Source organism: Diabrotica undecimpunctata, chromosome 6, assembly GCF_040954645.1.
Source record: "Diabrotica undecimpunctata isolate CICGRU chromosome 6, icDiaUnde3, whole genome shotgun sequence".
NCBI classification, from domain to species: Eukaryota; Metazoa; Arthropoda; class Insecta; order Coleoptera; family Chrysomelidae; genus Diabrotica; species Diabrotica undecimpunctata.
Window position 1 is genome coordinate 159240556 of NC_092808.1, and position 144179 is coordinate 159384734.

Here is a 144179-nt window from a genome sequence, read left to right on the forward strand (position 1 = left end):
TTTAAAATAAATAAATAACAAAATAAAGTGATATTCAATTCAATCCAATAAAAATAAATTGCCAATCCTGCGGCTCGGCACTGTATAATATCTGCGAAATTAATGTCATAAAATTGATACGAAAATTACAATATGTTGATACACACACGGCGAAGACAGAAAAGGATGGGTCGGAGGAATAGAGATGGAAACACGCAGTCCGGCCAGGAGCGGAAAGTGACTAATCAATGCTTAGTCACGGAAAAGAAACGAGTTACAAACGAAGAAGTGTTAAGAAGGCTACAAAAGGATTGCGAGGTCATAAAGCACATTAAAACAAGAAAGCTGGAATATTTAGGCCACATTACCAGAGGTGCGACATATGAGATATTAAGTCTCATAATGCAAGGTAAAATCAAGGGTAAAACATCCATAGGAAGACGAAGAATTTCCTGGCTAAGAAACCTAAGAGAGTGGTATAGTTGCAGCTCAGTAGATCTTTTTAGAGCAGCAGCCAATAAGGTACGGATAGCTGTGATGATGGCCAACCTCCGATAGGAGAAGGAGCTACAAAAAGAAGAAGGAAAAGAAACGGTTGGCCCTCAGTCAATACCCTAGAGCCAGTGGAGTTGTTATCAGATTAAAACTCTGTCGAAACTTGGGACGGTTGGCCTTCAGTCAAAACCCACAGGCCCGTTCGAGTTTCCACTGGATCAGCACTCTAGCGGAACTTGCCTCTCTCCTGCGGCGGCTGCTATTTTATACTGTCCTTGGACTTCCATCTCCTCTAGCGCCCATCGATGAAAGAAAAACTCATGTTTCATCGTTACACCCCTTCGCTATGAGAAAAAATGTAGCATACTTTTTTTTGTGGCGTGGAACTCACAACAGCGTTATCTTATTAACGGTTGGTTGGTTAGGTAATAGCCTACTACGTAAACTGATCTTAAATGACTGTCAATGAGATGCTCTTCGCTGTAGACCTTGGGCATGGTCCCACCAAATTAATTGGTACATTGTGCCAAGGCGTTTCTATAGTGAATGAACATATTTTCCTGCTGGCTGCATCTGCGACGGTTAACACTGAAGGCTTTTTCTTATAGTTGCTAACATAGCGTGCTATTTGAACATATCCAGACCTAAATTTTTGCCCTATTCGGCAAACGGTTATTGCAATTTTAACTGACCTGCTGATATGCCGTTTTTATTCGGTTTGGTTTCTATTCGGAGTTAGGTTCTTCTCTGGATTCGATTCCTATTCGGGTTAGTTTCTTTTTTGGTTCTTCTTCGGATTGGGTTCCTATTCACGCTAATTTCTTTTTCGGATTCGGTTCCTATGAGGTCTTATTCGGTATTTGTCAGATCTCTGCTATATTTAAAAGTAATTTCTTGTCTTAATTCTACATATTTGACAGTTCTTTTGGAATCTAAGCCTTTTCAGCTTTGTGCTGTAATTCCTCTTTGGACAGGCACTATATCCACGACGTGTCGTGGTATCCATTACTAAGTCTCTGTTTGTCGTTACTGGACGGAACGGAATATTAATTTTTGCTCGGGTGCCAATTTGTGGCAGAGACTCAGTAAAACGCAGGCTTAAATTAAAATAAATATATATTTGGAACAAATAAATAACAAAATAAAGTTATATCCGAACCAATAAAAATAAACTGCCAATTCTGAGGCTATGATATGAACGCATGGCTCGGCGATTGACTGAATTATGACTGCGATAATATAATACAATTAATTTTATTAGATTGAAACGGTAATTACGGTTTAGTAATACACACGCGGCGAAGACAAGAAATGACGGGTCAGAGAAATAGAGATGGAACGGGCCAATCAACGCTCGGTCCGGCGAGGACCGAAAAGAGACTAATCAATACTTAGTCACGGTAAAGAATAGGTTTGTCTCAGATCAATAATCCAAGACCGAAACTGTTACGTGAGTACAATGTTATAAACCATATTGATAAAAAATGTGTGGATTTGCAATAGAAAAGCATTGTACACCAACTTGTACGCGACTTTGTATAATCAGCACGGATTATGTATATAAACTATTTATTATAGATAGACCAATTAGTTTATTAGTCATGTGTTGACATAGGTAGAGTGTATGTATCGGTTTTTGGTTAAATATTTCAATTCAACCTGAGATCAAATGTAATTGTTTAGTTATCAAATAAAGAACGAACAAGTACCATCAATACTTTTTGAACGGGCAAGATTAAGAATCGTTTGAGTTAGTCGTAGCAAGAACTTAACACCATAAAGTACAATTTTATCGAAATTAATTATAAAACGTATTTGACAAAAAATTTCAAAATTTTGTTATTTGAAACATTAAAAAAGCCTCAAAATGGCATTTTTTATAGTATTCTATAGTCATTTATAAATCTTGTAAAAATTATTTTGTAGTACACACTATCAGTTTTAGATTGATTTATTAAATTCTGTTAAAAGATCTTCAACTTATTTATACAACAGAACATCTTTGCAAAATGAGGACGAGTTGTACCACCAACTTTTATCATAAAAAGTGACAAATTTCTGTAATTAAAAATATTGTTTTAAAATTACTGTCTTCTTAAACTTGATTTTGTCAGGTTATATTGGACCAAGTTATATTGGATCGGGTTATATTGGTTATATTAAGGACGAGTATTGCTGATCTTGTGGAATGCATAGCAAAATTGGGCAGGCCATGTAGCGAGAATGCACGACTTACGATGGAAGAGCAAAATTACAAATTGGAGGCCAAGAGCAGACAAACATAGTAGAGGAAGACCACTTATTCGTGGAGCTGACGACATCAGGCGTATCACCAAAAATTGGCAACAAAGAGCACACAATCGTAAAGATTGGAGTAGTTTAAGGGAGACGTATGTCCAGCAGTAGACTTGATAAATGAAAGCTGGATATTGATGATAATGATGATATTGGACCCAACCAAGCAAATTTCTCTACGTGTTTTAGTCACGTTAGAGCCAAATAACGACATCTTCTGAGATTTCTCCTATATCTGCAGATCCATCAAGCTGTTAAATATCATTTAATTAATAGCACTTGTGCTAGTTCTACTGTTTGAGGTCTATTTTGAAATGACGATCCCACATACGTTTATTTTTACTACTATGAATTCTATTTTTATTGATTTTTTTAAATAAAAATGATTGTGATGTTAGCGATGCTATTATTAGACAGCGATCATACGAGTGACCCAGAATATGATATTGTGTGTGAAAACCACATTCCAAAGAATACGAGGATTGATGATCCAAGGCCTTCAACAGAGACTATTCCAGACATCAGCGATCAGAGACCTGTACTTTTAGTATAATAAATAAAGAAACAAATGGTCAGCAAATCCAGCAACTACTGTTAGAATATGAATTCATAATACTGTAATGCATATTTCTGGTTTAAATTCTGTACTGAAAAAGATTGGTCCAAAAAATGCTGTATAATTTGTAAAATATTTATCATAAATATTAATATCAATAAATCAATAAATATCATAAACATAACTGTGGAATTATTAAGTGAAAAAAAAAATAGAAATCTGTTATATTCTTATGGTAATATTTTTTATTGTGGATACGAACTAGAAATAAAGGAATTATTTAGACTTTTATTTCTTAGTTCTGTCTTTAAACCACACTATTAGGATGTTGATAACACTACAGATAACATATTCATACTAAGAACGATACAAGAAAAAGCTTATGAATACGACATAGACCTATATAATACGTATATAGACTTTAAACAAGCTTTTGATAGTGTGAATAGAGACAGAATGCTGGAAGACCTTTGTAATCTAGGTATACCTAAGAAATACATCAGCCTCATAAAAATGACGTTGCAGGGTTCAAAAGCCGCAGTCAGAGTAGATGGAGAACTGACTCCCCTATTTAACATCAACATGGGAGTAAAACAGGGAGATGCCCTATCAACCATGCTATTCAACCTAGTTCTTGAGGCAGTAATCAGAAAAACCAATATAACCGGCCATATAAACACCAAATCAGTACAAATTACTGCATATGCAGACGATGTAGCCATCATTAGTAGGAATAAGCCACGACTAATGGAAGTGTTCAAACAAATTGATCCTGAAGCAAGAAAAAGAGGTCTTAAAATAAACGAAGCAAAAACGAAGTATATGACAGTCAAAAGAATAACTGACAATGAAAATAATATCACAATAGACAACTATACTATCGAACGAGTGGATGCCTTTACATATCTCGGCACAGAAATCAATCAGAAGAACTCCGTAAGTAGCGAAATTAATGCACGTATTTCCAGCGGGAATCGTACATACTATGCTAATAAAAGATTGATGACATCGAAATTATTAGACAAAAGAACCAAAATGACTATCTACAGAACACTGATTAGACCCGTAGTAACCTATGGATGTGAAACTTGGGTAATGACGAAAAAAGATAAAGCCCAACTCAGGACATTCGAGAGAAAAATACTGAGGAAAGTATATGGCCCGGTACAAGGGGAAGATGGCACATGGAGAATCAGGAGAAACGACGAGGTTAATGAGTTAAATAAAGGTTATGACATTGTAAGATTTGTGAAAAGTCAAAGACTGTCATGGCTGGGACATGTGCAGAGACAAAGCGATGCAAAAACAACTAAGAAAATGTTACAATGGAAGCCCATAGGAAGGCGAAAAAAAGGAAGGCCCAGAACGAGATGGTTGGATGACGTGGAAGACGACCTGAAAACAATGAGCATAAGATAATGGAGAAGAAGGGCACAAGAGAGATCTGAATGGAAGGACATAGCCAGACAGGCAAAGACCCATCCAGGGTTATGATGCCAAAAGAAGAAGAATTAGGATGTTGAAGGACTATTAGCAAGTGACGACATGGGCCGCGACATATTCTATGCTATGATGTCGCTGAATAGATCTTTATATCTCCGAGCTGCCTTACGATTTAACAGTGTGGCTACAATTAATGTTAGACTTAATAACAAATTGTATTATATTAGTAAAATTCTTATATAAGTTCATAAAAACTTGTAGTAGGAGACTGTTTAACTATCGATGAAATGCTGTAAAAATTTAAAAATATTTTAATCTTTCTTTTTTATTTGATTTGATTCACAAAGCAATATCTTTTATTCGACTTTGTATGAAGTTAAGATTTGCTTGTTGCAATTATATATTCAAAGGAATGTTTTTTATAAGCATCTTAAAATCTCCTAATAGGACCATTTTAGTTCTGTTAGAATAGAATAGACAAAATTTAAAAATGTTTATTTTATTCAGTCCAAATTATGTTAGGTAATTATTTCCCTGTATATCTAGTTGAATGCTTTTGGAATTGCATTTTAAAATTTCAAATACAAAAAAAAATTAAAATCATGAAATTGCTGGCAGTGGGGAGACTTGTTTTACCAGCAAATATACACGTGGAGAATTAAGATCATTCAGGAACTAGGCCGTGAAGAAATAGGTTGAATTTAGAGGCGTACCAGCTTTATGAGTTTTTTAGCCGGTAAAAGGGCTTTCTTTATTGTTTAAGTATTTTTTCAGCATTGTTTTTTTGAGAATAACAGCATTTTTCAGCAGTAGTGTTAATGTCAGTATGCAACAAAATGGTACATGGTAAATCAAAAGTGAAGATTAATTTGGTGCAGAATGGGACATATTTAATTGCAGTGGATGTAGTTAAACAAGCCCACAAGTCGCAGTATGATTTTACATATTTTATAATGCAGTAGCAGATTAAATGAGTTGCAGTATGGTTTTACGTATTTTTTATACTGTAACAACAGATTTAATGTCTTAGCTAAATATTTCTGTTTGATGTTCAATATGAAAAAAGGAACATATTTTTTTATTTTTAATTTTCTACTAATGCAGCCTAGTGTAGTATTAGTGATTTTTGAAGGGGTACATTCCGTATGTTTTTTTATGTTTCGATCACTATTAATTTTTTTGTATACAACAATCTTCCAATTCAAACACTTTCCATCATTTAATGTGCTACAATGCTAGTTGGTTTTAGTGGTGGTTGTTTCTTTTACGTTTCATAAAAATTTAACCTAACAAATATGGTCCACAATTAATTAAAATTATAGTAACTAATAAATCGAATTTTTCCGAAGTTATAGATGATTAAGATAAAATGATGGACAATAAGTATAGATGGTCAATAACAAAAAGGAAAAGAAAACAACTTAGTTATCTAATTAATTACCATCAACTTTTATTTTAATATTATTGAAACACACATTTTTAATACGATATGAACGGTTTCTTAGCGTATTTGTCGTAAAGGTCTACCCAAGCATTGTAAGAAAAATTTCTTGGGTTATATCGCCTACTCAATGTCGTGTCAATGTCCAAATATGTAAAATAGTGACTTGTAACCTCCGGCCACATAACGTAGTCAAATATTTCCTGAACCACCGGTGTGGGTTTCCTAAAAAGGCAATTTTATATTAAATAAATAATTTATAACGGGTAGAAGAAGGGTGGTAATTAAAAATAAGCAATTATTGTTAAAACTATGCTCAGTGAAAAAATAATTAACCACATAACAATAAATATAGCATAACAATTATAGACCACAGAAAAATAACTTGATAAGTCACATTTTTGGTTTTCCTCACGGGAACATTTTTAAAGTTTAAAACTCTGTGATTATGTTAAAATACATCTAAAATGCGGAGTGGACAAAAGCACATATTAACAACATCTACAAAAAAGGATTTAGAAAGAATTGTTAAAACTACAGGGGGCTAAGTGTCATAAATTCACTCTCAAGACTGTATGGAAAAATAATAAAAAGCAAAATTGAAAAAGAGATGACAGATGTTGAAGAACAGAATGGCTTTTGTGCAGGCAGATCATGTATGGACAGTATATTCTCTCTAAAGCAAGTTATCGAGAAAAGATTAGCCCACAACCTTTCAACTCATATAGTCTTTATAGATCTGACAAAGGCATACGATAGTGTACCACTTTCAATGCTTTGGGTAGCAATGGAAAAACAAGGAATAAGCAAAAAAAATATACAAGCAGTACAACAGCTCTACAAAAATATGGCAAACATTAAAACTGGAAATAGATTAACTAGAGAAATTCCTATTAGTAAGGGCCTAAAGCAAGGCTGCTGCATAGCACCTACACTCTTCAAAATATATCTAAATGAGGCACTCTCAGTGTGGAGAAGAAAGTGCTGCAATATGGGCATCCCAATCGGAGATGATAGATTGTACACGATACACTTCGCTGACGACCAAGCCATTCTAGCTGAAGACGAGAGTGATGTAGGCTACATGCTTAGAAAACTGGAAGATGAGTATACCAAATGGGGCCTCACAATTAATATACAAAAAACTGAGTACTTAGTTGTAGGAGAAAAACCAGAAAGCCTACAAATCGAAATGGAAACTATAAAACCAACAGACAATTTCAAATACTTGGGAGTCCAAATAACATCAAAAGCAGGAAGTAGCGAAGAAATATACTCCAGGATTGGCCAAGCAAGATCAGCCACCAGACAGCTACACGGACTATTATGGAATAAAAAAATAACAAAAGAAAATAAAAAAAGAATCTATAAAACAATAATAGAAAGTATTGGGCTGTACGGCGCCGAACTCTGGGAAATAAACCAAAGAAACAAATCAAAAATTAAGGCCATGGAAATGAACTACTGGAGACGATGTTGCCAGCTCACTTGATAGGGTGAAAAACGAAGATATTCGGAGAGAAATGGAGATCGATCTAGACATAATAGACACAATCGAAGCCAAAAGACTTAACTGGTATGGACACCTTCAGAGAATTCCTGAAAATAGATGGCCAAAAAAAAATAGAAGAATAGACTCCGCCAACTAGAAGAAAACGAGGTAGACCAAGACGATCCTGGAGAGACGATGTCGACGATGCAATGACCGCCAGAGATTTAACAACTGAAGATTGCTTCGACAGAAAACGCTGGAAATTAGGATGCGAGAAGCGGCGCCAGCTGTAGAAGACTCGCTTGTTATATACATCTAAAATTAATTGGTAATAAAAAGAAAAAAAATTGTTATACCTATTGGTTGTTGGTTTACGTTTTAGTTTTTTTTTACATTTATATCACATATTATGGTATTAATTATTTTTTATTCGTCTACATGGACTTAACAAACTTTTCCCCTGTAAATAAGGACTTATCACGTTATTTCCCTATAAAATCATTGGCTGTCTATTTTTTGTAAAAAATAAAACACAAAAATAAAGCAAATATATTTTTAATGCGAAAAATATCAAATGAAACATTGTCATAAAAGACCATTTTACAATATAATTCCAGTTTTCCAGTTATTGTAGATACCTTGTAGTCTTCTTGTAGTCACATGCTTTTGACTATGCCCTATATATATATATATATATATATATATATATATATATATATATATATATATATATATATATATATATATATATATATATATATATATGTTTGGACAGACCCATGTCTATCAGTGAACCTTCCCCTTTATATATGTTTATGCATAACAATAAGTAGACGTTACATACTTTGACGATACTCTGCAGTCTTCTTTTTTTCCTTTTAGTTTTATTGTATACATAAAATCCAATCGTTTATAACTTTATACCACACGATCCATTAAAAATACGTCAAAGTGCCTTTTTGACATACGCCATGTTTGTTATAATAATGGTCTCTCCCGCTCTTTTCATTAATACCTCATGATCCGTCTAGCCGTTTCCGAGCTGAGTGTACGATTTTCGATCAATTTGCTATTTTACCTTAGATCTTAGACCTTGGACCTTAGATTTTATTATGTAGATTTACATGAAAAATGATTAATCTTGTGCTCGGTAAGGCTGTCAACTTTTTTTAAAAACATGTTTGTTTGATTTTTTCAATTTATTTAGAAGAATATTAACTTTACCTCGAGTTATACCATAAAATGGTACAAAAGTATTATTGCACACCTGGGGATCTTCCATACTGGCTTTCCGTTTTATTTTCACGTGATAACAGACTGTGCAATCTCGAAAACCAACCCCATTCTCGGGTTTTCTAGCTCTTCTTCATTGCGCAGGAACCAAGATAAACAAGCTTGCTAAATATAAGTTTATTTAGTCATGATTTTTAAAAGATTTGATATTTTTTATAATAAATTGTCTTCATGTTCAGAAGTTGCATCAAAACATTTTTTACCACATTTACAAGCTTCGACAGTTGCATGAGACTGTAACTTTAGTTTCTTTAAAACATCTTGCATCCTCCCAAAGCCTTTTCCTTTCTTAGAATTTTTCCCACGAGCACAAGATAATTGATCACTTGAACACTCACCCGTATCTGCCATGATTATTTTGATTTTCGGATAAAAGTATCAAACGTTGTAAATAATCACTTTCACTTTAAAATAAAACACTGTGAGCACTAAGATAACCTTAAGAACACAGACACTGAAGGCATCTGTAGAAATCAGGTTACACAATGTTGCATTCCAATATTGCCAACTACTAGGATTGCCATGACTTTTCCAGTTTTCCATCAACGTTTTCCCCTGTTTGAAATGGACATGTCAAGTTCTTTTCCTGTACAGGTTTTTTTTAACACTTATATCTTGTGAGTGATCAAGTTATTACTCTGTATTGTGTTACTCTTAGACACTATGTAATTAAAGGTACAAAGTGGTATTAAAAACGAAAAATTTCAAAAATTGGACTTTCCATCTGGTCTTCAATTGGAATAGAAAATTATTATAAGGCAAATTTATGCAGAAGTGAAAGAAACAGAAGAAACAAAATCGTGTAACTTTAGGAAGAACTAAAATTAGATGTAGGTAAAGCAACAGAAAATAACACAGAAACAGTATTACCGAAAAATTTAAACGTAAAATTAAAATCAAGTACAAAGTCTAAACAATACAAAAAAACAGACGAAAATCGTAATCGGTGCGAAAATTATTTTTCTGTGCGAAAAGATCAAAAATATTTCAGAAGTTCATAAAAATTTTCATCGGAAGTGAAAATTGTTTTCTAAATATAGTAACCCAAAAAAAAATAAAAGTTATACATGAAAAGACGGTCAAGGCAAAAAAGAAAAAAAAACAATACTTTTCTAACCAATATTCAGCAATTTTTATTTTGTTTAATACTAAAACACATATTTTCAATATGATATGAACGGTTTCTTAGCATATTTGTCGTAAAGGTCAACCCATGCATTGTAAGAAAAATTTCTTGGGTTATATCGCATACTCAATGTCGTGTCAATATCTAAATATGTAAAATAGTGACTTGTAACCTCCGGCCACATAACGTAGTCGAATATGTAGTCAATCCACGGTGTGGGTTTCCTAAAATCGTAATTTTATGTTAGATATGTACTTCGTGAGGGATAGGATTACCTAGTTAAAGATGCTATTAAAAAATATACTTATAATGAAAAGGACATGTTAAGGGATGCGATACATTTAAATTATTTCTTTAATCATTTTTCGTTCATAATAATTAGTCAGACATTTTAAATAACATACTTTATTTACTAAGAATAGACTATAATTTTAATTAAAAAATACGTTATTTTATTGTCTACCTCAAAAATCGTTTTTGTTTAATGGAATGCATATTTACGATCCACTCATTAAAATATATAAAGTTATATTTAAGTGTGTTAAAAGTTGTTCTGGGATCAACTGCTCAGTGGCAGTTCATCTGTAATTGTCCAGTGAGATCTTCTGGCTAGTTTTTGTTAAGTCTTCTTTCCTACCTCTGATATTTAGATAGTTCACTAACTTGTACTAATTTACTTTCATGGTATAACATTTTTCTTCTTCTTATTCTTTCTTCTTGTAGGTATGCTTTAAAGCCTGTGTTTTCTTCAATATTAGCCTACTAAATTGTTTAAATTATCGCACAATCTTTTTCTTGGTCTGCCTATACTTGTTCGTCTATTTGGTGACATATCTCATGCTATTCATACTATCCTATCCTCTGCCATTCTGCTAATGTGTTCGTTCCACTCCTGTTTCAGTTTTGTCTCTAAGGGTTAGAAGATGGAGGGAAGTTGCCAGAAATCGACAGGAGTGGCGACTTTTTTGTGAGCAGGCCAAGATCCACAACGGATTGTCGAGCCACTTATGATGATGATTGTTTGGCTATTGTTTTGAAGATGTGTGTTATTCTTTGGAGTTCGTCTTCTATCTCGGCGATTAATGCAACGTCGTCTGCATAATCTACTATTTGGATTTCTTTGTTTCCCATTCTGTAACTATAACATTTACGTACTGCTTGTATTATTTCGTCCATTATTATATTAAATAGAAGTGTTCTTAAGAAGATGTTTTCGATGGTTTGTATAATATTGATTGGTATGTTTCTTTTATAAAGTAGGTGTAAGACGTCTTCGACTTGGATGCGATCGAAAACCTTTGTCAGGTCTATAAAACATAGATATGCTGATTTATTGTACTCGATGGCCTTTTATGTGATTTGTCTTAGTACAAATACGGTACCAGTACGCAGTATCTTACGGATCTGAATCCTTGTTATTCATCTGATAAAGTTGTTAGTTTATTGATTTTGTTGGTTTGGACTTTTGTGGTAAGTTTAAGTGCGGTGTTCAGTAGATTTATACCTCTAATTGTTGTGGTCTTTTTTATCTCCTTCCTTGAACATTGGTATCAATATGCTGTGTCTCCATGCGTGTGTTATTGTCAGTGCACTATTGGTTTTTGTATAAGTTTTGTCATTTTTAGGGTTATACTTTCTTCTACGTGTTTTAGAATCTCGTTGGATATTAGGTCTGGTCTTGGAAAAACAATAAATTGTTTATCCAAGAATTTTAGCTTAACGCTACCTCAAAAAACAAGAAACCTAACTGCAATGAAGAAATAAAGACATTTCCCCATTTTATCATAGACAATCTTAACCCTTCAGTAGTCGCTAGGAATTTTTGAAAATTAGTAGTCGCGCGCGGTCGAAACGACCGTTTGGTCTTTTACTTCTTAGTTTGTGTTAATAATAGTATTTGGAACCAGTTTAAGTAAAACACGATTTTATTAAGGTTTAATAAGTAGAGTAACATATTACAAAATAATATAAAATGTAAACTAATGTTAAAAACACTGGACAGAACATTAAAAAAACTATTTTCTACTCCGATAAAAAAAAAGGAAACTTTTAGTTAATCCGAATAAGTTCAGTTTGGCACTCTTCGCATACTGCATGTGTATGTTCTCTGCATAAAAACTTTTTACATTTACAGCAGGAAACAGTTGTTTTCCGGTTCTTTTTACGGTCGCAAAAGTAACATCTACCATGTACTCCTTCATTCGTTGGAGTGCCGTCTATGTTAGGAATATTACATATGGCCTTAATACGTAACTTCAGATCTCTATTTAAATTGTCTACTGTTGCTCGGACCCGTAGATGTTCATCCATAAGAGAAAATGCTAAATGCTTCAAAAATTTTCTTCTAACATTTTATTATCAGCAAGGTTGTTACTTGCATGAATCACTAGCGAATTAATGCCTGCGATATTTAGTATGGTGTTAAAAATTACCATGGGCCAACGTCTTGTTTTTCGCGAAATATCATAAGAGGAGCATAGCTGATCAACGACGGACTTTTGTTTTGTTATAAAACGTCAGAATTTCTGGTTTATAATGTTCAAATGTTTCTCTATCTATAGCGTCGTCATCATGTAGACTTGAAACAAGTAATACAACTTTCTTCTTTTTGGGGATATACGACACTAAGGTACATGTATCGCTAAAGGCGAACATACTTGATTTTAGAGGACGAGATTCTGGAAGTAATTCAGGGGGCAGTTCCCTTTTGTTCTTTCTAATGGTCCCCACGACAGTCAATCCAAATTCTTTTTTTAAAACATCTATTATAGGAATGCTAATGAACCAATTATCTAGAGTAATGTTGCGCCCAGAATTCTTTATTGGCGCACACATTCTTTTTACAACTTCTTTCGGGGAATTGTCTACAGTAAATGGGCCATCTGGATGACGAACCACATAAACCTCCATATTTATGGTATTATACATTTCAGCATCACATAAACTAAAAATTTTAAGCCCATACTTTGAGGGTTTGCTTGAAATATATTGTATCCAAGGGCAATTCCCTAAAAATCCAGCAAGCATTTCATCGCATGTTAAATTTTGCGAAGAGTTATATCCCGATTTACACTTTTCTACGAATTTGTCAAAAAATACTCGTATGGCGGCCATCTTATCCAGTCTCCTACGTTCTTCACGACCGACCTTATCATCAAATCTAATTCATCTTAGAAGAAACCGAAATTGGGATAAGGACATAACTAGTCTAAATATTTCGATAATTTCGCCATTAGTTTGCCATATATCTTGTATTCTGTACTATATCTGTATTCAGGTGATGGGCTTTATATGTCCCTGCCAAATATAAAAGGCCTATAAGAGCGCGAATTTTAGATGGGTTTGTAAGCTCTGCATCCCTCTCACTAGAGAAATTGCTTGCTATACTTTCAATGTATTTATTAGTGGATTCTACAATTATGTAAATCATGTCCCCATAAATGAAATTACTCCATATTTCATAAATGTCATAAAATTTTTCGTAAATCTATTACGCCCAGGTGATTGTTTTTTACTAAATTAGGCTTGCTCATACGTACCCTTTTGTGTTTTCTTTGATGCTTTCTCCACACTGTACCATCTTTTCCCCTAAAAACACTTTCTTGTTGTACATTATTCAGTAAAACTTCTCCTATTTCCTCTAAATCATGTTCTTGTTCGCTTTCCGAATCTTCCGACCTCTCATCAATAACTTCCAGATTTACTTTATTCTCGTCATCGTCGTATTCTATATCAAGCGGTTCTTCTTCCATGAGGGCTTGAAGTCTCCTTTGTTCCTTCTCATAGTCCATTCAAAATATAAAGCCAAACAAGTTATATATAAAAGTTTGCTGTAGCTTAAAATTTAAAAAAATTAATATTTGATTCTCAATAATAGAACAAAGAAAATTATGAATTATCGTAATAGTAATTTGCTGCAAAGTAATTTAAAATTTGATGACTAATTACATAGTAAAAGAAAGAGAGGTATATTCAAAAGGTTACTAAACAATAAGACAAAAGTATAATAGTATATTATTTAAAATAACTAGCGTTTATACATACCTTAAGGTGATAATAAACACAATAAAACGATTTATAAAAACTTTTTAGCTGACTAGACGCGCGCGGAAATTATGACCTTTGCGCTGTAACTCCTAATCAACAAACCTCCCGCTACTCTGATTTAGTACTGAAGCTCCTTGTATCGAATGAATAAGCTACTGAAGGCCGTGGTTGCCAAATGTAATTTTTTTCCGAAATATTAGCAATTTTTAATACATGCGGTCTTTTTGACCATGTAGCGACTAGTTAAGGGTTAAAACTCAAAAACAGCGACAGTATAAACGTCGCATATCTAAATATTAGCTTAAACGAGGAGCGGTGGAATCCTTAAGTGTTGGGAAAGACTGCTTCTGCAGCACGCGGTCCTGAAAGTGCAGTCCTGAACAGAATATCTTCCACTCCTAGATGCATAGTTTCCAAACAACTCTTCGAAGCGTTACCTGTCGTCCATTTTTGTAAATCATGCATTGGAAATTGTATGTTTTTATTACAAGTTAACTGCTCATTTCCCGTATTACTGAAGAGACTAGAAGAAAAAATACGGATATGAAGAACAATCAGATTGAGTAATTAACTTGAACCGTATACCAATAAACAAATGTAGCAATCGATCTATATTTTCAGAGCACTTCTCAAGAATTTACCTATGTATAACTTTAGCGAATGGTGGTTTTTAATTGAATATTCCAAACACTTACTGGTATTTCATAAAATTCACTAAAAGTTTAACGTATTTCTGCACAGTTTTAAGGTCAGATTTTGGGAATTCTGAGTAGCTATCGTATTCACACCAGAAGTATCTTTGGTCTTCAGCATGAGCTACTTTTCCGATACCTAAAAAGACAAAAAAGAGAGATTTAGACGCCGCGTTTATCTGCTATTATAAATAAAAACTTTGTTAATGAAATTTACCTGGAATAGTTATATTGTTTTGACCTAGTTTTCCGTGATAAGAAAATTGGTAAAAATATAGATCCTTGACGTGCTTGGAAACAAGTTCTGCGAACTTTATTATTGGTCTAATAAATCTATTGTCGCTAAAATACTAAAATATTAGTATTAGTTAAACGAAATTAAAAATTGTAATTGTATAGTAAACAAAAATAATTATTTACAATAAAATTATTATAGTCAAAATCACTACAGTAAAAAAGTACTTAGGGGTGACCCTAGATAGTACTTTATCCTTCAAAATACTTCTGAGAAAAGCAGCTTTAAAATTGAAATCCAGAAACACCGTGTAAAAACTGGAATATCGGCATCTACCATATGATTATCTTCCCTGTCTATATCACAAATAAGAATGATTGCTGGTGTTGTTGTATCTATCTCCATGCAGTTGCTTCAGTTCTGGCAGACCCTCTCACATCATCCAAATTAAGGCTCATACACTTTCCTACAGATAAGTAGTAAAAATCATTGACATCAGTAACTTACTAATTCACCAAGACATAAGTGCTGCTACTTAGAAACAAGCTGAACGAAGGAGAGGTATAAGACGATTAAAACAAGGAACAAGTCAAAACCATGGATAAAACCATCACATGTAGATAATTTTCAGCAATGCATTTCCGACATACTTAGTAGTCCTGAAACAGAAAATAATATAAACGACTTAAATAATAAATTACCAAATTCCTTACTGGAAAGTCAAAACAAATTATATTCTAGAACTAAAAAAGAAGAGAAGATTAGCTAAAATACCAGGCATTTAATGTAAAAAAGAAGAGAAATGAGAAGCGAGACGGAACGAAAACTGCCTAGCTACAAAAATTAAATAAAAAAATATCAAAAGCTGTTAGATAACATAAAGCTGTGAAAGACACTTAAAAATACAACCAAGAACAAATCAAATATACCATTGAGAACATTAGAAGTATGAAAGTATTGAGAAAAAGACTAAGAACGGTGACAAGGCAGATAATAAAGATTAAAGATAGAAATGGTCATCTAACAACCAAAAGAGAGAAAACCCTTAAAAGAGTTTAAGACTTCTACATATTGTTATACATAAGCCAACATAAAGCAAATAGCAGAGAAGATCAAGTACCAGAAATATTAATAAGGAAAAAGGGCATTGTCAACCAAGGATCAGAACTACTACCGAAAATCACAATAAACGAAATAAAATTAGCTTTAAGAAAAACTAAGAATAACAAATTTTCAGGTAAAGATTGTGTAGTTATTGATGTAATTAAAATCAGAGGCACTTGCCTACTAAAAAAATAAAAAACCTTTTTAACATGTGCCTTTTGAACAGTAATATACCCAACAAGTGGCTTAATGCTGAGGTAATTCTATTGTACAAAAAAGGAGATCTCCATGAATTAGAAAACTACAGACCTATGAGTCTTCTTAGTCACCTATAAAAACTTCTTACAAGAGTAGTAATGAATCGTCTTGAGAAAAAAGCATGGGCAGCCTATTTAAAATTTAAAGACATATGTAAAAGCGATATACTAATTTCTTTAAAACGTAAACCATTTAACCAGTGTGTTACCTGTGATGACCTATGGCGCCGAGACTTTAACATTGAAAGCTACAACTTCTAAAATGCTGCAAACAGCTCAGAGGAAAATGTAAAGGTCAATGCAAAGTATATCGCTTCGTGGCCGAGTTAGAAATGAAGACTTAAGACAAAGGACAGGAGTTACCGATGTAATTTCCCGAACTGTCACATTGAAATGGAACTGGGCTGGACACGTTGCCCGAATCAGTGATGAAAGGTAGACAAAGGGATTGCTTAAGTCGATTCCGAGGTTAGACAAAAGAAGTAGAGGAAGTCCTTATACTCGTTGGACTGACGATTTCAAGAAAATGTTAAGACATTTGATGACAGTTGCTCAAGATAGAGCACAATGGACAAAAATGAGGGAGGCCTATGTCCAGCAGTGGGCGCAAAAGGCTGGGTGATGATGATGATGATGATAAAGTGCTGCCAATTATAACCAGCTGTGACATGGAATTTGAGTTAAACCTCAGGAATGCATGGAAAGTAAAAGGAGCAACAAAATAGCAAAATGTCCAGTATCATTCAAAAACGACTGGGATTTGATCTAGCATGTAACAGAATTCTAAACAGAATCAAAACCCAATACATTATGAATGTGGACAGCTACAAATCACTAGATACCCAAAGGACACTGCTCCACGTACGTTTGTAAACCTGTAATATGATTGTATTATATTTTAAGCAATGCATAAAATACTAAATAATAAAATTGTATAATATACGTGTCACAGATCACACAATAAATAAATAACTATTTTTATTTTTTTTTTTTTTATTTTATAATAACCTACTTGAATTCCTTTTCCGTATTCCTCCTCAAATGTACTATTACCAACGTAAAGATTTTTTATTGCGTTTCCCACTGTCAGCTTAGTTTCGTCGTCCTCAATATGCATGTCAGGGTCAACAAGGGTGCTGGGATCGCGGTCGTAACCTTTGCAAAAATTTTTCCAGGCATCTATATCTACAAAATTAATACAGAACAAAAAAGTGTTGTAATTAAGATATAAGTATTTAACAATTAAATCTATGATTATTGACTATTACATTTTTTCTGTGAGTAGACTAGAATCATTATTGGTGTATTACAATTGCACATTTTTAATGTTTAGACTGTATAATATTATGTATTTTTCCTTTATAAAATAATTTTGTAGAAACTTAAAAGTTAAAAATTCAAAAATTAATAAATTACAAATCCAAATGTCGATCAAATGTTTAATTGATTTAGTCTAGCGTCCCTTTATAAGTCTTAGCTTAAGACTTATTAATGATGGTGGATTTATTTTCCTGTTTATCTCTTTAATCCTGCCCTAATCGTTCATATAATGCATTGCCTTTATTTTCTTCACAGTTTCTTGGAGAAATTCTGTCCTTGATTTCAATATTCTACTTTGTTAAAAATTTAATGTAATATTTAATTTGCATAAATGTATTTGACTCTAAAATAATATTTTTTCTAAACTTATTTATTTTATTGTTCTACACATTCTAGTGAATGTAAGTGTAAACCAGTCCACTAGCTTAAACTGAACTTTATAGTTATATGCAAAACAAACATTACATTTCTTATTTACTATACCTTTTGCCATTCCAATCGATTCTTCGGAATTAAAACCCATTAATAAAGGAACTTTATTAAAAGTTCCATTTACCAATGAATCGTACATATTCTCTGATATAATAGCTCCATCATGAGGAACTTCAATAACTGGAGCAAATACCTTAAACAAATAACAATATATTTATTTGGAAAAATATAAGAGTATATTTTAGACAATTATATATGTACTAATGGATTCCGGTTCCGATAAAGTTGTTTTATTTCATCAATCTTATTTATAATTCATATTAACAAAGCACGAATTCAGTTAAAAAAAATGTAATTCAAAGTGACCAAAAATCGATGAAAACTCAGTGTATAATCTACTTTTTGCTACACTGCCTGCGGGTTGGACTACAAATTTTCATACCCGAGGGAAATGACCATTTCATAATGATTGTACAATATATAGAAGCATCAAAAAAATCGTTATTTGTGGTCAATATATTACTTATTTATAAGGCTTGTTGAAAATTTAGTCACTACGCCTTGCTTAAATATGATTTTTGATACTTTCAATATTTTAATTATTAACAATTTATTTGTCCCTTTTTATTTGCGATTTCTTGTTTATATCTTTTAGTTATATCTATTATAGTATGAACTACTGGTCTTATTCCTCCCATAGACTGGGAAACAACTTTAGTAGTAGTGTTGCTGATGTCCTAATACGTCGTGACAAAAATTTGTTTAAGATACTTCTTCCTTCTTCATCTTCATTCTTATATGTAGGCGTTAAAGCCTGTTTCTTCTACAATATTAGCCTCCTAAATTATTTAAATTATACCACCATCTTTATCTTGGTATGCCATTAGTTCTTCGTCCATTTGGTGACTTATTTCGTGCTATTCGTACTATCCTATCCTCTGCCATTTTACTAATGTGTTTGTTCCATTCCTGTTTTCGTTTTGTCACCCATCCATTTATGTTTTCTATATTCCATGCTTTTCTTATGTTTTTGCTTTTCTCTCTATCTAACAGACTTTTCCCTGATATTCGTCGAAGTATTTTCATCTCTGTTTTAGATGTATCAGGTTATGTCTCCGATGTATAAGTTTTTGTCTAGTAGTCGTTTTGTTTTAGATGTGTCAGGTCCTGTCTTTACCGTATGTGTTAATATAGATCTAATTGCTGCTTTATAGATTTTCGTTTTTATGTCTTGTCTTAGGTGTTTGTTCCTCCAGATTGTGTCATTAAGAGATCCCGCCGCTTCACTTGTTTTTAAGCTTTGTTGTCGTACTTCTTCTTCAATACCTCCGTAACTAGTTATATCTATTCCCAGATATCTAAACCTTACTTCCTGCTTTATTATTTTCCCATAAATTTAGATTTTACATCTTAGTGGGTATTTAGATGTTGTCATATATTTGGTTTTTTTCTGCTGATATTATCATATTATATTTCTTGGCTGTTGTATTGAAGATGTGAGATAATCTTTGTAGCTCGTCTTCTCTCTTGGCGATTAATGCGGCGTCGTCTGCATAACATAATATGTGGCATTCCTCGTTACCCATTCTGTAACCATGACCGTTACGTACCGCTTTTATTATTTCGTCCATTAATAAATTAAATAGAAGTGGGTTTAATGAGTCACCCTGTTTTGACATCGCTTTGTACTGGTATACACTGTGTTAGTTTTCCATTTATCTGCCTGTATTTGATTATGGAAGTGGATGTTTTCGATGGTTTTTGATAATATTGATTGATATGTTTCTTTTATACAGTAGGTGTAACACGTCTTCGACTTGGATGAGATCGAAAGCCTTTGTTAGGTCTATAAAACATAGATATATGCTGGTTTATTGTACTCGATGACCTTTTCTGTGATTTGTCTTAATACAACTACGGCGTCTACGTAGGATCTTCCATATCTGAATCCTTGTTGTTCATCTAATAAAGTTGTTAGTTTATTAATTTTGTTGGTTACGACTTTTGTAGTAAGTTTAAGTGCGGTGTTCAGTAGATTTATACTTCTATCATTGCTGAGGTCTTTTTTATCTCTTTTCTTGAACATTGGTATCATTATCCTGTTTCTCCATGCATCTGGTACCTTGTAATACAATATTAGTTTTTGTCATATCTAGGATTATACTTTCTCCTCCGTATTTTAGAAGCTCGTTAGTTATTTCTTCTGGTCCTGGTGACTTTCTATTTTTGAGAGAATGTATGGCTATCTTTACTTCCTGGAAACTGATTTCTATTTTTGTTACCTCAATTCAGGTACGTTAGGGAGTTGATTATTATTTTCTTTTTCTTTAAATAGTTCCGTCAGGTTTCTTTCCTATTTGTTTGCTGGTATGTTATTGTATTCCTTCAATTCTGCCATTTCTTTCCGTTGATTTCTTATAAATCTCCATATTTGTCTTTGTGTACCATAGAAGTTGTATTCTTCTATAAGTGTCTCGGGATTCTGGAGTATTTGATGTTTTGTACTTCGTGTAGGCCTCTCGTTTCTCTTAACATTTCCCTTTTATTTCTTTTCCAAACCATGATGTATTGTTGTAGTTTCTTTTGTTCAAGATGACTTTGGGTTTTTCTAGAGCTTCTGTTGCTACTTCTTTATTAATTTTCTCCCAGCTTGCGTTTATATCTTCGATGTCTTCTATTTGTTTCAGCTGTATCTTCTGTGCTAGCCTCCTTTGGTACATTAATCTTATAGAGCCGTTCCGCAGTGATTCTACATTGAATTTTTTCTTGGTAATTTCCTGTAGAAAATGTTTTGGTGTTATTTTCATTCTTATTTTTGCTAGTACTAGTTTGTGTTCACTCCCTGCGTCTGCTGAGATTAAAGTTTGGATATCTAGAATCTGCTTTGGATGTATTTTTCTATTAGTGACTATAAAATCAATCATAAATTTGTGCCCTCTTGAGTTTTTGAATGTATATTTATACTGAATCTTATAATACTTCAACATATCAAATGTAGTCCAATGTTTTTCCACTTTCTAGTAAATTTATCACAGAGTAATTAAAAGAGCTATTCCAAAGTCAATATTTTTTGGAGATAGTACAATGTATATGCATTAAAAATAAATATATAAAAGGACTCTTTATGTGTACTTTCTCTGCTATTTTCATTTATACTGTTTTTATTATATTTAATTCCAAAAAAGGATCTTTAAAATATACATTCATACATTTGTAGATATTTAAGCAGTCTGCTTTAGATTATACTAATATATGGCAGACTTTTGATGAAATGAAAACAATATTTAGAAATGTTTTTCTTGCGCTGCTTAAAAAAAGCAATTAACGACACTTATATCATATTGTAATGTAATTAGCTTTTTACATTAGTTGCTGTATTAGCAGTATTGAGTTATAATAGACATAATGTTAACTTTAAGTGACCTAGTTTCCCAAGAAAAAACTCTCTTGTGTGTGTTACAAAACTTACCAAAAGAGCTTAAACATATTTTAGATGAAAAAAGGGCTTGATTTGATTAAAAAGTTAGTTTACGTTAAAATTATTTCAAATTTCTTGTATGAGTATAACTAACATTAATACCGATAAAAGCTTATTCCAGGGCTTACTTTAGTCAGGATTTTTTTCATAATATTATAATAATTTCGTATTATTTAAGTTTATTTTGTTACATTTACAACAATTTATTGAAAAAGCTAATAAAAGTCTTACCTTGTATTTATCTGAAGTGGCGTGGATGACAGAAGCATCAACGCTTTGTAAAAACTCCAACAATTCCTGAGTGGTCTTGTTTCGTCCAAACGTAGAATCGATTTCGTTTGCTATACCATACGCGGTTTCTAAAGCGTTGCTTTGGTAAGCCCAATTACAAAAAACTGTACCGCTGTTTGCTATAGCACCAACAAATAAGCCTAAAAGAGTATTAATATAAGCATATAGTTACGTAAAAATATTTACATATAGTTTATAAACTTCGAGAAAGCTTTTGATAGATTATCACTTAGATTGGTTTTGCAATGTTTGGACTTAGTTGGCCTGGACTTGTATGATACCAGATTGCTCATAAATCATTAATACACTCGAAATACAAGCTATAAGATTAATAGAGACGCTTCAGATAGAGTATCTATTAAGCGTAGCGGCAAACAGAGACATGATATTTCCATGATTTTTAATATCTAATATTACTGTTTAAAATAGCGTTAAATAATTGTTTCTTGATGGTTGAAATCTATAAAATATTCAGGTATGTCAAAGATGCCGCCCTAATCGTAGACTGTATAAAAGATCTTTAGTATCTTGAACACAATAAATAATGAATTTAATGAAAAGAACTTTACTATCAATGTACAAATTTATCATAAATCTGTACATTTTAACAACTTCTTATTTTTGTTTAAATATTCCCCTTATTTTTAAACTTGGTCCATTCTCGGACCTGAACGATTAACAACGAAAGACAAACAAGTTCCTCAAAAATAATACAGTCGTCAAGCAACCTTCGTAAGGAAAGGTCCGACAAGCAAGAGCTTGCGACCAGTTATTTCTTATTAATAAATATAAGGTTGAATGCTCGAATAAATGAACTTTGATCAGATAAAAGGCATATATCGAGCACAGTTTAATTAAATCTTGCCCAAGTACTTTCGATCCCTAGATCATCTTCAGGGGCATCTGAAATAAGCCAAGAAACGTTTTTTTATAACCAAAGAAATTGATTAACTTCGATAAAAACTCGAAGTTTTATGGTTGAAAAAAGGTTTTTTATATGATTAACGTTTATAGACTTACTTCGTCAATTGTGGCCTATCCGGCAAGAACAAGATGTCATAAACATATAATTGTACATTACACTACACTACAAAACACTACACTACACTATTGTAGTGTAGTGTAATGTACAATTATATGTTTATGACATCTTGTTCTTGCCGGATAGGCCACAATTGACGAAGTAAGTCTATAAACGTTAATCATATAAAAAACCTTTTTTCAACCATAAAACTTCGAGTTTTTATCGAAGTTAATCAATTTCTTTGGTTATAAAAAAACGTTTCTTGGCTTATTTCAGATGCCCCTGAAGATGATCTAGGGATCGAAAGTACTTGGGCAAGACTTAATTAAACTGTGCTCGATATATGCCTTTTATCTGATCAAAGTTTATTTCTTATTATACACTATATCTCTATTACCTAGTTTTGTTCCAGTATTGTTGGCAGTAAGTGAGTGTGTTAAAAATAATTAGATGCTGTCCCTATTGTAAGTAATAATTAAACTTATATCTACTTATTCAACATCTCAATTGTTCTAAGTCGCGATATTGCCATTATGTGTCGAGAGTGCATAGAAAACGATTTGCCGATCCAACAACGGTTTGAATATCACATAAACCTTTACTGTTTTTATCTATAACCGATATTTTCTAAAGTGCTATAGGCTATTATTCCTTTTAATAAAGATACATTTTGACTAATCTTAATTAGGACTTTTACCAATTTAATGTTTACCCATATCCCTTGTCAAGGGAACAACCTTTCAGGTACTAGATTCCCCATCTGGTCCTTCGGGGCTAAAGAGTACCTCACAAGATTTGTGCGTTAAGAAAAATCTTCCATCGAACCAGCAAAGATCGCTACGGCAAACTCCTTATTCGTACAATCAACGCAGAGAAATTTAAATTAATGGTCCTTGGAAAAATGTAATTTTACGCTACTTCCTTGCCTATCGGAAAACAGTCTGGCGTTCGATGACCTGCGACTAGTCTAGGAAGACCAGACAAGTCCATAGCATAATTCAAACATTGGAAGCGAGACAGAGCGGCATCAAAAAATTTCCAGACATTCAAGTAGACGATATCAGTACAGATAAGATAAATTGTAGGGATAGTCTAAGAAATAAAATTTGTAACGTTAATTAATAAATATTACCAACTATATTTTGCTTGTTATTGTTAATAAAAGTTGTGTAAATAAAAACTGAAAATAAGAAAATCTGTATTTAAATATCACAATTTGGTACAAATATCCAACTAAGATATACTAGAATCCATAAGAAAAATTCAAAAAACGCTAATAAGAATAATAATGTTTGTCTTGCAATTTTAAATCGATTTTAAAATGGAATTGTTAAATTTAACTAATCTTTTTGATGTATAAACAAAATCTCTGTGAATTTAAGCGCTTACCAGCCGATCCAGGACTTAGCAATTGGTATGTAACTGACGCTGCTCCAGCACTTTGGCCCATTAGCGTTACTTTATCTTTATTACCTCCGAAAAGATGGATATTAGTCTGCACCCACTTCAGAACAAATTGTTGGTCTTTAAGACCCATATTACCAGGAACTACAGTGTCTTCTGTTGATAGAAATCCTGTAAAGTTTGTTTATTAAAAAAAGTAAAAATATTAAATATTTCGGGTTCCTACAAATTTCTTTGTTTAATGGAAATTTTAAATTTTGTAAATTTCCTGTAGTTATCGTCGTATATGATATTAACAGTATAAGTAGTTTGCAATTAAAAATGTCGTCTGATGTTAAAATGTTTAATTTCTAAGAAAAACGCTTACAGACATATAAACGTTTGTAAATTTAAAAAGCTTACCAAAAGGTCCAACTCTATAGTTGAATGTAACCACTGTGACATTTTCCCTCATCAAGAAAGCTACAGACTTAGGGCTATAACTGGCGTGTCCATGTACAAAAGTACCTCCATATATGAACACTAACACAGGAGTCTTTTTACCGCTAGAAGGATTCTGAAAAGGGGAAAATTTTATAAAGTAAATTTTGAATAAGATACAATAAAACAATTGAAATGACGGGTAGCTAAAAGCTAGTAATCAGTTCTAAAGACATGAAGTTTGTTGATAGCTATGTTTAAATAAAACTCTAAGAAGTAGACTGATTTATTACAGGTTGCAGTATTTCTCTTAGGCTGAAAAATATACTAGAAAAAACAAGAAAAGATACATATGGCTCTAAAGTCTGCACAATAGGAAGGAAAATAAAATATTGAAAATAGAGTCAAGAAAAGCATATACAGTAAAACTTCTGTTAACGGACAGCTCTCCACAACGTAAATATCTGCTGAATGGGCAGCTTTTAAGTCACCGAACATTTCATATGTGTTTAAATAGGAACACATCTCCGAACAACGGACTCTCTTTACAATGACTCCGGACAAAATTTATCTTCAGTTTTTCTAAGGAATAATTGTAATTTTACCTGCAAACAACGGACAGTCAGGTAAAGGCGATTAAAAAAATAAAATTGGAGCTCCGGAAATCCAAATATTTACATAACTTATTGTAGCCATAAAACTAACTATATAAGTGGGTACTGATGGTCATAAAACTAGTTACTTTAGGTACTTTAAAATGTCTTCGACTTTACGAAAGATTTTAAGTTTGGTAGGAAAAATATCGGTGATAGAAGCATCTGAAAAAAATAATTATAATGTTTGAGTTTTGGCCGAATAGTTTCAAATAGAAAAAACTCAAGTTATTGACTCAGTGAAAGTGGAAATGCTCAACAAAAAAGAGAATTAAAACTGAAGGTGTTGCCATCGATACTATAGTGTACGATTGGTTTTGTTAAGTAAGAAGTAAAAGAAAGATTATCTGAAACGATAGTAAAAAGAAGAGCTTTAGAGGTGGCGAAAGAACTCAATTTGAATTTTAAAAGTTTAAATGGTTAGCTTGACAAGTTTTGTTTAAGACGTAACAATAATTTTATAGAAATATCTGTAGAAGCTTTAAATGTTAACCTTGACGACGTTTCAGAGTGGTAAAGAAAACTGCCATTACCTGAAGATATTTATAACACTGACGAGACTGGTCTGTGTTATCGAGCCTTACCAAGTCATCATAATCATTCTGGATTTACAACCTTGCGTGGATTCTAGCCTCCTCAAGAATTTTTCTCCAGTCGTCAGGCACATATTTCCATATTTCTCATGTCTTCATCGATATTATCAAGGAACCTTGTTCTGGGTCTTCCTCTTCTTCTCCAATCAATGGGTCTATCAAGAAGCGTTTTTCTAGCTGGATCATTTTGTTTTATACCTTTACATGTCCTATCCACCTCAGACGTCCTATAGTAGTATTGCTTTTAGTGTTTCTGCTACCAAGATATATTGACAAGCTCCAGAGTCCCACAATCACGATAAAAACGCTGAAGGGCGTTGAAAGGTCCGTACGTATAGCGGTTCGGAAGATTCTGTCCCTCAATCGAACGTGTACCGATGCCTACATCTACGCTCCCAATAAAGAGGCTGGTCTGGGCGTTATGGCCATGGCTATGCACGTCCCGGCTATCATGAGAAGGAGACTGACTAAATTGATTAGCTTAGCAACTGATACTACGTCTTTAACCATCAGTCTACCATATATGTCACGTCTCTGGGAGAAAGTCTTTAAATGGACTCAAACATCGTCTGGCAGTTCAGACACATGAAGACGGCTATAGCGGAAACGGACTTTGTCAGGGTTCTTCACACTCCGAAAGCTCTGTCTGGATAAGCAATCCGCCGCCCTACTGGTCGGGGAGAGATTTTATTAAGGCAATACAACTGCGAGGATATCTACTTCCAACTAGAGGGATCCCTTCAAATCCACTACATGAGCGTAGGTGCCGAAAGGCATGCGAACGTAACAAGAGCCTTAGTCACGTTTTACAAAAGTGCTCCGCAGTACATTAGCACCGAATTAAGAGACACGATCAACTTGTTACATATCTTCGCAAAGCAGTTGAAAAGAAAGGGTGGATTTAAGGCCGCGAATAAGATGCGCCGACGGCACTTTAAAGATACCTGACCTTGTCGCGCAACAGGATGAGCGGGTAATTGTCGTGGACGTTGCCGTCAGCTGGGAGGATCCTGAAGCCCTAAGTACAGCCGCCGCCAACAAAACGGCGCTGTACACTGAGCCTCGATTCCTTTAGGCCATGAAAACCCGATATCCTGGGAAAACCATTTGCATGGCACCTTTAATCGTTGGAGTCAGTCAAATTTTCGTGTTCTAAGAATTTTTAACCTTTTAAGGTTCGACGTCCGCAATTTTATTACTGAGGCAATTGAGGGTAGTATCCATATTATTAGTCATTTTATGAGGTCTTAGCATAAGTGGCTTATGGCAATTTTAGTTCGAGTGTAAGTACCGGCTTCTTCCTATCAAGGGATCTACGCTTGTCTAGTTAGGGTTTTATCTATTGGCAGCGTAGATGTTTATGTTTGCCTTTCTATGTTTGTGAATGTCCATTTTTCTATTTTTATAAATTTACTATTTTAAACTTTTCTATTATTATATTATTTGCTTTCGATTTGACTTGGTTAAGTTAGTAATTGCAGAGGAGGGTGGTGGATCTCGAGCGATTTTAGCTGGCCATTCATCGGACCATAAAAAGCCACACGCTGCTGGTTTATTATTTTCCGGATCGGAAGGGAAAGGAACAGACCAGTAGGAGGAGGCCGGTTTTCGAATGGCGGGGGTTTGGTTGCGTGATGAACGTAGCCAACCAGCCGGCTCCGCCCGGCCTGCAAACCAAAAGAGGTATGGCTCCACTCTGATAGCGCTCCCAGGTATACAAATTCGTTCACTGCTGTGACGACGTCGTTTTCTATAACAAGTGGTTGTAGGATTTGGGGTTGCGTGCTTATTTTCATATAATTCATTTTGTTGGTGTGTGTTATTAAACCCAATTTTGTAGTTGATTCTTTTAATGATATATACGCCTCTCAGACAGCGTTTTCCGTTCTCCCAACAATATTGATATCATCAGCATAAGCCAGGATTTTCACTGATTTATTATATATTAAACCAGTGGTTGTGATTTGTAATATACGTATTGCTTTCTGCAGAGCCAGATTGAACAGTATACAGGAGCAAGGATCTCCCTGGCACAGCACGTTATTTGTTTTAAAAGTTTCAGGCAGTTCTCCCTTATCCCCCTGAATTCTTACTCTAAATTCAACTTTTTGAAGAGTTAGTTTTGTTAAATTTACCAACTGATTTGGTATTCCTCGCCCTTCCATTATTTTGAACATTTATCTTTTATTCACAGAGTCTACTTTAATGCCATATTCTAGTGTTTTTTCCAAAATTTGTTTCAGGGTTGCAATATGATGAATTGGCCTCATCAAGTAAAACTTTTATATTTCGTAATGAAAAGTGCATCGGGAGTAAATCTGCTAAGAAAAGGCTGACATTATTGTGTCTAATTTAAATGGGGAAAAAGAAAATTTTTTGGTGATTGGTAAAAGTAAAAATCTTCGATGTTTTAAAAATTTTTAAATTTTCATTGAACTAGAACTTACTACAACTGTAAGTAATTTAAATGATGCTTACCTAAAATTAAGAGACTTGTACATATGTACGAAAATAATAATTAAGGATCAAGCAAATTAAAACATCCTTTTTGTTTCAATTGATTATGCGATAACTCTACACAACGGACTATTATACACAACGGCCAATTATTTTTCCATTGGTGTCCGTTATGAAGAAGTTTCACTGTATTACTTATAATGAAAAAAACAACTTGCCAAGTGCAACCATACGAGATGAATTAATAATAAAATATTACTAATTGAAACCTAGGAATAAGTCACACAAGAAAAACGAAAATACAACCAAAGAAATCTGTAAAATAAATCAATATAGCTAAGATTGTTTAAGTAAACTTACAACAAGACGTTGTAAAGATAAAATAAATACAGTTTTATTGAAATTTTTATACTTACATTAGGGGTATAGACATTCAAATGGAGGCAATCTTCGGTTTGGTAATCGTCAGGTTTGTCTGTTTGGTAACAGGAGATTTTGCTATTATTTGCCTCTAAAATGCCATCCCAGTTATTAGCAGGTTGCGGAGGCTAAAAACGGTAAATATTACTACAATAATAAACAACTATTTTAGTTGTTATTGTTGTTGGTAGTTTCCAAAACTATAATTGCTCTTTGGATCGCCAACCTTCGAAAGAAGACATGAAAAAATTAAGACAAAAAGGGTACCAGGCACAATTAAGATACAAACTACTGTAAATAAATACTGTGGTGTAAAAATAATTTAAAAACACAATAGATCACAGGAAAACAAAGATAAAGCTAGAACAGTCAGTCAAAGATCTCCCATGAGAAGCCCAAGGACAGAAGTTGAACTAGCGAAAATAATCAATGCTTAAAATGACTAAGGAAAAATGCAGCAACTGATAAAAAGAAGGAATGAAAATTGGTTATAAATAGTGAAAAGACAGTAAAAGGAGCAAAAAAAACAAAAAATAAAAGAAAAACTAACTGAATGCGAATAGGAACATGGAATATTAATACTCTATTAAGAGCCAGTGAAATGAAAGAGAGATAGAAAAGTATAAGATCGAAATCTTAGCGTTACAAGAATTTCGATGGAAAGACCAAAGGGCAACAGTAAAAAAGAAATACTTAATGTTTTATTCTAGAGATGCTAATCAGGGTCATGATGGTATAGCCTTACAAATTAGCAGTAATCTAAGAGACAAGGCGGTAAATGTTAAGGCTAATATGTGGAAGACTAAATAGCACCTGCATCACTTGTTAAACTTAAAAAGTTTCTTTGTTGTCGGTGTTAGTTGGCCGCCTTTGGATTTTGTTATTACAGAAGAATCCTACGACTATCATGGACTCAAATAATGATCGAAGTTACTAGAAGAATAGGAAATGAAGCTGAAATAATATTGACTATCAAAAGAAGAATACTTGAGTACTTAGATCATTTAATGAGAGGACAAAGATACTCATTATTGCAACTTATTATGCAAGGCAAAAATTAAAAAAAAACGAAGTGAGGGAAGACGAAAGAACTATTTAGAGCGGTCGTTAACATGGTCTTCATAGCCATGATGATTTTCAAGCTTCGATAAAAGATGGAACGAAAGAAGAAGAAGTGGAAGACTATTTTATTTTAAAATAAACAACAGACAATCTAATTTAATAAATGAGCTTTAAGTAGAAAGGAAGAAAAACCGATTTTTGTAAGGAACTCAAAGAAATATATGAAAATACACCCAAGAATGACATATTAATTTTAGTAGACAATTTCAACACAATGATAAAAAAGGAAGACATAAACAAAGTCGTAGATGGAAAGAAAACTCTCTACACAATTACATGTACTGATGAGACAATAATTTTTAACCTAACAGTAGCAACAGATACGTTTCTAATGTGCATAAACTTTAATAACAAAAAAGAGCATAAGGTAACATGGCTAATACCAGGATCAACTGAGGGAAATCAAATAGAGTATATTTTGAAAAAAAAAAATAGAATAGAATAATTTAGGATGTCAAAAGAGTTGGAAATAAATGCATGAATAATGTAAAGCTATATAAATATATCAAATCACACAACAAGGAAAACTAACAGTTAAGATTGACGTCAAAATATGGGAGGAAGATTACAAAGAATTATTTAAGGCTAAAGAAAGCAGTTACGAATACTCGTAAGGAATATACCTTGATGATAAAAACGGAATCGAAAATCAGTGCTAGAAGGATTTTTTACGTGCAGAAAGAAATCTAAAGTAAGAGAAAGTAGTAGGCCCAGACGAAATCCCAAACGAGCTCATAAAACAAGGCGATGAAGCACTGCACCGAAAAATATACGTCTTAATAATGAGTATTTGGAAAGAAGAAAAAATGGCCGAAAAATGGAAAACAGGGTAAATATTTCTTATTATAAACAAAGGGGACACCAAACAAGGCAACGGCTATAGGTAAATAACATTGTTAAACAGCTGCTACAAAATATTGATATCATTATTCAGGCAAAGACTCTCAAAATACATTGAAACTAAATTTGGTTATAATAACTGATTAATCAATAATGAAATTAACATCTACTTATATTTATGAGATTAGATAATATACTGGTATTAAAAATTTCAGGTGAAATTCTAATGAAATAGTATTTTTATAATTATTATGAAAATTAATAAAGGCTTTTATTATGTTCAACCTTATAGTTTAATTTGTCAAAGCGTACCTTAAATCTCAATTCACCAACTGGTGGGGCTGCAAACGGTATCCCCAAAAATGCATAATACGTGAGGTCTATAGTAACAGGTGGCGTTACGGTGATTCCGCGGATCTGTCCATTTGGTAGAGTAACTATTAGGTCGTCATCGCAATGCACCTGTGCAATCAAGGAAAATTATAAATAAAAGTTATAAGGGTTGTATTAGAAATAAATATGTTTTCCTTACTTTAAATATAAAATGCACTAATAGAAGAAACAGTAATCTAAACATTTTATTATCAACTATTCGTTTTCTCGAATAGCACTATATTACATCATGCAATAAATTATTTGTAGTGGAATTTTTATATATTATTATGTTGAAGATAATCAGAAAATTAGTAAGTACCTCAAAAGTGATAATAAATATTATATTTTTTTCAATCGATAGGTTTTTGAGATTATTTAATTCAAACACAGCTGCAAAATTAAAATTTTAATTTATTAATCTAAAACATTTTCTACTTTATGTAGACGGGTTTGTTACATAACTATTAATGCATCTTCACGATCCATGAAGTACACTCTCTGCTCACTGTCTCAGTGAGTATTAGAAACCTCAACAACACTTGGTGGTATTGAGCTTTCTGCCACATAAAAATTGTTGCATTCAAAAGGTATTTTATATACAAGCTATTTTAAAAAAGGGACACTGTCTCTAGGGTAGAAATAATTGCTTTCTCATCATCAATCTGTATGCGTCCACTGCCGGATATAGGTCTCCCCCGGATCTTGCTTGCATCCAGTTATTGCTAACATCAGGTCGTCAGTCCATCTAGTTTGTGGGCGTGCTATGCTCCGTATTTCTTCTTGTTTTGGTCTCGTTTTGGTCTGACGAGGTGTCTTATTTTAGCGACGAATTTTAGCAATGATGTCTTTTGTTTTTGTTCTACGACGTATTTCTTCGTTTGCTATTTGGTCTCTCAAAGGGCTATGGAGCGCCAGATGTTTGGTGTCTCTCTATCTGGCGCTCCATAGCCCTTTGAGTCACTCGAATCTTTTTTGTGAGTGCTAATGTTTCCACTCTATAAGTGAGTACAGGTCACATATTGGTCAAAGATTTTTCTTTTGAAGCATATGGTTAGATCCAATTTAAATACATAGTTTAGTTTACCAAATGCTGCTCAGACTAATCCTATTCAACGCGGGAGCTCACATGTCTGGTTATCTCTACCCAACCAAATTTCATGTCCTAAGTACTTGTACGATGTAGTCCGCACAATACCCCTTCCATCAAGAGTAATATTTTGATTTAGTACCAGATATGTCATTATTTCCGTCTTGTTCATTTACCCAGAAAAGGGTGGAGATGGAAATACTTTGAATTTGGACATGATTTCCCCGGGAATGGGAGGCTGGGGAAATCCATGAGCTCGCGGGGCTAGATGTGCTATTCTTGAAGTAGATCAATCCCCCGCCAGGATTGCAGAGAAGTGTTCACCCGCTACGCATTATTAGCGGATGGAATAATTGGGGTTTACTTAATAAAAAAGTATTGTAATAAAAAATGATACACATTTTTACGATTTTGCCGAAACTAGTGGCAACATTGCTTATGAAATTTTATACGAATATGTTTTGGAAGCTGATACATCCCATGAATTTGTTTTTTTATCTGACTCTCATATAAAGCGCTAGATACAAGATTTGTACAAAGTATTATTTAACGTAACTTTCTTAAGGGTAGAACTATTAATCAAATTTCTAAATAAACTTAAACATCATACAATTTTACACCAAAAAGATACTTCTGGTAAAACTCGTTACTGTGTACGGTTTTGGAATATTTTCATTTGAAATTTCATTATGAAGTAATAACCGATGCTGCTATAAAGTTAGGATAAAGTTTAATAGGTATATCTCAATGTTCTCTATGTTTGTTATATAGCAAACTGCTAATCTAGATAGTTTTACTCAAAATGTACTTAAATGTTAAATGGACTGACATCTTCTTAAGTGTGTTTAGGAAACTTGAGTGCAGCTATTACGCGTTATGTAGAAAAGTTTCCCAGAAGATACTTACGAAGTAAAAAAACATTCAGAGCCGTTGAACGACGTTGTCGAGAAACTAGTAATGTGAGACCAAGTAAAATAGATTCTGGTAGACCAAGAACAACAATAAAAATTAATAAATAAAATATTATTTTAAATTTACTTGGACAAGATCCAACAGTTATCGTACGGAATATGGCAAAACAACATACGTCTTTTTTAAGTACTTGGCAAATATTTAAAGAGCAGCAGCTATATCCGTATAATTAGAGACAAGCACAAGAGGTCTTGCCAGACGATCTACCGGTTAGAGTAGATTTTTGTGAAACATTGCAAGAAAGGACACCCTTTAATCCAAATTTTTTAAAATGCATTCTTTTTACGGACAAAGCTGCCCTTCCGCGACAAGGTATAAGTATATATCTAACATAATGCAGACTTCTGATGTGACGAGAATCCACGAGTCAAAAGGGTATCGCATTATCAATACTCATTTAAAGTTAATGTTTGGGCAGCAGCTTTGGGTAACAAATTAATAAGTTATGATATTTTATCTAGAATTTTAAATGGTAATATCTACCTTGATTTTTTAAGCAATCAGTTTTTCAAGATAGAAGATTTAATGTTAAACGAGATCTTTATTATTTATGCACGATGGAGCTCAACCGTACTTTAATAAGAGGTGTCGTAATTGGTTGAACAACCATCTACCGAATCGATCGATTTGTAAAGGTATAGAAATTCTGAATCATTGGCCCCCTTGTTCATGCAACTTTAGTTCTTTGGACCACACAGTTTGGTCGTAAATGCACGTCAAGAATTGGAATATAGAATTCAACGTCACTTTAATAACATCAGAGTTGATCCCCAACCATTTAGAAGATTAATGGATTCTTTATAAAAAAGGATAGACTTTTGTATTCGTGAAAACAAAGGACATTATTAAACTCTTAATCTAATTGGAATTTATTTTATGTTCTTAGACTTCATTTTAATTTTCTTTTTGTGATTGTTTTTTAATTAATACCTTTATCCTTACTTTTTATCAGCATCGGTTATTACTTCATAATTTTCAAATTGAAATATTCCGAAAACGGTATACGGTATCGTTTTACCAAGCATACCTTTTGATGTAAAATTGTATGATGCTTAAGTTCACTTTGAATTTTTATTATTAACTTTACCCTTAAAAATGTTATGTTGAATTATACTTAGTACGAATCTTGTAACTAGCACCCTCTATGACAGTCAGATATTAAAACAAATTGATGGGATGTAAGTGTTGCCAGCTGCTTGGTATTTCGTGTGAGTTGTTTGGTTTAGTTTTGGACATAATAGATCTTAGTGTATTGTTTATTTTGAACGTTGTTGGGAAGTTCTGTTTAGTTTCCATCCTAATTTTTTGATAAGCCTCTTATATACGGTATGTTATCGTCTTCAAATCTCCTCTAGTGAAAATTTTTGGATTAACATAATACCAAAAGCAATCCTGTCATATTCTGTTATCATTTGTAAACAAGAAATAATATAAGGTTAAAGAAAGGTTGAGCAACATGATAACAAAAGCAATCCACAAATGTTTTAAATGACAGATGAAAAGTGATTTTAAAATAATAGTAATATAATAAAACATCAAATTGTATATTTGTTTATTTTTATAAAGTCATTAGTCATAAAGTCAACAATCTACTAGTAACTTAGATACGGGGTTCTTGCATAATTGCTAAATATATCTTCCCATTTGGCGTATGAAAACTCTCTCGGGTTTTTGTTAATAGATAACTTTTCGTCAATATCCAGGTAAGAAATCGATCCAGATTGTACTAACGGCCAGTTTATAGTTTCATCGGAAATTGAAGGTTCTCTAAAACAATCATTGTATTTAATTAAAATTTAAAAAAGTTATTTTTTCATCTTTAACTAAAAAATATGAAAAGGATTGTCCCTGAAACCTATGTCCGATTTTTTTTAAATTATTGTGAATCGAATTGAATCGAATTAGATAATCGAGCTGTAAAAGTAGTCCAGAGATGGAAGCCCCAAGGAAACAGAACAAGAGGAAGGCCCCGTAAAAGATGGATAGACGACGTAGAGAGGGATCTTAAAACCATGAACATCAGGCAGTGGCGAAGGAAAGTATCCGACAGGGCAGAATGGAAGAACATTGTTAAGCAGGCCAAGACTCACAAGAGGTTGTAGCGTTCAAGAAGAAGATTGTGAATTATTTTATTAAAGCTCTATCTGTTTTATTATTTTTGCAATGGGTAAATTGCAAAAACGTAAAGAAGTAAGTAATAAAAAACGTACAAGACTCTGTAAAACACAAGTTTAATATCAATTCTTGTATTGTTGAACAGTTTTTTATTCATCGGCAGTACCATGATACTATTTCTAGAAAACGGCGGAGTTAATGTACAATTTTCGGAGTCGTTAGTTCGGTTTTAGTTCTAGTTTTTTCCGAATCGATTTTTATTTTTTCTAATCTAACAATATACTCCAAATGTCTGAGTTTTGGCTGGAAAAATGTGTTTTTTGTAAAGTTTTTAAGTTAATTGTAATCTAGCTGCTCTCAGTCTTCGAGAGACTTCTTGTGGGTAATTTAAATGCCCTTGGAGTATCTTTGATAATACCACAATACCGTTTAATTAAGCGAATACAAACTTTATATTGGGAGATATTGCATTAACCAATAGATGTTAACAAGGTGTACTCCTTTGGCGAAGATCAGGCCAAATGAAGTAGTTCTAAATTAAGAGTGACTTTATGCCTATTATTGGACGGCTTCTCTCTTCCAAGGGTTTGTTTTAAATCTAGGGTTGACATTAAGTTTGCTTCTTTACGTCTAAGCTGCGTACTGGATATACGTCCTTAGCTAAGAGCTGAGAGCATTACCTTTTTAAAATCCATGGAGAATCTGTACAAGCTGAATCTGTACGAATCTTTAACGGTTCCTTTGAAATCTAATCCAACCCTTTCGGCTTCCTGCGTTGGAGACGCGATATATCTACGACTTACTCGTCGTGGCAGCACTTTCTGAGTTTGTGTCTATTAGATATCAGATATACTCCGGATCGAACTCAGTTTTCTGTCAGTTTTTAATGACTAAGATTTTGAAAAGCTTAAAATTTAAGGTTTCATGTAAAGAAATGGATGCAAATATAACATGTAGAAGAAACTAAGCTAAAAATATATCTTTAAAGAGAATAATGATAAGTATAAATCTCCTTGGCATTGACATCTATAATGATTTTCTGAGGCAATTTTACTCTAAAGCCAAAATTCAGGATAATGGACAAAATATTGACTTTAAAGCTAGAGCTAAAATTATAACGCACTACAGTAAAACACTGTGTTTTTCATCTCGAACATCAACTGATGGACCGCAAGGCTGTATTATTTTCTTTTGTGAACATGCTTGTGTATGTTCTTAATAAAAAACTTAAAATTATAGAAAACTTTTTTAAGCAATAAAGTATATATAAATTAAATTTGAAACTAGAATTCCCTATATTTTCACACAAAATATGATTCGCAGAGTATTCTGGAATTGGATTTTTCACCTCAAAAAAGTTTTGCCGTGTCCAAGTTTTGTACAACAAAGAGAAAAGTTTTACAAAAACACCTATACAAAATTAAAAAAGGAAAAATCATTTTCGCAGAACACATTAATATAGTCGTAATTAGAAATTAAAGGAAAGAAATAAAAATACTTAAGTAAGTGTATAAATGTAGATACTTACAGATTTTTAACAAAATTTGCCACTATTTGTACATATCGCTTTAATGCAATAAGATCGGAATCTGGAAAACTTGTATAGTCATCGTGGTAAACCCACAAATAATTTAAATCTTCACCATGTGCAACCTTTCCAATACCTGTAAAAAAAATCAATGATCACTTTCTAACCAATACATAGGATCGACAAAATTCTTGCACACTACTAGTAATTTATTTCTAGTCTTAAAGGAGATCTCGCTTCCTCCCTATAACAGTGTACAGAGTAGAGAGATTCAGTAGGATCTTCTTAGATATCCCACTTAAAGCCTCTGTGATTCTAAGTAAGCCTTTGCAACTAGCTTAACTTAAGGACAGTAGTTTTTTTGCTGTACCTTTTGCGACCATAGCACTAAGAGATATGAAATTTTTTATTTTGTCGCAATTTTTTATTTTGTCGCAATTTTATAAATCCAATATAACACGTATGGTTTTAACTCTCACATTTTTTCAAATGTACGTCTGCTTTCTGGACTATTCGGTCGTGTTTGCTATTAAAACTTTTGTTTTATAATCTAAAAATTTTTATTAAAAAATACCTTAGAAAAGGTTTAATAGAAAGGAGATTTTTCCTTTAATTGGGACTGTTCTTATTTGATGCCGTTATTAACATGATCTATGAAGATGAACTGTTAATTTTTTTTTTTTTTTGGTAAATTTGGAATCTTATTAAATTAATTCTATTACCTGGGTAAGAAACATCGTTGCCTCCCAATTTTCCACTATACGAAAACTGGTAGAAATATACGCTGGCTGCTGTGGAAATCAGCTCAGCGAATTTAATTACTGGTCTCATATACCTGTTGTCTCCAAAATACTAAAAAATGAATAAAATATCAAAATATGTAAGATTTTGGGGAATTTTAGCAAATTTTTTATTAAACAACTAAGCTATGCATATACATAGAGTTTAACTCTATAATATCCTCTTATTTTATCTAACAACTATGCATTAAACGAGGGTCATTCATAAAAAGGCCATGAGAAAGAATGCGACGTACTGAGAGAAATCTGGCAGCACTGCCTTACGCATCAACTCTCCCTCTCTCCCGCCCGACTACCAACGCCTCACTGCATTACTTACTCAACCTTGTAAAAGATTAAAAACCACGAAAATAGGTTTTGAAAAATTTAGCTAATCTACAAAATATTACAATTGGTTAATCGCTGATATTTTAGTAAAATTGTTAAAGCTTGATTAGCAGTAAATGGTTTAGTAAATTAGTATCGACTATAAACATCTTGGGTTAACCGATAATCGTATAAAAGGCCCAGTTTTAGGTAACAATGGTTTATTTGAGGTACAAGGTCTTAGCAATGGGCCAAGTCAGATAAATTTAATAATATTTAGACCGCACTAATTGAAGATTTATATTTTTACACTTCCTTTACAAAGGAAGTTCTTATAAAAAGTGTTATGATGTTACCCAACTTACATCCTCAGATTTTTACCTGTAAATATTTTCCAAGATTTTCTTCGAAGGATTGGTCGCCCACGTAAAGATCTTTAATTTTATTGCCCACAAGTGACTGCATTGAATCGTTGTATGGCAAAACTTCAAATGTAACTAACTTACTAGGATCTTTATCAACTCCTGTAGCTTCTTTTTTCAATGAATGAAGATCTGATAGAAAATATAATACATTAGTGAGTGATCATAAAGTAAAAACATAAATTTATTAAGGTAAATGAATTTAAGATATTATTTAAGTTTATGGTTTAAAATACAATATTTTAAAATCATTTATATTAAAAAAAATTTAATTCGATAGAAGGGATATATTTCTAACAGCCACACGTAATTAATAGTAAGGAAATAAGAAACGATACGAGGATGGAAGGATGGAAAATATCTGATGGTTTGATAAGTTAACTTTTTCGGAGAATGGGCTATGCAGCTATTGTTGACAGCTGCATAAATTTGACATGTTTTGAAAAATGACGCATATGGAGAACAAAGATTTTGGATCTCTGATCAAATATTATTATTGGAGAAACAAAACAGACAAAAACAAAAGAACAGCTGTATGAATATTATGGGGTAGTGGAGCCTTCCAACGCAGTGTACACTAAATAAATCATCTTAATATTTATTAGTGATAAAATATGTAGCTAAAAATTTTCATTAAAAATTAGTTTTAAATATTGCATAAAAATAATATGCCCTTAATAAATTGTTTACACTTTTATAAAATACAGAAAAAATTGTAATAAAACGTTGACAATACCTTTAGCTTTAAATACAGCTTCTTCCGAATTAATTCCGATCAAAAGAGGAACCTTATTAAAATATTTCATTGTGGCAGCATCATAAATCAGATTAGCAAACACTGAGTCATTGCTAGGGACTTCTATTGCAGGAGCGAAAGCCTTTAAAACAAAAATTAATTATTACTACATGCTAATTACAGAAAGGATTGTTTAGTAAATATAATAAACAATAAACATATAAAAAAAATGTTTCGAGCTTCGTATTTGTTTTAATATTGAACGGTTTTGATCAAGATTGGTTTCTGCTTACACCTCTTTGACCTTCTATTTTTGACTTGAAAATTAGCTAGAATTTTTTGCAGACCAAATGCAGTGATTTTCATTTTAAATGAAAAATGAACTATTGAAATGTCCTTTAGTGGAACCTTTTAAAATCGACAAACATAATAAAAAAACTGAAGCTGTTACAAATATAATAAAATATATAATATACAAACTGTGATGTTTTTAAATATTTAAGAAAAGTTATTTCATCTATAAATTACATCTAAGAACTTACACTAAATTTGTCTGCTGTCTTTTCGATGTCAGAAGCCGGCACATTTGTCAAGAACTCTAATAGTTCTTCGGTAGTTTTGTTTCTTGTAAAATTAGGATCGATTTCTGCAGCAATACCATAAGCTATATCTCTTCCGTTATGTTGATAGGCCCAATTGTTAAGTGCGGAACCACTATGTGCTATGGCAGCTCTAAATAGACCTACAAAAATTATGTTTTTAAGAAATATTCGAGCACTTTTTTTCTCTTTAGAATATTATAATTTCAACTGTCTTTTTCATATAATTTTCAAATAACATACGTGAAATATTGGTCGAAGTTATTTAATACCTTGTATGTTGTTTTAATTAAAAAATCTTAAATTGGTCTATATTTTTCCCAGTAACGCCGAAAGAGCTTGTCTTGGTAAAGAGGTTCTTACTCAGTAATTGTCGTGAATTCTGTTAGGTAAACATGACAAGATACTAAGGATTGTTCAACGACGATTATCAGGCAATATCCGATTGGTTCCGTTAGACTCTTTGCAGTATGAGTTACTTATAAGGAGAATATCGATGTTTATGATAAGATACTTTAGTGCTTATAAAGATCCAATAGTTCAGAGCCCATTATTCGCATATTATAACAGGAGCCCACACAGGAGTCTAAGTATATTCTACTATTAGAAGTGTGTGAAACAAGAATAGAACAGATACAAATACACAAAGCGATTAGAGAAGCGAAACAATTCACTCTTAGTTCTTCAGAACCTATGGCTCCAATTGCATGCAACACATTAGAAGATAAAAAAAATTCTGTCAAGTTAAAAAAACCTCGACAAAGCTCATTAAGGACTGAAAAATGTCCAGAGAGTAAGCATAAGCTATACATCAATGAAAAGATTTATTGGTTATTGAATCACAGCTTCCAAAATAGGCCAAAGTAAGAAGCTCAAGTTCAGGTTAAAGTATACATAGATCTTCATACCATATAATAAATATTCCAGAAATATATTAGATTTCTTTATTGTTTAAAAGTTTGGAAATTTCAGTACTTTTTTATCCTTTTGTATTATAACCTTGTTTTTACGATTTTGTATAGTATGTTATTATAATTGTTATTTAATTATTGATTAAGTTCTTTTATAGTATGTGTTGCGTTCTGGACATACGATCAACTTTATGTAATATTTAAAGCCATTAGAAAGGGAGAGTTGATATGTCTGTTCCATCTAGAACTTGCTGGTTTTCTCCCTTTTGCATTGAATATGTAAATCATTCAAAAACGCATTGTCTGCAAAAAAAATCAGGAGTATGCTAAAATATGATACGGCAGGAAAGACCAATTACTTTTACAGCTGATTGTTACATAAACATCTACGTAAATATTTAATATTTATGTAACGAAATACATACTATAATTTTGTATATAGGGCAAATAATATTATATACGATACAAATGGATACAAATGGCAAATAGTATTGGTAGCAAATTGTATGTATATTGCTATCCGCACCACCCGCTCTCAAAAATGACATCCTCTTCGGCTTACAGGAACCACTATAGTGATTTATCTTACAGGAACACAAAGTATTGATGATGGAGAAGCCGGCCTCCATCCCTTACACACACACTGGTCTTGTTTGGCCGATGAAACTCGTCTCCCTCACTGACTGCAAAACCGGTGGTTAGTTCAAGAAACACATTTATTAGTTGACACTACACATGGGCAATAATTACCAAAACTATCGGCAATTTTAACAAAATCTACAAATATTTCTATGCTTCGTTGTTAAAATACAATGTATGAAAAAACAGTCTTTTGTTTGCAACAACGTATCAACAACCGACAAATTGTTCGATAGAATCTGTGTTTTTGTAAGCGGAATCTTGGCTAACTATACAGTTTGCCAAGATAAACTAGGGCTGAATAAGGAACCGTGATCATTTTTTGTAGGTATCAACTATCGAAATTTTAATATTAAATTAGAATAATATACCTTTTGATTTTAAGTTCATAATATGAAAGGCGACAGAAGCTGCTCCCGCACTTTGACCTGATATAGTAACCTGGTCCGGATCACCACCAAATAAGTGTATATTTTGCTGTACCCATTTTAAAGCAAAATGTTGATCCTTTAGTCCGTAATTGCCAGGCATTGCGTTATCCTGACTAGTCAAGAAACCTGAAAAAAAAAACAAATTTGTAAAAAATATTCAAATCAAAATTGTAAGTAAAAGAAACAAAGAAATGATTCGTAACTTTTGTATGTCAGAAATAAAAGTGAAATAGTTCTGTATTATTATTAGCTTTTAGAAATGGGTGACTATTAGATCCTTAAAATAATTATAATAATTTAGAGAGAAAACAGATACTATTTTTGCAAGGTATTTATTTATGTTGTGCTGAGAGAATTTTTTTGTAGACGGTTTTATTTTTTATTTAACATCCAATGTTTATTGCAATCTGTCTTATTACAAACAATAAGCAATATGTATAATTTATGTACAATAACATAGAGGGAAGCTGTCCAGTGGCTAGCACCCAGGTAAGACATAATATAAATATAATCTATGATACAACAATTAATTTAAACTTTCACTTAACAAACAGAGTTTAATACAGATAAACATCACTGACACACATATGAGTACTACAAGGCTAAAAACACAAATTAAGGAAAGATTTAGAAAACACCAGAATAGAAACTTGTTATTTCACCGCACAATGCCACTATGCTCTATTTCTCCTGATTTACCAGAGGTCCAAAGGGTCGGGTGGTTTTAATCTTCTTACGTGTGAAATGTTGAGCAGATCCGTGGCCAACGGATTTGGATGACAGGATAGTCTGCTCTTGTATACAGAGTTTACAGCAGATATTGCTTCGCTAACTGTTGGTAGCTGTAAATCATGGTGTAATCTGTGGTTCGTGATATACCAAGGGGCATTACAGATCTGGCGCAGTACTTTCGATTGGAAACGTTGAAGTTTTTGTATGTTGTTATTACTTGCTGTGCCCCAGATTTGTGCTGCATATTGCCATACCGGTTTTAAAATACATTTATATATCAGAAGTTTGTTTTCCAGGCTAAGATTTGATTTTCGACTCATGTACCAATACATTTTCCTATAGATTAAGCTAATTTGAAGACGTATCTTCCAGATGTGGATGCCCCAATTAAGTTTGCTATCCAAATGGATTCCTAAGTATTTACCGACTATGTTATAAATAATTTCAAACTGAGATAAACGTAAAATTATGAAGGCTTAAAAACACAAGTAATAAAAATATCTTTGAATTCACCAAGGACTTAAATTCAAGTTCAAACCTTGTTCTATAATAACTTCTTTGTTTTACCAAAACTAATCGTTTATCTTTTATGATAGCTCCAACTTTAACTCCTGCTACTTTTTATATTTCATGTTTATTAAAGCCACCTTGACTTGGTTCACTATTAATTCACGTATTCGCACATTAATTGTATAAATTTTTCTGTTTCCTAAAAACCAAATCTAATTTCTCTGAATAATTTCGGATTATATTTTTTTCCAATTCTTAATCCCAGTACACACAACTAAACTTCACTGGAATCATGGAATCATGGGCGTGCTCCCAAAACAAGTTGTCAAGATCTAGTTCTAGAAGCAAATAAACATGCCTGCAAGCTATTAAAGTTGGTTGAATGGAAATTAAAGGAGTTTTTCGTCGATCGTATTACTTTCCCAGAACATAACACTTCCTCCTTTATGTCTGTAAACAGATCTGACTGTCTCCGTTTTGACTTGTCTTCTTCGCTTTCTAAGTACACGAATTCATCGGTTATATGATTTTACACAAATCCTGGTTTCGTCTGAAAATAGCACATTTTGCCAATTTTTAATGTACCAGTATTGGTATTGAAGATACCAATTTAGGCGAGCAATATTGTACTGCCTGGTTAACTATTAAACCCGTAACTGTCTACTGCTGTATATTCTTTTCTTAAGAAATCTTCTTTTTATCGTTTCAACTGAAACACACCTGTACCTTGTAAACGTTGCTTTTCTACCTACTTGTGCAATAAAACGATACCTAGCATAGGTTTTTAACACAACAACTTGTGTTACGTACTGCAGCTATGTCCCTCTAAGACATTCCTTGCTCCACAAGATCAATCATCTGTCCCCTTTACACACCCGTTTCCCCACATAAACATATTTTAGTTTTTAAAAGCGAAAGTTAGTTTTTTTTTTGTTTCGATTGTTTTATTGGCTTATTTATTTTCAATAAAAACCTTTATTCTTCGCAACAATATCAAGTTTTTTCAAAAGAAATAAATATTGGCTTGAAATACATGTTGATTCCATAAAAGTTTGGTTGTGTGTACTGGGTACAATAAATTAGTATTAAGTATTTGTCTTTTCCCTCTTAAATTCTATTAGAATCCCTGTTTTTATTTTTTATTAGGATAACTTTTTGCAACAAAAGTAATTAGTCGTACACTCCAACCCACTTTTTGTACTTTTCTCTCACAATCGCTGCTAGTTTGTTTACTTGAACCGCTCTACTTGAAGGCATGTTAGCAAATGAATTCGTCGATATGGCATCTATGAGTAGCTCTGCAACCCTCTGCTATACTCTGTTATTGTGTCTCTGCTACCTCAGCTATCCTCTGTTACCTACTGCTACACTCTGTTATTGTGTCTCTGCTGCCCTCTGCTACCCTCTGCTGTCCTCTGCTACCCTCTGTTACCCTCTGCTACCCTCTACTACACTCTGTTATGTTGTCTCTGCTACACTCTGTTATTGTCTCTGCTACCCTCTGTTATTGTGTCTCTGCTACCCTCTGCTGCCCTCTGTGTGTCTCTGTTACCCTCTGTCATTGTGTCTCTGCTACCTCTGTTACTCTCTGTTACCCTCTGCTACACTCTGTTATTGTGTCTCTGCTACACTCTGTGATTGTCTCTGCTATCCTCTGTTTTTGTGTCTCTGTTACCTCTGCTACACTGTGTTACCCTCTGCTACACTCGGGTATGGTGTCTCTGATACACTTTGTTATTGTCTCTGCTACCTCTGCTACACTCTGTTACCCTCTGCTACACTCTCTAATTGTGTCTCTGCTGCCCTCTGCTACCCTCTGCTACACTCTGTTATTGTGTCTCTACTACCCTTTGCTGCCTCTGTGGGTCTCTGTTACCCTCTGTTATTGTGTTTCTGCTACCTCTGCTACCCTGTGTTACCCTCTGTTACACTCTGGTATTGTGTCTCTGCTACCCTCTGTTATTGTGTCTCTTCTACCTCTGCTACTCTCTGTTACCCTCTACTACACTCTGTTATTGTATCTCTGCTGACCTCTGCGACCCTCTGCTGCCCTCTGCTACCCTCTGTTACCCTCCGCTACCCTCTGCTACCCTCTGTTACTCTCTGCGACACTCAGCCACTTCATTTCCCAACATGCCTTTAAGTAGAGCGGTTCAACTAAACAAACTAGCAGCGATTGTGAGAAAAAAGTACAAAAAGTGGGGAGAAGTGCATCCTCTACTGTAATTTAAGTATACTATATCTAGTTTTTACATGGTTGCTTAAGAGATTGAACTAAACATCTTTGGCACTCTTCGTACTTTGTTTTTAGTAGCAAACATACTGAAAATACTTCATTTTGTGTGAATAATATACAATTTTTTGTCTTATATTTAATCGACTCAATTTCGAATTTTATTGTAATTGTACTCTAATTAAATTAATGTCTAATTAATACTGCAACCTGTAATTAATTTGGCATACGCCAATTCCCACACCAACAGAGCGTCGTTTGTGTTAAACGTTCTGATATATAATTTAATTTGAATCGATCGAGTGACTTGACATGTAAAAAAATTAACCCAAATGAATTTATAAGATAATGCGAGTTATATATGTAAGAAAAGTGCTAATAAAAACAATCATGTAAATGAACTTGTTAATTGGGATTAAGACAAAAAATAAAGTATTACCAAACGGTCCCAGTCTGTAATTTATAGTGACAACCACAATGCCCTCTTTAACTAAAAATGCTGGTGCCTTGTAGCCTGCAAATGCGCTACCCCGTCTGAAAGTTCCTCCGTGTATAAAGATTAAAACTGGTAACTTTTGAGAAGGTGACAGATCCTAAAAGATATATTATATGTTAGTGTAATTATATTACAAATCAAACATGGACAAAATAAAATATGGAGAGGGTTTTATACAACAGTTGAGTAAATATACAATATTAGGTTTTTTATTTGTATACAGAGCCATTAAACACATTGAGATTGGAGTCGGTTTCACATAAAAGTACATTCTATTAAGATATATATTCTTACATTCTTTTACCTACTTTAAAAGTTTTATGAAAATTCGGCTTCAAGCTTATGTTCCTACTAATAACATCTTACCAATCTACCAACATCTACCAATTTTGAGTTAGAGTTTAGGTAATTTCCCAACTGTGAAGCAGTGTTCTTGCATGAAATGAATAACTTTATTCTTACTTTCAAAGGTAATTTATAATTTTTTAATGATGTACGAAAATAAATATCTCTTATCTAGTAATTGCCGCTTTCGTTTATGTTCAAAGGTTTTATTGTTTTATAAAACGAACAAATACTTACCGGAGAATAAACGTTGAGATATAAACAATCTTCTGAAGCATGGGCATGTTTCAGTCCCACTTGAATGCAAATTTTCGAGTTATCGGTGGCTTCAAAAACCCCTTCCCAATTACTGTGTGGTTTAGGTGCCTAGAAAACATTTCGTTTTATAAGTGGGTTTGAGAAATTACGCAGTTTACTTTCCACATAGTTCTTTATTTATTTATTTATTTACGCTGCAACCACAAGGGTTATTAGCGACCTAAAAAATATAATACAGGTAAAGGTAGAAAAAATTACAATAATTGATACAGTTCTGAGTCTTTAAGATAACTTATTGTGTTTTTTAATATTCATGTTTTTTCCTAAGACTTGTGATGGAACAGACATGAAGTCAACAGTGATATTATTATTCTTTAGAGGAATTATTTACCGATGAGTCGGAAGCCGATAATGAAGTTTTCACTGTAGAGAGTAAACCTATGTGTTTGCCAAGTTTTCGTATTAATTTGGTGCTTATGGTTTTCATTCTTTTGTCGATGTAGTATGAATGTAATTCCGTTAGAAACCTTATAAGTACATAAGAGTCTTCTGAGTACAATTTTGTTACGCTGATTATGTCTTTTGGTCCTTGTATATTTTCGAATAGATCCACTACTTGATCGAAGCTTAACAATTGCTTTTCCCTTTCTACATATTCTCTAACTGGTTCCAATAATGTTTGGAGATTTGGTATATCATTTCTTAAGTTTTTGTCATCAGTTTTGGTTTTTTTCTTTAATTGAAGCTTAGGTTTTTCAAAGTTTTCTTCGGAGGGTGGCGTGATTGCATCTTCTAGGGTTCTTTTTCCGGTTGCTTTGTTCGAAGTTACTTGGGGTTCGTAAGAATTCAAATGTGTATTTTTATTTGGAGGTAAGTTTTGACTTGTTTCGGGTAAGGTTGATTTATGTTTTTGGGTATTAGAGGATGACTCAGACGATGTAGGTGTTGCGATTGTAGTGTTAACTGAAGAAGTGGTCAAATGTATGGATGTATTTTGTAGTGAGCACTGTTGGGTTTGGTTTATTGATAAATTTGGGATTGCTACTCTTTGTAATGTGGTTTGAGAAGACGTAGTAAGTGTGGAGGGAGTGGTATTTGAGATTGCGGGAGTATTTTGTAGATTATCTTGTTGAGTATGATTTATTGATGAATTTTGTCTTATTTCTGTTTGCATTGCACTATCATTGTGAGGATGGTTAGAAGGTGAAATATTTGGACAATTAGCTGCCTGGTGTCCAGTTAATTTGCATTTGAAACAATTTTCGTTTTGGGCTATAAATATGCGGTATGATGTTTGTTCCAACTCGATAATAAAAGATTCAGATAGTACAAAGTTATCTGGAAAAGGTGAAACGAAAATTTGTCTTCGGAAGCTTAGAATATGACTAAAGGCAGGATTGGTTGCTCCTATCCGTAGATATGATATGTCTGAGAGAGGATTTAAACCTAGTTTTATTAATTCGTCCATTATTATGTTAGAAGGTATGCTTGGACATATATTGGACAGAATTAAGCGGACTGATGGAGTTATTAATCTTTTCGCTTCTAGTATATTTCCATTTACTATTATTTTCTTTGTTTCTGCTATGAATTTATCTACTAGGTTTTTGGATGATAGATATATGCATATTCTACCGTTTGATATACGGGATGCGAAAATTATATTTTTCGGTTCTATATGCTGACTCAATCCTTCAAGATAGTCATTAATTGTACAATTCACTAGAGTGTTAAACAAAATAGCTTGATCTCTGCTTGGGATTAATATACTACGTGGTTGACTAACTGCTTTTGAGTATGATGCATTTTGTGGTAGCTGATTGGAAGATGACATCTTTTAAATGGATTTTAAAATCCGACTAAAACCGGTGTTGTTTTACAGCTTTCGTTGTGATACCAGTTCATGTAAATTGGATAATACTTATAACTGATTGCAGTTGTTTACTTAAATATATAAATCCAAATAGATGAAAAAAATATATTTTATCTACTCACGATTCCAATATTCAGTATACAAATCACTTTCACTTTTATACTTAATTACTTTTCTTAAGTTATTAAACCACTATAAAATTAACTTCTTTGCTAGCTATTTTAGATTAGACTCGAACATGATTTTGATTTTAATATAATTCACTATTTACATGTTCAGAACTGAAGAAATAATCGTTTAAATATTTAAATTTTTAAGAGAAACTTTGAAATGCGTCTCACAGAGTTCTTTGGCTTCGAAATAATACAAAAATTAAATTTTAAGTACAAAAAATTACTTTTGTATTAAAATAAACAAGTGTGGTTTTAAAGTTTTATTTCTATAGCCTTTGGTTGGTGGTACAAATTCGACTTATTTATAGCTATAAATCCTAATATAAATATTATAATAGTCCCTATATTCCCAGACGAAAAAGTAGTAAAATTTAATTAATTGGCACCAGCCCTTTGTCGCGCTGATTAGTCAACCCTAAAGTATACGTATTAAGCGCTCTGATTGACATGACAGGAATACTTAGGGCTACATAGACTCGATTCTCGATTTTTGTTTGTCATGTTTGTTCACCTACCCCCAACAGATGTTGACATTATTAGTTATTATTAGTCAATATAGTCATTTGCGTATTGCCCCCTGGTACAATAATTAAAAAAAAACATTTCTCTAGTTATTTCAATGGGCTTGGTCATGACTTTATTGCAACAGGTGATTTTAATGCAAAACATACAAGATGAAGTTCAAAATTGATAACCACACGCGGAAGAGAACTTATTATAAGTGTCTTCTTCTTCTTAAAGTGCCCTCTCCTCAATGAAGGTTGGCTACTACAATTTTAAAATCTTCTCTATCTTCAGCTGTTCTTATTAGCTGTTCAAAATTTAGCCCTGTCCATTGTCGGATGTTTCTGAGCCACGATAGTCTTTTCCTTCCTAGGCCTCCCTTTCCCTCGATTTTTCCTTTCACTATAAGTTGGGCATATTGGTACTTATTATTTCTCAGTATGTGGCCTAGGTATGATGTTCTTCTAACTTTTACTGTGTTAAAAAGTTCTCTTTCCTTGCCTATTCTATGCAGCACTTCTTCGTTTGAGGTATGCGATGTCCATGAAATTTTGAGCATTCTCCGGTAGATCCACATTTCAAAGGCCTCCAATTTATTTACGGTTGATGTTTTTAGGGTCCACGTTTCAACTGCATATAGAAGAGTCGACCAGACGTAGCATTTTGATAAACGTAGTCGAATTTCGAGTTTTATTCGAGAATCACAGAGCAGTTTTTTTATTTTTTCGAAAGATTTTCTGGCCTGTTCTATTCTTGATCTTATTTCTAGATCAGGATTTAGGCTGCTATCGATCCAACATCCCAGGTACTTAAATCTATTGACCTGTTCTAAAATGTGCCCATTTATTGTGCAAGGTTGAGGTACGTTTTGATTTTTTCGGATTGACATCACTTTGGTTTTTTTAATGTTTATTTTCATACCAAATTGCTCACAGGTCGAGTTGGTCTTGTCGATGAGTCGTTGTAGACCTACGTCGGAATCCGCAATTAACACTGTATCATCGGCGTATCTGATACTGTTGATATTTACGCCATTCACCTTGACTCCATCCTTGGAATCCTCCAATGCTTCTTTAAATAGAAACTCGGAGTAAAGATTAAACAGCAGAGGCGACAGAACACATCCTTGTCTAACTCCCCTCCTAATTTCTACTTCTGCGGATGTGGAACCTTTGATCCTAACTCTGGCTTTCTGGTTCCAGTACAAGTTTTTTAAGAATTTGATGTCTTTTCCATCTAAACCGACTTCTTGCAAACGTTCTAATAGTAGGTCGTGTCTTACTCTATCAAATGCTTTTTCGAAGTCTATAAAGCATATAAATATATCTTTCTGTTGGTCGTAGCATTTTTGGGCGAGAACTAGTAAACTGAACAGGGCTTCTCTCGTTCCCATGCCGGCTCTGAATCCAAACTGATCGTCTCCGATGATTGTTTCGCACTTTCTATAGATACGATTATGTACGATTTTTAGTAGGACTTTTACTGCATGACTCATAAGGCTTATCAGACGGAACTCATTGCAGTGTTGTGGGTTTGGCTTTTTTGGTAGTGGGATGAATATTGACTCCAGCCAATCTTGGGGTATTTTACCTGTATCATAAATGCGATTGAATAAAAGGACAAATATTTCGATATTTTCTTCGCTGATTAATTTTAACGTTTCTGGGTATATTCCGTCTTATAAGTGTAAACGACAATAATTTGACTACAATTGTTACTGGACAACCAACCTTCTGGCCTGCATATGGAAATAAAATACCTGATCTCATCGATTTTGCTATTATTAAAGGAACTAGTAACAAATTTTTAGATATGTAACTTTCCTTTCACCTATTCGTCGAACCATTCTCTTATATTTATTGATGTAATGGAATATGTATATAATACAAATAAATACCCCACGTTTACAAATCATAAAACAAATTGGAGTATGTTCAGAGTTAATATTCAAAATGCGGTTAATTTAAATCTTCCTCCTAAAACAAATGAAAATATTGAGGAAGTAGTCCATACTTGTAGACCTATTGAACATCATATAAAAATCCTAATCGACGAAAAGAGAAAACTAAGAAAACAGTGGCAAACTTCCAGATCTTCTGAGGACAAAACTGAACTGAATAGGGCTACTCTACTAGGTTTGCTTAATAGAGATCTACACAAATACAAAGATCAAGGCATAAATGAATTCTTAAAAGTCTCACTGCGGCGGATGATACGAATTAGTCTATTTTGAAACTATCTAAGAAATTTAAACATCAGATTAAGAATGATGGTCCTATTAGAAATGAAGATGGTGACTGAATCAAGTCCGATGAAGATAAAGCACAAGTATTCGCTAATAATCTTAGACAAGTTTTTTAACCTTATTCCAGAACTATGTCAATAGAAGAAGAGGAATTCATTCACAAAAACCTCGTAGCAAAAATATTAAACTGAATGAAATTAAAGATAGTTTACAGTTTACATGTAAATACATAAACATAAAATATACTCTATCATTTTATACCTAACATTGTGTGTATTTTAATTATTGCTATTTTGTAATATGTTAGTACATATATTTGTAGTGTTATTTATATTTTAAATGTTTATATTTATTAGAAATTTATATTGAAAGGATTTTTGGTACTGGACGGATCTCTTCTGTGTTAGTTACGTGATAAACTTATTGATTATTGTTTGTTTTTATTTGTAGAGAAATGTTTCAAATAATATGTATTTTAATTAAACAATATATTATAATCATAAAATAAACTGAACTTTATTAAATTAAAATTCAATTATTGTCTATGATATAAGAAATAAATGAAAACAAGGATTCTTCATTTACCTGAAATCGCAATTTTCCAACAGGTGGCGCCGCATATGGGATTCCCAAAAAAGCATAATATTTGAAATTCTCTACAGCTGGTGCTGATACTTGACGACCTCTAATTTGTCCATTGGGTAGATATACGATTGGGTTTTCACAAGAAACCTGAAATATTGCTTAGTTTTAAAAAAATAATTACCTATATGAAGTTTGTTATGTATTAAGTAAACTAAAGAAATTAACATTCTTTATTATGTATAGAAAGTGTTAGACATCTTCGCCTTAGATGTTAAAGGACAGCAATGGATACACCACCAAAACGATAATAAAACTTGAAGATGGCATTAGAAAAAGAAGTCAGAAGCAGACTAAACATATCGAAATAAAAGTACATATTACTATTTAAAGAAGTAGGTACAGAACGTCAAAAATTGTAAAAAAAAGCAAACCACTTACTTTAAAACATAAATATGAAAATTTAACAGAGAACATAAAAACATCATTATATAACAAAGATAGACAAAACTAAAATACTTCTTCATTATGCCTCTTCAAATATTGAATTGTGTGTATAGGTACAAGAGTCTTTAAAGAACAAAAGAAAGTACATAAAAAAAAATATTATTATAACATAAACTTACGTGTAAAGCTAACCCAACTAATAAAACAAGCGATTTAATCATATTTTTCAATAAAATTTTCATTTCAACTTAGTTATGTAGTTATATCGTTAGAATGATATAGGTATCTCAAGCCACTTGTTATTTTTATAGTAATAAGATAAGATCGTTAACCACTTGTATTTTATAAATAATCAATTAAAATTACTAATTGAGGATATAGATGTACTTTTTGTAGATAAATGACGTATTTCCATTGCAAAAAAAGTTTTTGTTTTTGATAGGTAATAATCACAATATATTTGTTATCGTCCACGTTTCGCCTCCATACATCACAACGGGTCGTATGATTGTTTTATAGACTTGTATCTTCGTACGTCTTGTTAGTTGTTTTGATTTTATAAGGTTTTGGAGGGCAAAAAAACATCTGTTGCCGGCCTGGATCCTCTTGTTTATTTCTTGTGATCCGTTTTTGTCTTCAGTTATTGTTGTTCCAAGATACTTGAATTCTCTAACGCGCTCAAAGTTAAAGTCATCGATGGTCGTGTTCTGACCGATTCTGTCTCTGCTTTGGTTATTGCGGCTCATATACATATATTTCGTCTTGTTTTCGTTGATTTGGAGCCCCATCTTCTCTGCTTTCTTCTCGAACCTCACGAAAGTCTCCTTCATCCTTAATCGTGTTTTTCCTATTAGATCGATATCGTTTGCAAATGCCAGTAGTAAGTTTGGTCCTTCTCGATGAAATACAGTATTCGGTTTTTCGATTCTTGCACTTCTGATTATGTGTTCCAGATATAAGTTGAAGAGTTGTGGTGAAAGTGCATCTCCTTGGATATATTACTTCAGTTAATATGACTGAGAGCTTGGTAGATGGCATATAGCTCCCTAGTATGTATATACCTTAAAGATGATAGTTAATACTTAAGTGTAATATTTGGAGTAACGACAGCTGTTCCAACTCCAGTAGATGTTTTAAAAGCGTCTGTGTATACGTGGTAGAAGTTAGAAAATTTTGTAAGTTTGTTGATGATAGTATTTTTTATTAAAAAGTAGGGAATATTGTTCTTTCTAATGATGTTTAAGGATGTGTTGGATTGAGAAATGCTTATTTTCCAAAAAGGATTAGTTCTTAAAAAATTGGAAAAAGATTTTGGTATCGTAATTTGTAAAGCCGTGAGAGTTTGCCTAACTCTTTCGTAGAATAGTGTTTTACATTCCTATTTTCGGTATAAGTTGTCCAAACTATCAGTGACTATGATATTTCTAGTTGAATTGTTCGAAATAGAATAAGCAGCAAATGCATAGGTAAGAGTAAAGTGCATCCTTCTATATTTAAGTGGTGGCTTTCCAGTTTCTGTCCGCAAACTTTCTATAGGGCTGGTTCGGAATGCTCCTGTTGCTATTCTTAATACCGTAGTTTAAAATTCTTAGGTGATATAATAACGATTCTTTGGCAGATGCATATATTATGGAACCGTAATCTATTTTAGATCACATTAGGGTTTTATATACATACATGAAGCAGTTATAGTCCGCTCTATAGTTTTTATTAAAGAGAGTTTTCATAATATTTATTCCATTTTAGCATGTTTTTTTAATATGTAGTAGATGTTTTTTTCCATGTAAGCTTTGTAGAAAAGATCATTTCAAAAGACAACTAATCAGAAACGATTTTATGATTTAGAAGACTGAGACCTCCCAAATTGTGATAAAGTTGTAGATTTTTGTCATTCAAATATTTAAGTTATCCATTAAACCTGATATCGGACTTGCCACAATTACTTTTGTGGGTTGCTTAGGTTTATAAAATTCTTTAGCTTCAGCTTAACGGCTGTAGTTTTTTTTTTCGGTATAAATCTCACACTCTCTCCCGTATACATGAGATGATATCCTTTGAAGATATTCGTCCTTATGTGTAAAAAAAGATCTTGAAAATCACAAATATTTCTGGAAATTTACTATTTTTAATTGTTTGTTTTTTGAACCCTTATTTTTCTTTTAAAATACTTTATTTTTATTGCTTGAATTCTATATTTTTACCTCTTGTTTATTCTCCTTGTTGTACCGTCTGTCTTTAAAGATTGGCAATCCAATTCGCAATAGTTAAAGATCACATGGCTGCAAAAATTTTAGATAATATTTTGCCAAGTCATTGACGTATTTACTTAAGCCAAAAATTCTGTCTTCTTTTTATTAACCTCTTTCCCCGATTTTTTTCTTTCATGATTAACCAAAGTATGTCATTTTGAAAGCGGCGATGCGTTTCTCTAACAAAGAATTGGGAGTCCAGCTTTTGCAGCCACAGAATAGATTTTGAAACACATAAAAACATAGCATATGGATTCTTAGTTGTATGTCTAAGTCACGTCTTTCGCTAAAGATCCAGTTATATTGTTTTGTATATTCATATCTTTGTCTTTCTTAATATTTCTTTATTATGAAAGAATCCCATATGTAATGCTTGAAAAAGTTTTTCTGTATTTTTAAGCTATTGTTAATATTGACTTAAGTGCTGTTTTTACTTTTTAGTACTATTTCTGGGTATTTATGTGTGTTTAATAATTTTTCATGTTCTATCTCTGACTCTACTGGGTCTTTCGTCTCTTGCTTTCCCATTACTTTCATTTTCTGTGTTTTTTATTTACATTTACATTGTATTTTGTTTCCATTTGAATTTTGAATTGAATTCCATTTTTCCTAACTTCAGTTTTCTTTTTACCCTATAAGCACAATATTATCCGGAAATTTGCATATTTCTCCATTTATCATTTTCATTCTATTTTATCCAGTGATAGATTCTTTAAAAGTTTTTTTTACGTTCTTTCAGTAACTCATATATACATTTATACAGAATATTGGACTCAAACTTCCTCCTTGTCCTACTCTTTTTGTTATTTTAAGTGATTTTGATATTATATTTTGTATTCTTGCTATGTCTTTGTTAAGGATAAATTTTTGTACTTTTTTTACAGATTTTTCTAATTGTTTCATGGTGAATATATGGTCTTGTGTGTTATGTCCTTTCCCAAATCCGCTTTGTGGATCCTCTAATTTGTTTATATTTTTATTGTTACTTTTCTTTCTATTATGCTTTCGTATAATTTGACTACCACACATAGGAGGGATCATAATTTCTATAATTGTTACACTTTGTTGTGTTTCTCTTCATGAGCATTGTGGAATTATTGTATTTGACCATTCTCTTGATGCTTGGCTTCTCTATTATATTTAATAATTGTGCATTGTGCATATAAATGTATTGCAGTTTTTTTTTTCTTCTATATATTTCATTACTTCAGGATATACTTTATCGTTAACTATGAGTTTTTTTATCTTTATCTTCTGGATTGTCTCTTCTAGCTCTTTCTCTCTTTTAGCTTCTATGTTAGCAATATTTTCCTTGTATCTTTTTATTCCTTTGTTTTCTGTTTCTGCTACTTTTTCTCGCTCTACATTTCTAAAAATGTTCTCTTTATCTTCCCATTGTTTTCTTATTGTAGGCTATTATGTTTTGAAGCTGTAACGGCAAATACTGAACAACTAAAAAATAAATTAAAACTGATAAAAAAGTTTATTTTTTTTAAACGATTTGCCATTGAATACTTAAAATATTCAAGTGCATAACCTAATACTGGCCGATAAACTATATATAAATAAAACAGTTGGTTAGCTCGCTGCAAAACTCACATGTAAGGTTTATTTTTAGAAAAATTATAAAACGTACATCAAATCTGCTGAAAATATTAAAAAGAAATGTTTTAGTTTATTCACTACGTGTCTCTGTAAAGGTGTATTGGTGTAATTCGACTCTTTAATAATTGAAATCTTAATGAGTTAATTGGTAGTGATCGTCATTTACACCTACTCGAAGAATAATCAGTGTACAGTGTCGGACTGACTCGGAGTCTACTGATAAAATTTTAAAAAAGTGTTTTGAATATTGATAAACTTACTTAATTCAGGCAAACCGTAGGTTTAAAGGTTTAAAAACAGAGTATTTAGTAAAGAATTAAATGTATGGTAGCTGGAGATTATTTGGGTTAAAAGTTTATCTGTGTAAATGTCTAAAAGATAAATCACATTTTCTTCTGTTATATTTTGATTACATTCGAGTAATTTTATGAGCTTTCCAGAGTTTCTGGGATCATTAATTCAATATTATCATTATTTTCGATGTATCTTCTCAAGGACAATACCAGCGATGATATTGAACTCTTTAAAACTCGCCAATATTTTTTGCTTTATCCTGCATGTTATTTTTCACTAATAAATTATATTTTCGTTAATGGAACTAGTGTTCCGTTAATTGATAAGCCTTTATTTACATCTTCTAGTGTCTCATTTAACATCACTTCTGAAAACATATTAAAAAGTAAAGGGGAAGCTACACATCCTTGTCGTCCTGCTTATCTTATAAGTATCTCTTTAGATTTCTGTTGATCTACTCGTATTATGGCTTTATGATATCGGTATATTTTGGCAATAATTATATTTTTAAACCTCTGTATATTATTTTGTTAAAAGCTTTCTTAAAGTCAACTAGATATTAGTGTTTGTACAGTAAATAATGCCTCTCTAGTGTCAAAGTTTTTACTAAATCCCAGTTGGTTTCCTGTTATTCTATCGTCTAGTTTTTTATATACGTTCATGTATCGCTCGCAAAAAACTTTCAAAACATGGTTTATCCAACTGATCGACCTATATTTTTTTACATTTCAGTGCATTAGGTGCTTTGGGCATTGGGATAAATACAGCTATTTTTTCGAAATTTCCCTAGTATCATAGATATTCTTGAATAATTTTATTGGTATATCAATTTGGTTTTCTGATAGGAGACTTAAGATTTCTGGTGTATTTCACTCCCAGGGCTTTCTCATTTTTTTATAAGTTTTAGTTTACAATTTCTTCTTTGGTAGTTTCAGGTCCATTTCTTGCTGTTAGTTGTATAGCTTACATTTTTCGTCGTCTTCGGATAGTTCTTTTATATATTTTATCCACATATTTATTTTCTCACTGTCAACTACAATTTTATTATTTTTGTCTATTATGCTTTCCATTCCTTTAATCTGTTATATTACAGTTGCTTCTTAAATTTTCCTATACATGATAAAGTTCAAGTCCATTTTTTTTTTCAGAATATTTTACAGTCAGCATATTTTTTTACCAGGACCCCGTTTTCTTAGATTTTCCCCTTCATAATCAGCAACAACACGTACTTATCATTTCTAAGTATGTTCCCCCAATATGCTGTCTTTTCCTTTTAATGATGACCAAAAGTTCTCTGTCTCTTCCCATTTTATGCATCAGCATTTGTTTGTCAGATGATCTGTCTATATTATTTTTAAAAGTCTCCTAAAACGCAGGTCCCAAAAGTTTCTTTTTTAGATTTTTACGAAACGAAAATTACGTTTTACATCCGTTTATGAACCTTTTAGGTTTTGTATGAGTTTTAGTAGTAAATTTAGCTTATGGAATGTTAAGCTAATGCTGCGATAATTACAGCATTCTCTTGCGTTTTTCTTTGTAGACAAAAAAAATACAAATCGAAGTCAACCAGTCTTCGGGTAATACACCTGAACTATAAATTTAGTTTAATAGTGTCATTGAAACTTCAATGTGTTTTTTATCTATAATTTCTAGTATTTCCATAAAAAAGCAGCACGTCAGCTTCAGCACTTCTTAATGCTTCCAATACTTCTTCTCTTTTTGGAATATCTGGATCTATTTCTTCTGGAATAATTTCTTTGAAATCCAGGTCCCTTCTGTGATCATAGAACAAACAGTTCGTCGATATATTCCGCCAACCGTTGTATTTTCTCATCTATCTGCATTACAGTAATCTTCTGTCTATTCGGAATATATAGAAGAATGTACAGAATATACAGAATATAATGGACCAGTCTGGTCTAGTTTTTTTATTCCTGTGATTATTTAACTTTTTTTATGTAGTTTATAAAAATCGTATCTTGTTTAAAGATCCTCGACCTCTTTGCATTTATCTGTAAAGTATTTTTCTTTTGCCTGCTGTTAAACATATGCTGTCTGTAAATTGGCTCTAGTTACATTATTTTGTCTTTTATTTTGTCTATGATTACCTTTTTCTTCTTCATTCCCAATTTTAGGCATTTTTGCCTAATCAGTTATTAAACTTTACATCAACTTTCCAAGGGACATCTTAGTTCTTTTTGGTTTGAAGCATATGTTTATATAGTCATAATTCTATATTTGAATCGATTCGATCACCCCGACAAACTTACAATAATGGGTGTTTTTTAGAGGTATAAAACTTTGGTATATTTGGTAAATTTGGTATAAAAATTTGGTATATTTATGGAATAAAACACATGTTTTTTTTAAACTGACATGAAATTAACTTTATTAGAAAAATAATTTTTTATATGATAATGTAAATATGATTTCTTATAACCGCCATGGCTGGTTTTGATATAGTCTAATCTGGAAGTACAATTTTCAATGTCTTTTTCCAACATTGTGGCCGAATATTGGCAAAAACGTAGCTAATGTCCTCCAAATGATCAATTGCTACAAGCTAATCGGCGTAGACTAGAGATTTTACATATTCCAAGAGTAAATAGTCTATCAGTGTTACATCGTACAATCTTGTAATCAGATTCTCGTATCCTAAACGTGAAGTTACGTGGTTAGTAAACATTTCCTTCAAAAAATCAATTATGACAAGTGCTGTGTGATATGTTGCCCCGTTTTGTTAAAATCACAGCTCCTGGACATAATGGTTGTTTAATTAATGAATGAAAAAGTCAGTAATTATGGCTTTATAGCAGTCACCATTGACTGTAACGTTCTGGCCACCATCGTGTTTGAAGAAGTCTGGATCAATGGTTCCACCAGTCTATAGAGCCCACCAAACAGTCAGTTTTTCTGAATGTAACGGTTTCTCAATATACACTTGAGGATTATCTTTATTTTAAATATGGCAGTTTTAATTTTTGACGCAGCCATTTAATCAAAAGTGAGCTTTATTGCTAAACCAGATTTGTTTATAAAAATTGGGATTAACGGCAATCTCGTTTTGAGCCCAATAAACGAATTCACTCCTTGCTAGATGATCGTGTAGCTTTAATTCTTGCATGAGTTAAATTTTGTAAATAGACAAACCATGTTCTTTCTGTAAAATCTTTTATAATAAAGTGGATGGACATGCATTCAAGTGCTGTGAAATATGCGGATAGACTGATTCAGGTCTTCCTCTATGCTACGCTCTACATCAGCAATAACTTCTTCTGTTCGCACTTTACATCTCTGTAGATACGTATTATCTTTTAGAGTAAAAGTAGTGCGAAAACGTTCCATGGGTAATCAAATTCATTTGCTCTAATGGACGATTATGTTGACCATAAAATGGACGTAATGCGCTATACATATTTCGAACAGAGCCATTTCAAAATAATTTTGCACAATTTGAAAGCGCTGTTCAGGTGTCAGATGCCGAAAAGTCAAAACAAACGAAACATTAATCACTTGACAGCTGTCAAAATGGCCCCGGTTACAAAAGTGTTGCTAACTTACATTTTTATACCTCTAAAAAAAACACCATTTACAATACAACATAAAATGCAAACCAACGATCTAATTTTTAAACAGTCTACAAATGAACAGTTTTTTGAAAAACAATTTTTATAAATTTTTATGCTTTTGTTACAACTTTCATTGAAAACAGTGCTTTCTGTGTTCATATTTTTTCTTCATAAAAATCGACAGAAAATCATCAGATCCAACAGTATACAAGCGCATTATGAGAAACACCATACGGGTACTTTCCTGTTAACACTGAAAATTTAATTGCACTTACGTCTGGTAGGTTCCCCTCGACCCGCCACCTAGCGCTCCTCTTGTTGTGGCTTCTCGTTGTATCATTAATTATTATAGTAGTTACTTCAAAGAATCTACTTATCTCCGAGAAACTTTAAGAGCACATACTTCGCACCTAAGTTCAGTCAACCGGGGAATCTAAATAGTTGTGGCGGTGTTACGGTGTAATAATATGCAAAATTTGAAAAATGGGTGAGTAGACAATCTTTATTGTGCACGTGTATAGTTTGAGAAGTTTTGTTTAGCAAGATATTACTTATATTTATATTATTAAATATTTTATAAAAGTTTTTTTTTATTTACAAAACTTTCGTTTATTTTTATATAATCTGCTTTTTTGCTTGTTTGTTCTTTGTAATCTGATTACCTTATCTAGTTCCAATATCCCTGTAAATAGATTATAAATATCACACAGGTAAACAAAATACAAAATCACTAAAACTAATGTGCAACCTTAAGTCTTATTATTTTAGCTTTTTTATTAAACCATTAAACAGCATTAAAGCATTAAACCTTTTATTCTTATTTTTCTTCGTCTTTACGTGAATGTTGATGCGTTTTAGTGCCTCATCCGTATACGTTTCTTCTGTTTAATATATTGAAGTCGATTTTAAATTGTCATCATCATAGGTGGCCCGACAATCCGTTGTGGACCTTGGCCTGTTCAAAAAGAAGTCGCCACTACTGCCGATACCTGGCAAGTTCCCTCTTCTGACCCTTAGAATCTGTAGGTCTTCTTCCACATCATCAATCCATCTCCTTCTTATGCGTCCTCTGCTTCTTGTGCCCTATGTTTTTGAAAATGTTAATATCTTTGTGTGTTCGGAATCTGCCTGGCAATGAGTCCAGCCCGTATAAGTCTCTTAACTTAACGAATTTCACAATATCTGGATCGGTGTATAACTGATATAATTCAAAGTTGTATCTTCGACGCCATTTAAATTTACGGCCACAAAAATTTTTTTAAGAATTCTTCTCTCAAAAATACCAAAAAGTCTTTCATCATTTTGAGATAAGGTCCACGTTTCAGCCCCATATATCAAAACCGGTCCTATTAGGGTCTTGTTTATATTGAGATTTACTGCACGTTTTATATTTATATTTTTTAAATGTTTCTGGAGACCGTGATGATCTGTTTGCTACACTGCTATGCGTCTGTTAATTTCGTTGCTTGTCGTGTTGTTGCGTTTACTAGCGATCCAAGATATGTGAATTCTTTGACTTGCTCAAAGGAATGGTTGTTAATTTGAATTCTCTGTTGGATATTTCGTATAAGTCCTAATTCACTTGCCGCGTCTGCAAGCCTTGTAAAATACTGAATCATGTCTCTCATACTTCAGCCAACTATAACTATATCGTCAGCAAATGCGAGAATTTGCATCGATCTATTAAAAATAGTTCCATTACTTCTAATATTTAATTGTCTAATTGCCTTTTCAATTTTTTTGCGAAGGCAATATACACTCCAGCTCATCCCCCTGCCTTAGACCATTATTAATGTCAAAGAATGTAGAGTTTTCTCCTTCAATTCTAACTCATGAGCTTACGTTTTGCATTATTAGTTGGGTCAACTTAACTTACTTAGGTGGGATCCCAAAGTCAATCGTTGCATTATATAATGCAGTTCTTTTCACACGTCATAGGCTGCTTTGAAGTCGACAAAGGGATGGGGTCGATCTATGTTATATTCTGGTCACTTTTCTAGAATCTGTACTTGAATTTAATGTGTAGGTGACTTTCTAGCAGTAAATTCGCATTAATATTGAGGAACAATATCCTTTATAAAATTGGCTTTCAAACAATATATTACCAAATATTGTATACGTAGGTGCAAACAGAGTAATGCCTCTATAGTTCTTACACTCCAGTTGATCACCATATTTACGCAATAGACATAATATTCCCTTTAACCACTCTTATATAAGTATTATTAGTTTAAGGATTGCTGCAAAAAGTTGATCACCATCTTTTTTATACATTCCCGAACAAATTTCATTGATTCCTGGGCTTTATTGTCTTTGAGTTTTATGATGGCATTTGATACTTCTTCTCATGTTGTTCTATCTCTGTATAGTTGACGTTGTAGGTTTTGTTGATTGTGTATGTTGTAACCTTCTTTAATATCGTTTATATTTAGATGTTCGCTAAAATGTTGGGCCCATCTGTTAAGGACGGAGCTTTTATCGTGTAGAATTTCAACGTTAGTCTCTTTACAGATTTCTAATCGTGCTTTAAATTTTCGCCAGCTTTTATTTAATGATTTGTAGTATTTCCTCGTTTTATTTTTATCCAATAAACTTTGTATTCCATTAAGAGTGTTCTGTTCATATTCCCTCTTCTTATGTCGATGGATACGTTTTTCCTCTCTTCTAAGAGGTTTATACTCTTCTTTTTTTCTCCGTGTACAACCTGCGTTGATGTTTTTTTGCTACGCTGCGTTCTTTCTATTTATGGCTTTTTCGCACTCATGATCAAACCACTGATTTCTTTTTTTTTTTTTTGACTTGGTTTTGTCCAATATTTCAACCGATTTCTGTACCTTTAAATCTCGTATATTTACCTATAGTTGGTTAATATCTTTTTCTTCATCAAGTTTTCTGTCCTCATCTGATCTTCTATTTACTGTCTGTATACATTTGCAATGTCGGTATCTTTAAGTCTATCAAATTTAAAAATAGTCTTCTTTTAGGTTAGGATTGATTATTTTATTTCCATTTCTTCTAGTTTTTCTGGTCCCGCTCATTGCTATCATTCCTTCAACCGTCTTTCCTTTATGTTGTTCAATTGTTTTTATTTAATTTATTAATTTTTTTCTTGGTCTGTCATTTATGTCTTTTTAAGTTTATTTAAAATCCTTTATAAAAGGAATATAAATTAAAATCTCTTTCGAGTTGCATCACAGAACGTTTTCAACCTAAAAAGCCCATCATCAGTTTTTTTACCTGGAAAAATCCTTTTACCTTTCCACTTAATTTAAAGCAAACTTAAAAGTAATATTTTAACCAAGGTTGAAAAAGCAATATGGTTGAATACTTTCTCTGTGCACATCTGTTAAGCCACTAGATGCCTGTGTAAAAACGCTTTAGATAATACAAAATGTGATATGTCTTACATTTTATTTGTGGATATGTATATTTGATAACAGTGAATATCTAATTTTCTTATATTTCAGAGCAATTTTACCACCTTCTGCCGAAGCCAGTGAACATGGCTGTACTAGAAACAAAAAGAGAAAGGTAATAATTGCTGTATGTGTCATCGGGCTTGTTTTACTAGTAGCTGGACTCTTCTATTTAGGATTTTCAGGTAATACCATATTAGTTTCGTTGCTTATTTCCTGCTGAGTTTACCTTGCTTTAAATTGTTTCCCATATATCAGTTTATGTATTAGTTGAAAACCTGTAGTATAATGCATCAACAAGGAATCTATTTCAAAAAAAGATAACACAAGGCAGTAACATATATATACTAGGTAGTCAATCGGTAAATGGGCCATAAGAAACTCAATTGCTAATACTAAGCTGTTCAATTCCTGCCTCTTTAATTATTTTACATCAAAAGCTATGATAAACTATTTGTAGAAGATTGAAAACATTTAAGAAGATTAAAATTGTGACATGATTTAAACACATTCCAGAATGTTGCAAAAATATAATACATTTGCCAGATAATCCAGTCGTCAGAGAATTGGCCACCAAAAATCATACAAACTGCCGAATTTTGCCGAGAATATTAATTTAGGGACCATAAAGTCCTCAAAGACCCCAAAAAAAGTTTACCACTTTTACCCTCAGGCTTTCCCAAAACCCTACTCGTAGGGGGGTAAAAATGCAAAAAAATCGATTTACCAAGAATTTGTACGCCTTGTCTGACATCAGTCAAGCCTTCGATAAGATTTGGCATGAAGGCCTATTTTATAAGATAAATAAACATTTGCCATATTTTTTCTTTCAGCTCCTAAAATTCTACCTGTCAGATAGACACTTCCTGGTAAATACACTCACCTCCACCCTATCAAAGTAGGTGTACCCCAATGAAGGGCAAAAACGATGGCCACTTCATATTAAGATATTTTATTTTCAAAACATGTAAAATATATTAACATGTTTGAGTAAATTATTGTGATTATCTTGAACCCGTTTTAAAAATGGATTTCATCTCATTTGCCTCCAAAAGTTAGACTTTTTACATTTGCATCTCAGTTTATAAAGATAATTCGTTTGCTTTAATTTTTAAGTAATATCAAATAGTTAACGAGTAAGTAAAAAAATATATTGTATGATGATTATATTCTTAATAATAAAGAAGCCTTTTTAGTTACGTAATTGTGGCACTTTGGATTGGATCACCAATTAGACCCAAAATTCAATTCAAGAAGCCTTTTGACATCAAAATTGTTTTTCTTTTTTACTTTGGTATTGTCTTTAGCCATTCTTAAACATTAAGGAATGCTTAAAATATTTTCTTTTCCTTTTATAATTCATTTGTAATTACCAATGGAGTGGTAATAAAACTGTTCTGCTTAAACGAGAATCCTGTGCTGGCATTTTACTGCCCGATGAATTGGAACTTTTTTGATTGCTGATATTTAAAGTTTCATCGAGAACTAGGTTTGAAATGATCTACTACCTCTTACTTCCAATGAAAAATATTAACGTTAATACTTAGTCGTTTTATGGTTGCATACTTTTGAATTCTTGTGTACGAATTATTGTATTGTATAAGTTGGTGGTATGAAAGCAGTCAAAACCTTCTTAGGAGCGCATAGCATTCATCCGGGTAGCATAGCAAGCATACTTTTATTTTTGTTTCGCTCATCACAGACATCAGCAAAACGACTTACCTTCTTAACTTGCGATGTATCGAATTATTGCAGACAATGAAATAATATACCTACATAACGCTACCTCACTTAAACCTTTCGGATAGGTTTCTTTAGTTGATACGTAGTTAAAGCAATTATTTGGAGAGATTTTACAATATATATACAAGGATTTCCACAGTTTTCACTGTATTCCTTCACTCAACCGTTTTCTCCAATTTTTCCTGTTTATCCAGTCTTCTTCCTGTAGGTTTCTTCTACTCATTGCTTCGTCCACCTCATCTCTGAAAGATCTTCGGGGTCTGCCTCTCTTTCTTCTTCCTATCGGGCTCCACTCTGTTATTCTATTTATCCACCGATTTTGGTCTGCTCTTCTGACATGTTCGTACCATGTTAATCTCTTCTGTTTGATGTAGTCTATTATGTCGGAGTTCATTCCCATTCTCCTCTTAATCTCCATGTTATTTATTCTGTCTCTTCTTGTTACTCTGCAGCTTCTCCTTAGGAATTCCATCTCTGTTGCTCTTATTTTGTTTTTGGTTTTCTTATTTATTGTCCAATTTTCACACCCATAAGTGAGGATACTTCTTGTCATGGTATTATATATTTTTTTCTTTGTTTTCATGCTGATGTTCTTATCCCATAGTACCGGGTTCAATTTTCGTATGCAGTCTCTTGTTTGTCCTAGTCTATTTTTTATCTGTTCCTCCGTTGTTCCTTTGTTTGATATTATGAAACCTAAATACTTATACTTGTCTGTTCCTTTGATTTGTTTACCTTCGTCTATTTCCAGCTGTTTTATTTCTGTATTCTTCGTTGTTAGGTATTCGGTTTTCTTTAGGTTTATTTCCATCCCATTCTTTGTATATTCCTGCTCCAGTTTTCTCATCATAAAACTGAGGTCATCCTCGTCTTGTGCGATCACTATTTGGTCGTCGGCAAAACTTAGCGTATATAGATATTCGTTCCTTACTGGTATACCCATTCCTTCGCACTTTCTTTTCCATGGTTTCAGAGTTTTTTCCAGGAATATTTTAAACAGGGTGGGGATGTGGAGCAACCCTGTAGTAGTCCCTTTGTCGTCTTAAATGGCCTGCATATTCTATTGCCCGTTTTGATAGCTACTTCGTTATTCTTGTAGAGTGCTTTTACCGCGTTTATTAATCTTCGTGGAACTTCGATGTCTTCCATTGCTTCCCATAGCTTGGTTCTAGGTATTGAGTCATATGCCTTCTTAAGATCAACAAAATCCAGATGGACGGATCTATTTTTGGCCATTCTTTTTTCTATTAGTTGTTCGACCGTGTAAATGTGATCTAAGCATGCTTTCCCCGCTGTGAAACCTGCCTGGTCTTCTCTGATTTGATTTTACAATAAGAACTACAAACAACTATAGAAAAGTGAATTAAACGCGATTTGCTTTTAAGCACCTCAAATAGTTCTCATGACTTTTGATGGTGAATAATTAGGGAAGTAGAAATTCGATAATTTAGAATTTTCCATTGAGTTTTCTATGGCTTGTTTGACAATTCACCACTAGAATTATTTCGGTAAATCATAATGTTTTGTTGCTTTTTGGCATTTTTTTAAGAAGACTTCTCCAATCAGATCTACAATTCTAGCTTAAATCGGTAAAGCTTGCTTAAGGCAGAAACTATCGACATTTATCATGAAATAGTCCTGTAACATAAAATCTCCGTTATTATGTATTTTTAAATTAAGTATAGCTTATGAGATATTTATTGAATGTTTACAAGCATTGTGAACAAAAATAAATATTTGGAAACACAACGCCCAACATAAATCTAGTTCCCGTTATCTCATCAAACTCCTCTTTGTTGTAAATTAACCAAAATCATTGTTATCTACACGTGAGGGCTCGTCTTTCTTTAATCCACGTTGCGTGTTGCTAATCTGGAGGATTAAAGTCAACTAAATTATCACGCCTCAACCTTAACCTATATTTAATGCCACTAATCATTTCTAGCAGGAACGCTTAATTGCCGAAAAACAATGAACATCTGCTCTGTTTATTTTCAAGCTTGTCCGTTTAACTCACCATCAATATTCTGTAGTGGTAGATGGTGGTTATTATTGGAATCAATTTAAAAATATTGTGAATTATTTTCATCGTTTATTGACAGGAAGCAATACAATTTCTAAAATGTGTAACACGTATGTAATCATTTAAAATTTAGGAAGTAAATAAAAAAATCTAATATAATAAGTTATCATCTAAGATTATAATTCACTACTAATTCACTCGTGAAATCTATCAAGCTTTTAAATCCAACTAAGCAGTAAAAATATTAGAGGACTTGATAGTAAATTAAACCTTAACGACCAATCTTATGCAGCAGCATTATTTTTCATTCTTGCTAATGCTGAAATCCCCAATGAAGTTAACTATTTGTACTGAAAAGTAATTACAATTTTAGTTTGAAAAATGTTTATTTTGACGTTTCAATTTTGACTGTCCACAATTTAAAACCAAATTTGTTCTTTATCTCGAGTTACTTCTGCAAAGTCTCGGCAAAACCTCTTCTTGTAGCGGGTCCAAAAACTTTTGTGAGTTTAAATTTTCCTTATAAAAAAATGGTCCGATAATATTGTGTCTAATTATTTCTAACCCGACAGTTATTTTTTTACGATATCCAATATTACTTTCAATAATATCGTCAGACTTTCTTGTCAAATATATCGTATAATTTTAATCATTTGATTCATTTTTGAATGTAAATATGCATTCATCGATAAACAAAATGTTTTTCAAAAATTGTCTGTCTGGGTTAGTTCTCTTTAAAATTTCATAACAAAATTCCGCTTGTCTCTTAGCATCTACTTCTCTTAGTTCTTAATGATATTTAAATTTATACGTAGAGAAATTATTTCTTTTCAAAATTGTTAAGGCTGTAAAATTATAAATGTCTATTATAGGAATTTCAACTACTGCTGTTAATACATATTTATCGTTTTGATTTTTTGAATTTCTTGGTATCCAAACTTTTTTAAAATCCTTTAAATTGTTGCCTGACTCGGAATTAGATTATTGAGATATCTTTTGCTAAATAAAGAACTGACAGTACTCACACCGTTGCCTGAATAAAACATCTTTATTACTGCTACTTTTCCTCAACTGAGTATATTTTATTAACTTCAGTATTTTTAAAACAGTAAATCATAAAAAAATATTTACAATTTAACACTTTCGCTGCGCATGATTCCGATCGGGGTCAAAGTGATCCATTACAAGGTGCATATGACTCCGATCGGGGACAGAAACCCGTTGATTTTTAAGACAGTATATTTTACTTAGTATGACACCGACGTTAGTTAATGTTTGTCAGAGTGTGAGTGAGGACTTAAAGTATCAAAAAATTTTACCAGTTCTTTGCTGTGGTAGTTTCGTGATTCAAAATGGCGGAAAGTATGCCGGACTCTTCAAACTATAGTTAATAAGGGACAAACAAAGAGAAAGCGTTGCAAAATATGCTCTGAAAATAAAATTAGAAAGCAGACAATATATCAATGCGAAAAATGTCCTGATCAACCCGGATTTTGTGTTAAATGCTTTGAAAGTGCTGATATGTGATTCAAAATCAAAACAATGTGCAAATCTTTCTGTATTTTACAGAATAAATAAACTTATTTTTTATAAAATCCCGTTATATAATTATTTTTTTAGTTATTCAGTTAGCGATACACTAGAAATTCTTAGCCAGTAGTTCTCTCGACAAAAGTTAGTAGCGAATGTGTTTTATATTTTGTTAATATTTTACTTTATTTTGACCAAATGCAACCCGTTCTACATATTGCGCACTACGTGTGGCCTAACTTTGACAACAATAATCTGGCAAATGTATTATATTTTTGCAAAATTTTGAAATGTGTTCATATTCATAGTTTTAATTCATAGAACAATTTTAATATTTGTTTTTAATACATATTATCAGTCGTCTAGGATTAGTATCTCAGGACTTTTGATGTAAAATAATTAGGAAAGCAGGAATTCAACACTTTAGAATCTTCCATTGAGTTTTTTTATCCCGTTGTAAACCTAATAGGAACCCACTTTTATTTCCCCTTGTATATTATTTATAAATCCATGTATATTCGACAATATAAATAATTTTGATAAAGAAGGGTGATTTTTGTTTAGGTGTCCAAAAATTATTATAATTGTCCATTAAATAAAAGAGTTATTACCATCAAAATGTTTTTTTGCACGTTAGTGTTCAATAAAATTCATACTTTCTATTTCCATTTTAAGTTCTTCGTAGATACGTCTCCAGAGATTCTTAAAATGCACGAATGTGCTGGAGAGCCTCGAAAAGGACCGGTGTAAACCCCCCTGTCGTGCTTCCTGCTCTTACGTTATTAAACGGTTGATTTAATGTAGCTCAATGGAGCACAACTCGCTGATAGTAATTCAATTAGCCATGGTTTACATGACTGAGTAAATGCACTGAATCGCTGTGATTTTCAAGTGAAGCTTACACATTTGTTTTCACGCTTAGATTAGCCGGTTACTCAAGATTTTAGCAAGGAAAAATATTTTGAAATAAATCGATAATAATTTGAGCAAATATATTATAAACAAAAATATAACAATAAAACACTGAAAACTTTGTTTTCAAAACTTAAACATAAAATACGTAAATCAAATAAAAACATAAAATAAAAATATTTACAATTCAAATATTGGAACTATCTAACTTTATTGTGACCGATCGCAACCCATTATACACATTCTGCACTATGTGTGGCCTAGTTTCTTCAAGAATACTCCAGCAAAAGTATTATATTTTTGCAACATTTTGAAATGGATTTAATTGGTAGAACAATTTTAAGGACATTTGTTTTCAATACAGATTTCAAACCTCTATAAATAATTTTTTTAAACTTTTGATGTAAGGTCATTAGATTAGGGATTTTTTTGTATTTTATCCTTGATTTAGAACATTTGGCCAGAAAGCAGTAATTCAATAGATTGATATTTCAAATTAAGTCCTATGGCCCATTTCATTCACCACCCAGTATATTTATCTAAATTTCATGATAAAAAAACCGTCCGATACAGTAAAATGTGATTAACTAACATAAACTTTTAACAGCAGCAATTATTTTAATAGAGTCAAAGTGCATAAGATGACTCACGTAATTTAGGGGGCCTACAATGAAAAACAAGGTTAAGGTTAATTTATGATTGTATTGGAAATGGTCACTACTTTAGTTACAAAATATGAATTTGTATTTCTAAAAATAAATGATGGATTCGACCGTGTCTTGATAAAAGTTATTTTATCTAAGAATAAAACATAGAAAGCTTTTGTTTTTAAAACTTCCACAAAACTTGTTACAATTTACCTAAAAAGGTGTAATTCCCAATTGTTGGCTGTATACCATATAGTTAAAAAATTTATAAGAGTATCAAGTTCAAAGTTCAAGTTCAAGTTTTTCTAGCTTGCGTGTTGTGCGGGCAACTAGGTTAACATCATCTGCATATGCCAAAATTTGGAATGATTTAATAAAAATGTTTCCTCTGTTGTCTATTTGGGCATCCCTGACTGTCATTTCCAGAGCTATGTTGAAAAGGAGACACGCCAGCGTATCTCCCTGTCGCAGCCCAACATGCGTTTCAAATGCCTGTGATTGTTCGCCCTGTATTTCGACTTTGCGAACAACTTTACGCATTGTAGCCTTAACCAATCTTATCAGTTTATCAGGGATGTGGAGTTTATCAATGGCTTCATACAATTTATTTCTTAGGACACTATCATAGGCCGATTTAAAATCTATGAAAAGATGGTATGTGTCGATATTGAATTCATTGGTTTTTTTCAGTATTTTCCTTAGCACAAAGATCTGGTCTGTTGTTGATCGACCAGGCCTAAAGCCACTTAGATATTCTCCAAGAAGCTCCTCTGAATATGCACTTACATGCATATTCGAACGAAAAATTTACCAAACAATAAACAAATAAGTCCATGCTCTGACAGGACAGCGAGCAGCATGTAAACAGTCTTTGTTATTTGCACTGCAAGTCCTTTGATTTCCGTTAAAAAGCCGCCAACGAAGAGACTGTACGTCAGCGGCAGACGTATTTACATACTCAAGCTGCCAACTTACCTGTTATATTCCCTGCTCAATGCCGCAGAAGTGAGCTGCATGTAAAGGGGGTATTACCATCAAGCACATCCTCACAGAATGTCAACACTAACAGGCCACTCGCATTGCCAACAATATAGCCCACAGTTTTAAAGAACTTCTGAACTGTTCAAGCCGACTCAAGAGCTTAATAGAGTTCTTACAGACTACACAGTTGTTTAACAAAATGTAATTTATATAATATTGTTATTCTTTACTATTGTAAACTCTTCCGTGTCGTGCCAAAGATGCCGAGATACGTTCATTCGAAATAAAAAAAATACTCTAGCATTAAAAGACGTTTTCAAAACCATACACTGGAACAATATAGGAATTTTTATTAAAGAAAGACATTAAACTCTATATTATTTTTCGACAGGTTTACAATTTCTGCAACATTATTTACACATTTTTTTTTCTAACCATATCCAATACAATGTGTTTGTCTCCCCTTTATATTTTTTTCTGGATTTGTTTCTTGCACTTTCATATTTTATGATTATTAAAGTCTTGTTTTATTTCTTCATTCAGCATTAGTCAAAATTGGTTTAAATATGGACTTACAAACACTAACATTTTTAACTTCATGGATCATATCATTTATATAGATTATAATTCTTAGGTATATGGACATCGAATAGTAGATTGAAAGGTAAGTACAATAAAAATAATTTTGCTGTCGTTAAGTGAACTATTCTGTAAGTTTTTCTTCTTCTTTATCTTCCTCTTTATAAGCAACAGTGATTATTCATTGGCAAATTAATACCTCCATGTTTTGCGCAGTCGTCCGATACTTATTTTACCAATACGGATCTCCCCCATTCTGCTTTATGTGGTTATTCCATTCTGTTATTCTGTTAAGTGCCTATTCGTTAATATACATCGTTACATTTTCTGCTAATGTTTTTGCTACCCTTTCGATCTCTCATCGTATTTCCTGCAATTTCCGTTCTTCTCAGTACTCTCATCTCTGACATTTTTCGAGCAGTCGTTGTATTGTGATTGTGTCGGGTCTTTTTTTGATGCATGTGTTATTATTTGTCTTACATTGGCTTTATAGTTACTTAACTTCATCTCAGTGTGAATATGTCGGTTTCGCGATATAGTTGAATTAACGTATCCTGCCAGTCGATCTGATTTTTGTTCTTGATCTCTTACTTCTGTGTCCAGGTATCCACAGCTGAACAGTGTAATTAAGATAAAGTTGAGAGTGTCATCTTAAATTCTATTGCTCTTACGTTACATTTGTAGACTAGTCTTTGTAGACTATCTTCATCTTGGCCTAACAGACTATTTTTACTTCTTTGCTTTTCATTTTGTATACTCTTCCTTTGTTGACACTCTTGGTGATTTAATGCATGATTAAATTAAAGATCATATAAATCAAGGAGTTCCCCTGTCTTATTCCACTTTCTATTTATACTGTCGCCAAGTGCTCGGTCAGAGTGACCACTGAGCATCCTTGGCGCGCATCGCCCCGCCTTCCAAACCAATTTAAATTTTCTCATTGGTCTTTTGGCTTGGAATCTTGTAAAATATTATGTATAAATATTAGTTGAATTCCAAGCCAAAAACAGTCCAGATTTTACCTCGGTCTCTCCTAGAGCCCTAAACTCTAGGGAGCCGATCACCGGGGCTCTGCCCTGACTTCATCATCCCAAGACTCTGAGGTTGTCTTTGTATTTTCAACTAAAACTGTGTTTTATTTCAACAACTATATCTATTTTTCATGTAAGAAAATTATACTAAGTCTTTTTCAAGACTTAGTAATAATTAAACCTTCGTCCAGCTCGACATTGGATAAGTGCGCTAGGGTATTTCGTACGCTATACACGAATATCCTAGTGCAGAGCGTACAGCGAGTTAGTACAATTTTAGAGGTACTAATTCCGTTGAGACGACAATACAGGTCCTGTAAGTTATTTATTAGATTTTGACCTCTATTTTGTTGGTTTGGTAGATATTGTCTACCAATGATGTTTTTTATACTGATTATATTCGTCACTTAGGGTCTGGTTTATTATAGTCTGAAGATGCTATCATATTCAAAGATTTGATATTCAGTTTAACTTTTACACTAACTATTCTTTTGGTATATTTACATTCTTGTACTTGGTGTAAAAATTTTCTGTGTACCAACAGGGCCACTCCTTCTTTGGCTTTTGTTTCTTTCATAAGACAATTGTAAATCATTAGAAACTCTATATTTCTTTCTTTCCTTTCTTTTATTTTATCAGAGTATCGGATTTGGGCTAGCTATTTTAATTTTTGTTCACCCATCTCTTCCCTTCTTCTCTATTGTCTGCCATTATTTTCAATTCCTCATCATATTCATTTTTTTCTTGGTCTCTCTTTTTCTCTTTTTACGATGTTCTTTGCTTGATGGTTTTGTTTTGTAATTCTGTTGGGTTACATCCTCATCACATGCCCATACCAGTTCATTTGTCTATCTGCTATTTTATTAATTATTGGTTCTTGGTTGGGTATTCTCCTAATAGTTTCGTTGGTTAGTCTATTTCATTTTGTCTTTCGAACTATCCTTCTTAGGAGTCTTTCTCCAATTCATTCATCCTCCTCTTATGGTTTTTCCAGAATTGTCACTTGTATAGAGCACAGTCGGTATCATTATAGTATTTTCCCAGTATTGGGGCTAATGCATAGTATAGCTTGTTTGATTTGTTTGCTCTATTTGTTATTGCTCAGTCTATTTTTCCATCGTTAGTAATTATGCTTCCCAGATATTCGTAAGTTGTAACTATTTCCAATTCTGCGTTTTTACATTTTTTCTTTGTTTCATTATCTTCCTCCTATCTTTACCGCTGATTATCATTAATTTACTCTCGTTCTTGTTTATTTCCATTTTTAGTTATTTTATTTGTTCTACCCCTATACCTATTAGTTTCTGCATTTTATTCTCAGAATCTGTTATTAGTGCTATGTCGTCCGCGTGTAATCTACAGTATCCTATTATTGTCTGTAGCTGTTGTTGGTTCTTACTTTAGTATTGCTTATCAATTAGTTCATTATTATTATGAATTGCATAGAGCTTAAACTATCTTCTTCTTTAATACCTGTCTTCCAATTTAATTCTTCCGATCTTTCTCCTGTTATTTGTACTCTTCTTTTTACATCTTTGTAAGTACTTTTTTATCTATTTTATAATTTGTTTTTATATCTTATCAAATGCTGCTCTTAGGTCTATGAATGCTAATACTTGTTTTCCTTCCGTGTCTCTGCTTTTTTTCATTAGGTTCCTAATGATATATATGTGTTCATTGGTCTGTCTTTCTGGCCTAAATGCCGCTTGTTCTCCCAATTCCATTTCTGTTTCTTTTCTTAGTCTCTTTCTTATTATTTTAATATATACTTTAAAGTATGCGGATGACAGACATATTGCTATATAGTTTTTGCGGTTTACATGTTCTTCTTTTTTGTATATTGGCACACTGATGTGGTTGTGCCAGTCTTTAGGTATTGTTTGTTTTTCCCACGCCTCTTTATATACTTTCCATATCCAGTTTTTATCTTTCTCTTCCATGTATTTTACCATTTCTAATTCAATTTCAGTATCTCCACCTGCCTTGCCTATTCTTATGTTTGGTAATTCATATGTTACTTCTTCTGACATAAGAAAGTCATCAAGCATGATTTGACCCTTTTCTTTTGTCTTCATCTGACGTAGTGCAGGTGTGTCTATATATTTTTCTACAAGTATTTTGTAATTTTCTTCTTTCTTATGTTTAGAGACTTCAAGTTTCAAGTACCGATTCGAAGTATATTTCTAGTTTTCCATAAATTCATTGTACTCTTTCTCGCGTTAGTCATTGTAATGAAATCATTCCTATTCCGATGCATTATTCTGTTTCTATAAAGTATATCAGTAATGCCCTCCTCCTTTATCTGGCCTTAGGACCTACTCGACGTAGCCAAAAAAATTGCAGGCAAAGTTAAAAATGCAGTCGAACTTCTATAAATTGTTGTTGCTTTAAATTAACTTTATGTTCCTAATTGTCTATCTATACGTTTAAATTAATATAATTTTAAAATTGTTAAACCAAGTCTAATAGTATAAAAAAAAAATTATAATATTGTTATATCTTTTATTTGGTCCAAATATAAAATAGTCCTTTGAAATCTTCCTGTAGTTTTCTGTCACCTTTTTGATGAATTGATGATATTCGATCAGTTTTCTATTCTCCTAGGACGAGATACCCTTGTAACTAACCTGAATATACGCTATCCAATTATATAATTTTTCGTGATCGTTTAGATATTTACTTGATATCATTAGCCTGAAAAATAATGGATAAATTTCTGTACAAAAAAGTAAGTTTTAACTTTGGCAGTTATTTAAAAAATACAGACAATCCCTTAGGGTCCAACATTTTTTTATGTGCTACAAATAAATTCAGTTGCTACTGCATCCAATTACATGTTCAGTGAACATGCCTAACGTAGGCGGATATATTTCCCCCTCACCGTATATAAACAGGTGTGTATAATATATTTCAATTTATAGATACCTATTTTTCCAGTAAAATTGGAAACCTGCACGAATTCGTCATGCGTTCACGCCGCCACCCAAATCCTCCAACACATCGACATCAGAGCAGATCCATGCGAGGATTTTTATCGATTTTCCTGCGGTAATTTCCTGCAGAACACGCACTTGCTGGATAATCGAGAATCCCGATCGGGATCTCGATCAGTCGAGGATATCGCCCAGGACGAGATTCAATCCCAAATAAGGTAATATCGCTATCAATGAGTTCACATTTGTTTCTTAAGCAACTGGTTGGGACTAAACTCTGCAAAAGTGCTTCGATATCTAAAAATATTTATATGCGTATTATATAATATTTATTAAAATATTATTCATGTTAATAATAAAAAATAAACGTTTAATAGAATAATTTTGATAACAGGTTTTACACAATATTAAAGTTTTATTTCGCTTAAGTCAATAAAAATATTTTATCGATACAGCTGGTTAATAAAAATGCTGATTTTTAGTTTACCAGTTACCAGCTGAAGTCCGTTTGAAGAGGTCTACCCTCTGGACGCTGGTACTCATGTGAGGCATGGTTATATGTTGCCTGAAGTTAAATCTAATAAAATATTAATTATCATTCATTTTTAACAACAACATGTACATTTTTTGGTAACTTTAATTTTTGTAAAGGGTTTTACCCTAATATTTTGGTGGCTCAGGTATGTTAACCTGCTTTTAACCTCATGATGGAATTATTATTCCGAAAACGTTTGTGTTTTTTTGATGTAGCCCTTCTAAGGGCTTTTTAAATATACCTACATACAAAGATTTAAACCTCTCTTTTTTTGACATCTGCATTTTTTTTTTTTCATCCACTCTAACCTTTAAAAGCTACTTTTATATTTTTATATTTTAGCTTAGTTTATTTCAGTTTTTCGTTTTATCTTTCCTCATTTTATTATTTGAGGATAACACGGTAGCTATTTTCTTATCCGTTGATAATCAATAACTGCTGAAACTAAAGAATTGTCTTAACATTTTGCAAAACTGGCTAGAAAAATAAGAAAATCGATACTCCCTGGACCGACACTTGAGCAGTTAAATCGATTCTAATTGTCTTATATCTTCTCGCAGATACATCTCCCGTTCTACATATTGTTAAATTCTTTGTTACATACTACCTGTTCTTGGCATAATTAGGCCATTAAGCTCCAGAAATCCTGTATGGTTTTTTTAGTTAACGCTGTTCAGTTTAGTTCAGCTTTTATGGAATTTAGGGTTTGATAGCTGATTTGATTAATCGACCAATTGGTGCCTTGAGTCTCCCGAATTGGTTTCAGACATGAGATTGGATCATCAGCTTTGTTTACCTAAAGATTATAGTCAGATCTGCTCCATACTACAGCTAGGTATTGTATGATAGAAAAAAAAATTAGAAATATAACAGAATAAAAATATTAAAAGTATAAGTTGGTCATTATACAAAAAATGCAGCTATGACTAGGGAAAAAAATATCCATAGACATGAGAAAACTGGCCTTAATTAGAGATATTAATAGGACCATCTTAGTTTTAACTTACAACACTAAGGTAATATAAAAACAAGGTAAAACTTTTACCAAGAAAGTTTTGATAGCAAAACTAGTAATAAATTTCTAATCGATGGAAGGAGAAAAAAAATATTATATTCAGAATACCTAAGAAATTGATAGAGAACCAGATCATAATTGATATTGAACCATATCATAATTACTTACTTGATTACTTCGTAGCATTACAACTCTGCATGACTTTAAGTCGACTTAACAACATGACTCCATTTCGTTCTATCTTGTGCAATCTTCATCCAATTCTCCACGCCCATAGCTTTGTCTTCTGCTATATTACCTGGCCACCATAGTCGAGGTTGTTCTTCCCAAACCAGTAATCTTCCTATACCAGTCTTACTATTCTTTTGTTAGCATGTGTTTTGAGGAGTCCTGCCAACTGGAGTCTCCTGGATTTTATTTTCTTTATTAATTTGGCGTCTGCATGTAGTTCTCTCAGCTCTTTATGAGTTCTTGTTTGATATTTTCCTTTTGTCTTAAGCGCTGGCTTAAATATCTTGCTTAGTTGTTGTCTTACCAAAACCAGTAGTAGCTCTTTCGTCGACGTTTGCTTATTATCCACGTCCCGCTACCGGAATCATTAAACGGAAACTAGGCGGAAACTATGATAAGAATAGGAAGATAGTCCCAAAATTATCCAGAGACGTCTCTTTTAGCAGATTGCTTGGTATACATAAAAAAGAATATTCTGTGATACAAAAAATGAGACGATTCATAAAAAAAATTAAGAAACAAATGATAGTAGATAGATATTTCCTTTGGAAACGTCTTCGTTTCGTGTTCTAATCAATCTTTAAATTGAAATCTCCAAGATAATATACATGTCCTGTTTGGGGAGATTATATGTTAGTTCCTGTAGTTTTTTAAAGAAGTTGACTTATATTTGCTCTTCTGTTTCGTCTGTCATTGTATCTGCGGCAATTAGGGAGTAATTAAGAAGCTGTCCTTCTAGTCTAATATAGCAACGCCTTTCATTAACGGATGATTTAAAGGTTACTGCTGACTCCACAAGACTTTATTTACTATGATCCAGTACCGAATTGGTACTCCTGTTTACTTCTACTGAAGAATACTAAATATTTACTAGTTATCATTACACCTGCTCCAGTCCATCTAATCTTTTGGAAGGTTCATGTTCATGAATGTTCATGATTCTCGATTAAGTTTTTTGACCACCTGTTAGGGCACCAGGCTGATATAGGATAAGTAAGTTCCAGGCTCTTACATCTATTGTCCTTTTTCTTGTGTAATAAAATTGATTTACACTTTTGATATAGATAAACTTTAAAATAATACCAAATACTTTATTATATTCCATAAATATTGCTTCTGAATAAAGAAAACTGTTTCTTTACCATTTAAATTCAATAAAGAGCTTAACGAAGAGATAATTTAAAAAGTATGCCGAACATTTTACAACAAAAAACAATCGAAGCTTTTGTTGCGGAAACCTTTTATTTATTTAAAATATTTATCTTCCATTCCGTTTCAGAGAAATGCTGGAAAGGCCAATACAGCGAGAGGATCCCAAATCCTTCAACACCGCCAAAAAGTTTTATCGAGCTTGCATGAACGAAACGGCCATAGCCCGCCAAGGATTAAAAAAGATAAAAGAAATTTTGGAAATGAGCGGCGGCTGGCCCACCCTGCAAGGCTATAATTGGGACTACAAGAAGTTCGATTGGATGGAGTCGGTACATAAACTTCGGCAGTTGGGAGTTAGCTCCGATGTCTTTTTTCGGGTTACGGTGGAGAAAGACGATCGGGGAGTCAATTCCAGATACGTTATAGGCGTGAGTACGTTTTTTGTAACAAATTTATTTAGTAGAAATTCTTGAATACTTCTGTTCTTCTTTTTGCTACTATTTCGTAAATTTCTTTAAAAGATATTCTTATTACTATAATCTGATCACAAATCAATGTTAAATTTAAATCAAAAACTACACAAGAAAGCACTGAAATTAGTATTTCTACCATCAAAGAAAAAACCCAGTACCTTCTGCTCGATTACTTATACAGTCAAAATAACAATAAAATTAGCCAAACACATAAAAATGAAAGTAATAATAGCAGCTTCTAGAACAACACCTTAGGCAACTTAGGCAAATATATTAAAAATAACAACAACTTAAATGTGGCGAATGCCCAAAAACATACATCGGTCAAACTGGCAGAACCCTTAACAAGCGTACCGCACGACATAAAAGGGCTTTTGATAATAAAAAAAACTGATTCTACGTACGTATTTTACCTTTTACACTATAATAATTCTTTTAATGAGGAATTTCAAATTTTTCACACCCAAAATATAGGCTTAATCTATCTATCTATCTTTATTAGAATCTATGGAAATTAGTGTATTAAAAAAACACATAATTCTGCCTCTCCAAAATATTTATAATTCCTTCTACAAATAATTATTTCTCTCCTATAACAAAATATGACCTTTTGTTGAATAAATTCTTTTTTGAGTTTTCATTGGTTAATAACAAGAATCTTAAATACATTTGTTGCATTTTTAGATCAATTGATTCTTTTACGGAACTATTTTTTCAGAACCTGTTAAATTTGTCCAGTCCAATAAAAGCAAAAAAATTATTTGTGGTGACTTGAATATTAGTTCCACTATAGCTTGTGCTACTCATTTATCCTTTGTCAATATATTCAAATCGTATGGTTTCACAATGCACTTTAAATCTCCTACAAGAATTACTAAAACAATATCTACCATAATTGATTATATTGTCTCAGATTTCTCACCCCTTGATGTACCCTATACAGTTATTAATGCAAGACTATTTGATCATAAAGCAGTATATACCAAGTTTAACACTCTTAACAACCAATCCTCGAAAACCCAACGTTTCATCATCATTATTTGGCTTTGGAATACAATGCTGTATTCACAGTTTGCGTAGATCACTGGCTACTGCGTTCTTCCATCTCTTTCTTGGACGACCAACTGACCTTCTGCCATCGGGCCTTTCCCAGAATGTGGCGTTCAGGAGTCTTTCGTCATTCGATCTTAGTACGTGGCCCGCCCATCTTATTCGGTTTGCTTTAATGTAGCGTACTATCTTTTCATCTACATATACCGTCAGGAGTTCATCATTGTGTCTTCTTCTCCATTCTCCTGTTGTCCCTTCTCTGCAAGGCCCATAGATCGTCCGCAGTATCTTTCTTTCCAGTACCAGTAATTTTGTCGTTTCCCGCTGGTTCAGAGTCCATGTCTCGCTTCCATACGTTATTGTGGGACGAATTATTGTCTTTTACACTCTTATTTTTGTTGGTATTGAAAGTATTTTTGATTTAAGGATGGTCATTAGTAAGTACTATGCCTGTTTCCTACAATGATCCTGGCTGACACGTCGTTTTCATATTTATTTTCAGATGTTATGATCGCTCTCAGGTACTTGAATTCTTTGACGACTTCAAAGTTGTATTCATTTATTGTTATGCACGGTTTGTCTAACCCTTGGTCTTGGGTTCTTCGTAACCACCATATACTTGGTCTTGTCCTTGTTGACCTTCAGACCAACTTCCTTGGCTCCGTTTTCGAATAGGGTGAAAACTTCTTTTGCATCTCTGGTGGATTGTGCAATTGTGCTTACGTCATCCGCAAACGTCAATAGTATTTTTGATCATTGGACGGCAAATTCGTTTGTCAGTTGTGGTTGAGATTTCCTTACCGCAGGTTCCAGTGCAAAAATAAATAGCAGGGGGACGAGAGGTAGGATCAATGTTTAGGTAGGAGTTTTTGTGATAATGCCAAGCTTTTGATTGTGTTAATCATGACATTTTGATGAAAAAACTAAATTTCTACGGAATTCTAGGTATTTTGAATTGGTTCCAATGTTACTTGAGGAATAGAAAACAACTGGTAAGAGCAAGATCTAGCAGAAAAGCTAGATCCACTTTAAATCGAATGGGGGCCTTCTTTAAGAGTGACAACCTCTCCCTTAATACAAAAGTCCAAATGCTGCAATGCTACGTCTTGTCTGTTCTTTTTTATGGTATTGAATCGTGGAATTTAAACGCAGATATGTGCAGAAAACTGGATGCATTTGAGATGTGGCTATATCGGAGAATACTTAAGGTCCCGTGGACTGACTGAGTCACAAATGAGGAGGTCCTCAGAACAATAAATAAGAACCGAGACGTACTGACCACCATCAAATCTCGAAAGTTACAATTCTTTGGACATATTATGCGAAAAGAATCCAGATATGCTCTCCTTCAAGTCATCCTGCAAGGAAAAATATTCCAGGAAGAAGAAGAAGATAATCTTGGTTAAAGAACTTCAGAAAATAATTCAATATAACATCTGTGCAGCTTTTCCGCGCTGCTGCAGATAAGATGAAGATTGCCATGATGATCGCCAATATTCGTAACGGATAGGCACATAATTAAGGAGAAGTAATAGCAAATGATACTGACTCTAGTCACAAAAGTATGTAAAGTAACACAAAGTTCAGTATTGGGTCCTTCAGTACTTTTCCTTATTTTTAAAAAAACATTACTAACTTAAAAATCGATGGAAACATTTTTCCTTTTGCTGATGATACCAGTATTACTTGGAGGAACTCTAATATTTCAACTCTTCATGCAATTATAACTTCCGATCTACTTAAAATAAAAACCTGGTTCAACTCTAATTTACTCTCTTTTAACATGGATAAGCATTATCTTATAGAGCTCTTTAACTCTTGCTTCTTAATAAGAGCCAGATGAGTATCGTTGATTCTGTAAAATTTATTGGTATTTTTATAGAAGCCAACCTAAAATGGCCCCTTCATATCGATATGTTAAGTAAGAAACTAGCCTCAGTCTGCTATGCAATAAGATCTGTTTCGAATTAAATCATTTTAGCATGTTCCAAAATAACATATTTTTCTTTGTTGGAGTCTCATCAGATACTCAATTAAGTAAGTCTCGGTAAATAAGACTCAGTAACATAAGATATTATTATCAATTTTGTGAAAGTTTTGAAAACAAAAGTTTTCAGTGTTCTATAAAATAAATTTTCATCACGTAACGGTCGAATTCATCGCTTAAACAAATTTCTAATAAGAATTAAGTTAGATCGAAACATATAATAAGAGCCTTAATAAGAACTTTCATATATTATTCTTATTCAGTACTTAACTGTTGTGTTAGAAAATACAAAGTTAGCTTTAACGAATATAGCAATTTTAATGAACGAACCCTTTCCGGTCTGATCCGTCACTGTACAGAATCAAATTCGGGGCAAATTACCGAGAAATCGTCGATTGTTGTTGAATTTAACGGAACAAATGTCGAGATTAGTTTAGGTTAGAATATAAATGGTTCATTTCGGAATTTTCCTTTACATGTTGGGAGTTTTGTTGTAAAAGAAGTTTACGGCTAAATAAAAGCCACGGCGGTAGTAAAACTTCCACCAAATAACTTTTAAATAGATACACCGACGGTGAAAGGGGTACATGAAGCTTAAATCAACTTTTGAGTTAGATCCGACGACAGAGTTTGTCTATCTGCTGATTTAGAGCAAACTGTAAAGTCATTTAAAGAAACTATAGGGATATTTGTAACAAAGGGAGATTATGGTAATTTGTATGCTGTAGATGATGGAAAAGGAAGAAAATAAAATGATGGATGCGGAAAATACATACAATGTTAGCTACATTGTGCTGACTTAACAATAAATTCAGTAAAGGAACTTTGATAGTATTAGTTGTGTAACAGAAATATCTGAACTTATCAATGCAGGGGTACAACAATAAAGTATGTCAGGGCTCTGGTTTCAGTTGTAACGTAATATTTTTTGCCTACCACAAAGGGTATAATTATAAGGGGTTGAAAATTGGGACAGAAGTTACTGGGGCAGAGATAAGGCAAGCAAAATAAATCGAGACTTATGCAAACAGTACTCAGGGCTTATTTGGAGAGGCAAGGGATCGGATTGGGACAACTACAAAAAAATGAAACAAGTAGGTACTTACATAAATCTCCTGAACAAATAGGCAAACAAAAACAACAAGAAAGATCTCTAGCTATTTGAAAAGGACGCCACTTTAAAGGATCCTAGTTTTGCTGAAAAAAGGAAAAAGGCTCTTCTTTTCTAAAATAAGAAACACAAAAAAGGGTTAGGAGACTTTTTTAAAATAAATAAGCAAAAATGATTTAGAGAAATAAATTAAGCATTTTTTGTTGTCTCACTAAAACAGTTACAAAACATAGATGATACAAAAAAATACTATATTAATAGTTTTAAAGGTTTATACCAAAACAATAAAGAAAAAAAAACACTTACATGTCCTATCTGTTTTACAAACTCTTGTTTACAAGTGGAAGATGCTACAAAACTTTCAAAAATTGATATTAGGCTATCAGTTATAACGTAGCTATAAACTATGGCAGAAATAAGTTATTAAAATTAAAAAATTATCTTTTTAAATGAAAACATTCATAAAGGTTAACCGTTTCTAAAAACAAAACAAGCTAATGTCAAAAATAATAAAACTAGTCGCTAGCTGTCATATGTCAACATTTAATTTTATGACAGAGAACAATTAAAATGACAGCATAGCCACACCTTAAGATTTACAATATTAATTAAAAAAACATTTTTTTATTATTTAAATTATGAAAGCAATCATTATTTTAATCTTTACTTTTCATTCGAAAGTTTAAAACAAAAAAGTTAGGAACCTTGGTCTCACAAAAAAAATGCACTAAAACTTCTGGGGTTAAAACTGGAATTATACTTAAATTTCTGCTACGCACGAACAAAAAGGACTGTTTTAGATGGTCTGGAAAGACGACCAGAGACAAATAAAGGTGAGGTTGAAACAAAATCAGCAGCACATTGGACACACCCTATAAGCGGCTTTAAACAAAACTGGAACCATTTTCAAAACTCTGGTACACGACATAAATTTCTTAGATACTTAACAAAAGATATAGTGATTACTCTTTCAAATGTGACATATTAACAGAGAATAAAATTCCACTATTTTCAACAAATTCGCCGGTTTTGACCGGCTTAACTGGAACACGCCCGCTCACCGCCGCCTTAGTTTTAAAGCTCTTAACTTGAAACTGTAACCACTACACGTAGCGTAACACGTACTGCACAATTAACTGCAAAGCTACTAATCTTCCATAACATAAGACGAAAAACAAAGAAACATTTCAAATTTGACGAACAATTTGGACAAACGCTAGAAGCAACTGTCAACGCTGACAACTCCTCAGCGAGAGTGAGCAATTATCTTTTAAATTAATTCGCTTAACTTGGTATAAACGAAACACTAAACGGGAATATTTATTTAAAACGCAGTATCGAGCGGTTTAACGATCAAAAAATGCCGAGAAAATACACATCTGTGAAATAATAAACAAACTCTAAAATGGTTTATTTTTGACTTCGGTGACACTGAAGATGAACTGAAATAATTCGGTGTTTTAATAAGTACGAATAGGAACTGAAATACACTAAAAATATTCATTTATGTTTTAAATATATACGAGGGAATTTCAATATACATTTAAAGGAATTTGCAAATGCTACACAGTAATCATAGGATACTAGTGAGTTTGTACGTAGCCTCAATATTTTATTAATTATTTTATGTTATAAAAACTGTTTCATTGATCATATTGTTGGTGCCAAATAGAATGATGCAAATCGACTACGTAAACAAATATTAAATAACAAACCAATACGAAAAAGTACAGGAAAACTTGTACGTTAAAAATGAATTTACTCCTGATAGAATCTATACCGTAGACGAGAGGGTAATTAGTGTGGTGCAGTCCAAAATACCCAAAGTTGTAGGCATTAAAGGTAAAAGACAGGTTACTGTAATGACATCAGGAGAACGTAATGCCCTTATAACTATTGTTGCTTGTATGAACGCTACTGGCTCATTCGTCCCTCCACTAGTAATTTTTCCGAGAAAAAATATGAGTGAACAATTAAAAAAAGATGCTTCATCAGGAACAATTTTTGCAGTGCATTCTTCACTTTGAATTCAAATCAACTCCTACACTTAATGGTTTAAGCACTATCGACTTTGTTCATCCTACAAAGGAGAAAGCTTTACTGTTACTGTAAGATGGCCATTATAGCCACACTCAAAATATCGAAGTGATCGGTTTGGCAAAAACATACCATATTACCATTGTGTCCATACCACATCACTCCTCACACGGCCATTTATAGCTTATGATGTAATGAAGCTTTTTGCCAAATCATGCATTAAATGTCAAACAGCTAAAATTGCAATCAATGGGTTTAAAGGCACAGGTATACATCCACTGAAAAAGGAGCTGTTTTCTGATTCCGAATATATTAAAGAAGCAAACAAAATGCGAGATTCATCTTTCTACGAATCCATGTCAAAGCAAAAAACGGCAAGTAATGAAATCTTTAGGAATCTATGAACAATGTGTTATGACGATGGATGTGGTAACATCTACATTTGACAATCCTCATAGTCCAAAATCGTCTATGATAAGTCCGTTCGAGATCACTGCTATTCCAAAAATCCAAAAAAGTACCACTAATAGGGACGGAAGCTAACGAAGCTTAAGTAGCCATGAAAACTAAACAGCAAGAACCTACTGAAGGTGTCAAAATAGAAAAGATAGATAGAAAAGGTTTTTCGACAGCAGGACCTTCTAAGAAAGGGAAAGAGATAGTAAAAAGATGTCTAAATTTTGAGAAAAATATAAAAGAAAGTTAGTGTCTCTTCTGGAATATCTGAATTGGACATTTTTCCGGAAATGTCATCAACTAAAGAGGATATTCGGAATTTGTGACAGAAAATATTCGGAAAATTGTAAATGAGAACTTTAAGTCTTGTGCTCCGAACTCACCAAACGCTGGATTTTGGAAAATGCATATTCTTTATAACAATTGTTAATTATTATTAATAAAAATTTAATATTAATGATTCAAAACATAATAAAGTAAATGGTATGTACTTTTATAATATTTTTTTTGCTATTTTTCACACACATGAACTGAAAAACAAAATGGGGGTCCGGTTTTAGGCATTTTCCTCTAGTAATAAAAAAAATGTAAGAAACTTTCGACGATTTTCAGTGTAGTCAGTTTTTTCTGCATATAAAATTTCAAACATCAACATCGAAAGCTTTCCCAAGTAGATATTTTATATTAAGCGACAGACGAAATAAAATTATTTATTTCTAAACACACGCTATCGATACTCTATCCGATTACGATGAAGCAAAGAAGTTTTTGCAGCAGCGAATATCTCACAGAGATGGAAATGAGATTCATAGACGTATATACCGAATTACATGAACCTACAAAACAAATATTTAAAATACGGTTGAAGCTGCTTCCGTATACATACACTCGTCATATATACGGTTTGGAAACTTTAAGGATGGCTCAAAAAATATTTTTTGGGGTCTCTAAAAAGAAATGTTTATGAAAGGTCTTAAAAATATTTCGCTCAAAGCATTGAACGTTCTGAAATTGTTCTTGTTACATATATTTCATTAGATTTTATACCTAATATAAAAATAATGATTAATTATAAGTTATTTAGTAGCTGATTTACTAAAATAGTCGATCGAGTCTTGTAAACTAATAATTCAAATAAAAATGTGTTTCTGGGTATTAAAATTGAAAAGAATGGTGATTTTTTATTAATTTCACAGAATAATTTAATTGGAAAAGTTTTAAACCAATTTAATATAAAATATTGTAAACCTGCCTATCTGCCTATTCAACCAAAATTCAATTTAATTAAAAATGAGAATGATCTTAGGGAAATGTGCCTTACAAACAACTTATTGGATCACTTATGTACATTATGTTAGGAACAAGACTAGATTTATGTTTTACAGTAATTTCTGATAGTCAATTTCAAAACTGGTTGGTATCAACCATTGGAATCATTAAAAAATGTTTTGAAGTATTTAAAGAAAACTGAAAATTTTATTTTCAACATATCTAAAATCTAATAATACTGTCATAAATATTAATGCTTTTGCAGACATTGATTTTACTCACAATATTAATGATCAGTAAACTGTAAGTGGAATTGTTGTAAATTTTAATGGTAATATTATTTTTTGAAAATCAAAGAAACAGTCTGAGGTAGAATATGTTGCTTTGTCAAACTGTATAACTGAGTGTCTCTTCCTTAAACACTTATTAGAGGATGTGATTTGTAAAATTGTTGATCCAATAATGGACCGAGTAAAACAGTTTACCTATCTTGGAACAATAGTAAACGAACAATGTGATCACTCACAATAAGTAAAATGTAGAATAGAGAAGCCTAGGAGTGCATTCAACATGACCAAACTCTTTAAAAGCCTCAACTTTAATTTGGAGATAAAAGTAAGACTCCTACGATGTTATATCTTCTCGATATTATACTACGGAGTTGAATCCTGGACACTCACTGAAGCTATGGAGAAAAAACTTAAAGCCTTCGAGATGTGGCCATACAGAAGAATCCTAAGGATATCATGGACGGACAAGATAACCAATGAAACTGTACTGCGAAGAATGGAGAATACTAAATACAGAATAGAGCACTAAATACAGATTACTGAAAATAATCCTTCAAGGCAAAGTATTCGGAAAGCGAGAAATTGGGAAAAGAACAATATTATGGTTAAAAAACTCGAGGAAATGGTTCTCCACAACAACTAATCTATTTAAAGCATCAGTTAATATAATAATTATAGCCAGAATGATCGCCAATATTCATAACGAATAGGTACCAACAGAAGAAGAAGTCATGCATAAAGATTGCTTGCACTTTAGAACAAAAACGATCCAAACATATAGATGTTCGTCATCATATTATTAGAGATTGTATTTTTGAGAATAAAATTAAACTGGTACATGTATCTAGCGAACATCAGTGTGCTGATACGATGACAAAAGCATTATCTTGTGTTAAGTTCAAAAATTTTAGAGACCGTATAGTATCTGTAGTATTACTACTGATACTGATTGATACTATCTGATACTATTGTTTAATAATTAGTTTTAAGTTATTTGGCGGAATTGAGGGGAGGTGTTAAAATACCACAATTCCTGTTTGATTTTAAAAGTGACATATGTCATGTCAGATTGTAACTCTAGAATAAGTCAGTAGAGTTCACTTGATGTTGTTCGTTATTGTATTGTAATGGCCCTTGGCTATTAAAATTCCCATTATTAAAAGTATTTAATAAATAGTAAAATATTGTTTGTTTTACTGATTTGAATCCAGTAATCACTTCAAGAAATAGGTGTTGTGTAAAAGACTTTGACAGAATGTAGGATTTATTACCGTCACAACAATATTATCTAATCTAATAAATTTCTATAATGGCAAGTCACACGAAAATGTTTGTCTAGGACAATAACTCCTAGGGTCACCTAGAAAAGGAGTCTGAACTACCAACTGACATTTCAACCCACTGAGTCAATCATATTTTGTTCTTGAAACGATATGTTTAAATAATAACACTAATAACATTAATAACATATTCATATAATTAATATATGCGATTAATTTTTTCGCAAAATTGACAAAAATATTGGTTTGTGCAAAAATTCCTTGTGCAGACTGTCAGCGATCTTATATAGGCCAAACAAATCGTAGAATCCAAGATAAGATTTATGATCATTCTATTTTTGTTCGAAATTTCGATTTAATTTCAGCTCTGGATCAACCATCTTCTTACAGGTCACAAAAATGATTTTGAAAACTCCAGATCTATAGCTCCCATCCACTTCTATAAACCAAGAATTGTACGAGAAGCCATAAAAATTGAAAAAAGGCTAAATTGTCTCAATAAAAGCGATGAAAGCATTCGATTACCTTCAACATGGAGACCTCGCATAAAGAAAATATCGTTCGCTCGACTCTTCGATCAAAATACATATGACAGAAACATTCGCACCAAACCCTCGCGCCAATCCTAGCGTCAATCCCCACGCCAACCTCCACGCCAACCACCACCCAAACCACGTTACCATCGTTGATATAAATAAACCATCCGCTATTCCCAGTAACAGTAATGCATTGATTAGTGATCAGTGTAGTAGTGTCTGGGGATTATGGAGACTGAGACCCTGGAAGTACTAAAAAATATCCGAATGCGTCATCTACTGAACTGTTCAGATGTTCGTTGCACTAGAATAAACATATTGTTTGCTAAAAGTTCCAACGGGGGTCAATAATTACTTTGTCTTTACATTAGTTTACATTTTTGCTTTAAAATTAAATTTTTGCCAACAAGTGTGCACAGTTAAAATGCTATATAATTATAATATAAAATAAAATTTGCATACATAAAAAAATAACAAAATATTATCAACACCTATGTATATTGAAGGTTATAAATAATTTTTGCGGTCTCACAAATTCAAACGATCTGTATTGTAGTTTGATATGTCCCCATTCTTGGTAATTTTATTATTAATAATAATTTTATGGTACTCTCGATACTCGTAAATTGACAGTTTTACACTGGCATTAAACTTTAACACTTAAATGGAGCTATTGCATATTTAACTGCTCAATGTCCGTTCATATCTTAACATGCACTAGGAAATATTAACGATGTGGAAAATACAGGTTAAAAAATTTAACTGTTTTATTACTAATAAAACATTTAAACTCAAATTTTATTTTAAATATTTTAATTACGTTTACCGTTTCTACTCTAGAACTTCCATTTCTATAATTTTTTTTTTATTTATTTACGCTGTAACCACAAGGGTTATTAGCGACCTAAATATATAATACAGGTAAAGTTAGAAAAAATTACAATAATTGATACAGTCCTGATTCTTTAAGATAACTTATTGTGTTTTTAATGTTCATGTTTTTTTCTAGGGCTTCCTTTATATTATTTGGTATAGTGTTCTTCTTTCTTGCTGCTTCATATGTTTTGCACTGAGTTAGTATATGCTTCACGGAGAGTGTTACTTGACAATTTTCACACAGTGGCGGCACAGTTCGCGTAAAGAGGTGTTTATGTGTAAAGTTACTGTGTCCTAGTCGCAAACGTGTTATTCTCACTTGGTCCTGTCTATTCGCTGTTGGTTGGAGCCACGGTTTCACTAATTGTTTGATTTCCTTGAGTTTATTTTGTGATGCACTCCACTTATTTTGCCACGCACTTAACACTTTATGTTTTATTTCTGACTTAAAGTTATCTGAAGAAACCTCATTAATAAGAATGGAGTCCTGGCTGAAGGATGCTAAGCATGCTAGTTCATCTGCTTCTTCATTTCCTTGTATACCTGAATGTGATGGAACAAACATGAAGTCAACAGTGATCTTATTATTATTTAGAATCTCTATTTCTGATTTGATATGTGAGGCAATTGGATTATTGGTATATAAACGTTTGATAGTGTGAAGTGAGCTTAGTGAATCGGTTATTATGAGAAAAGGGGACTGTTTCGACTCTTTTATGTGGATAAGTGCTTGTAATATTGCAAACAACTCCGCAGTATATGACGAAGTAATGGGCTTGAATTTAAATTTTAAGGATGTATTGGGTGTAAGGATTGCTGCACCAACACCGTCTGAAGATTTGGATGCGTCAGTGTATATCTTATAGTTATTTTTATAAGTTTCCATTTCTGTTAAGAATGATTGTTTGATCAGGTCTGTTATAGTCTCACGTTTTTTATATATACTAAGGTTAGTATTAATCTTGGGAATTGGTATTAACCAAGGTGGAGAAGTTGGGAAATTTGTTGGGAGAATTTCAGGAAATTTAAGATGTAGGTCATGAAGGTTTCTTCTAACTCTTTCGTAAAATGGTGGATCTAGTCTTGTTGTAGAGAAAGTGTCTTGAAATCGATCTGTGAACGTATTGGTATAAGTTGGGTGTTTATTACTAGCTATTTTAGAAGCATATGAGAGAGAAAGGTATTTGCATCGTAAACTTAGTGGTGGTTCTCCTGTTAAGCATTGTAAACTTTCAACTGGTGTCGTTCGAAATGCACCTGTAGCTATTCGTAGAGCTGTGTTTTGAACAGTTTCTAATGTTTTCAATACTGATATTTTACTTGATGAATAAAATATCGCACCATAGTCGAGTTTGGATCTAATTAAAGATTTATATACATGTAATAGTGTATTTTGATCTGCTCCCCAGTTTTTTCTGGACATAGTTTTCATAAAATTTAGTCCTGCTTGGCATGATTTTTTAAGTTTTTCTTTATGGTTTTTCCAGGTGAGCTTTTGGTCGAAAACCATACCTAAAAATCTGATATTATTTGTGAAACTAAGGGTTTGATTATATAGCTTTAGATGTGGAGTTAGAGTGTTATTTTTTCGTGTAAATAAAATACATTTAGTTTATGTTGGTGAAAATTGTAATCCGATAGTCCTAGACCATGATTCTAACTGATTAATTGTTTGTTGTAAATGTTTTTGAATATATGTAGAGTTTTTTCCTTTGGCGAATAAAACTAAGTCATCAGCGTATAACCTTCCTTTAACAATCGGTGAGCATTGTTGAAGTATGTCGTTTATGGCTATTAGAAAAAGGGTTGAGCTTATAACTGATCCTTGTGGTACTCCGTTCTTTTGAACTTTTTTATCTGAGTTAACGTGGTTACTCCAGATAAAATTATAAAGGTCTAGTTATAAATGTTTTCCATTGTCTGGTAGATGTAGTAGAAATGCTAAGGGGAAACTGTCTGGTCCTGGGCTTGAATCTTTGGAAGAGTTTAAGGCTTCAGTAAGTTCTATGAGGGAAAAAGGAACGTTAAGGTTGTGAATCTTATGTCCGTCTAATTCCAATACGTTTTTTTCCACGTTGATTTTATGTATTTTAAAATTATCAGTGTAATTTTCGTCACTGGAATTTAATTCGTATTGGTCTGCTAACATATATACGATTTCTTTTCTATCACTAATTATTTTGTTATTTTTTGCTAGAAAAGGAATCTTATATGGTTGGCTTTTGCCAGAGATTTTCCTTAAGTTTCTCCAAACTGTACTTGTGCTTGAAGAGGTATTTAGAGATGAGATGAATTTTCTCCAGGACTCTTTTCTATTCTTTTTTAGAATGTATCTTGCCTCAGCTCTTCGTTTTTTGTAATCCGTTAAGTTTTCGTCTGTTTTATGATGCTTTAGTTTATTGAAAGATTTCTTATACGCTCTTGTAGCTTGGCTGCATTCAGATGTCCACCACGGAAGAGGTTTATGTTTCTTTAAAATTTTTGTTTTTCTTACATACGTCTCTGCGGCTGCTGTGATGGTTTGTAAAAATGTACTTAAAAACTTGTCAATGTCATTTGATGATGTAAAGTTGGTTTGGTTAATATCCTGTTCGATCTGTTTGTACAATTAGTCCAATCAGCATTTTTAATATTCCATTTTGAGATAGGCGATTCGATATTTGTGGTTTTTTGATGCGTTAAGGAAATTATAATGGGGTAGTGGTCACTACCATATAAGTAGGGTAGAACGTCCCATGTTAACGTAGTGGACAGAACAGGGTCACACAGAGAAATATCAATTGCCGATGATGTCTATAAATTTTATTTTTTTAAAATTTAGTTCTATTTTGCTTTTTTTCTATTTCTTCAACTCTGTTTAATATACTGAAAGTTCATTTATTGATCTTGGTGATAATATATACTTAATCTAGAATAAACGCTTCCTTTCGTTTTTATTTTGCTTTCCCTTATTATTTTTTCTAACACTAAATTAGAACATACTGTGGATACAGGGCTTCCCTTAATCGTTGTAATCTTTTCGTTTTTTCTTTTCGAATTTGTTTACCTTAATTTATAATACGTAACCCATTATGCCATGCTTAACAATTGTATTAATTTTGTATTTATACCAAAGTCTTTTGGCATCTTAATCATCTCTAGGCTTTTTAAAATACTGTATACTTTCTTAAAATCTATAAATATCGAAAACAGTCTGAGTTGGAACTGCTGGAATTGGTATTCCATCTATTACCAACTCATTTTTTTCAAAGAATAATTTGATAGATTTCGAATATGTGCTTAATTTTTTTTGTAGTATTTTCTGTTAAATATTTAGAGCCTTTATATCATTTGGTGTTTTTTGGTTATTTATAATCGCCAACACTAAATTTATCACTTTATAATATTCTTTTAATTTTATTGACACTTATTTTAATTTGTTTACAATCTTCTAACACTAACACTTAAAACACAATATTTACTGGTCGCCACAAATTCATTTTATCGATTTAGACCTACAATTTCAGTTATCTCTACTATAGGCGCTTCAGCCATTCAGGAACTTTATCGGCGCCGGCACCTCTCGGAAACCTTGGAATTATCTCGAAAGCGGTACCTAGACTCCTCATTACGTCAGCCCTTTGAAATCTATCTCACACCGTAGGTGAACACCTGTCTTGACCAGTACCTTCTAGACAGTCGTAGATGATTGAACGCTGTCATAATATTCGGTAGTAGGCAAGGCACTGACATCATAATACCATTACCATTTGTTTCAAATATTCCCATAGTTGCGGTTAGTCACTTTACACTATACTCCTAATTAGCAGATAGACAAATTTACTAGCATCCACCATTACACAAAAATATTCAAAATACCAATATCACTGCACATAAGGTATGATTCCGACAACGACTTCAGCAGGCAGTTGTACTTACCGCTGCGGCAGACGTCGTTACTTTGCAGTCATAATTTGTATGAAGCTGTTTCCTATATATGATTGAACTGCTGCCCGGCAGAACTTGAACAAACACAGTACTGCCTTTAGTACCGTCGTAAAGTTAGACGACATGGAATTATTGACAAATAAAGAAAATGATTATTTTATTGATCTAGTATCTAAATGTCCTCATTCTTTATTCGACTGCAAAACTGCGAAATATAAAAATGCACACCTCAAAGAAAATGTCTTGAGAGAGATCGCCCAAAAAGTTAATAAAATATTTACATCAATGTTTCCTTAGCCTTAGTAATAGCCTTCTTCCAGTCTAGTTTAGTAGATACAATGGTTGTGGAGGATTTCTCCTAAAGTAAGAATACAATAACAAATCGTATTCTTCTTCTTGTAGTAAAACTTGCAGCATTTCGTAATCCATATTTTTTATATAATACCCAACCTTAACTGTTTTATGCCGTCACGTAACTGAAGTTTCTGCTGCTAACTTCGGAATCAATGCAACTGCTGCCCAACGACAACCGCAACTGCCGTCTGCAGTCATTTTTTAGAGCAATGGTCTAAGACTCGTGTTTACCATTTGTACAAGTAAAATGTCTTGCCAAGATTAAAGTTATTTAAATTATGATCATTTTTAAGTAAACTGTTTGATTTTTTAGAATGTTTTTATTTGGTTCTAGATACACGACATACCATACGCCGAACAAGATGCAAACCGTGAATCCAGAGGCCTTCTATTCGAATATATGGTGGAAGTGGCTGTTATTTTTGGTGCCAACAGGAACGTTGCAATAGAGGATGCTAGGGAAAATATACGAATTCTCGATAAGCTTGGAGAGGTAAATCTTGAATTGCTTGAAATATTTTTTTTAATAATTGCAAAAATGTTTTATAACAAAAACAAATGGTCGTTACTAAAATAAATCTACTGAGGGGACTTTTAACAGGATAAAATAGGATATTTTGAGTAGGTACTCAGCTTTGAATACTTCTACCGAGTACGTCCCGAACATGTTTAATGAAATTTAAATCAGGACTATATGGAGTGACGGCTCGAATTACTTTAAGAAGGTAATGCTAGAATTTGGGCAGCTGCCTAAATGTTTAGTAACGACTTCGTGATATTGCCAAACAAAGTATGAAATAGAAATTTAAAAAAATAGGTGCGGATTCTTTTACATTATGTAGGTATCTAATATAAGTAGGGAATAAAAGAGACTGTTCCAATTATAGAGGTGTTAGTGTGACGAGCTCTGTGGGCCGGTTGTACGGCAGAATATTAAAGAAGAGGGTTGAAAGACAGATACAAGATATTGAAGAACAAAGCGGCTTTCGTACCGGGAGATCCTGCCTTGATAATATATTTATCCTACGACAAATAATTGAAAAGCGTGTCGAAAGAAGTAGAGAGACCCATTTGGTATTTATAGACCTTGAGAAAGCATATGATAGTGTCGCGTTAAAGAAAATGTTTGAGGTCCTCAAAAGGTCCGGATTGGATTCGACGTATATCCGAGCGATATATAAATTGTACGAAAATGCAGTTAGTTGTGTAAAAATTGGAACCAGAACCTCAAATGAATTTAAAGTCACTAAAGGCCTAAAGCAAGGATGCTGTTTGTCACCGACACTCTTTAAAATATACGTCCAAGAAGCATTGAGGAATTGGAGAAATAAATGTAGATTTATGGGCATCGAAGTGGGACAAGAAACTCTGTATACATTGTTGTTTGCAGATGATCAGGTGGTGGTTGCAACCGATGAGGAAGATATAAATTATATGAATCGAAAATTATTTGAGGAATATGCCAAATGGGGGCTTACTGTAAACATAAGCAAAACAGAATATTTAAAAATTGGAGGAAATACCACAGATCTGAGGCTTGAAAACGCAGTCATAAAAGGCTGCAACCAGTATAAATATCTAGGAAGCATCATATCAGCAGATGGCAGAGTTAAGATAGATGTACAAAACCGAATAACCCAAGGGAAAAAATGCATCCGAATACTGAATTCATTACTGTGGTCTAATAAAATAAAGATGCATACCAAACTTCGCGTATACAGAGCAATTGTAGAACCAATTACCACATATGGTGCCGAATGTTGGACGATGACAAAGAATGAACGAGATAAAGTAGACGTTGTGGAAACGGATTATCTTAGAAGGTCATGTCGAGTATCGAGAATGGAAAGAATCAGGAATGAGGAAATACGAAACCGTGCAGGAATTAGAGATACTCTTTCAGATAGAATACAAGGAAGGCAATTACAATGGTATGGTCACGTGATGAGAATGGAGGAGGAGCGGTGGCCAAAGAAAGCCTTAATGTATGTTCCGCCAGAAAGAAGGAAAAGGGGAAGACCACCAAATTCCTGGAGAAGAGAAATTACAAAAACAATGCAATCTAGAGGCTTAGAAGAGGGAGATTGGAGAGATAGGAAAAGATGGAGGCTGAAATGCGGGAAGCGGCAATCGCCGTAGGACCCCCGTTATATGATGATGATGATGAGGTATCTAATATATCTACCAAGAAATTATCCAAAATATCCAAGAATAACAATAAAAAACTTAACTTATCACCATTATTTACTGCTGATAGTATTTTATTGTCTCTAGATTATATTTACAAAATTATAAAAATAACACTATTTCAGTTTTTACCCACTAAAACGCACAAAGTTGTTTAATATTACTTTTAAAGTGTCCGTTCTTCTCTCGTTGTTGAACGCACAGTTTTCAATGACTTTATTACTAAAATTATCAATGCCATTTACAAAATGTTTTTTTGTAGATAGCATACCTAAAGCACTAAGTCGTTCTTCTTTCGTGGCATTTCTAAGGAATGTTTTAATTCATTTTAGCATTGAAAACAGCGTTCTGCTTTATCGTTCACATAAGAATGGAAGTTAAGCTATTTAAAAGTTAGTTAGTTTCTTCAAATACACATTTTAAACCTTCCTCATTTAATAAAGCTAATCGTGGAATAGCCACAGAGGTAGTACGTAATTCATCTCCCTGATTCAGTACTTGTAGTTTCGCTTTAAGCCAAGTTTTATTTAAAAATAAAAATTGTCTGCATGTTTCATTAAGAAATTATTTGAGGAATTGATGCTTATAAGCAGAAAACTTCTGTGAAATAAATAAATTAGAAGCATCTAAATGCCCGGACAAGTTAAACCTTGTTTTCATTTGCAACAAAACTGCGTCTCATAACGTATGGTCCTTAAGTTTTGGGGAAAATTTCAAAAGCATATAACTCTGACCACAATAATCTTATATTTCTATTAAATTATTCAACAATTTAACTTAACTATCCTTATTATAAATCAAAATTCATATGACAGACAAGGGACCATTATTTTCGATTTGCCTAATAATTCCCCTGACACGTTGCATTATCCTTTGGACGACCTCGGCGTCAATTTCTCTAATTTTTTGTGAGATAAAGCCAGCCTCAGAAATTGCACACCATACTAAAATTTTGTCTTCAAATTTTTTCTTACTTTTGAATTTTATTTCATCAGGTACATTTTCGTAATCGTTCGTGTAAAACCCATCGTTACCCTTCATCTCAGAGTTGGACAAAGTCAAATATTTTTCATCGTCCATCACGATCAACTTGTTGACGAAATGCACTCGCCTGAATTCTCTCTAATTGATCCTCTGTGTATTTTGGAGCTTTCCTTCTTTTCCAGTAGATAATATTGTTACTCGATAGGGTCCTGTATACTGTAGTCTTTCCAACATGAAATCTTCTGGCCAGTTTTCGCTGTGAGACCTCAATTTTGTTCTTAGCTGCTTCAATCAGTCTTGCCTCTCTTATATGGTTCAAAATCCGCGGTCGGCCACTTTTACGCAAGTTAACACATGGTATCCCTTCTTCACATTCTCTGATTGTGCGAGAAATTGTCGATTTGCTTATGTTTTGATCTCGATAAATATTAACAATATCTCGTTTCGACATTCGCCCAACCATATTATAAACACCTCGACGAATATCAATTTTATAAGACATTTTGCAGAGCACAAACCAAAATATTCTGCTTTGGTTTTTAACTGGCTTTAACTCTAAGGTTTTCCGTTTTCTGCTGGGCCTATCCTCTTCAATTCGCGCCTCTTTTTATTGGTTCATTAATAGCCATTTCTTTCTGTGAAGTGTTTATTTCTCCTTGAATATTGTCAATAATGACGTTCATTTGCTGCCTTATACCTTGAATTGCTGCTTCAAAATCTCCAAATCTTTTTTCACCTTAACAGAATCAGTGCATACTTTTTGAAATTGATGAAAAATAATTTCTACGTGAGGCAATATTTTATAAAAACTAAATCACAAGAATACGTATAATCTATACGCTATTCAACCCATAATGGGTAATATAAACTTTAATAAAGTTTATATTTTTTTATATTTTTTTTATATTATAGTTTATATTATAAATAAATAAAAATAAACTTTAATAATATAAATTTTATTAAGGATTCTTTGAAAATTGAGGCAGCATAAACGCTTGTATTTTCATGCATCAGGGACAAGTTTTCTAAATTTTCAAGTACCTTATTTATGTACCTATCAATGGACAGTGTTAATTGCAAGCAATTACGAAGAACTTCAACACCTAATTAATAGGATTACCACAACGTGTGATGAATATGGCCTTATGCTAAACACCGCAAAGACAAAGGTGATGGTCGTCAGTAAAACGCCAATACAACCGGAAGTGGTAACAGCTTATGGTGAACAACTGAAGAGAACTAACAGTATCACTTACCTTGGTTGTAATTTAAATGAAAATTGGGACATGAGCAAAGAAATTAGAAGACGGATAGAGAAGGCCAGAGCTGCATTCTTTAAGATGAAGAAACTGTTATGTGCAAACAATATTACTTTAAGTCTAAAAATTTGATTAGTGAGATGTTATGTGTTTTCTACTCTTTTGTATGGTGTCGAAGGTTGGACTTTGACGGATACACTTTTCAAGAAACTGAAAGCCTTTACAATCTGGGTGTATCGGAGAATCCTACGAATAAGTTGGGTGGATAGAGTTCGTAACGAAGTTGTTTTGCATCGGATGGGAAAAGTTACGGAAGTCGTCAAAACAGTTAAAAATCGCAAACTTGAATATTTTGGCCATGGCATGCGCCACCCAGAGAGATATAATATACTCCATTTTATAATACAAGGCAAGGTAGGCGGAAGAAGTGGGCCAGGTCGAAGAAGAACGTCATGACTTAGAAACCTGAGAGATTGGTTTAACAGATCCTCTGCATCTCTTTTCCGAACTGCCGTCAACAAAATTACTATAGCCAATTTGATAACCAACGCTCGATAATCGAGCTCGGCACATGAAGAAGAAGATCAATGGACTGAATCGCCTCGAAAACTTACTCTAAAAATTAAAAAACTGCACTCAAGGCTAAAAGTGTACTTAGCGTATCGTTTACCATTTTTTCTTCAGACTCTTCCGCGATCATTTGGGGAACGTGGACAAAATCAGGATTCATCGGTAAACATCACATTATTCTAGTCATCTGCAGTCCAATAGCGATTGCTTCCTGTCAAAATGTAACTTGACTACACGAGTTGTCCTGGAAAGCTGAGGTACTATAGGGGATTGTTGTGCATTCAGATTAGCCCCATTTAACCGTCTTCTAACGGTTGGTTTACCGAAATTTACGTTTCTGACATGTTATAGACTGTTTCTAACCTCTTTAGCAGTTAAATGATGATTTTGTAGTACTAAAAACACTATAAAATGGTCGTCCCGATGAGTAGTTCTTCTCTGGGGACCTGTTTTAGGATGTCGAGTGTAAGCTCCTGTTTCTTAAAAACGAGAAAAGACAGGTTGCATTGAAATACGTGAATCTCCTTATCTGTTAGTTACGAAAACTTGACCTCTTCCGTTCTGAATAGATGCAACAATTTCTACACTCACAGACCTCTTGAAATTGGCAAGAATTGGAACAAGCACAATAATAATAAACAGCTTTGACATAAATATACAGAAGTATAGTAAAAACGTTTAAAAATGCGTAGCCTCCTTGTAACACTGAAGTAAGAGGTAAGATGATAATTGTTTAGATTTTCTAACAATGTCTAAAAAATTTCAATTTAAAAGACAGTTTTCGGTGGAAACCTTTTTTAGTGATTTCTGATAAACCGTTTTTATTGGTTGCCAAATTTGTAAAAAGAATCGAAAAAAAATTAAAACTTTAGGGCAATTTTGTCATAATTTATAAGAGCTTTTTGCGCTGGTGAATGTAGATCAAATAAAATCAACACTATGGAATAAATTGTGAAAATTGTATGTTTAAAATTAAATAGGTAAATATATAAAATATTTTACCACATTCTTCTGTAGGTTGGCTTAGATAATGTTTATAACTGCTATATACTATACAATAAATGAATTTTTTTATAAAACTTACAAATATTTTTTTTATAGATTGAGAATGATTCTTATTTGGAAAACAAAACTGAACCTCAATTTGACAGAAGGGCAATATCAGAACTACAGTATAAGTACAGAGATATCCAGTGGCACCACTATCTTAATGGACTACTCACACCTGCCATTAATGTCAATTATGACGACGAAGTAATCATTTGGAAACCTCGATATGTAGAACTAATGGAAAACTTTTTAGCTATTACGTCGGTAAGGTGAGTCATTTCTGTGTTTAATGTTTCTTGCACCTTTTACATACTTTCTTCAATTTTTTATATCTCCTTTATTCGGCAATCTGTCAATAATTATTATAATTACAATGACAATTAGCATTTTTGTTGGCAAGGATAGAGGTTACAGGTTAATTCATTAAGCACTCTGTTTTATTCTGTAGCTACTGCTAACTAAAGGATGTTCTAAGGCAGGGATGGCCAACCCGCGGCACGCGTGCCACTCTGTGGCACGATTGAGTCCTATCAGTGGCACGCGTAGCGTTTTGGATTAAAACACTTTCAAAAAAATTAAAACTTGAAAAACAAAAAATAATAAGAAGAAACTTGGTAGGTTTACGGAAGTTACGATAGATGCGGCATCATTGCATCCTCTGGCGAGCGATATTGCTGCGATTGGTGCACGTGATCCTAGCTGTCCTAGCTATCCTAGATGTGCAATAGGACTGCGTTACCCTTGCTTAGTTTATTTTAAACTGCCCCGTTGTATGTGCACATTTTGTCATCGCGCATTGTTTCTTTAAAATTTTAAAAGTATTTGTTCGATATGTCCACGAGTAAGCCTTCGACTTCAAAACGAAAATACGAAGATGATATTGCAATTCGCGATTTTCAACCTGCTTGGGAAGAACAATTTTTATTTACTAATCGTAATACTTCAAAGCCTGTTTGTTTGATATGTGGATTGTCTGTAGCAGTTCCGAAAAAATTTAACCTGGAACGACATTATAAACAACTGCATGACTTCAGCAACAAATATCCTATTGGTTCACATTTGCGAGCCGACTTTATTGAAAAAAAAAGAAAACCCTAGCCAGCCAACAGTCACTGTTTCAGAAGAGAAGTGATGAAATGGAAACTATGGTTAAAACATCACATGAACTTTCTCTGCTGTTAGCCCGGAAGAAAAAAGCCTACTCTGATGGAGAGGAGATAATTAAAAATAGTCTGGTAATATTTGCTAAAAATGTGGGAGATGTAAAGATCAAAAATATGGTCGATAATATTGCATTATCCCGAAATACAGTCATGCGCCGTATAGATGATATGGGCCAGGATGTTGTTTCCCAAATTATAAGTGGATTAAAATCCTGCAAATTCTTTTCTTTAGCGTTGGATGAAAGTTGTGACAACACAGAAAGTGCGCAGTTAAGCATTTTTGTCCGTTATACCAATGATAATTTTGAAAATGCCGAAGAGCTTCTGGATTTGCGCCAACTAGTCACAACAACAGGAGAGGACATTTTTCAACAGCTTAAAAACGTAATCGAAGTCAACAAAGTTGAATGGTCAAAATTAGATAGTGTTTGTACAGATGGAGCTCCTTGCATGGTTGATAGACTAAAGGGGTTTGTTACATTACTGGAAAACTATTTGGGAAGAAAAGTTTTTAAGTACCATTGTATTATTCACCAGGAAGCTCTTTGTGCCAAGGACCTAAACATGTCATCTGTTGTTGACCCTGTAACACGCTGCATTAACAAAATACGAGCTCGGGCATTGAATCGACGACAATTTCGAGAACTGTTCGCGGAAGAAACGGAGCAAGATGGAGAGTTACTTCTCCATTGCAGTGTGCGCTGGCTCTCCAAAGGAAATGCACTCGAAAGGTTTGGGAACTTGAAGGAGTGCGTCTTAAAATATTTGCAAGAAAACAATGAACTACCCAGTGAGTGCTCGTTACTTAATGATAAAGATTGGCTTTGGGATTTAGCTTTTCTCACTGATATTATGAGACATTTAAATTTATTAAATTTGAGATTACAGGGAAAAAATTGTATTTTTCCTACTCTAGTTGGTCATATATCTTCTTTTGTGAATAAACTTATGCTTTTTTGTAACGATTTTGGAGAACAGAGATTGACACATTTAACATTAATGCAGGAATTAGCCAACAAGGTCAGTAGAACTCCAAATTATGACAAATTTAAAAACCTTATATCTATTTTGCTAGGTTCATTCAATACCCGGTTTGAAGATTTTCAAAAAGACAAAATGAATGTTGACCTTTTCATAAATCCTTTTTCTATTTCTCTGCAAGATATAAATTGTTACTCAGCTGAAATACAGATCGAAATTATTGATTTACAGAACCACACTATACTAAAAACCAAATATAGGGAAATTATTTCAACTGTTACTGACCCCAATTATATTGAATTTTGGAAATTTGTACCAGCAAACCATTTTCCTAATTTACACGAGTTAGCTCTAAGATATTGTTGTAGATTTGGTTCAACGTACGTTTGTGAGCAAATGTTCTCTATTATGAACATAATAAAATCAAAATATCGGTCACGATTAACTGACATGCATTTAGAAAATCTAATTCTGTTGGCTAGTTCCGAAATTAATCCCAATATAGATGAATTAATTAAAAAAATACAAGTTCAAATACCACATTAAATAAGTGACTGTTTAATAATTTGAATTTTAGATAATAAGAAAATATTTAAGTTTTTTTGTTTAACGTTTTTATTTTATTTTTATTAACAATAAAGTATTGTTATGTTTTACTTATTACGTTATTTTTTAAACCTCCACTATCTTGACTAAACGGAAAAATGTGGAATTTACATAAGAAATACATATTGTACCGTATATTATTAATGTTAGTATGTCGAAAAATTTTAGTGGCACGCCAAATTTTTTTTGTTCTCATATTGGCACTCGACTTAAAAAGGTTGGCCACCCCTGTTCTAAGGTATAGAAATGTAAGTTGGTAACACTTTTTAACTGTCGGCCATTTTGACAACTGTCTGGCATTTCAGCACGAATAGACTTGACGTCCGAAAAACGCTTCCAAATTGTACAAATTTTTTTTGAAAATGTGGTTCTGTTCGAAATACGTATCTCACACTACGTCCATTTTATGGTCAACATAATGGGCCGTTACAGCAAATAATTCGATTAACCATGGAACTTTTTTGCACCTGTGTACTCTAAATTATGGTATGCATCCACTCACGCGTCGTACAGTTTGTACAAAATAACTTGTTGCTGCTGTAGAGCGTAGCATACAGTAAGACCAAAATGAGTCTATCTGCCATCGTGCACAGCAGTTGGATACGTGTTCATCCACTTTATGAAAGATTTTGCGGAAAGATCTTATTTTACGTGCTTACAAAATCAACTCATTTAATCACTCAAGAATTGAAGGTACATCATCAAGTAGCAAGGAGTAGATTCAGTGAGTGGGTGATTTCCGAAACGAAATTGCCTATCTTTGAATCATTCAGAGAAAGAAAAGAGAAAAATCAAAGAAGCGACTCTAATTATGCTAAATGAGACCAATTGTGTCGCAAATTCCTCGACAGAATGTAGTAGAATCTGATTACCCATATTTAAAGAGGAAGTTATTAAAAGGAAAATAACATTATTAGTAAGTCAGTAACATATAGAGCATACATCATTTATGTTTTTTAAATAACAAACATATAAAATCAGAATTTGGTGTTTATTGAAGGTAAACTAAATGCACAACCAAATACTTACCATGTCGGAATAGTATTATGAGGTTTTTTTTCCTGGTTTTTCCCTCATAATTTACTATGGAATCACTAACAGAAGAATTTTACTGTCATCATGGCATGTATTTTTCTTTTTAAAGACGAATTACATACTAGATCTGTTCTGATGGATATTCTCAAGTTAAAGTTGATTTCATGTAATCGAATGAACTATCTTATAAGTAAAGTCGTCCCAGGAGCACAACTCAACAATATTGGCAATATCATTTTAAAGTCGTCTACTTTAAAATGTATAATGTATGTCTGAATTGTTAATATAAATGAGTCAGATAAAATTAAATTATTAGAAGAATTTTTCACTAAGTAACAGAAAAAAAAATTGTTTCATTTACTAATGTTTATATTTTGAGAACGATTTCCGAAGTGGAAATTGAAACGTCAATAAACGTACTTTTACCTTTAATTGTGGCTTATACCCATTAAATAGTAATTTCCTTAAGTAAAGTTCAACTCGGCAAATCAGACCATTTTTCCATCCTGTATTGACAGCAGTACCATCAGATCCTATGACAATTAGATTCGAAATGCTAAGGATTGGAAACTATTGAGTGGAAATATAAATGGTAGAGAGATTATCATTAACTTGTTTGTTTGGAAATCTATTATGTATACTTGTCTTAAGCCAGACTAAGGAACAGCATTTCGCCGCCGATGAGAAGACTATGTAGTACCGCACCGCTTCTGGATAATGTTTCTGAATTTTAGTTTTTTTGATATTTTTGTTAGATGCTCATTGAAGGATAAGATTCTATCCTTAGTTCAGTCAGCAATCCCGAAACTTCTTGAGAAATTGGTATCGATAAATCTCACCTGGGATTGCAGAAACATAATTATTGATGAACAACATGGATTTTCTAACAGGAAGTCAACAGTAACAAACCACAATTACCAACAATACTTGTTCAGTGCATTTGAGAATAAAATGCAGGTTGACAGCATTTACACTGATTTCTCAAATACCTTTGACAAGGTAATCATAACCTTTTGGTCTACAAACTTAATGCATCTGGCTTTGGTGACCCTATTGTTAATTGGATTAAAATTTTTTTATGATGGGACGTACACAGCAAGTTCGTATTAACAATTACATTTAAAAAGAGTGTTCTGTGTCCCACAGGTGTCTCATTGTAGTCCCTTTGTTTTTTAACTTGCTTATTAACGATATTGGTAAGGCTATCAAAACTCACACTTTCTGCTTTTTGCTGATAATCTTAAGCATTTCGTTGTATACATGATAAATCGGATAGAGATTTCTTGCAAGATGATGTAAATAATATATGTTTATGGTCATAACAAAATGGTTTAAGCTTAAATCCAACTAAATGTTCTTGTTTTTCATTTGGTCGTATAAATAATCTAATAGCTAATAGATATGTTCTTATTGATGTACTTTTGGATTCAGTTACTGAGATTAGAGATTTGGGTGTATTATTGGATTGTGCATTGACATTTAGAAGCCATTTTCTTAAAATTAAGGAAACAGGATTTCGTAATCTTGGTTTTATTTATCGTAACAGTCATAATCTCTCACCTATTGTATTTAAATTATTGTATTGCTCTCTGGTACGCTCAGGTCTTGAATACTGCTTCAATCTTTGGTCCCTATTTCATCAAGTCTACCTTGATGGATTGCAGCTCTTGCAATGACCTCCTATTGGATCCATTCTATCCAAACATTAATGTTTTCAAAAGGTAACTTAAGAGTCTAAATATGTGATATTTTTTCACCTTTTGTGATTCGATATACTGTTTTAATGTACAAATTTTTACTGTTTTATTGTTTCTTTGTTTCTGTTTTGATATTTATTGTATATGATCTTTTTTTTGTACTTTTTGCTTTTTACTATTTCTTGTATTTTATTGTAAATGGTCCTATCGTCGAAATAAATAAATAAAATATACCTACATTTTATCCTTAATAAACATTTTATATTGTAGGTCTTTAGCAAATATAATAGCATGGCACACAATCCAGGAACTCATACACTATTTACCAGAAGAATTGTCAAAAAAAACACTAGAACTTATAGAGAGGATGAACAGAAGACTTGTTAATTTTAAAGTGCCAAGATATAAGACGTGTCTCATTGAAACAGAGAAAAGGTAAATGTGTTGGTGTTATTATTTAACAAACATTACGCAATAAAGTTTTTTTTAATATGTTTCGTTTGTACACAAAAAAAATGCAAAATTAATATATGTAAACAAAATATATTAACTATAACAATCCATTTATCGCACAGTATTAAGTATGCTGACCAAAATACCACTTTCTGGATAAATCAGTGATTTCATTGGCTTCTAAAGTTACTATTTTTATCGATTATAACTAACAGTTTCTACTGTTATTCTGATATTCTCATAAAATATTCTCATAAAAAATACAATATGTTTTGTATTAACTCTTTCAGTCTAGGTTCAGTCTTGGCCGCTGCCTACATTCAGCATTTCTTCTCGGAACAACAAAGATACAAAGCAATGGAGATGATCGCGAATATAAAAGAACAAGCTGAAGAAACCATTACTAGATCAGAATGGATGGATGGAATAACCAAACATTTGGTTATTCAATCGCTGCACAGCAGTGTAGAGAAACTGCCATCTACTGGAGACTTACTTAATCTTCTAGAGGAAAATAAGTCGCTCTATTCACAGGTGGGTAAGTTATGAGATTAACTATCTAATTTAAAAAATATGCATAGTAGAAATTATTTAGAAATGAAATGTGTAATCCTAAAACTAATTAATTGAAATATAAATGTTGTGATTTTTGTCTTTCACGATTTTTTCCAGTTTAATTGTAACCTTTAAAGCCATAGTTCTTTTTAAAATATTTTTCAGATTAGAATAAATGAAAGTGAATATCTCGAAGCAGTTTTAAATTTACGTCTTGTTCAATTATACAAAGAACAAAGCAAATTAAGAACTACGTACGAAGAAGAACCGTTTAATGAATTGTTTATTGTATCTGGATTAAAAATATACTATTCGCCGAAAGAAAACATGCTGAGTAAGTATATTTTTGTGATACTATTTGCATCTTTACGAAATAAAATAATCTCAAAATACCTTCTTCTTCTTCCTTCTTGTATGCATGCTTTAAAGGCTGTTTCTTCTTTAATATTAGTCTCCTAATCTATCTTTCTTGGTCTGCCAATACTTTTTAGTCCATTTGGTGACTTATCTCGTACTATTCGTACTATCCTATCCTCTGCCATTCCACTAATGTGTTCTTTTACTCCTGTTTCCGTTTTGTCACCCATGCATTTATGTTTTCAATATTGCTTGCTCAAAATAACGAATTTTATTATTTATTTAACAAAAAATATAGGTTCTCTTGTTTTTTTTACGTCACGAATTAGATATTTTTGTATTAGTTGATTAAACTTTTTTTCATCTGATCAAAGAAGTCCTACATTTTTCCTATCGATTCGTAATCTAATATTTGTTGAGTTAGTTTTTCATCAATTCTCTTATTTTCTAGTCTTACCATTTCAGTTCCACGTTTATCTGTAATGCCCCTCACTCCTCTGAAAAATCTCATTTCTATAGCTTCGATTCTAGAGTTACTTTTTTGCACCATTACCCAGCTTTTCTTTCCATAATAGAGTAGATGTAGGTACTTGTGTTTAAGTATGTTATTCAAATTATCCACATATATATATTGAAACCTGTGAATTTTTTGTATCACTATACTGATCCATATAAATCTTCCACTATATCCTCCTGAGACCTGAGCTGATTCTTTTTGTTTTTTTTTATTAAATAGTAAAATTCGTATGATGTTGATTATAAAAACACATGTAAATTTTTCTAAATTTTTATTTTGTTGTTAAATATGAAAAAAATTATGTCCATTCAAAAGGACATCAGGATCGCATCAATACAAAATTATTATAAATGAAACTGTTTAAAGCAATTGTTATTTCCCGTTAAACATAAAAATATGTCACATGATTCACAATAAACTTTTGTTTTACCCTTGCAAGCTGGAAGCTTGCATCTAACAGAATTTTTTAACTCGGATGCCATTGCAGGAATGTGTTGTATCTTTCTTTTAGTAGAAGTTTGAAGTAATGGTCTAGGATTGGAACTGTTTCTAGTTACTAATGTTGAAGTGTTCCCAAAATCAGAATTTTCAGAAATGTTGTCTTTCAGGAGCAACTCGGAAACAGCTATTTTAAATTCCAGGAACTTCATAACGGTTTTATTAGCATCACCAAGTTGCTTATGGTCATCTCTGTATAGAAGTCAAGAATTGGCAATCGCAAGATCAAATAAGTGAAAAATGGTTTTGACTGTCCATTTTTTACTTCTAGCTCCCATTCTATAATAACTTATCATCCTGTCAATTAAATCTATTCCCCCCATGCATTCATTATACTTTTTAACAATGTTTGGTCTAGGTACCTCAATATATCGGGAGTCCTTTTTTGACCACCGCTTACATTCATCTGAAGGTTCTATTTGCAATGCAGTTGACGCTAGCATAACTGATTTCATATCATACCATTGGACTATGTTAATTTTTCCATCAGCTCTTACATCCTGCTCAGATGAACCACGACCCAATCGAGTCATCACCTTATCCGATGTTACATGAACTGCTTTGGGTATTCTGGATCTCATTATTGTACCAGTTAAAAAAATATTTTTGTTTAACATGTACTCAAGTAAAGGTAAGGTGGTGAAATATCTATCGATGAACACATGTGTTCCTTCTAATAACGTTGTAGATAACTTAATAACTGCGGATGGACCAACACCTAACTTCTTAACATCATCATCATTCTGCAGAAATGTATTTTTCCCTTGATAAATATCGAAGTCTAATATTAATCCTTTGGGAGTGGCACAGACAAAATTTTTTAATCCTTCTGGGTTAGGTTTACCTCGAACAACTTGTTTCATGTTACACACGCCCGTAAAAGGTATCATTTGTTCGTCCACAGCAACCTCATTGTATCTTGGAAGTGTCAAGCAACCTCTTCGTATTCTGTCAACTAAAGGCCGGATCTTAAATAATTTGTCAGCATTTCTTTGATCTTGAGGCACATCAGCGTCAATAACTACTTTTAAGTTGCTCCTGATTTGAAAATATCTATCACAAGTCATGGCTTGTGCAATGCTGTTGACTTTTGTTGTCTTAGCCCAAAACATTCTAATTTGTGGATAATTCAGACAGGACATTAGAATAGATATTCCAAAAAATTTTTTCGCCTCCGTTAGAGTAACGTTCAAAGGTTTTCCTTTTTCTTGCAAAAATTTAATATTTGTACAATTACAAATATTCTCAAAATCTGAATCATCAAAATATATACCGACATAGTTTTCAACTTTCCAATTTTGCCTCTCGTAGACTGTATCGACAATTCCAGTAAAGTCTATATGCTGAGGGACAAAAACACCCATTTTTTTCCATGTATTTCGGTTCTCCTTTTTTTTCGTTCACTGAGTGGCACGTTATCTAATTCATCTTCGGGTGGCATTTCTGTATCTTGTTCATCATCTGTATGTTGGGCCGAATCGGATTGCTGAGGCTGATACGATTCTTCATTTGGATCAAAGCCGTCATCAGAGTTTTCAGAATCTGAAACGTCTATATCTGAATTTTCCAGGCATTCAAGAAGTCTTTCAATGTCAACTTCGGGTCTTAAATATTTTTATTACCAAACACAGCTGAAACAAAAAAGTCTAATATAATATTTTATGTATGCCTAAGGACCTGACGTCCATAAAAAAGGACATCCCCGTTTTAGATAAAAAACAATTTAAAAATGGTTTGATAAGACAACTACATCGCATGAATGCATTTATAATATCCTAAGTTATTAGACTAAGCAACATTTAGGTTAATAATCTAATAAAATTAGCTACTTACCATCAATTGTTTTTCTATAACTGCCCGCCATTTTTGTCACTTGAGATTAACAGGTTAACTAAGTTATAATGTGGTCACAGTAATACGGCGCGCTGTTGTCAGGGTCACTTGTATATACACTACGATGGACCGTGGGACTCGGCGCTGTAAATTTAGTTCTTTCCAAAAAAATATATAAAACGTAAATGTCCATTTAATTGGACATCAGGTCTCAGGAGGATATGAAGTCATAATTATTTTTCTGATGATGGCTATATCTTTATACAGACTGTTAAGAACCTATGCCGATTTTTGTTTTGTTTTTTTTTTCGGATTTTTAGAATACCACTTAATAGTAATTAAGATACTTGAGACTTTATGATACTCCATCCATGTGAACTATATCCCGTATATCGAAGAAAACTCAAGCTTATTTTCGTTTTTTTTTTTTATTCTTGGAGAGTTTGGAGGATTCCATGACATGGATTTAAAGTAAACGCTAGAAGTGAAACTTGTATAAACTATTTTGTATAAAAATACTAGCCGGTTACTCTAATTAGTGTTCTATTTGTGTTTGAACTTCAGATCATTATCCAATCGCGGTTTCCATTCCTAATCTAACCAGATCCAATATAATTTATACACAATTTATATAGGGAGATCTTTTTAATTTCCCTGCTGCTGCATAATTTTCTGAACTCCTTAAAATGTTTAAGGCCTAATCTATCTATTTCTTTAGTTATTTACTTATATTTGAAAAAAAAAACAAAAGAATAATTTTATAGTTTAGTATTTGTTATTTTCCACAGTTGTCTTATCAACAATTAGATATAAATTAGAAGTATACTTTAGATAAGATCAACCCTATCTCGCTGTAAAATAATCACTTGCCACCTCAAATCCTCATCCAGCCCAGCCCGCCTCCACCCTTTCACACCGCCACCGACGCACAAACCGTTAAAGTTTTGTTACAATGAACGATTTTATTGCAGCTTTCCCAGTCGGCATATTCGGTGGTGTCTATTACCAAAACGACCGACCGGAGTACATGAACTACGGCATTCTGGGCTCTATAATTGCCCACGAAGTATCCCATATATTCATGAGGGCCGCACGCGGAGATCAAGCCCCCAGGGAGTTAAGGAGTTGGTGGTCGCCCAACAGCCTCGCGAATTACGATCAGAAACTACAATGTATATCCAATCAGTACAGCAACTTCAGGCTTTCCGAATTAAGACAGAGACACGTAAGTTTCCCACTCAACTTTTGGAGTTGAATCTACTTGGAAGATTTATTTGCTAGCTTTGTGAGATGTAAGGGATGTCTAGAAATCAGTACAGTTTTATTTGTAAATTTTAATGCATTTTACGAAATATAAAGTTTCTAAAATGAAACGTTTACACATTTTTTTTAAGGAATTTACACAAAAAACAGACAAGTAAAAACAGTATACAAATATAAATATTCCTTATATTATTCTAATGGTCCTACACAAATAAGTAACGGGTGATAAAGACAGGTGTCAGATTTTTTAATATCTACTCAAGAGGTATTTAAAGCTGCGCTGGAAGACATCTGCGAAGGCTAACGATAAATGAGTCCATCTGAATAATTTTCGGTAGGGGAGGGTCATGTACCTTGAGTCGTCTTGTACCTCGAGTCACCCCACTAAATATATTGCTATTTCATGTGAATTTGCTGGCATCAATCATCTGGCATCGTCTGCGCATTAAATACGAATCCCATTCAGTTGACTATTGTTAGATCGATGGCTACACGTGTTTTTTCATGAAATTTTGATTTTGGGAGTTCAACATGTTTCCTAATAATTCTTGCTTTGTGTAGGATAAACAAAAGTTAGTATAGAAGCTATTTATTACATGGAATACTATACTTATACCTAATATATCTGATACACTTTTGGTTTATCCGTTATTTTGGGGTTATGCGATTTTGTTTACTCTTTTATGCATGGCCATGTACCTTGAGCCAGGTTGGGGCACGTACCTTGAGCCGTGGCCCAAGGTACATGATACCTCTGACTTAATTTGCTAGTTGTATTTTTTAATTGAAAGACTGTATTTTTGTTCATATTTGTGTGTAGTAGTTGAAAATATAAAAAAACAGATACAATCTTAAGAAAATACGCACAAAAATTATTTTTTTAATTTACAGATGCCTAGAAGTAAAAATAAAGTGAAAAAAATAACACATACTAAAGAGAAAATTACATTAGCTGTAGCTGCAGTTAAAAATGGAATGAGTCAGCGAAAAGCCAGCGTCGATTTTGACGTTTCGAGGCAACCCTTTAACGACTATTAAAAGTCGATGAAAATGAACTTCAAGATTATAAGCCCTATAAAAATTGTGCGGTAAAAGCAGTCTTTACTCCGACAGAGGAAGCAAGTCTCGTAAAATATCTCATTGTTTTATCAAAAATGCGTCATGGTCTTCACAGAAATTAGCTTAGATCTTAAGCGTATGCTTTTGCCAAATCAAATAACAAAAATATTTCTAAATCTTGGAAGACGAATGGAAAAGCTGGAAAGCAGTGGATCCGTGAGTTAATGAAAAGACATCAGGAACTTAGGACTTAGGAAACCCGAGGCAACTATCTTTTCTAGGGCTACGAGCTTCAACAGACATAATGTTTTTTTACATTACATTACAAATTTGAAGAAGGTTATTATGAAATACAAATTTACTGCAGCAGATATTTTCAACATGGACGAAACTGGAAATTGCACCATTCAAAACACTACAAAGAGAATTGCACCTAAGGGCTAAAAACAAGTAGTTGCTGCTACATCTGGCGAAAGGAGCTTAAACGTAACAATGATAGCCTGCATTAATGCTTTAGAAAATAGTATACCGCCCATGTTGATATTTCCTAGCATCAACTTCAAACCGTATACGATGAGTGGTGCGCCAGCAGATTCAATTGGATCAGCTCATATAACTGGAAATTTTTTTGAAAAAATTGTTTTGTGGTTGTACCATTTTATTGATAAGGAAAGACCAAGCGCTAAGAACAAAAAGCTATTAATATTGAATAACCACAAAAGCCATTGTTCTATTGAAGCAATAACATTAGCCAAAAATTTTGCTAACATTGCCACCCCATACGAGTCACAAATTCCAACCTTTGGACCGTACCATTTTTAGGTCTTACAAACAATACTATAATACTGCTTGTGGTGAATGGCTTTTAAACCACCCAGGGCAAACAATAACTATATATAAAGTCGCTGAATTGGCAGGAAAACATATCCACTGGCATTTTCACCAAAAAATATCCTATCTGGATTTAGGGTGTCGGGAATTTGGCCCATAAATGAACACATTTTTGGAGATGATGAATATCTTTCCTCATCAGTAACCGATCAAGAGGATTCTAGTGTTACAGTTGCAAGTTGTGTTCTGTACAGGACCTCAACGTATCAACGGAACAATCAATTCCTTCCGCAAGTAAAGACGCTTTAATATTTACATCTCCTGAAGAAATACGACTATACCCAAAATCACAAAAACGTGCGTTAAAGGTCAACAATCGAAAGAAAACTAAAAGCCTAATTTTGACCGACACTCCGAAGGACGAAACTGAAAGAATTTTTAATGAAAGACGACGAAAAGGAGAGCTGCAGAGAAGCAAACAATATTTGGAATGTGTTGAGTGTTAAAAAGAAAGCTGAAGCTGAAGTAGAAACGTCTGATGAAGATGACGTCTGTTAGTCTAGTTCAGATAGTTCAGAGATATCTGATAAGAAATTTCAGCCAGAGGAACAATGGTTTGATATCAGCGCTTTAAAATAGGAGATTATGTGTTAGTGAAAATAGCTGCAAGGAAAACAGCGCATTTTTATGTGCGATATATTTTCATATCAGAAGTGAGGAATTTCATGTAAAATATTTAAAAAGGTTTTATTTCACGAACAAATGCTTAATGGAAAGTGACGAGATATTTTCTATTGATAGAGAATGCATTATTTTGGCTTTACCGCAGCCAATTCACCAAGGCTTGTCAGAAAGACAAAAGAATATGTTAACTTTTGGAATTGATTTTTCGTCTTATAAAGTTAAATAGTTAAGTTACCATATTTTATAAAATTTAATAGTAAAATAAACCCTTATTGATATTCCTCTTTGCTTTTTCTGTCTGTGGCTCAAGGTATATTACCCTGTAACTTATACCTTGGGCCACTTTCAGTTTTTTTTAAATCTAAATTTGAAAATTTTATTTATTAAAAATTAACAAAAAAAATGCGTATTATATTGATAAAATACATCCTATTGTTGACAACCACATATAAAAATTTTAATCATTAGCATATTTTTGCATTTCACAATTATTTGAAGAAAAAAACTGTCTTCAAGGTACAAGCCCCTTCCCTATAGAACCGACATAATAATCAAGTCGAAATAAAAATCTAATTTAACTTTAACAATAAATTTACAAATTGATTTAATCAATAATTAGTAAAAACTCTACACTGTCTATTGTGTTGTAATGTACTATTCTCTAATTGGCGAACAGGGTTTATATTATTAGTTTTTTCGCTATTATCTGTTTTACAATTTTAACCTAAACACCACATAAGCCCTACATACCACACTTTCAGTGACAGCTCTTTAACTTTCAGCTAAATCCGGCGAAAACCCTCGACGAGGACATGGCAGATTTAGCGGGGATGAAAATTTCTTACGACACTTACATCAATTGGAGTCAGAAGAACGGGGCGCAGCCCCTGCTGCCCGGATTAAAGTACTCCCCTAACCAATTGTTCTGGATATCGGCCGCCATACGTCACTGCTCCAAATATTCGCAAGAGGGGTTGGAGCGCTACATTGCCAATTATAGGTTAGTAGAGTAGAGTAAGGAGAATTTTGTTGGGGTTCGGTGTTAAAGAAGGAACGGTGCATTTTCTTTGTTAAAAATCGACGACGAGAAGATGGTATTGTAGAAATGTTTCCTCTGTGAAAACTGGATTGTACCTCTCAGAAATAAAATTGGGAACTTTCTATTCTCTTTTACTACAATAATCTTGTTTGCATTTTATTAATATATTAATATTTAGATATATACTATAATTAATAAATATCTATTTTATAAAAGTTACGGGCATTGTATTTCAGAAGCACCCAATGGCGCAAATTAGCGACCATTTCCAATAACATATAGTGAAATAATTCCCGGTCCACCCTGGAATGATTCACAAAATATGCTTTTATTCCATACTTTCCACAAAATACTAATAAATATAAAACTCTTTAGAAACGTAACCAGTCCAATACCCCTAAAAAACAGCAGAACTATAGGAAACTTTTTTTTAAGACAAAAACTCCATTGATCCCTTTAGAACATACTGATCTTGTCTATCATGTACCCTGTGCAGAGTGTAACTCCTGCTTCATTGGCCAGAGCAGCTGCTCTCTTCAAGATCTTCTAACTTCTTATAAAAGCGACATTAGGATTTTCAAACCCTCCTGTGCCCTAGCACAACATTCCATCTTAACCAAACACGAAATCGACTTCACAAACGTCAAAATACTGGCCAAACAACAAAATTATCATAAGAGATCTCTCCTAAAAATATGCCATATTCTTTAACATCCATCAGCCCTTAATAAACGAACTGACATTGACAATTTAAGCCAGATTTATCACTCTCTTTATACACAATAAATAAAAATCACATTAAACCCCATATTCCGAGTTCAACAAATAGTCTAATATATTCCACCACTCACAACCTCCCTTTGATCAAATTATTACACAAACCCATATATTTTTTTACCAATTCTCTTTCAACAATTCGTACTGTGAAGATACGATCTACTAAGAAACCCTTCTGGGGTTTCCAGTTCTAGCGTCGTTTGTTTTTACTCTGCATAGAGCTTTTTTAGGTAACCAATCCACGTATTCTTTTCTATGTGTTTTGGTTTTATTAGTTCTTTTACCTCCGTTCTTTGACCTCTTATGAAGCGCCATATTTCCTTTTGCAGACTGTAATAATCATGTTTCATTTCTTTCAAAAAGCGTTCCCACTGGTCATTTTTTATTTTTCTTACAAGTCCATGTGTTTCGCTTCTAATTGTTTTGTAATTATAGTATGCCTCTTCTGTTTTGGTTGACATGTATTTCAGGTAAGATATTTTCTTTTCTTTACATTTTTCCTTTACAAAGCACGTGGTGTTCGTGTGTATTAAGGTATAAAAAAATTGCTTATTACAAGCTTAAATTTTTATTTTAAGAAGATCTTTTCGGAATTAAATCATTCCCTCATCTGTTAACTAAAAGAGAGAGTAAAAATACCAATATTAAAAAAACACAAGTTAAAATTTAAATATATAGAAATAACACGTTGGTTTTTTACTACTTACATAAAAAGTTGTTAAAAAACATTGTATGGATACATAAAAAACTTTGGAAGGACATCCGTATTAAAATATAATCCTCATGGTATTTATCAAGGTAAATGCAATAGACTTAACTTATTGATTATTAAAAACTGAAAATGGGGGCATCTTACATGACCCCCTGTAGCTGGTGAGGTTTTTTCGACTTACATTACCTCTGATCTGTTCTGGAGTCTTGGGCTAACTGATATAAAGATGGTATGAAAAATCAGTTAGTACCCATCAATGTCAAGTGGAATGATGTAGTAGGAGCAAAAGTCATTGTGCTTAAGTTTGTGAATAGGCAGTTTTTAGTGAAGAATTGTTTTGTGTGTAGTAAGATCAATAGCAATTTTTGGTATTTTAAAAAGGTAGAATGTAAAAATTCCTTTTATTATATTTTAATACGGATGTCCTTCCACAGTTTTTTATGTGGCCATACAATGTTTTTTAACAACTTTTTATGTAAGTAGTAAAAAACCAACGTGTTATTTCTATATATTTAAATTTTAACTTGTGTTTTTTAATATTGGTATTTTTACTCTCTCTTTTAGTTAACTGATGATGGAATGATTTAATTCCGAAAAGATCTTCTTAAAATAAAAATTTAAGCTTGTAATAAGCAATTTTTTATACCTTAATACACACGAACACCACGTGCTTTGTATTTAACAGGTATACTAGCCACTCCTGGATATCTCCACTTCATGGTTTGTTCCAGTTTCACTTTTAATTTTTTCTTTACATAACTGTACATAATCTGTACATTTCTGTACATAACTATGGAGTTCTTCACCTTGGAAACGATTTATTTTTAATTATATTTCTTTTACCAAGAACTTCCTTGGCCGAGACTAAGATATTAGACTAATTTAGATTAATTAGTCTTATATCTTAGCCTTGGTCAAGATAGATATTAGATTAATTTTTGCCCAGCTTTCTTCGACTCCATCACTTTCTGTGATATCTGAGTATAAAAAGGATACTCGCTATTTGATCCTTTATTGAAAACGTTTTGGATATGAATTCATACACATCCTCAGTTTATCTAAAATCAGTCACCATAGAAAAAATTGCATAGAATAACTTACAAAGGTATGCAGGATCGGAAAATATAAAACATATTGACAGAAATCACTCACTCGGTGAAATAAAAATCGAAATCTTGATAGAGTGAGTCTAAATAACTAATAAAATTTCATATTGATTAAACTTGTAGGTTGTCTCCTCAACAATTTCGTGTGAACGGACCACTTCAAAATCTGAACGAATTTGCATTTGACTTCGGATGTCCCGTGGGATCAAAAATGAATCCAGAAAATAAATGTAATGTTTGGTGATTGGTTTAAGTATTCTAGAATCTAGTCAATCTTTTTTACAAATCATTATACCCAAACGCCTAATTTATTTATTTTTTTTTTGTTTTTGTATATTAATATTAATGTTTGTGTAAGATCTGTTTTTTATCTGTATAGTAGATGTAATATTAATATTTTTGTAGCTCAGTATTTCTTGTATGTTACAGATGTATATATTTTTGTTAATAAAAGATCAAGATTTCGTTTGATTTTTTAACCCTTAAGTACCATGGCGGGGTCAAAATTGACCTCCCGCGTTTTTAATGCCAAGTTTCGCTACCGAAACATAGATTGAGCATTGCGCGCTTTCTGCTAATCTTCGACCGGTAGGTGATTTATCGATCTACGAAAATTCCGTTAGTTTATCTGTTACTACTGCTGAGTTAGGCACGCATAGGGTCAATTTTGACCCGCTTATGGTATAAGTCAATAAACGTCCTCTGACACAGAAAGAACTTGAAGAGGAGGGACAAAAAATTATGGACAATGGACTAGATAGTGACAGTGAGTTTTTAGACCAGGCTAGTGAACACAGTGATCACGAAACAGACAGTGAAGAGGAATGGGACGATGATGACGAAAAAAATTGGCAAATTAATAATTCCGAAACTGGTAGTGAATATTCGGGTGAAGAAAGTGATATAGCTGACTCAAGGGGTGTGTTTTATGGCAAAAATAGGTACAAGTGTTCTAAAATTTCTCCCACCGTTTCTCGTACACGTAAGCATAATTTAATTAGTCATTTACCTGGTGTTATTGGAAAAGCTCGAGCTAGTATGCCAGAGAAACCAGTTGATGCTTGGGAATGTATTATTAGCCACGATATATTGCAAGAAATTCTTGAGAAAACCAATGAACGAATAACTAATATGGCTTCTAAATATAATTTACACAATTTATCGTGTCAATATACCAATCATCTTGACATAATTGAATTAAAGGCCTTCTTAAGCTTATTATATTTCGCTGGGGTATTTAAATCCAATAATGAAGATTTAAGGTCTTTATTTGCTACGAATGGTACTGGCCGTGATATATTTCTAGCAACGATGTCACTAAACCGATTTTATTTTTTGCTTGGAAGCCTTTGTTTTGACGACCCAGCTACTAGACAAGAACTTATTGCGCACGGAGATAAACTGGCAGCTATATCCAATATTTTTAATATGTTCATAATTAATTGCAAGTCCAATTATAGCTGTGGTGAATATCTCACAATAGACGAAATGCTTATTGCACTTAGAGGAAGGTGCCAATTCAGGATGTATCTCAAAAATAAGCCAGACAAATACGGTCTGAAAATGCAGTGTTTAGTAGAATCTAAGACACATTATTTGCTAAATGGTTTTATATATACTGGAAAAGATACACGCAGAGCAAACCCAAAAAAGTTATCCATCCCCACTCTAGATGTTTTGACACTTATTCCATCAATTTCTGGTACAAATAGAAACATAACAGCAGATAATTGGTTTTCGTCCATTGAGCTCATAAAAGAACTGGGAAGCCATAAAATTTCATATGTTGAAACTATAAAAAGAAATAAAAGAGAGGTTCCTGCTAAATTTCAACCCCAAAAAAACAGGCCACCTAATTCTGCCTTATTTGGTTTTACAGGAAGCGAGAGCCTTGTATCTTTTGTTCCTAAGAAAAAATCGTGCAGTGTTGTTAGTGTCAACTATGCATCATTCCAATACAATGGTTAATGGAAAGCCAGAGATTATAAATTTTTACAACGAGACAAAAGGTGGGGTGGATTCATTGGATAAGAAATGTGCATGCTCTAAAACTGGCAGAAGAACTCGTAGATGGCCTCAAGTAATATAGTTTCGCATTTTGGACATTGCAGGATTAAATTCTAACGTAATTTTTAATTTAGTTCAGCAAAATCAAATAATGGAAAGAATATTGTTTTTAACCACTTTAGGTCAAGAACTTATTAAGGCCCATTTAACTCGTAGAGCTCAGCAAACTTGTTTACCGAGAGAAATTCGTAGTGCCATTTTTAAAGTTTCCGGACTTCAGGAACCAATGCCTGCCGCAACTCCAGAGCCACAACGACGAAAAAAGAGGGGAAGGTGTAAAATATGTCCATATTCCAAAAACCAAAAGAAAAAAAGCTCATCGTGCGATATATGTCGAGATTTTATTTGCAAAAATCATTCCCGCATACAGACGTTATAAATAAGCTGTGTTGAAAATTAAGGTAAAATCATGCTTGTCATTTATGAGATACGAAATCTAAATCGATTTTTTTTATTTTAGATAGGAGCTATGATACCTATATTTCACCATTGGATATAAAAAAACTGCACATTGTTATTATTTTTCTTATAATTCGAGAAAGTGCATAGCTATGTTAATTTGACTGAATACAAAAGTTTTTTTTTAAATAAAGTTATATCTAATTAACCAAATTCGTTTATTTTTATATAAATGTAAAAGTAGCTGTAAATAAAATAATTTAAAATAAAACAAGTTAAAAAAAGAATACTTTTTAATACAAAAAACAATTGGGGGTCAAATTTGACCCTGCCATGGTACAAATGTTACTATTTTTGGCCATGGTAGTTAAGGGTTAATTATTAATGTACCTAAAAGAGTACGTCGACTTGTGTGATTATTGCTAATAACTTTGTTTTTGTAAATAATGTAGATTTATGTAGAATCAATTAGATTATTTTAAAGAGCTTTCAATTTTATCTGTATTGGTCAATTAGTTTACTAGTTTTTGTTCGGTAGTTGCGAAAAAAACGCTTTTCAAGGTTTACAAAAATAATTAGAATGTTTCAAAATTAAATGGTCTGGTATTATTTAATATTTTATTGCGAATTAAATATTGAATATTAAATAAATGTTCAATCAGCAATATTGTTATTTGAAACAAGCGTATAGTTTTTGTAATCAGTGTTAAACTTGGCGTTATTGTGATAATATAGGCTTGGTAATTTGGTTACGATTTGGTATTTTGGTATTTATTTTGTTAGTTTGGTTTCATTGTGTGGCAAGACAAAGTATTATGTTGAAGTGAGACTATTTGCAGTATATATTCCATTTGTTATTAGCAGATTAAAAATGAATATAATAAATGAGACAAATGCCTTCCACGTTATAAACCCATCTCACAACATAAAAAACAAACTATCTAAGATCTATGATATACTAATAAAAATACCATAAAGTCGCTGTTAAAAAACTGATCTGATGTTTTAAAACCTGTATATACAATTGAGTGCAAACAAAAGCCTACTAAGTTGGATTAAACTCAAAAAAATCCTCTTCGTCACTGTACATTCACTGTGTTTTTAAAAAAGGTCTTTAGCTCTAACATATGTATAAAATGAAATAGGAAAAATCAATAATTTTCCTTAAATGAGCTATGAATTATTACAAAAACATGATCTAACTTTCTATATAAAAAAAGCTGCCAGAATTCCATTTTAACAGATAAAAATGATTTTGAATAAAATCCTTTATAAAAAGGTATATAAAAAACCCAGTTGGGCTATGTTGAATTGACAAAACGTTTTCGGAATAAGTATTCCATCATCAGTGTCTAGTTAATACATGGATGTAGCCACTAAATATGTGGGTAAAAACCCTTTAAAAATTATTAAATAAAATTTAGTTTACATTATGTCTAATTTACAGTTGAGATGTTAAAGTTACCGTTGGATTGGTAACATGGCGACATATGACTCTACATTAAGTTGCAAGTCCTGAGACGGTATGTCTACGAGGACTTTGTCGAAGCAACTCAGGAACTTTGTTTCCTTGTGGAAGATAAAAATGAAATAATATGGTAACGAGGTAATCATCTACAATTAATTCGGGAAAATCTCGAGACAAAAAAAAGGTTGATTAATTGAACATGACTCAAACAAGTTACAAACTTCAGTTGACAAAGTTTGGTAATATAAACAGTAACAAATGCTTAGCAAGCTATTGTTAAAGATTTGTCGATAGAATTGGTAGGTAAAGGCCAGCGTCTAATTGTTGCCCCTATTGGCAGTGACAATGATTTTCTGCAAAATGGCAAATTGTTTTTAAATCTAAAAAAAGGGGACTATCATGAAAACATGAATTTCACATGCTTCTAGAAGTAGTTCGAGGATATTCTTTAGGGTGTTGATATTAACCCTGTCATAGTGTTGGATGATGCGTCTTATCATAGCTACTTTGTTAAACTCGTCCCAGCGATGACTGATTGAAAATTCGTCAAACATTTACAGGATAAATGGCTAAAACAGAATTACTGATATTAATGCAAGATCTACTTCAAAAATCACGGAATTTTGATGCTTCCCTCTTTATTTATTTTGGAAAAGGTTTGTTTAATTCGCAAGCATCTAAACATTTTTCCTGATAGACGGATTGTAGCGTTTATTTACCGATCCCGTTCACTCAGCTAGTAAAGAATTCTATTCTATATAGTGCAAAAAAACTTTATAATCACCTTCCAAGAGAAATTTAATCCGCAACATCTTTCATTAAGTTTCGTAAGATGTCAAAAATCTATCTCTCTGAAAGACCATATTATTCAGTTGACGAGTTTCTTAATGGATAACAAAGAAACAAAATTAGTATTGTTTATAATTACCTTTGGGTGTCTCAAGCAGTGGCTACAATTTGTCTCATTTGTTGTTGTCTGTACAAATTATGTAAGTTATACAATAATTTTACTAATTTAAAATTGTATTGTTCTGTTTTTTTTTATTATGTTTGTTTTTTTTTATACTTTTTGTACTTTTTGACTGATTTTTTTAGCTTTGTCCATAAAATTGTTCAATAATTTTCAGTGACAATAAAGCATATTTCTATTTCTATTTCTAATCCAGGAGCATCGTGGTAGATATCGTCAATATGGTGTTATTTCAATGTTGAATTCAATTGAAGTAGATTGGGCTTAAATGCGAGGATATACGAGTATATGGCCTGGTAGATTTGGGAGAACGCTGTAGCCCATTTATTAAAAAGTAGATTAAAGTAGTTATTTAATATATTAATGTTTAAATAATTAATAATATTCTGAAGCTATTTTCTTGTGGCATCTTAAAACAATTACTATTTTAATGGGAATACGCCACAATTGAAGGTTAACATAAATTTATTGACGTTTCAATTTCTACTTCGGAAATCGTTATCAAAATACAATTATCAATAATTTAAACAAATTTTTTTTTTTATTAATTGGTGAAAAATTCTTCTAACAATTTAATTTTATCTGACTCATTTATATTGACAATTCAGACATACATTATACATTATAAAGTAGACGACTTTAAAATAATATTGCTAATATTGCTGAGTTGCGTTTCTGGGACGACTTTATTGTAAAATAGTTCATTTGATTACATAAAATCAACTTTAAATTAAGAATATCCGTCAGAAAAATCGTAGCATGTGATTCTTCTTAAAAAAGTCAACCACATCTGATAAATTTTCTAAAAAATTCTCCTGTTACTGATTCCATAGTAGATCATGAAGGAAAAACAGGAAAAAAAGCTCATATTATTATCCTGGCATGATAAGTATTTGGTATTACATTTAGTTTACTCTCAATAAACACCAAACTCTGATTTTATATGTTTGTTATTTAAACAAAATAAATGATGTATTCTCTATATGTTACTGACTTACTAATACTGGTATTTTTCTTTTATTAACTTCCTCTTTTAATATGGGTAACCAGAACCTACTGCATCCTGCCGAGAAATTTGCGATACAAGTGGTCTTATTTAGCATCATTAGAGCCGCTTCTTTGATTTATCTCTTTTACCATCTGTTTCTTTTACGACTATACTTGAATCTTTCCATTGAACCCTATGTTCGTTTTTCCATGCCTGTTTACATATTTCAGATCTATCAAATTTTCTATTTTTAATATAAGATTGATGTTCACTTATTCTAATATTTAATGGTTTTGATATTTCACCGTTCACCATTTAATAAAACTGATCTCATTCACAAGGTATTTTATAAATACAACTCTTTGTTCTTTCTTGTTCATTGCTAGGTTTAGTTTTAGATAAAATAGATCTTAATGTAGCAAAATATATTCGAATATAATTTCGAAGTAAAAATTTAAACGTTAATAAACTTATTTTAAACTTCAGTTGTAGCTTATTTCCATTAAACTAGTAATTGTTTCAATTAATTAATAATTAATAATTTATTAGATTGAAATAATTTAAACCACAATTTTCATTTTTTGATTATTTATTCAACTATTTATTAAACTTTTTAAAATACAGAAGATGACCATTTATAAGTAGAATCAGTATCGTTTTTATAAATACTCGGTCTGTTGAAATATCAACATACTTTATTGGTCATTTAATTTCCAAATCAAATTATCTTTACCTAAAAACCGTACACTATCGAACAACTTATATGATAAACAATGAACAGTAGGCAATGAATTTCATTTCGCTGAAAATGCATAGTGCTTGTGCAATAATTATGTCTAGATATCGCGAGATTTAAAATCAAAAGACATACCCTCTTTTAAAAAATTACCTGTTGGTTAGAAAGAATTATAGACTAATTCAAGCCACAACAAAGTTGTTGGTTTGCATATTATGATATTAGATTTTTATTTCGATACAGGACAACGGCAAGCCGCCTATACGTATTTCGACCTCTTTGGGTCTCCTCAAAGCGGTATAGCCACTGCTCTGAATCAAAACAAAATCTATCCCGTCCTAAACCAATAGTTATCAAAATATGGACGTAACTACGCCATCTAAAAACAAAAAGAGAAATCAAACGATTTTCTACCTGGCGAAACCATATTCAAACTCGTTTGATTTCTCTTTTTGTTTTTAGATGGCATAGTTACGTCCGTATTTTGATAACTATTGGTTTAGGACGGGATAGATTTTGTTTTGATTCAGAGCAGTGGCTATACCGCTCTTAGGAGACCTTAAGAGGTCGAAATACGTATAAGCGGCTTTCCGCTGCCCTGTATCGAAACAAAAATCTAATACCGTCATTATGTTTTATTACTTTACTCCGTTTGGAGTACTAGAAACTGAATTCACTACGAATTTTGACTATGATGAACGGCAGATAGAATGCAATTTTTAGATTTCCTTGCCGAGTAATTTATCAAGCTGTTTGCTTTACAAATTTTAGAAGGCACAGTGGTAAAAATTTGAATTCGTTTTCGCCAGGTATAAATCGTTTGATTTCTCTTTTTGTTTTTAGATGGCGTAGTTACGTCTGTAAATAGTTATTTTGATAACTATTGATTTAGGACGGGATAGATTTTGTTTTGATTCAGAGCAGTGGCTATACCGCTCTGAGAAGACCTAAAGAGGTCGAAATACGTATAAGCGGCTTACCGCTGCCCTGTATCGAAACAAAAATCTAATACCGTCAATATGTTTTGTTACTTTACTCCGTTTGGAGTACTAGAAACTGAATTCACTACGAATTTTTACCATGATGAACGGCAGATGGAATGCATATTTTAGATTCCCTTGCCAAGTAATTCATCAAGCTGTTTGCTTTGCAAGTTTTAGAAGGCACAGTGGTAAAAATTTGAATTCGGTGTCACCAGGTAGAAATCGTTTGATTTCTCTTTTTGTTGGTTCCCTCTGGTGTTTATTCATTAAGTAGCACTTTTTTAAATTGAAGAAAGAATATTTTAGCCCATCTTATGTGCGTGAGATTAGATCAAGGTTTCCGCAAACGGTATATTTTTAATTTGGCAATTATTCTACAATCTAAGTAAATTATTTAAAATAATGTTATTATCTAACTATTTTCATTTGTTTTTTAATTTGTCAAACAAATTAAATGTTCGACGTAGACAATACTTTTAAGTTGCCATCATGAAACGCTACTGATAAATCTAAGTAATTAGGAATTCGAATAATTTGTGCTGACCAAATATAAATTTTCTAAAATGCATGGTAAATACATCTGTTGTTACAGCTGACCCACTGTAAAGGGCGGCATAGTATCTATTAAAATGTACGGAAATCTGTTAAAATGTTATAAACCGATATTATTTTGATCTTTATATTAGTAAACGGCATATTTGATTTGTACCTCTTAAAGTAGATTAACTTACATTTATCCGTCAATCTTCTCAATTTCTTGTACTAAAATAATTTATACTAACGTGTCAGTATATTTATTTATTTGAGAAGTTCATGATATAATAAGAAGATTACAATCTGTGTTTTAATTATCAAACAAACAATACTCTATATTTACGTCTTGAAATATTTAAAGATTTTAATACTCAGATAAAACTCCACGTCCCTAACTGAAAGGACGTATTCAAAATTTATCAATATAACATCAAGTTCTAAACGTGTCTTATTTCGCCTGAAGCACTTCTCTTATTTTGTCAATCGATCTATCGAATAAACCTGAAGCAAACAGAAAGTGCTAAATTAATTTGGTAACACGGTAACAGTGTTTTTGTTCGTAGTTGGTAGCAGTGTATGTCCGAATCACCAGAGCAGTCCAGACGGGGATTTCGAAATCCAATCGGCTGCTAATTAATTTGATTTGCGTTCGAGTCCGATGGAAAATTAGGTTAAATCATCGAGTGGTCCTGATTCGACTTTTTTGGATAAGACAGTTGTAATTGAAATTGCTGATTTTACACCGAGTTGTATGCCACTGCGTTTGAAAATTACGTTTATACGTCAAAACGTGTTTTTGATTTGTTATTTGGTAAACAACTTTTTTTTTGATAGTTTTTAGATGTATTAAAAGTGGATGCTTTTACAAAATAGAGGATATTTGGGAGTGCAGGGAATAGTGATGTTAGAGATTATAGCTACAGTCGATAAGAATTGTCATTAATGACTCAGATGGTGAATATAGAACTTTTGACAGTTCCGTTAAAAGCTAAAGATCAATGAGAAATGCACAAGAAGAGAGCATATGTCGTAAAAATCTTTAGTCACTCATTAATATTAATTAAAATAGTAGATAGAATGAATATAGCAGATTTCTCTGATAAGAAAGCAATAGAGTTGAAGTTAAAAAAAAGCAGGTTACGTTATAGTGTATTTTTATGTATGAGAGAGTAATAACACAATAAATTATGTATGCAAATCCCTAAACTATTGATACGGGTGACTCAATGAAAAACAGATATTTGTCAACAAGTTTACAGAAGTATATAGGAAAACAATTTTAAATTGAGTATGACCACCAGGTATAAAGGTTGGAGCAGAATAGAATACAATAGTTGTGAGGGTTACTAATCCCTAAATATGGTTGCCAGTGTCGGAGTGATGGAGGTTAACAGGTACTTATGAATTTGCAAGAAATGTAAGATGTTTATTTTATTGGTTATATATAACCAATAAAAGTTTAATAAGTACCTACCTATTTGCAAAATAAAGTTTAATTCTTTAGATAAAATAAAACGTTTTATTTTATCTGAAATGAGTGCATTCCACGAAGTAAGGGTTTCAACAATCAAACATTTAATTCTTTAATTCCAGGAATCTACGACAGTAATTGACTAGATAATTACCTTCTAAACTTATTCCACAGAAAATGTGATAGTGGGTTTTTCCATTTTGTAGGAAGGTCCAAGTGGCGTATTCAAAATTCTTAACAGTTCACTAAAAGTAGGTACTTCAGTTGCAAGGTGCAGTTTATTGTGTATACTAGTGTTATGGAAAATTTGGAAGTGCCGTGTAAACGCCGAAAAATTGGCCCTCTAACAGTTAATGAAAAAACATTAATATTTAATTGTTTTAAATCATTTACAGACAAACGTTTATGTGAAAGTGTTGATGAGACCGTTGAGTTAGTTAGCAGTACACTTGGTGTTGGGAAATCTACGATTTACAGAGTTATTAAAGAAGAGAAATGTGGTAGTTTTCAAATGCCACGTAATCCTCCAGGGAAACCAAAATTTCAAATAGAATATCATTTTAAAGAAGGACTTCGACGGAAAGTGCATGAATTCTTCTTTAAACAAGAATTTCCAACATTGGATAAAGTTCTTGTCTCAGTTCGAGATGATAAGGACTACCCAGAAATGAGTCGAAGTACGTTATGAAAACTTTTAAAAGAAATAGGCTTCCGCTGGAAAAAGAATCCCAGAAAGTCTATTTTATTAGAAAGAAGCGATATTGTCATATGGAGAAGACATTTTCTAAGAACCATAAAGGAAATGAGAAACCAAAAAAGAAAAATATTTTATCTTGATGAAACATGGATCAACGAGGGTCATACATCAAATAAATTTTGGCAGGATGAAACTGTTACAAGTCAAAGGCACGCTTTTGTAAATAACTTATCTACTGGTTTAAACCCACCATCAGGAAAGGGACGCAGGCTGATAATAGTACACATTGGCAGTTCAGACGGTTTTGTTGAAGGTGGTTTATTAACTTTTTTAATCAACTCGTACCGGTGACTACCATGAAGACATGAACGCTGATGTCTTTCTAGAATGGTTCGAACAAATGATAGATCTTCTTCCTAAGAACTGTGTAATAGTAATGGATAATGCAAGTTATCACTCCAGACTTATAGAAGGACTGCCCACAACCAAGTGGTTAAAAAAAGACTTGCAGAATTGGCTGAGTTCAAAAAATATTAAGTACCATCCCGGATCTATAAGAAAGGAACTTTATTCGTTGTGTGCCCTTCATAAAGAAAAATTTAAAAAATACGAAATTGATGAAATTGCCAAAAATCGTGGAATGACAGTACTTAGATCCCCACCATATCATTGTGAATTAAACCCGATTGAACTGGTATGGGCACAGATAAAGAGTGAAGTTTCAAGAAAAAATACCACTTTTAAAATTCATGATGTTAAACAGTTGTTTTTGGAGGCCGTAAATAATGTAAAACCTGAAAACTGGGAAAAGGCAGTAAATCACACTATTAAAGAAGAGGAAAAAATGTGGAAGCTGGACAATATTACTGATAAAATGATCGAGCCAGTTATTATAAATCTTGGTTCTGAAAGTTCATCTTCTGAATCTGATTTGGATTTGTAACAAGTAGCTGTAAGTTTTATATTAATATTTTTATTCATCTATTTAACATACCTTAGACGGTTTTAAAAACTCTTTTTCTCTTTTGTAATTTTTAAAAATTAAAAAAAATGTGAATTTTTTAAAACCCTTTTTAATGTAGGCCAGTCAGTTCTAATATAGTGTGTGATAAAAGAGGTCACTTTTGTTTACATACACATAACACTTTATAACACTGAAATAATTCATTTATTTTTTACAATTATTCAAAGTAATTTTTCAATTAATCTTGAGCACGCCCATGGAGTGGTCGGAGGTACCAGTTAAAATTATGCTAATTACTCTCTCGTTCATAAAAATAAACTATAGTAAATTATATGAAGTACAAGTATGGACAAAAATGATTTATGGTAATAAATTGCACATATTGTAAAAATGTTTGAAATATTTGAGGTAAAAACCTTAAACTTCGCACAGTTTATATATAATCTTAATAATTGAAAGAAAAAATGACAAAATAAATTATAAAATCAAAAATCTATGTTGTTAGACAAGAAAAATAGAAAACCAAATATACGAAAAGAAGAAATATTGCCAAAAGTGGCTGATCACAGGAGGCAGACGAGGAATTGTTAAGCGTCCCCCATGGTCGTATGACCTGACACCCTCTGATTTCTTTCTGAGGGACCCTAAAATCGCGGTTTTGCAAGAGGAACACGCACCCTTCCTGGACACCGAACTGCAATTGAAGAAGAATTTAAAAATCTTCGCGGGCAGCTTGACGTGCATCGCCGGACCTGCCTCTCCATTGAGAAATGTTACAGTAAATGCATTAATCAAGACGGGCAATAATTCTAACACTTACAGTAATCCTTTTTCGAGTCCCTTTTGTAATTTCTTTAAATAAATTCATTTCATTACATTTTTTTGGTGATACCATTCCTATATTATAAGAATGGTATCACCCAAAAAATATTAATATTGTCGTGACACCCTGTATAAATAGATATAGCATAATCAGTTTTCCCCTGTTGAAATGCAACGCGTTTTTTGTACTTTTCATCGCTATTTCAGCTTCCCGAAATAAAGTCCTTCGGTACGGCCTTGGGGGTCGCAATACACATGTGAATGCCAATTTCCTATCGAATGTACGTTTCGCTTCCGTTCGTGCGACATCCTTTTTTGTAGGTGGCCGTAATCAATGATACAGACCGGGGAGGCTATCAGCTATTGACACATTTGGATTATTCGTCTCTTTCTATCACTTTTATGGCCCCTACGCGGCCCATGCCCAACATTAATTGAATAGACGGGTCGGAAAATAAGTGCCGGTAATCCCCCCTTGAACGAACATCTTTATGTCTTCCTGAATATTTCACAGATTTGGGAGTGATTATAATGGCAAGCTATCTCTTTAAGTGTTTTGGTGAGTACCAAAATAAACCTTCATATAAAAAAATACTTGGACATTATATATCAAATTTTCGAGTATTTTTATATATAATAAATTATATACTATAAATTCTCTATTTTTAATCTAAGATTAATGTTTATGGTTTATGCATTTAATGGTGAATGTTTCACCTAAATAAAAATGATCGCATTCACAAGGTATTTTATAAAGACAATTATTTGTTCTTTCTTGTGCATTGTTAGATATAGTTTTAGATAAAATAGATCCCAATGTGTTTGTTGGTTTGAATGTTGTTGAAATATTAAATTTATTTCCTATCCTTTTATGTATGGTATTGTTATTTCCCTTGTATTATTCCTTTTGGGTGCTGTAGGATCTCGTTCTAAGTTGTTCTCTTCCTTTCGGTCGATTGTGGAAAATTTCTCAGTTATAAACAATAAAGGATAATTATTTTTTAATACAACAGATGTTAAAAACAGCTGTTTTCCTCTTAGAACAAATTTTCGTTAGAACTTTAGCTCTATCGTAAAGGGTTTAACGATTCCCTTTTTAATATTGATATTATGATTTGATTTGTAATTTAAATATCGGTTGGTGTGTGTTGGTTTTCTATACACCTTAGTCTCATATCCAGTTTCGTTATTTGAGATTAAAACATCCAGGATCTAGGGTACATACATCATCTAGGGTAGAGGTGGGATGGTTGATCCCTGTTTTAGTGTTTAAAGATTATTTCAGACCATAATAGTTGTTTTCTTAATTTCAATAAACAGGTTTATAATGTGGTTATCTCCTTCCACTGGGTGTTCACCTAGAATCTCTTACTTGTAGAACAAATAAGGTAGATCAGTTCTTGTAAAACACTAGTGCGATTCAAGAACCCCTGTCCATAAGGGATACTTGATCCCCGTGAGGGGGCTACTTGATCCCTGAGATAAAGTATCCCACCTATGATGCATAGCGTAAGCAATTATTGCCAATTATGAAAGGTAATTAAATTAAACAATGAAACAAATTAAACTACCTACTTTATTAAATAAAAACATAAAATACAAAAATAAATTGAGCCAAAAAAGAACAATTATTTAGAAAACATTAGCATCAAATCTATGGTTAAATTTTATAATGTCAGTAGTCCTGGTCGTTCTGCTAAATGACGGCTGCGGCAGCTTTTGTACGTCTGTCCGGTCCACTTCGCTGATGTCCTCTACTGTAGGAAAAGTGAAAGAGCTTCTAGTCCCTTCCGCCTTAAGAATTTAACTTCCAATGTATTTTCTTTCAGGCACAAAACTTTTCCAACATAAAACTTTATTGTTTTTTTAGTACAAAACTTGACTAAAACGTAGTCGTCTGGCTCAGGATCCGTGTCATCAATAAGCTCATCATCTAAAAGGAAATCAGAGCCACCGCTGCTATCTGGAAGGCTAGGAAGATCATCCTCCTCTTCATCAGTCGAATCGAAAAGTTCAGTGTTTCTAAGTGTTGGAAGCTTTTATGCTCTTTTTTTATTGATTGCGGCTTTTTTAAAAGCAGGTTCTTCAATTTCCACTTTTTCAGGGGTATCAATTATAATGCGAGAGCGTCCCCGTTTTCTATCTGGAGAAGATTGGGCACGAGGTGCTGCCTTGGGATAGGGCATGATGTCTTGTGGAAAAAAATGTTTCACAGACATTATATCCGATATTGGAGTGCAGGGTTTTAGGGCCCCAAACAACGTTGGTTCTATAGAAATTTATGTACTAGCACTAGGCTTTAGCTGTATTGGATCCAGAACTAATTCATGAATCAAAGTTTGGACGGTCCGTGACAGCGCTGGTTATAAATTCGTCGTCAGTAAATATGTTTGGATTTATCGGCCATATTCCAGATACTTTGAACCCACTTATGATATTTGAAGGAGCCATGGCTCGGGGGAACGCATCTCCAATGCGTTGCATTGCATTCTGCAATGTCATAAATGGTAATAATTTTTCCGGGAAATTTGAGCACAAAATTGGAAGCTCCTTGGGAGTAGTAAGTCTTTAGTGGGCCAAAAACCGAGCGCTCAAATGGTTGCAACTTATGAGAGGTGTGCGGCGGAATTGTAAGAAATACGATGCCGTTGTCTCTCGCATAATTTACAGCCTCCAATGAGCAGTGGCTCTCATGGTTGTCCATAACAACTAAATGTTTCCGATCTAGGCTTAGTTGAGCAAAACGAACAAAGTGTTCCAAAAACTTCAGAAAACCAGAGCAAGTCATCCATCCACTGGGATTATGGTGTTGCATTGGTGCCAGGAGCATGGCTTAGAAACCTGTCCTGCCAGTTTTTTCTGGGAAATATCATGTAAGGAGGCATGACACCTCCTGCAGAATTGATGCCAGCACACACTGTAACCAGTTTGCCTCGTTCTACAGATGTAATTTTGCTCTCCTGCTTCGACCCTTTCACAGCAATTATTTTAGCAGGTTTGTGTACTGTAGTGAGGCCAGTTTCGTCAATATTCCATATACGTTCAGGAGGAAACTGGTACCGTGTATAAACAATGGTTAATTGATTAAAGAATGTACCAACTCTCTGACGATTAAAAGCTGTGCTTCGTGACAAGCTTGTGGCTTCTGGTGTCCTTAATGACAGCGTAGGGTTTCTATCAAGAAAACCTCGGTATCAGCCGCGGCCAGCTTGCTTTGTTTTATCCCAGGCAGGGAGATATGATATCCTATTTGCTGCAGCATAGGAGTATGCCAATTTGCGTAATTGCACCACAGTAAGACCGTAATGTGCAAGAGAACTAAAATTGGACTTGAGAGTTAGGCTGGCAAGGTGCTATATTTTCTCGAGTCTGCTTGATGGGATAGAAGCATGGACACTTAACGCGTCGACTGCTAAAAAGTTGGAAGCATTTGAAATGTGGGTGTATAGAAGAATCTTGAAGATATCATGGACCGAGCATGTAACAAACAACGAAGTCATGAGAAGAATCAACAAAAGAATGGAAGTATTGGAAACCATCAAGACACGAAAGCTGCAATACCTGGGGCATGTTATGCGTAATGAGAGATACAACCTACTTCAATTGATTATACAAGGGAAAATCCAGGGCAAGAGAAGTGTAGGAAGAAGAAGAATCTCATGGTTGCGTAACTTGAGGGAATGGTACGGATGCACATCAATTGAACTATTCAGAGCAGCAGCATCTAAGATCAGAATAGCCATGATGATTGCCAACCTCCGTCGCGGAGATGGCACGTGAAGAAGAAGAAGACCGTAATACATCTTGGACATATCTTTCGAAAACATACCAAGTTCTTTTTCCCGTTCAAGTAAAAGCTCTTCAATGTCATGACATTTATTCCGAACTGCCTAGTAGATGCTTTGCAGCTTCCTCCATTTTTTACAGCATTTACAGCCGCTTTAACATTTTCTGCATCAGGTGCAACTCTTTTCGTTGCTCGAGATTAAAATAAACAAAAAAGTGGGATACTTGATCCTGAGATTACTTATTGACAGTTACAATTTAAATATCAATGTTTTAGTATTTAGTGGATAAAAGTACAAATGTTTCAACTATTTGGGCAGTATAATTATAAACTAACCGAACTAAAGTTGTTATGAATTACCTCGTACGCGTAAAATAAACTTTCAATGTCACAAAATAGAATAATCTTGATTAAAAGCGTGTTCTGAAGTAGCAGCCATTTGTCAAAACAAAGTAAACAGTATGGGCTCTACCCAAGTGGGTCAACAGAACAGTAATAGGATATCATTGGGCGCCAAATTTAAATGGGGATCAAGTATCCCACCGGAATCAACTATCCCACCTCTACCCTACATATCTCCACCATATTGCTTCTTGCCTTGGTCTCCACTCTAAAATGCCATCGGTTATTTATCCACAATTTTTCTATACTTTGTAATTAGAATTTTTGCCCTTACTATATGCTTTCTTAGTGACATTATCTTTTGATTAGACTATTATTATTTATAATACTTTAATTACTAATCCTTTTTACAATTTCGCCAACTCTGTAGAAATCATTTTATATATAATTAATGTTCTGAAGTATATTTGGTAAAAAAGATTCGTGCATTACAATAAACATTTATACAAGTTCTCTGATTGAAAATGTTAAGATTGTATTATAATCGATCTCAAAAATAATTTTTAATATAATTGTTTCACCCAATTCGTACTTGCCAGACGTGGCAGCAAACAAACTGCAATTCTCATCGGGTTTTTCATCCTCTCCAAACAACTGGAGTATGTAAATTACCCAGTTTAACAAAATATTGTTTGTACTCTTTATCATTTCGACTCAGACTCTTGTACTTGATACGAATGAATGGCAAATTGTGGATTTTACGAAATTGGAGGGAATTATATGATTTGGGCCAATTTTTGTTTACAGAGGGTGCTCGGGCTTGCTATCGGCCACATTTCCAATGATTAATTTTTTATCGTAACGCTCGATTTGCATAAAAAAGCTGATGGTGTTCCTGAATAAACTTCAAAATATTTATTCGGAAAACTTTTAGGATTTTTATATCATTTGTTATTAAAGCAAATAGATAATATTTAAAAAGAAAAAATGATAGCAGGAAAGGATTATGATAGCATAATATTGAAAAGAATCGTGCAGATCACAAAAATAAGAGAGAGAAACATTTACTTGTTTAAGTAACATACAGGAAACAAAACAAAAAGCATTGCAGGGCAAACATATCAAAAATCTTGTAAAGTCTTAATCAAGAGTCTTAATTAAGATAAATTTTTGCTTAGGAAATTGGGAAACAATTTTTTTTTATAACATCTGTAAGGTATTTGTATATGACTCAACTTAATAAAGAGCAAATACTTAAATCAAAGGGCTTACACTATAACTAACACGCAATAACATCACAGCACTATACTCTGCTTTTTACACTAAACTGTTACACATTTACACTAACCCAAATAGTGTTACCCTTATAAGTCTTCTCTTTAGTTCAGTGCTGTCAAGAAGCTGGATTGGCTTGACATTTACATGACTATGCAGAGTCTATACCAAGAAGCATAAACCATGTTCCTCAGTACTTTGTTTTAAAATCTCTTAATAGTGCAATAGTGTTTTGTTCTAGATCTGGAATGTCACACGTATACAATAGGTACAAGACCGGACCTAATACACTCCCTTGTGGCACGTCAGCTTTGATCTTCCTTATATCGATGTACACTTCTTCACAGAGTAAAACACTCTGAAATATCTATTCGCAATGTATAATTCTAAGATTTCTGAATCTGAATAAGATTTCAGAAAACCAATAAAATCATCAGAAAAAGGAACAGATACCTATACATAACTAAAGAACAAGCAATATGAGAATCTGTCACGCATAATTGAGATAAAATATGGAACCAAGTAAAGATCTTTAAAACGAAATAGACAATATTCAAGAAACTTTGCAGGTAAATTTATCGACAGATAAGGCATCTAATGTCATATTTTTTGTTACTGCCTTACTTCAGGTATCTCCGACTTATTTAATTATTGGGACACTGTATATTGTTTGCAGATTTTAAAAGAACTTGTTATTCGGTATGGTATTCAGATATACCAACTTTGATAGAAAAAAAAAAGTGAAAATAAGAAAGAAAGATAGGTACATTTATTTTCCAAGACTAATGAGAATAATAATTTTATAAAATTACTTGAAATGTTTAAAATGCTCCTTGCTTCTCAATAAAAGTAGCTGGGTAAGTCCTTAAAATCTCAAAGTAATAAGTTGTAAAATAAAAATGGTTCATTTAATTGAATAAAATTATATTGAAATAATAATGATCGGTTATGATAATCGTATTAGAATAGCATCAAAAAATTGGCTGGAAATTGTTCAGAATCGTCTTTTAAACCCATTTTTCTTAAACGGAAACTTTAATGGTGACAACTATTTAGATTTACCAAATAACAAAATTATTTCCGCACTTCAACAGAGTGTCAACTGCAAAATTTTTGGTTTCAAGATGGAGAACTTTCCCACTATTATCGACGGGTTAGAAATGTTTTGAATGCAAATTTTCGAAAGCAATGGATCGTAGAGAATTGATATAGTAGCCTGCTTATCCTCTGGACCTAACTCCGTTAATTTTTTTAGTTTATCAACTGATTTTTTTGACCAGGTTCCACTCGATTTTAATACTATAAATGTCATATCTATCTTCTCAAACGTATCTATCCATTTTTGGATAAATACAAACATTAAAAGGTTCATCTTAAATGTAGATAATTTTAGCACTATTGACAAATAGCTAAATTGTTATAAATATAAACTTTACCCTCTTTAACAGTAATTATTAGGATAATAATCAAAGCTTTATTCAAAAACGACACTCCGGCTAATAAAAATTAGATTTATTGAGAACCCCTAATCTCCAAGGGGAGTGAGTATTCTCTTAGGGAAATTGCTTCTTTCTTTCATAGGTTCAAAAAGGAATCCACCAACCAATAAATATTCGTTGTGGGCGCCAGGTATTCATTTATTAACATGTAAAAAGCTCTAGGTATTATACAAAGTACTCGAGTACTCGATCATCGAATGGATCATCCTTGAACAAAATACATTCTGGGGTAAACTAAATGTTGTGTTATAAAAAAACAATATACCTTAAAAAAAGATGAACAGTTTATTATAATAAGAAAATATAAGTTTATATTTCAGATAATTTTTCGACTGTTCTAACAACTATTCAAATTTCGTCATTTTGTGTCATGTGGAACAATTTCACCCAATCATGTCAACATTAGACTGATAATTGCATTCAGTGCAATTTTCAATCCCTATGACAACACGATCGAGTTTGAAAACTTCATCCAAATAAATCTAATGTTAACTTAAATTTTAATAATTGTACTTTCACTAACTGTACTTTTAATAAATAAATGTTTCGTTATGTTGAGTTATGATTTTTTTTTTCGACAAATTATCAGTAGTAATATCCCTAGGACATTGATGAATGCCTCATAATTTCATGACAAATTTCTCAAGCTCGTTGCTTGGTAACAGCACTCAGCCTTCGGCTTCGTGCTGTTACCAAGGAACGAGCTTTCGATTGTCATGAAATTATCTCGTCTGTTATCAATGTCCTGGGGATATTACTACTGATAATTTGTCGACAAAATTTTTAACATAAATTTTGTCTAATAATTTGACTAGAAAAATTAACAAAATCTTTTCATGCTTTAAGTAAATTAATTACAAATTTTATTATATTGAACCTTTGATCGATAAAGCGAATGAGACAAAAAATTATCAGATTTTTTTTTCCTGATCTCTCAAAAACTCAACTCAACCAAAAAAAAAGTGCCATGCGATCGGTACCGAACTGCAGGAATATTATTATTCAGCAAATGAAATTCTTAATTTACATACATTGATGTTGGACTTAGGTCGTAGTCAACGATATGAAAGGTCTTCAATACCAGAATAATTTGACCTAAACCATTAAAAATATCCAATTTTCGGAATCACCCCAAATCAAATCAGAAACGGCCTAGACATAGGGATACCAGAAATCTTCATTAAAAAAAATTTCTTTAAAAGACTCAAATTCTCTACATCCAAGTTAGCGGTAGCAGGTAAAATTCCAAAAAATAATCAAGGCAACTTAAAGGCCTTCAGGAAAACAGGAAAAAAAATCGTCTCGGATCTAGCTGCATTTTTCAACAGGAGAAAAACAGAACTCATTATCACCACAAAAAGAACTTTTTTTTGTTTAAATAGCACAGGCAAGTGCCATACAGCCAGTCACAACATGAAAATATTCTACCCAGAAAGAAGATTGTGTAGTACAATATAAAAAGGTAATATAAATTTCAAACTTAAGTAGCATTACAAATTTTAAGCATTAAAATTATTATTAAGGATAGGATAGAGATAAAACATGGACACTCGTTTCTCGTCTAGGGACCCATCAAGACATTGCTTTTAAGACAAACTAGATTGACAAAGGTAATAACAAATGGGGTAAAACAGAGGTTAGGATTCTAATAACAGTTAAATATTAAGCTTACTATTGCAAATTAATTCCATCAAACATTCATTTACAACTCTTATATTTAGAGATAGCAGATAGCACATATTGTACGGAGGAAAAATTTTGATGTTGACTAAATTTTTTATTAGAACTTCAGTTTGTTTTGTGTATTTTTTACATTCGAAGAAAATGTGATCTAGATCACCTTGTTTTTGACAGTCTGGACATAAATTTGATTTTAAGATTTTTAGTTTAAACAGATGACTAGGATAGCAGGCGTGTCCAAATTTTATTCTAATTATAGATGTTATATACCTTCGTGCAACAGAATAATTTTTAAACCAATAATTACTTGGGATTAAAGGCTGTATAGAAGCATATTGCGAGGAAGACTGCGTACTATATATATGCCAAGTTTTTTTCCATTTACTATTGATATTATTTTTAATTATTGTTAATGCGTCTTCTCTACAGATTTGGTGACCAGCTTGCGTTCCGGTATCAATGGTCTTTTTAGCTATAGGTCAATATGTTCGTTGTATTTAAGACCTATATGTGCTTTAACCCACAAAAAATGAACAACTTTTCGGTTTTTATAAATGACATAAACAAGTTTTTTAATTTGAAAAACATATATATTTGAGTTATTACTAGGAAACAGATGTATTCTGAGTGTTTTTAAAGTATCTTAATGCTTGTCTGACAGACTAGATGAACAGGACCTCAAAATATTCGAGCTAAGAGAAGAATTTATGTGGTAATTCGGTTGTATCACAGTAATAGGTTGCAAGCACAAATAAAAATATTCGATGTTAAGATTATCCTCTAATTTAAAGTCATAATCAAAATTTGTCAGGCTTCTAAAAGCCTCACAAAGTGGAGGTGAGTTCTTAAGTCTCCAATATCGATTAGTTAAATCTTCTTCGTTCAGTTTTCTGATATTAGAGTGGAGAGTAGTGTTACAATTTTGTATATTAATAACAAACTTTTGACTGAGGTATTCTATTCTATAGCCCAAGGGATTTTCTAAAGCTTCCATATGTAGAGCATTCATAGGCGTCGATTTCATGGCACCCAAACAAATACGCAATGCTGCATTTTGAAACACATCTATTGTTTTCAGAATATGTTTACTTGCTGAACCATATAATATGAATCCATAATCGATAATTGATCTAATATAAGATCGGAAGAAAAGCAAAGAAGTTTCCACATCTGCACCTCACCATGTTTTTGTAATTGATTTGAGGAAATTTAGACTCTTCTTACATCTATCCAACATAAACTCAACGTGAAGTTTCCTTGCAATCGAGAATCATTCCCAAATATTTAATTGAAGAACTGAAATTAAAATCATACCCATTCAATTTTATCTGATTTAGTTTTGGGATATTGTGTCGAGTGAAAATACTAATACTTGATTTACTTGATGCAATTTTAAACTCATTTTGTTTGAACCAATTTTTGGATCTATCATGTATTTTTTCTAAAGTTTGAATGCAGTTATCGTATTTTTTGGTAGAAGAATACATAAGAAAAAAGAACTTACAAACAATACTTACTAAAGCCCTATTGGTTCTTACACAACTGATTCGAAAATGAAAGTATTTGTCAATTTTATATCGACGAAAATTGGACGTGGCTTCTGCTCCCGTAAAAATTGAATGTCTATATCAAAATAAATTCGAAATATTTTTTTGGAAATGAAATTGTATTTGACGACAAATAAAGCATGTTACATTAATTGTACAGACGTAAAAATCTTATTTGCATAATGCTTTGAAAATTAGGTAAGCAAAAATTTAAAACAAAACGGTGTTAAAAGAAAAAACAAACTGCTGAAGTATTTTAAAAATACATTTCTGTAAATTCTAAAAGTCCACGTATATCGGAAAATCATGGAAACTCAAATAATCCTCAAAAAAACTAATCCCCTAGTAGTCTAGCAAACATTACCCACCGGTTCATTTAGAATAGCAGAATAGAACCGATTCCCTTGATATTTTTTATTAGAACGTCGACTCCCCACGTTCCATTTTATATCGTTTTATTAGAGCGTCGTTTGATTCCAAATTATCGTAATTTTTTCCGAGCCATCGAATGATTAGTCGAATCCACGGGAGAGCCAAATCATAAAACCTAACCGAAGTGTGATTTTTATTTGCTCAGTGCGAAAATAGGGCCTTCGCCCATAATTATGGAGTAAAGTGGCTGGTAAATGAATTTCTGAATAATGGGGGTTGATCTTTTCAGATATCGGGGTAATTATCTGTCATCGATTGAAAACACTTTTTACTTTTTTTTAAACTTGTCTTCTTTGGTGACTCTAGGGTGAATATACAGGGTAATTTATTATTAAATGTAAAACATTTGACTATTTGAAATTTTATTTAAAAAATCCTTTATAAATGGTATAATAATACAAAAGCCCTATCGGGCTACATCTCGAATACTAATGTATTCGGCATTAGTATTCATCATCAGTGCTTTACTAGTTTTACATGTTTGAAACCACTATTTTATGAAAGTTTCATACAAATCTTCACCAAAAATTTGAGTAAAAGATAGACAAGGAGATTTAACAGAAGAGGTGAAAAAAATAGACACACTGATAATGGAACTTACCCTAGAGAATGAACGATGCTCTGGAAGAAGAAGAAATGGATGGATTTTACATAATATAAAAGAGAGTGCGGTCTATCATAAAAGAAAATTAAAGAGTAGAGGCGAAAGGATGTTAAAAAGAAAAAATAGTAAATATAAAAATATAAAACGTTCCATGTTTTGTTTAAATATTTGATACACGAGAATAACCAACTATCAAATATGGTACTAGAAAAATACGAAGTACTAGAAGAAAATATGGTGTCGAAAAACAATTTAAATGAATAAAAACTCGACGTTCTAGTAGAAATTCCTTGATTGAACATTGGAAAAATATCATAAAAAATGTTTTTGTATTTTCTATGGGAATTTAGACAATTAATAACGAAATTTGTCAATATTAGCTATGGCTATATTTATATCCAACTAAAGTGAGTATCCGAAACACGCAAAAACTTAAACCGCATAGTCGGTGTAACTTCCGACTTTCTCAAAATTAATCCATGAAATATTCCAGAGGATTAAACTTATCCTCTATTTCAAAAACACTATCCTTTTATCTTTGGAAGTTGATAATACGGCTACAGCTCTTTCTCTCTTCATCTCACGATCTGTTTCTCTCAGTTGAAAATTGTTTTCAGGGACGGTTTGTAAAAGTAATTCATATAATGTAACAAAATGACAATTTTGTTTAAAATTGGCAATGGTTAATATACAATATTTCGGAATATATGAATTCAGAATGTATGCTCATAAAAATCATAAAGAGGAAAAAAACGGAATCCTTTGGCCATATTATTTAAGGACCTAAACAACTTGTTGCGTAATATTAGGCAATGGTGAGGTTTTACGCTAGAAGAATTATTTTGCGCAGCAGCCGATAGCGAAAGGTTTTAGGAAATTGTAAACATTATGACGGTCAACGTCTGTATACAGACATGGTATCTAAAGAAGAAGAACTCAGGTTAGCCGAATGTTAAAAAAATCGTCCAAATAATGAGCAAGCAAAATACGATAAGCATAGAATATGGTCTTTAGGCGTGCCCTTCTTCTTCATATGCCAAGCTCGATTATCGAGCGTTGGCTATCAAATTGGCTATAGTAATTTTGTTGACAGCAGCTCGGAAAAGAGATGCAAAGGATCTGTTAAACCAATCTCTCAGGTTTCTAAGCCATGACGTTCTTCTTCGACCTGGCCCTTTTCTTCCGTCTACCTTGTCTTGTATTATTAAATGAAGTATATTATATCTCTCTGGGTGGCGCATAACATGGCCAAAATATTCAAGTTTGCAATTTTTAACTGTTTTGATGACTTCCGTAACTTTCCCCATCCGATGCAAAACAACTTCGTTACGAATTCTATCCACCCAACTTATTCGTAGGATTCTCCGATACACCCAGATTTCAAAGGCTTCCAGTTTATTGAGAAGTGTATCCGTCAAAGTCCAACCTTCGACCACCATACAAAAGAGTAGAGAACACATAATATCTCACTAATCTAATTTTCAGACTTAAAGTAATATTGTTTCCACATAAAAGTTTCTTCATTTTAAAGAATGCAGCTCTGGGCTTCTCGATCCGTATTCTAATTTCTTTGCTCATCTCCCAGTTCTCATTTAGATTACAACCAAGGTAAGTGATACTGTTATTTCTCTTCAGTCGTTCACCATAAGCTGTTACCACTTCCAGTTGTATTGGCGTTTTACTGAAGACCATTATCTTTGTCTTTGCGGTGTTTAGCTTAAGGCCATATTCATCACAAGTTGTGGTAATCCTATTAATTAGATGTTGAAGTTTTTCGTAATTGCTTGCAATTTTCACTGTGTCATCCGCATATCTCAAATTATTAATATTGACGCCATTCATTTTTATACCACATTGAACATTACCCACTGCTTTATTGAAAACGAACTCAGAATAGATGTTAGATAGTAGCGGGGACAAAATGCAGTCCTCTTCGTATTTGAAGCTCTTCAGAAGTGTCCCGGCCAATCCTGATGTTTGCACGTTGATGCCAGTAAAAATTTTTAATAATGCGTAGGTCTTTATCATCAATACCTACCTGCTGAAGAATGGCTATCATTTCAGTATGTTTTACTCGATCAAAGGCCTTCTCAAAGTCAATAAAACACATAAACTGGATGTCCGACAGCTCTGCATCTCTGTACCATAACCTGAATACTAAATAGTGCTTCTCTTGTTCCAAGGTTATTGCGGAATCCAAACTGTGTGTCACCAAACTGTAGGCGTGTCCTACCGATCACTAAGCAGTAATCTTAAACATAAATTATTTTTCTCTCCTTCGTCTCCTTTTTTATTTGTGTGTATTTTATACTTAACGCCAGGTATTAGTTTGGTTCCACAGCAGGTATCTGCTAACCTCTGAGTATGGTTTTCTTTTTCTTTTTATGTACACATGACTCTGCCCGTTTTTTAATGTGCCTGCAGTAAGTTCTTCGTCTTCCTTGTCTTCGTCTTCCTTGTCTTCGTCTTCCTTGTCGTCTTTACTACTCTATTTGTTGTCATTTGGCTCATATGATCATGCCATGCGACTTTTCTATTTCTTACCCAGTTCTTGATGTTCTTCACCTTGCATCTATGTTGTTTATCTGAACTTATAGCTCTTTTCATCTCTGCTATTTCTAGCACTCTTATTGTCTTCGCTTTGTCATATTGTGTTTCTGCTGCATATGTCAACAGTCTCATGAGTGTTTGTAAATTTTGCCTTTTGTTTCTTTCCCGATATTGTTATTTCTCCATATTGTTTTATTTAGGCAACCTACGGCTCTGTTTGCTCTATTCACTTGATCTTTCACTTTTGTTTCGAACTTTTTGTAGCTAGATAATGTAGTATGGTGATGAAGTATATGATCCATATATAGTGTAGCAAAAAATGTGGGTGTGCGGCACTCTGAACAATCGTCAATGTAACAGGAAATGAATCCATGAATGCAATTTAATAAAAGGTGTAAATATAACAAAGTAGAAATATAAAAATGTAACTAAGTTGAAGGTTGGCTATTAAGCTGGCGTAAAATGACCAGTTGATACTTAAAGAAGGTTTCGGCCAATTTGCGTGCTCTTTAGAAACAGTTAAATAAGAATACATGTGAAAAATAGATAAAAATGTATAAATTGATGAGAATATAAATGGTAAAATCATATAATTGTTTGTTATTCGTTATAAAGCAAATTACTGAGAAATCACTAGGGTATAATAGACCAACATTTCTGTATCTGATTGACCTAAAGAAATCTTCTCTATAATAGAGAAGCTTCCCTAAATATTATACAAACTGTCGGAAGCATCTACCAAAACAACAAAATGGAAGTCACAATAGATGGACAAGTTACACAACCTATAGAAATAGCCAGCGGAATAAGACAAGGGGATTCATTAAGC

At 32.8% G+C, this 144179-nt stretch overlaps 3 protein-coding genes across 8 annotated transcripts; 1 reads left to right on the top strand and 2 right to left on the bottom strand.

The window, feature by feature from the left end:
• Positions 1-6199: 6199 nt before the first annotated feature.
• Positions 6200-31580, bottom strand: LOC140444202 (cholinesterase-like). Of its 2 annotated transcripts, none has more exons than XM_072535934.1 (11): positions 31442-31580; positions 31222-31371; positions 28944-29075; positions 24807-24960; positions 24390-24575; positions 21917-22116; positions 18259-18400; positions 17468-17640; positions 15077-15209; positions 14863-14998; positions 6200-6434 (listed from the first exon to the last, which is right to left on the bottom strand). In XM_072535934.1, exons 1-11 carry the CDS (start codon positions 31484-31486, stop codon positions 6248-6250), a joined length of 1638 nt encoding a protein of 545 aa, XP_072392035.1. In that variant the 5' UTR covers positions 31487-31580; the 3' UTR covers positions 6200-6247. The 2 variants fall into 2 exon arrangements, with proteins under 2 accessions (XP_072392035.1, XP_072392036.1); XM_072535935.1 differs by lacking the exon at positions 6200-6434 and adding an exon at positions 10116-10344.
• A 3298-nt stretch (positions 31581-34878) lies between these two features.
• Positions 34879-52527, bottom strand: LOC140444204 (juvenile hormone esterase-like). The gene is made up of 11 exons (XM_072535936.1): positions 52408-52527; positions 51785-51931; positions 46384-46512; positions 45745-45898; positions 41771-41956; positions 39793-39992; positions 39251-39392; positions 38474-38646; positions 37709-37838; positions 36987-37122; positions 34879-35110 (listed from the first exon to the last, which is right to left on the bottom strand). Exons 1-11 carry the CDS (start codon positions 52468-52470, stop codon positions 34936-34938), a joined length of 1635 nt encoding a protein of 544 aa, XP_072392037.1. The 5' UTR covers positions 52471-52527; the 3' UTR covers positions 34879-34935.
• Positions 52528-56148: 3621 nt separating this feature from the next.
• Positions 56149-117966, top strand: LOC140444205 (neprilysin-2-like). Of its 5 annotated transcripts, none has more exons than XM_072535938.1 (14): positions 56149-56370; positions 60013-60432; positions 63413-63546; positions 71832-71861; positions 75745-75958; positions 78801-79101; positions 94654-94812; positions 100421-100638; positions 106122-106286; positions 106595-106838; positions 107025-107193; positions 111036-111289; positions 114684-114901; positions 117659-117966. In XM_072535938.1, the coding sequence occupies exons 2-14, from the start codon at positions 60413-60415 to the stop codon at positions 117777-117779; spliced, it is 2247 nt and encodes a 748-aa protein (XP_072392039.1). In that variant the 5' UTR covers positions 56149-56370; positions 60013-60412; the 3' UTR covers positions 117780-117966. The 5 variants fall into 5 exon arrangements, with proteins under 5 accessions (XP_072392039.1, XP_072392038.1, XP_072392040.1 ...); XM_072535937.1 differs by having other exon boundaries at positions 56149-56358; XM_072535939.1 differs by having other exon boundaries at positions 56149-56358; positions 60130-60432.
• The last annotated feature ends 26213 nt before the right edge of the window (positions 117967-144179 follow it).

Coding starts and splice junctions, on each gene's coding strand:
- LOC140444202 (XM_072535934.1), bottom strand. CDS start 31,486: ATGTTTAGATTACTGTTTCTTCTATTAGTGCATTTTATATTTAAA. Junction 31,372..31,441: donor TAGTGCATTTTATATTTAAA/GTAAGGAAAACA, acceptor TTGATTGCACAG/GTGCATTGCGATGACGACCT. Junction 15,210..17,467: donor AATACGGAAAAGGAATTCAA/GTAGGTTATTAT, acceptor CTAATATTTTAG/TATTTTAGCGACAATAGATT.
- LOC140444205 (XM_072535938.1), top strand. CDS start 60,413: ATGCAAAATTTGAAAAATGG. Junction 94,813..100,420: donor TTCTCGATAAGCTTGGAGAG/GTAAATCTTGAA, acceptor TTTTTTTTATAG/ATTGAGAATGATTCTTATTT. Junction 100,639..106,121: donor TTAGCTATTACGTCGGTAAG/GTGAGTCATTTC, acceptor TTTATATTGTAG/GTCTTTAGCAAATATAATAG.
- LOC140444204 (XM_072535936.1), bottom strand. CDS start 52,470: ATGAAAATTTTATTGAAAAATATGATTAAATCGCTTGTTTTATTAGTT. Junction 41,957..45,744: donor TTACAGACTGGGACCGTTTG/GTAATACTTTAT, acceptor TTTTTTTTTCAG/GTTTCTTGACTAGTCAGGAT. Junction 37,123..37,708: donor CAACGATGTTTCTTACCCAG/GTAATAGAATTA, acceptor TTTTTTTTACAG/GTATTGGAAAGGTTGCACAT.